The 144,179-nt window shown below is 46.4% G+C and overlaps 2 protein-coding genes across 4 annotated transcripts in view; one reads left to right on the top strand and one right to left on the bottom strand.

Moving 5' to 3' along the window:
- Positions 1 to 28,057: 28,057 nt before the first annotated feature.
- Positions 28,058 to 115,784, top strand: ak5 (adenylate kinase 5). Of its 3 annotated transcripts, none has more exons than XM_043698685.2 (14): positions 28,058 to 28,173; positions 52,210 to 52,396; positions 53,089 to 53,256; positions 58,695 to 58,867; positions 64,377 to 64,490; positions 68,309 to 68,500; positions 85,360 to 85,450; positions 87,682 to 87,758; positions 94,135 to 94,177; positions 96,307 to 96,342; positions 102,071 to 102,234; positions 104,414 to 104,515; positions 107,064 to 107,243; positions 115,398 to 115,784. In XM_043698685.2, the coding sequence occupies exons 1-14, from the start codon at positions 28,114 to 28,116 to the stop codon at positions 115,530 to 115,532; spliced, it is 1,722 nt and encodes a 573-aa protein (XP_043554620.1). In that variant the 5' UTR covers positions 28,058 to 28,113; the 3' UTR covers positions 115,533 to 115,784. The 3 variants fall into 3 exon arrangements, with proteins under 3 accessions (XP_043554620.1, XP_087846381.1, XP_087846380.1); XM_087990254.1 differs by lacking the exon at positions 28,058 to 28,173 and adding an exon at positions 30,168 to 30,257; XM_087990255.1 differs by lacking the exon at positions 96,307 to 96,342.
- An 11,881-nt stretch (positions 115,785 to 127,665) lies between these two features.
- Positions 127,666 to 144,179, bottom strand: part of zzz3 (zinc finger, ZZ-type containing 3) — a 129,705-nt gene continuing 113,191 nt past the window's right edge. The window contains exons 10-12 of the mRNA XM_087990414.1: positions 133,975 to 134,109; positions 131,481 to 131,581; positions 127,666 to 129,215 (exon numbers count right to left, since the gene is read on the bottom strand). Of these exons, the coding sequence (XP_087846540.1) occupies positions 129,071 to 129,215; positions 131,481 to 131,581; positions 133,975 to 134,109 (381 nt within the window). The 3' untranslated portion in view covers positions 127,666 to 129,070. The remainder of the gene's footprint in view (positions 129,216 to 131,480; positions 131,582 to 133,974; positions 134,110 to 144,179) is intronic.

Raw genomic sequence — 144,179 nt, 5'->3', positions numbered from 1 at the left:
TTTCTCACTCTGAGGGTGTTGGGAGCTTGGGAAGTGCTGCCTGGGAAGATAGTGGAGGCTGGAAACCTTACAACCTATAAAAAATATATGGATGAGCACTTCAAATAGCATAACATTTAAAGATATGGGACAAGTGCAGGAGGTTGGGATTTGTTTGCCTTTAGTGGTGGTTAGGTCAGTGCAGACCTGATGGGCCGAATGGCCTTTTCTACACTGTATAACTCTATGACTCTATATGTTATGATATTATAAATAACTGAAACTCATCAAAGAAAGTATTGAAACATTATTTTTCTCTACGTGATATTAATTTTTAATTCGTGGAAACACCACAACAATCCTAGACGGTTGCAAATCTTCTTGAAAGTGTTTCATTTTACACTTCATAATGTCTCACACACAGTGACCGAGGAAATGGAGTTTTACACTTCATAATGTCTCACACACAGTGACCGAGGAAATGGAGTTTTACACTTCATAATGTCTCACACACAGTGACCGAGGAAATGGAGTTTTACACTTCATAATGTCTCACACACAGTGACCGAGAAAATGGAGTTTCTTTTCATGATCCCATTGTTGTGAGTATTTACAAAATTACATGTTTAATCCTTTTGGTAAGATGCAAATATTCACTTCCCAGTGTTAACATGTTGAGCAATCCAATACAGAAAGCCCCCAGGTACAAAACTCAAGGTTGACAAACATCATAAGAGGCCATTATTGAATGTTCATTCGAAGTCAGAGAGAGATGGAGAGATCAGGATGGATCGGAAGAGCATTCATTCCAAACAAAAATAAGAAGAGTCATACATTTCTCTCTCATTTTCTCACAGAGCAGGAGTTTGCAAGAGTTATGTTCTTGCCATCTACACCTCCTCCTGAATCATTTCTTTTGTTTCTCTTACAAAAACAGAAATTGTTGGAGAAACGCAGCAGGCCTGGCAGCATCTGTGCAGAGAAATCAGAGTTAACATTTCGGATGTGGGGACCCTTCCACCTATTTTTATTTCACAGATGCTGCCAGACCTGGTGAGCCTTTGCAGCAACTTCTTTGATGTGAGAAAAATCTTTTTCACTCAGCGAGGAGTTAGGGAATGGAACGCAATGAATATATGGTGGAGGCAGGTTCGGTTGGGGCATTCAAGAGTCATAGAGTCATAGAGATATACAGCATGGAAACAGACCCTTCGGTCCAACCCGTCCATGCTGATCAGGTATCCCAACCCAATCTAGTCCCACCTGCCTGCACCCGGCCCATATCCCTCCAAACCCGTCCTATTCATATACCCATCCAAATGCCTCTTAAATGTTGCAATTGTACCAACCTCCACCACATTCTCTGGCAGCTCATTCCATACACGTACCACCCTCTGTGTGAAAAAGTTGCCCCTTAGGTCTCTTTTATATCTTTCCTCTCTCAGCCTAAACGTATGCCCTCTAGTTCTGGACTCCCCGACCCCAGGGAAAAGACTTTGTTTATTTACCCTATCTATGCCCCTCATAATTCTGTAAACCTCTATAAGGCCACCCCTCAGCCTCCGATGCTCCAGGGAAAACAGCCCCAACCTGTTCAGTCTCTCCCTATAGCTCAAATCCTCCAACCCTGACAACATCCTTGTAAATCTTTTCTGAATCCTTTCAAGTTTCACAACATCTTTCCGATAGGAAGGAGACCAGAATTGCACGCAATATTCCAACAGTGGCCTAACCAATGTCCTGTACAGCCGCAATATGACCTCCCAACTCCTGTACTCAATACTCTGACCAATAAAGGAAAGCATACCAAATGCCTTCTTCACTATCCTATCTACCTGCGATTCCACTTTCAAGGAGCTATGAACCTGCACTCCAAGGTCTCTTTGTTCAGCAACACTCCCACGGACCTTACCATTAAGTGTATAAGTCCTGCTAGGGTTTGCTTTCCCAAAATGCAGTACCTCGCATTTATCTGAATTAAACTCCATCTGCCACTTCTCAGCCCATTGGCCCATCTGGTCCAGATCTTGTTGTAATCTGAGATAACCCTCTTCGTTGTCCACTACACCTCCAATTTTGGTGTCATCTGCAAACTTACTAACTGTACCTCTTATGCTCACATCCAAATCATTTATGTAAATGACGAAAAGTAGAGGGCCCAGCTCTGATCCTTGTGGCACTCCACTGGTCACAGACCTCCAGTCTGAAAAACAATCCTCCACCACCACACTCTGTTTTCTACCTTTGAGCCAGTTCTGTATCCAAATGGCTAGTTCTCCCTGTATTCCATGAGATCTAACCTTACTAATCAGTCTCCCATGGGGAATCTTGTTGAACGCCTTACTGAAGTCCATATAGATCACATCTACTGCTCTGCCCTCGTCAATCTTCTTTGTTACTTCAAAAAACTAGATCAAGTTTGTGAGACATGATTTCCCACGCACAAAGCCATGTTGACTATCCTGAATCAGTCCCTGCCTTTCCAAATACATGTACATCCTGTCCCTCAGGATTCCCACCAACAACTTACCCACCACCGAGGTCAGGCTCACTGGTCTATAGTTCCCTTGCTTGTCTTTACCACCCTTCTTAAACATTGGCACCACGTTTGCCAACCTCCAGTCTTCCGGCACCTCACCAGTGACTATCAATGATACAAACATCTCAGCAAGAGGCCCAGCAATCAGTTCTCTAGCTTCCCACAGAGTTCTCGGTTACACCTGATCAGGTCCTGGGGATTTATCCACCTTTAACCGTTTCAAGGCATCCAGCACTTCCTCCTCTGTAATCTGGACATTTTGCAAGATGTCACCATCTATTTCCTCCAGTCTATATCTTCCATATCCTTTTCCATATCCATATCAGTAAATACTGATACAAAATATTCATTTAGTATCACCCCCATTTTCTGTGGCTCCACACAAAGGCCGCCTTGCTGATCTTTGAAGGGCCCTATTCTCTCCCTAGTTACCCTTTTGTCCTTAATATATTTGTAAAAACCCTTTGGATTCTCCTTAATTCTATTTGCCAAAGCTATCTCATGTCCCCGTTTTGCCCTCCTGATTTCCCTCTTAAGTATACTCCTACTTTCTTTATACTCTTCTAAGGATTCACTCGATCTATCCTGTCTATACCTGACATATACTTCCTTCTTTTTCTTAACCAACTCTCAATTTCTTTAGTCATCCAGCATTCCCTATACCTACCAGCCTTCCCTTTCACCCTGACTGGAATATACTTTCTCTGGATTCTTGTTATCTCATTTCTGAAGGCTTCCCATTTTCCAGCCGTCCCTTTACCTGCAAGCATCTGCCTCCAATCAGCTTTTGAAAGTTCTTGCCTAATACCGTCAAAATTGGCCTTTCTCCAATTTAGAACTTCAACTTTTAGATCTGGTCTATCCTTTTCCATCACTATTTTAAAACAAATAGAATGATGGTCGCTGGCCCCAAAGTGCTCCTCCACTGACACCTCAGTCACCTGCCCTGCCTTATTTCCCAAGAGTAGGTCAAGTTTGCATCTTCTCTAGTAGGTACATCCACATACTGAATCAGAAAATGAGGGTATTGGAAAATTTTTTAGATGGAAATGGTGTGCAAGGATATGGGGAAAAGGCAGGATATTGGCAGTAGATAACAGAACCGTTATAGGCACAATGGCCTCAATGATCTCCTTCTATGTAGCAACAATTCTGTGGTTCTCTGTGATTTCAGTGTAACTTGTAACTAGTTGCTACACACAATAAATGATATCTTGTTTAATACAAGAACCTCTTCTCAATAGGTTAGAATCCCTGAAGTATAGAAATAGGTCATTCGGCCCTCTCAGTCCACAACAATGCTCCAAACAGTATCCCACCGACACCCCCTGCCCCCAGTAAACCTGTATTTCCTATGGATAATCCACTAGCCAGCACATTCCTTGACACTACGGGGCAATTCAGCATGGCCAATCCACCTAACCCACACATCACTGGACTGTGAGAGGAAACGAGGAACCAAGAGGAAACTCACACAGACACGGGGAGAACGTGCAAACTCCACACAGACAGTCGCCCGAGGCTGGGATCGAACCCAGGCCTCTGGTGCTGTGAGACAGCAGCACTAACCATTGAGCCACCGTGCTACCCTTAAGAAGGAGCTTTCCCTCAACCACATTAGACCAAGCTGGCTTTGTCATTTCCCACAGTTAGAAAGGATAACAGCAGCAACTCTCATCAAGAGCAGTGGTGCACATGGTGTAGTCAGCTGGCAAGGGGGAAATACAACATGGTGAGCTGCTGCGTGCGTTTGATTTGACTGCCTATACAACACATTGTGAGCAGTAGTATGAGATCTTCGGTCTCACCCTTAAGTTGCCTCAATATACAGCACCATCTTTCTCTACTCACCCAGTCCATACTCCTCATAATCTTAAACACCTCAATCATGACCCCCTCTCAGCCTTCTCTGCTTTAGAGAAAACAATCCAAACCTATCTACTCTCTCTTCTCAATTTCTCCATCCCAGACAACATCCTGGTTAACCCTCCTCTGTACCCCGTCTAGTCCTATCACCATCACAGAAAAGCTGAAGATTGAAGAGACCCCTATAGAAGAGACCCTCATGGCAATCCTCAAACAAGGAACAAACTCCAGTGAATACAAAAACCACTCTGGACCTGATAAGCGAAATACTGCAACATCAGAGTTGGCATCTCTCCAGAGATCAAAATCACACAACACCAAGTCGTAGTCCAACAGGTTTAACTGGAAGCACTACCTTTCGGAGCACCGCACCTTCATCAGGTGGTTAGCGCTCCGAAAGCTAGTGCTTCCAAATAAACATGTTGGAACATAACCTGATGTTGTGTGATTTTTAACTTTGTCCACCCCAGTCCAACACCAGCATCTCCAAGGTAAAAACAATGACTGCAGATGCTGGAAACCAGATTCTAGATCAGTGGTGCTGGAAGAGCACAGCAATTCAGGCAGCATCCGAGGACAGGCAAAATCGACGTTTCGGGCAAAAGCCCTTCATCAGGAATAAAGGCAGAGAGCCTGAAGCGTGGAGAGATAAGCTAGAGGAGGGTGGGGGTGGGGAGAGAGTGGCATAGAGTACAATAGGTCAGTGGGGAAGGAGATGAAGGTGATAGGTAAGGGAGGAGAGGGTGGAGTGGATAGGTGGAAAAGGAGCTAGGCAGGTCGGACAAGTCCGGACAGGTCAGGGGATCGAGTTGCTGGAGGTTAGAAGCTAGGATGAGGTGGGGGAAGGGGAAATGAGGAAACTGTTGAAATCCACATTGATGCCCTGGGGTTGAAGTGTTCCGAGGCGGAAGATGAGGCGTTCTTCCTCCAGGCGTCTGGTGGTGAGGGAGCGGCGGTGGAGGAGGCCCAGCACCTCCATATCCTCGGCAGAGTGGGAGGGGGAGTTGAAATGTTGAGCCACTGGGCGATTTGGTTGATTGGTGCGGGTGTCTCGGAGATGTTCCCTAAAGCGCTCTGCTAGGAGGCGCCCAGTCTCCCCAATGTAGAGGAGACCGCATCGGGAGCAACGGATACAATAGATGATATTAGTGGATGTGCAGGTAAAACTTTGATGGATGTGGAAAGCTCCGTTGGGGCCTTGGATAGAGGTGAGAGAGGAGGTGTGGGCGCAGGTTTTACAGTTCCTGCGGTGGCAGGGGAAAGTGCCAGGATGGGAGGGTGGGTCGTAGGGGGGCGTGGACCTGACCAGGTAGTCATGGAGGGAACGGTCTTTGCGGAAGGCGGGGGGTGGTGGAGCGGGAAATATATCCCTGGTGGTGGGGTCTGTTTGGAGGTGGCAGAAATGTCGGCGGATGATTTGGTTTATGCGAAGGTTGGTAGGGTGGAAGGTGAGCACCAGGGGCGTTCTGTCCTTGTTGCGGTTGGAGGGGTTGGGTCTGAGGGCGGAGGTGCGTGATGTGGATGAGATGCATTGGAGGGCATCTTTAACCACGTGGGAAGGGAAATTGCGGTCTCTAAAGAAGGAGGCCATCTGGTGTGTTCTATGGTGGAACCGCTCCTCCTGGGAGCAGATACGGCGGAGGTGGAGGAATTGGGAATACGGGATGGCATTTTTGCAAGAGGTAGGGTGGGAAGAGGTGTAATCCAGGATTACACCTCTTCCCACCCTACCTCTTGCAAAAATGCCATCCCGTATTCCCAATTCCTCCGCCTCCGCCGTATCTGCTCCCAGGAGAAGCGGTTCCACCATAGAACACACCAGATGGCCTCCTTCTTTAGAGACCGCAATTTCCCTTCCCACGATGTTAAAGATGCCCTCCAATGCATCTCATCCACATCCCGCACCTCCGCCCTCAGACCCAACCCCTCCAACCGCAACAAGGACAGAACGCCCCTGGTGCTCACCTTCCACCCTACCAACCTTCGCATAAACCAAATCATCCGCCGACATTTCCGCCACCTCCAAACAGACCCCACCACCAGGGATATATTTCCCTCCCCACCCCTCTCCGCCTTCCGCAAAGACCGTTCCCTCCGTGACTACCTGGTCAGGTCCACGCCCCCCTACGACCCACCTCCCATCCTGGCACTTTCCCCTGCCACCGCAGGAACTGTAAAACCTGCGCCCACACCTCCTCCCTCACCTCTATCCAAGGCCCCAACGGAGCTTTCCACATCCATCAAAGCTTTACCTGCACATCCACTAATATCATCTATTGTATCCGTTGCTCCCGATGCGGTCTCCTCTACATTGGGGAGACTGGGCGCCTCCTAGCAGAGCGCTTTAGGGAACATCTCCGAGACACCCGCACCAATCAACCAAATCGCCCAGTGGCTCAACATTTCAACTCCCCCTCCCACTCTGCCGAGGATATGGAGGTGCTGGGCCTCCTCCACCGCCGCTCCCTCACCACCAGACGCCTGGAGGAAGAACGCCTCATCTTCCGCCTCGGAACACTTCAACCCCAGGGCATCAATGTGGATTTCAACAGTTTCCTCATTTCCCCTTCCCCCACCTCATCCTAGCTTCTAACCTCCAGCAACTCGATCCCCTGACCTGTCCGGACTTGTCCGACCTGCCTAGCTCCTTTTCCACCTATCCACTCCACCCTCTCCTCCCTGACCTATCACCTTCATCTCCTTCCCCACTGACCTATTGTACTCTATGCCACTCTCTCCCCACCCCCACCCTCCTCTAGCTTATCTCTCCACGCTTCAGGCTCTCTGCCTTTATTCCTGATGAAGGGCTTTTGCCCGAAACGTCGATTTTGCCTGTCTTCGGATGCTGCCTGAATTGCTGTGCTCTTCCAGCACCACTGATCCAGAACCAGCATCTCCAAGTCATGCCTTCCCAGCGAAGGAGGATCAGTAACTTCAAAGTGGATAGAGACTTCAGTGCAAGTTGGTGGTCTGTAGCAGTAACATCGAGTTGGAGTTCAGCCCTGAGTAACTACTGAGACCTCATGAGTAAAGCCTAACATTTCTGATAGGCCAGGAGAAACATTAAAGCAGCTCAATATTACAGACAGGAAAAGCAATCAGTTAAAAATTCATTTGCAGCTCAGTTTGAGTATTGCAGTTCAATGCAGACACCACAAGACATGGCTCGAAAAAATGACAGAAAAAAACCACCAAAGAAATGTCAATCTGAGATTGCACACCCAGAGACAGTGCAAAGACAGTAATTCATTGGGCAGATTAAAAGTCTAAATCAACCTGATCTTGCCAGGACAGAACACTAGAGGGACATTTTATCAGGCTGTAAAAAGGCAGAAACTCTTTTATAAGGGTTATGATTACAGCAGGAATCATTTATTTAACACACGAGAAGTGGGATTAATTCAGTAAAACAAAAATAGAAGTTGCTGGAAAATCTCAGCGTGTCTTTTTTATTACCTCATGTACCGAGATACAGTAGACGTATTGCTTTGTGTGCTAACCAGAGAAATCATACCTTACATTAGAGTGATAAAACAGAATGCAGAATATAGTGTTACAGCTGCAGAGAATCTGCAGAGAAAGATCAACTTTCATATATGAGAGGTCCATTCATAAGTCTGAAACCGTAGGGAAGAAGCTGGTCTTGAATCTGTTGGTTCATGTTTCAAAGTTTTATATCCTCTGCCCAATGGAAGACAGTACAACTGGAGTGGGAGGGGCCTTTGACTGTGTTGGCTGCTTTCCCGAGGCAGGAGTCAATGGATGGAAGGCTGGTTTGCGTGGTGGACTGGGCTGCATTCACAAATCTCTGTAACTTCTTGTGGTTTTGGGCAGGGAAATTGCCATACCGAGCTGTGATACAGCTATGCTTTCTAAGGTGCATCTATAAAAATTATTAAGAGTCTTTGGGGACGTGCTGAATTTCCTTAGCCTCCTGAGGAAGGAGAGGCGTTGGTGTGTTTTCTTGCCTGCAGTGTCGACATAGATGGACCAGGACAGACTGTTGGAGATATTTACTCCTAGGAACCTGAAGCCCTCAACCACCTCCACCTCAGCACCATCAATACAGACAGGGGCACGTCCTCCCCTCTGCTTCCTGAAGTCGATGACCAGCTCCTTTGTTTTGCTGGCATTGAGGGAGAGATTGTTGTTACCCGATGCCACTAAGTTCTCTATTTCCTTCCTGTACTTCATCTCATCATTGTTTGAGTTCTGACCCATGACGGTGGTATCATCAGCACATTTGTGAGTGGATTAACTGATTAAAAATCTGACTATCTGGTAGATGTTTACAAAATTATGAGAGGCATAACCTCAATGATAGAATGGATCGGCAGAGTCTTTTTCTCAGGGGAAAAATGTCAATTACTGGGGAACATAGGTTTGAGGTAAAAGGGGTTAGTTTAAAGGAGATGTGAGAGGGTGCTGAGTGCTTGGAATGTGCAGCCAATGGAGCCGATACAATATCAATGTCTAAGAGGCATCTTGGCAGATAGATGAGTAGGCAGGGTGTAGAGGGATAGGAGAGTGCAGAGGCAAAAGATTTTTAAATTAGAAAGGCATCATCTGTTAGCACAGTCTTTGTGGGCTGAAGGACCTGTGCCTGTGCCAACTTATCTGTTGCAAGGCCACATTTTGTTAATGCCAGATTCAAACCTCAATGAGAAAGGTGGATACTTGTCATTAGGAAGATCCCAGGGGTCCCAGCAAATGCCTCCCAGTGCCCACATCTCCCCCCCACCCCCAGCTCTCTTTGACTAGTTTCCAGACACAAGGCACTGCCATATTGACCCTGACTCTGGTCAAAGTGGCTGGGGTGTGAATGTCTGACCCAATAAAGTTTTCCAAATCCTGCTCCTTGGTCCTAACTCCTAAACCTCCCTCAGCAGGACTGAGGAAAGCCAATCCCTGACACAGTCAAAACAAAAATTCACTCAGTGTGAAAATCAGATCCAAGGTCATTCACCGGAGTGTAATCAGACAGCTATTGAAATCAGGCCCCACAGGTAGTGGTGACAGCTGGGTCAAGGTGTTCATAACATCTCAAAGAGCAGCGTGGGGTGGCATGGTGGCTCAGTGGTTAGCACTGCTGCCTCGCAGCACCAGGGACCTGGGTTTGATCCCAACCTAGGGTGACTGTCTGTGTGGAGTTTCCTCTGGATTCTCTGGTTTCCTCCCAAAATCCAAAGATGTGCAGGTTAGGAGGATTGGCCATGCTAAATTGTCCGTAGAGTTCAAGGAGGTGTAGGCTAGGTGCATTGGTCAGGGGTACATGTAGAATAATAGGGTACGGGAATGAGTCTGGCTTGTTTACTCTTCGGAGGGTCGGAGTGGACTTGTTGGTCTGAAGGGCCTGTTTCTACACTGTAGGGATTCTAAGAAGATAAAGAGATGAAGATATATATGAGGGAAATTGGAACGCACTGACTCAGAGTGTGGTGGAAGCAGGTGCAGTGGAATGCAAGTTTGAAAGGGAGACAGACTCTGATCCAAAAAGGAAGAATGTGCAAGGTTACAGAGAGAACAGCATGGCCTTACTTCCACTCCTATGTCTTATGGTCTTATAGCACTCAGTGAATCGTTCATTTGAAGAGTGCGGGCAGACATGATGGGAGGAACAGCCACTTTCTGCACTATAAATATTCCATGGATTCAAAAGGGGGTTGAATGATTAGGGAGATGGTATTAAAGCTAAGTGAATCTAGTCAGAGAAACACAATGAAAAGCTGATGAATACAAATCTATGTTTTTGATGCTGATTGAGGTTTCTTTCTCATCTGCAAAACTCCGAAACTGCTCCAGCAATTACAGTGTCAAAGAAACAGCTTTGAAATCTTCTAATAACACTTGAGCCGACAGTTCCACCACCCACCAATAACTCCTCTCATGTATTCTGCAGCCAAGCTGACGCACATACAATGTGCCCATGAAAGAAAGATTTGCGTTTGTGTGTCAGCATTCACCATTAAAGGGTTTTACCAACTACTAAGCACTTGAGAAATGCAGTCAGAGCTAAACATCTGCCCAAGTTCTACAGACAAGCATGTGATAACAAGCAGATCACTTGTTTGTTGTGAGATAAATATTGGCCAGGACACCGGTGATAATTCCAGTGTTCTTTTCGGAAAGAGTGCTATTGGAATCTTTCCCTCTCACCCTCAACAGAGCAGGTAGGATTACTGAGCCACCCAAAAAGTGGCACCTTCGACAGTGCAGCACTCCCTCAGAAGTTGAGTGCTAGCCTAGAATATTTCCGTAAGTTCCTGCAGTGGATTTCAAACCCAGATCTTCTGAATCAGAGGTGAGAGTGCTACCACCGAGCCATCGCTTATATTAACCAAGTGAACTTACCACTGAAAACAACATAATGTGGCTACCGAGCAAGACCTCAACTAAGTGTTGCAGACTGGCACATTGCAAGGGTCAAGAGTGCGGTGCTGGAAAAACACAGCAGGTCAGGCAGCAACCAAGGAGCAGGAGAATCGACATTTCGGGCATAAGCCCTTCATCAGATTCCTGATTCTCCTGCTCCTTGGATGCTGCCTGACCTGCTGAGCTTTTCCAGCTCCATTCTCTTGACTCTGATCTACAGCATCTGCAATCCTCACCTTCTCCTGGCACATTGCCAGGTCCAAGACTACGTGCTGAGGGACGCACTACAGCCTGGGGCAGCTACCACCATCTCAGGTCTTTTTGTCAAAGCACAACAAGGTTCAGTTATCAGATGCTCTTGTTGCCTCTAAATGAACATAAATAGTTTCTTGCAGAAGTGGGAAATGCCTTTGTGTTTGCAACTGTAGAGAAACTCTGACAAATATCAAAATTCCAAACAAAAACAGAAGTTGCTGGAAAAGCTCAGGAGGTCTGGCAGCATCTGTGGAGAAAAAGCAGAGTGAATTCTATGGGTCCAGTGACCCTTCTTCAGAGGGGGAGGTGGTGGTCTAGTGGCATCACGACTTGACTATTGCTCCAGAAAGAGTGGTGCTGGAAAAGCACAGCAGGTCAGGCAGCTTCCGACTCCCCCTCCCATTCTGCCGAGGACATGCAGGTCCTGGGCCTCCTCCACCGCCGCTCCCTCTCCACCCGATGCCTGGAGGAAGAACGCCTCATCTTCCACTTCAGAACACTTCAACTCCATGGCATTAATGTGGATTTCACCAGTTTCCTCATTTCCCCTTCCCCCACCTCACCCCAGCTCCAACCTTCCAGCTCAGCACTGTCCCCATGACTTGTCCTACCTGCCTATCTTCCTTTCCAGCTATCCACTCCACCCTCCTCTCTGACCTATCACCTACATCCCCACCCCCATTCACCTACTGTACTCTATTCTACTTTCTCCCCACCCCCACCCCCCTTTCATTTATCTCTCCACTCTGCAGGCTCTCTGCCTCTATTCCTGGTGAAGGGCTTTTGCCCGAAACGTCAATTTTCCTGCTCCTCGGATGGTGCCTGACCTGCTGTGCTTTTCCAGCACCACTCCGATCTAAACTCTGGTTTCCAGCATCTGCAGTCCTTGGTTTTATCTTATTGCTCCAGAAACCCCAGTGACATTCAGGGGACCTACCACAGTGGATTTTCAATTCAATATAAATCTGGATTTAGAAGCCTAATTATGACCATGAAATGATTGTTGGTTAAAGGTTACAGGGAGAATCAATTGTTCATTTGAAGAGTGTTCACTGGTGTCCTTTAGGGACATAAACTGCCTCCCTTATCTCTTTTGGCTAACAAGTGACTCCAGACCCACAGCAATGGGACTTTTGAGGAAGGATCACCAGATGTTAACCCTGATTTCTCTTCACAGACACTGCCAGACCTGCTGAGCTTTTCCAGCAATTTCTGTTTTTTGTTCCGACAGCAATGTGAATGACTCCGAACTGCTGTCTGGGGTAGACAGATAAACACTGGCCTGAACAGTGACACCTACTTCCCCTGAATGATTATATTTAAAAAAGGATTCCTTTGTTCAAAATTCCAATGTTTTGTTTTCGATCTTCTTTTCAGCAAAGACTGGACAGAACTAAGAATTCAAAGAATCACTGCAGTGTGGAAACAGGCCCTTCGGCCCAACAGATCCACACTAACCCTCGGAAGAGTAACCCACCCAAACCCATTCCCTGAACCTATTACTTTACAATTACCCCTGACTAGTGCACCTAACCAACACATCCTGAATACTATGGGCAATTTAGCATTCATCTAACCTGCACATCTTTGGATTGTGAGAGGAAACCGGAGCACCCGGAGGCAGACACCGGGAGAATGTGCAAACGCCACACAGACATGCCTGAGGCTGGAATCGAACCCAGGTCCCTGGTGCTGAGCACTGGGCCACCGGGCCACCTTCAGAGCCTTTGTAAGTACTTATAGCTATTTTTATGAATAAGATATATTTTTGAAATAAAAATACTTGAACTGAAAGCAGAAAAATGGAACGAATATTCAGCAGTTATGGCAGCATCTGTGGAGAGAGAGATGGCAGCAGCTATGTTACAGGACAATAGCCTTTCTTCAGAACTGAGAAGAAATGAGAGAAATATTAGGTTGAAACAAGTGAAAGCAGGGAGGGGAAGGAAGAAGAAACAGACGTCTCTGATCGTGTTTTTGGGATCCTTAAGGGGGAGGGGGAGCAGCCCCAAGTCGTGATCCACATCGGCACCAATGACATAGGGAGGAAGAGAGATGGGGATTTAAGACAGAAATTCAGGGAGCTAGGATGGAAGCTTAGAGCTAGGACGAACAGAGTTGTTGTCTCTGGTTTGTTGCCCGTGCCACGTGCTAGTGAGGCGAGGAATAGGGAGAGAGAGGAGTTGAACACGTGGCTACAGGGATGGTGCAGGAGGGAGGGTTTTGGATTCTTGGATAATTGGGGCACTTTCTGGGGTAGGTGGGGCCTCTACAAGCAGGATGGTCTTCATCTGAACCAGAGGGGTACCAATATCCTGGGGGGAGATTCGCTAAGGGGTGGGATTAAACTAATCCAGCAGGGGGATGGGAACCAAAATTGTAGTTCGAGTATAGAAAAGGTTGAGAGTAGGGAGGTCCGAAATCAAGCTTCAGGGATGCAAGATGGCACTGGCAAGCAAGAAGTTGGTTTGAAGTGATTAGATTACTTTACAGTGTGGAAACAGGCCCTTCGGCCCAACAAGTCCACACCGCCCCGCCGAAGCGCAAACCACCCATACCCCTACATTTACCCCTTACCTAATACTACGGACAATTTAGCATGGCCAATTCGCCTGACCTGCACATTTTTGGACTGTGGGAGGAAACCAGAGCACCCGGAGGAAACCCACGCAAACATGGGGAGAATGTGCAAACTCCACACAGTCAGTCGCCTGAGGGGGGAATCAAACCCGGCTCTCTGGCGCTGTGAGGCAGCAGTGCTAACCACTGTGCCACCGTGCCGCTCCCTGAATTTCTGTCTTAAATCCCCATCTCTCTTCCTCCCTATGTCATTGGTGCCGATGTGGACCACGACTTGGGGCTGCTCCCCCTTCCCCTTCAGGATCCCAAAAACATGATCAGAGACGTCTGGTTCTTCTTTCTTCCCCTACTTGTTTTCACTTGTTTCAAGTTGAAGTGTGTCTACTTCAACGCCAGGAGCATCCGGAAAAAGGTGGGTGATCTTACAGCATGGGTTGGTACCTGGGACTTCGATGTTGTAGCCATTTTGGAGACATGGATAGAGCAGGGACAGGAATGGTTGTTGTAGGTTCCAGGATTTAGATGTTTCAGTAAGAACAGAGAAGATGGCAAAAGAGGGGGAGGTGTGGCATTGTTGGTCAAGGACTGTATTACAGTTGCAGAAAGGATGTTTGGGGACTTGTCAACTGAGGTAGTATGGGCTGAGGTTAGAAACAGGAAAGGAGAGGTCATCCTGTTGGGAGTTTTCTACGGGCCTCCGAATAGTTCCAGAGATGTAGAGGAAAGGATAGTAAAGATGATTCTCGATAGGATTGAGAGAGACAGGGTAGTTGTCATGGGGGACTTCAACTTTCCAAATATTGACTGGGAACACTATAGTACGAGTACTATAGATGGGTCAGTTTTTGTCCAGTATGTGCAGGAGGGCTTCCTGACACAGTATGTAGACAGGCCAACAAGGGGCGAAGCCACTTTAGATTTGGTACTGGGTAATGAGCCCGGCCAGGTGTTAGACTTGGAAGTAGGTGAGTACTTTGGTGATAGCGATCACAATTCTGTTATGTTTACTCTAGTGATAGAAAGGGATAAGTGTATACCACTGGGCAAGAGTGACAGCTGGGGGAAAGGCAATTATGATCGGATTAGGCAAGATTTAGGAAGCATAGAATGGGGAAGGAAACTGCAGGGGATGGGCACATTAGAAATGTGGAGCTTATTCAAGGAAAAGCTCCTGTGTGTCCTAGATAAATATGTACCTGTCAGGCAGGGAGGAAGCTGTAGAGTGCAGGAGCAGTGGTTTATGAAGGAAGTGGAATCTCTGGTCAAGAGGAAGAAGGAGGCTTATGTTAGGATGAGATGTGAAGGCTCAGAGCGCTTGAGGGTTACAAGGTAGCCAGGAAAGACCTAAAGAGAGAGCTTAGAAGAGCCAGGAGGAGATATGAGAAGTTGTTGGCAGATAGGATCAGGGTAAACCCTAAGGCTTTCTATAGGTATTTAAGGAATAAAAGAATGATGAGAGTAAGATTATGGCCAATCAAGGATAGAAGAAAGTGAGGACTGCAGATGCTGGAGATCAGAGCTGAAAATGTGTTGCTGGAAAAGCGCAACAGGTCAGGCAGCATCCAAGGAGCAGGAGAATTAACGTTTCGGGCATGAGCCCTTCTTCAGCCCTTCATTCCTGAAGAAGGGCTCATGCCCGAAACGTCGATTCTCCTGCTCCTTGGATGCTGCCTGACCTGCTGCGCTTTTCCACCAATCAAGGATAGTAGTGGGAAGTTGTGTGTGGAGTCAGAGGAGATAGCAGAAGCACTAAATGAATATTTGTCGACAGTATTCACTCTAGAAAACGACAATGTTGTCGAGGAGAATACTGAGATACAGGCTACTAGACTGGGTGGGATTGAGGTTCACAAGGAAGAGGTATTAGAAATCCTGCAGAGTGTGAAAATAGACACGTCCCCTGGGCCGGATGGGATTTATCCTAGGATCGTCTGGGAAGCCCCAGGGAGGAGATTGCTGAGCCTTTGGCATTGATCTTTAAATCGTCATTGTCTACAGGAATAGTGCCAGAGACTGGAGGATAGCAAATGTGGTTCCCCTGTTCAAGAAGGGGAGTAGAGACAACCTGGTAATTATAGACCAGTGAGCCTTACTTCAGTTGTTGGTAAAGTGTTGGAAAAGGTTATAAGAGACAGGGTTTATAATCATCTAGAAAAGAATAATTTGATTAGGGTTAGTCAGCATGGTTTTGTGAAGTGTAGGTCATGCCTCACAAACCTTATTGAGTTCTTTGAGAAGGTGACCAAACAGGTAGATGAGAGTAAACCAGTTGATGTGGTGTATATGGATTTCAGCAAGGCATTCGATAAGGTTCCCCACAGTAGGCTATTGTACAAAATGCAGAGGAATGGGATTGTGGGAGATATAGCAGTTTGGATCAGTAATTGGCTTACTGAAAGAAGACAGAGGGTGATGGTTGATGGGAAATGTTCATCCTGGAGTCCTGTTACTGGTGATGTACTGCAAGGGTCGGTGTTGGGTCCACTTCTGTTCGTCATTTTTATAAACCATCTGGATGAGGGCGTAGAAGGGTGGGTTAGTAAATGTGCAGACGACACTAAGGTCGGTGGAGTTGTGGGTAGTGATGAAGGATGTTGTAGGTTACAGAGAGACATAGATAAGCTGTAGAGCTGGGCTGAGAGGTAGCAAATGGAGTTTAATGCGGACAAGTGTGAGGTGATTCACTTTGGTTGGAGTGACTGGAATGCAAAGTACTGGGCTAATGGTAAGATTCTTGGTAGTGTAGATGAGCAGAGAAATCTCGGTTCCATGTACACAGATCCTTGAAAGTTGCCACCCAGATTGACAGGGTTGTTAAGAAGGCATACAGTGTTTTAGCTTTTATTAATAGAGGGATCGAATTCCGGAACCATGAGATTATGCTGCAGCTGTACAAAACTCTGGTGTGGCCGCACTTGGAGTATTGTGTACAGTTCTGGTCACCGCATTATAAGAAGGATGTGGAAACTTTGGAAAGGGTGCAGAGGAGATTTACTAGAATGTTGCCTGGTATGGAGGGAAGGTCTTACGAGGAAAGGCTGAGGGACTTGAGGCTGTTTTCGTTAGAGAGAAGAAGGTTGAGAGGTGATTTAATAGAGACATATAAGATAATCAGAGGGTTAGATAGGGTGGACAGGGAGACCCTTTTTCCAAGTATGGTGACAGCGAGCACGAGGGGGCATAGCTTTAAATTGAGGGGTGATAGATATAGGACAAATGTCAGAGGTAGTTTCTTTACTCAGAGAGTAGTAAGGGTATGGAATGCTTTGCCTGCAATGGTAGTAGATTTGCCAAGTTTAAGTGCATTTAAGTCGTCATTGGACAAGCATATGGACGTAAATGGAATAGTGTAGGTAAGATGGGCTTCAGATTGGTATGACAGGGCGGCGCAACATCGAGGGCCGAAGGGCCTGTACTGCGCTGTAATGTTCTATGTCAAAGGGCGAAATCAGTGATAGAGTAGATGGCAGGAGAGAATAAATAATAAAAGGTTTAATGGTGCAAAGTTCAAAGGGAACATACATATGAAGTAAGGAATTGGAAGATGGAGTAGGTAACCCGATTCCTTAGTCCTGCTTGACCCTTCAATAAGGTCGGGGGACAGTGATGGTGATCAGCAGAGTCACTGTAAAGAATTTACCCGTACAGTGGGAGAAAGCTATAACAATTTTCAGTGTCTCAATGCAGGCAATGCTATCATCAAAGGGACAAGGCAGAGACATTTCGCAGTAAACTGGGCAAGTCCTTTAATGTTCAAAACTGAAACTCCATTAAAAAAAACATTGAATGTGTTACAGAATCAGTTATATCCCAAAGGGACAGATGTTCTACTTATTAACTAAAGCCAAAGACAGCAAAAGAACATAGGGTAACATACAGGGACAAGAAGAAGAGCATAAAAATTGCAAAGAGAAAAGCACAGATCCTGGGGAATGAGGAAAATACAAAGGACAGCAGAGGTGACAAAGCAGATATTTAAAAGGAAATATGGAAACAAAGCCAGCAACTGTTTCCAAAATCAACTGGAAAAAATGTTGACAATGATATCAGGGTAAACAAAAGCTTGTCAGAACAATATCTTGAAAACTGATAACTGATAATGGAGAGTTCCAGGTGTAAAGGGAGGCTAGATAGGCTAGGACCTTTTTCACTGGGGCATAGGAGGTTGAGGGGTGACCTTATAGAGGTTTATAAAATCAAGAGAGGCATGGATAAGGTGAATGGCAGGCGTCTTTTCCTCAGGGTGGGGGATTTCAAGACCAGAGGTCAAACTTTTAAGGTGAGAGGAGGAAAGTTTTAAAAACACATGAAGGGGCAACGTTTTTACACAGAGGGTGGTTCGAGTGTAGAATGAACTTCCAGAGGAAGTGATGGATGCAGTTACAGTTACACTGTTTAAAAGACATTTCGATAAGTACATGAATGAGAATGGTTTGGAGGGATATAGGCTAAGCGCAGGCAAGTAGCACTAGTTTAGTTTGAGATTATGATCAGTGTGGGCTGGTCGGACTGAAGGGTCTGTCTCCATGCTGTATGACTCTATGACTCTAAGATAAAGGAAGCCATCACTGCAGTAATGAGGGAGGATACACTGGAATGGTCTTCAAATCAGGCCACCTGGGTAGAGGTTAGAAATAAAAATAGGAGGGATGACCTTGCTAGGATTTTACGAGAGCAAAAATGAAGACTGCAAATGCTGGAAACCAGAGTTTAGATTAGAGCGGTGCTGGAAAAGTACAGCAGGTCAGGCAGCATCTGAGGAGCAGGAAAATCGACGTTTCAGGCAAAAGCCCTTCATCAGGATGCTGCCAGATCTGCTGTGCATTTCCAGCATCACTCTAATCTAAACTCTGGGATTTTACGAGAGGCTTCCCAACATCCAGAGGGAGATAGAGAAGCAAAAATGTAAGCAACTCAAAAACATGTGTGAGAGAAACAGGGTTATAATGTAGTGGACTTCAACTTTGCTAACATTAACTGCACTCACCTTATTGTGAAAGGATTAGACGAGGTGGAATTTTTAAAGTGCATCCAAGACAGCTCCATATGCCAGTGCATAGATGGGACAATGCGTAGATAGGACAGTGCATAGATAGGACAGTGCATGGATAAGACAGTGCGTAGATAGGATAGTGTGTAGATAGGACAGTGCGTAAATAGGACAGTGCGTAGATAGGACAGTGCGTAGATAGGATAGTGTGTAGATAGGACAGTGCGTAGATAGGACAGTGCGTAGATAGGACAGTGCATGGATAAGACAGTGCGTAGATAGGACAGTGCGTAGATAAGACAGTGCGTAAATAGGACAGTGCGTAGATAAGACAGTGCGTAGATGGGACAGTGCGTAGATGGGACAGTGCGTAGATGGGACAGTGCGTAGATGGGACAGTGCGTAGATAGGACAGTGCGTAGATAGGATAGTGTGTAGATGGGACAGTGTGTAGATAGGACAGTGCGTAGATAGGACAGTGCGTAGATAGGACAGTGCGTAGATAGGATAGTGTGTAGATAGGACAGTGCGTAGATAGGACAGTGCGTAGATAGGACAGTGCATGGATAAGACAGTGCGTAGATAGGATAGTGTGTAGATAGGACAGTGCGTAGATAGGACAGTGCGTAAATAGGACAGTGCGTAAATAAGACAGTGCGTAGATGGGACAGTGCGTAGATGGGACAGTGCGTAGATGGGACAGTGCGTAGATGGGACAGTGCGTAGATGGGACAGTGTGTAGATGGGACAGTGTGTAGATAGGACAGTGTGTAGATAGGACAGTGCGTAAATAGGACAGTGCGTAGATAAGACAGTGCGTAGATGGGACAGTGCGTAGATGGGACAGTGCGTAGATGGGACAGTGCGTAGATGGGACAGTGTGTAGATGGGACAGTGTGTAGATAGGACAGTGTGTAGATGGGACAGTGCGTAGATGGGACAGTGCGTAGATGGGACAGTGTGTAGATAGGACAGTGCGTAGATGGGACAGTGTGTAGATAGGACAGTGTGTAGATGGGACAGTGCGTAGATGGGACAGTGTGTAGATAGGACAGTGTGTAGATAGGACAGTGTGTAGATGGGACAGTGCGTAGATGGGACAGTGCGTAGATAGGACAGTGCGTAGATAGGACAGTGCGTAAATAAGACAGTGTGTAGATGGGACAGTGTGTAGATAGGACAGTGCACAGATAGGATAGTGCGTAGATGGGACAGTGCGTAGATGGGACAGTGCGTAGATAGGACAGTGCGTAGATAGGATAGTGCGTAGATGGGACAGTGCGTAGATAGGATAGTGCGTAGATGGGACAGTGCGTAGATGGGACAGTGCGTAGATGGGACAGTGCGTAGATGGGACAGTGTGTAGATAGGACAGTGCACAGATAGGATAGTGCGTAGATGGGACAGTGCGTAGATAGGACAGTGCGTAAATAAGACAGTGTGTAGATGGGACAGTGTGTAGATAGGACAGTGCACAGATAGGATAGTGCGTAGATGGGACAGTGCATAGATAGGACAGTGCGTAGATAGGACAGTGCGTAAATAAGACAGTGTGTAGATGGGACAGTGTGTAGATAGGACAGTGCACAGATAGGATAGTGCGTAGATGGGACAGTGCACAGATAGGATAGTGCGTAGATGGGACAGTGCGTAGATGGGACAGTGCGTAGATGGGACAGTGCGTAGATAGGACAGTGCGTAAATAAGACAGTGTGTAGATGGGACAGTGTGTAGATAGGACAGTGCACAGATAGGATAGTGCGTAGATGGGACAGTGCGTAGATAGGACAGTGCGTAAATAAGACAGTGTGTAGATGGGACAGTGTGTAGATAGGACAGTGCACAGATAGGATAGTGCGTAGATGGGACAGTGCATAGATAGGACAGTGCGTAGATAGGACAGTGCGTAAATAAGACAGTGTGTAGATGGGACAGTGTGTAGATAGGACAGTGCACAGATAGGATAGTGCGTAGATAGGACAATGCGTAGATGGGACACTGCGTCGATAGGATAGTGCGTAGATAGGACAATGCGTAGATAGGACAGTGCGTAGATACGATAGTGCATAGATAGTCCAACTAGAGATAGGATAGTGCGTAGATGGGACAGTGCATGAATAGGACAGTGCGTAGATAGGACAGTGCGTAGATGGGACAGTGCGTAGATGGGACAGTGCGTAGATGGGACAGTGCGTAGATAGGACAGTGCGCAGATGGGACAGTGCGTAGATGGGACAGTGCGTAGATGGGACAGTGCGTAGATGGGACAGTGCGTAGATAGGACAGTGCGTAGATAAGACAGTGCGTAGATGGGACAGTGCGTAGATGGGACAGTGCGTAGATGGGACAGTGCGTAGATGGGACAGTGCGTAGATGGGACAGTGTGTAGATGGGACAGTGTGTAGATAGGACAGTGTGTAGATAGGACAGTGCGTAAATAGGACAGTGCGTAGATAAGACAGTGCGTAGATGGGACAGTGCGTAGATGGGACAGTGCGTAGATGGGACAGTGCGTAGATGGGACAGTGTGTAGATGGGACAGTGTGTAGATAGGACAGTGTGTAGATGGGACAGTGCGTAGATGGGACAGTGCGTAGATGGGACAGTGTGTAGATAGGACAGTGCGTAGATGGGACAGTGTGTAGATAGGACAGTGTGTAGATGGGACAGTGCGTAGATGGGACAGTGTGTAGATAGGACAGTGTGTAGATAGGACAGTGCGTAAATAAGACAGTGTGTAGATGGGACAGTGTGTAGATAGGACAGTGCACAGATAGGATAGTGCGTAGATGGGACAGTGCGTAGATGGGACAGTGCGTAGATAGGACAGTGCGTAGATAGGATAGTGCGTAGATGGGACAGTGCACAGATAGGATAGTGCGTAGATGGGACAGTGCGTAGATGGGACAGTGCGTAGATGGGACAGTGCGTAGATGGGACAGTGCGTAGATAGGACAGTGCGTAAATAAGACAGTGTGTAGATGGGACAGTGTGTAGATAGGACAGTGCACAGATAGGATAGTGCGTAGATGGGACAGTGCGTAGATAGGACAGTGCGTAAATAAGATAGTGTGTAGATGGGACAGTGTGTAGATAGGACAGTGCACAGATAGGATAGTGCGTAGATGGGACAGTGCATAGATAGGACAGTGCGTAGATAGGACAGTGCGTAAATAAGACAGTGTGTAGATGGGACAGTGTGTAGATAGGACAGTGCACAGATAGGATAGTGCGTAGATAGGACAATGCGTAGATGGGACACTGCGTCGATAGGATAGTGCGTAGATAGGACAATGCGTAGATAGGACAGTGCGTAGATACGATAGTGCATAGATAGTCCAACTAGAGATAGGATAGTGCGTAGATGGGACAGTGCATGAATAGGACAGTGCGTAGATAGGACAGTGCGTAGATGGGACAGTGCGTAGATGGGACAGTGCGTAGATGGGACAGTGCGTAGATAGGACAGTGCGCAGATGGGACAGTGCGTAGATGGGACAGTGCGTAGATGGGACAGTGCGTAGATGGGACAGTGCGTAGATAGGACAGTGCGCAGATGGGACAGTGCGTAGATGGGACAGTGCGTAGATGGGACAGTGCGTAGATAGGACAGTGCGCAGATGGGACAGTGCGTAGATGGGACAGTGCGTAGATGGGACAGTGCGTAGATAGGACAGTGCGCAGATGGGACAATGTGTAAACAGGACAGTGCGTAGATAGGACAGTGCATAGATAGGACAGTGCGTAGATAGGACAGTGCGCAGATAGTCCAACTAGAGATAGGACCGCGTGTAGATAGGACAGTGTGTAGATAGTCCAACTAGAGATAGGACAGCGTGTAGATAGTCCAACTAGAGATAGGACAGCGTGTAGATAGGACAGTGTGTAGATAGTCCAACTAGAGTAGGACAGCGTGTAGATAGTCCAACTAGAGATAGGACAGTGCATAGATAGTAGATAGTCCAACTAGAGATAGGACAGTGCTCGACCTAATCCTAGGGAATGAAGCTGGTTCATGTGGTTGAAGTTTCAATGGTCGAGAATTTTGGGGGTAATGATCATAGCTCCAAGTTTCAAAGTCATTATGGAAAGGGGTAAGGTAAGTGCAGAAGTTAAGTGTCTAAATTTGGGGAAGGGCAATTTCAATGTCATTAGACAGGATCTGGCAAACGTGGACTGGGAGCAGCTACCTTCAGGTATGTGTACACTTGGAAAGTGAGGGTCCTAAAAGTAGGATATTGAGAATTCAGGGCCAGCATGTTCCTCTGACAGTGAAGGTCAAGGGGAGCGGACCAGGGAACCATGGAGGTCAAGGGCTATTGAGAGTTTGGTTAAAAAAAAAGGAAGCTTACTTTAGGTACAAAGCATTAAAAACAGGAGAGGCCCTTCAAGAGTATAGAGAGTGTAGGACGTTGCTTAAACAGGAAATTAGGAGGGCAAAGAGGGGTCACTAAATATCTCTGGCCAATGGGATCAAGGAAAATCCCAAGGTTTTTTACAAGTACATTAGGAACAAGAGAATCGCCAGGAAAAGAGTAGGCCCAAAGGAGCGACCTGTGCATGGAGCCAGTGGCTGTGGGTGAGGCCTGAGATGAATACTTCTCATCTGTATTCAGAGATGAGAAAAACATTGTAGCTGGGGATTTTGCTTGGGATGGTGAGGTTCTAAAACATGTTAAGATTAATAAGGAGGGGGTATTATGTGTTTTACTAAACATACTGGTGTATAACACCCCAGGGTCTGACGAGATATATCCCAGGCTGCTTTGGGACGCAAGGGAGGAGCTTGCCGAGGCCCTGGCAGTGATATGTAATGCTTTGCTGGCCACAGGTGAAGTGACAGATGACTGAAGGATAGCTAATGGGGTTCCTTTGATCACGAAGAGGAGCAGAGATAGGCCAGGTAATCACAGACCAATTAGTCTGACCTCAGGGGTGGGGGAATTACTGGAAAAATTTCTGAAGAACAGGATTAATCAATACTTGGAAAGGCAGGGATTGATTAGGGATAGTCAGCATGGATTTGTCAGAGGGAGATTCTGTCTGAATAATTTAACTGAAAAGGAGGAAGTGAGGACTGCAGATGCTGGAGAGTCAGAGTCGAAAAGTGTAACGCTGGCAAAGCACTGCAGGGCAGGCAGCAGGAATCTGATGAAGGGCTTATGCCCGAAATGTCGAGTCTCCTGCTCCTCGGATGCTGTCTGACTGGCTGTGCTTTTCCAGTGCCACACTTTTTGACTCTTTCTTGAAAAGGTGACTGGATATATTGATGAGGTTGTTGTCATTGATGTGGTTTACATGGACTTCAGTAAGGCCTTTAACAAAGTCTCACATGGAAAGCTGGTCCAAAAGGTGAGAGACCATGGGATCCAAGGCAAGTTTGCAAACTGGATCCAAAACTGGCTTACAAATAGGCGGCAAAGGATGATGGTAGAGGATTGTTTTTGTGATTGGAAGTCTGTGACCAGTGGTGGACCAGGATGTGAATGTAGAAAGTTTAATTAGCCAGTTTGCAGATGACATGAAAATTGATTCAGAGATGCCGGTGTTGGACTAGAGTGTACAAAGTTAAAAATCACACAACACCAGGTTATAGTCCAACAGGTTTAATTGGAAGCACACTAGCTTTCGGAACGACGCTCCTTCATCAGGTAATTGTGTCAATCAGACACAATCACCTGATGAAGGAGCATTACTCCGAAAGCTAGTGTGCTTCCAATTAAACCTGTTGGACTATAACCTGGTGTTGTGTGATTTTTAACTTTGGACATGAAAATTGGGAGAGTTGTTGATGGTGAGGAGATGGACTCAGGCTATGGTCTGATATTGATCAACTGGTAAATTGGGCAGAGCAGTGATGGATGGAATTTAATGCTGATAAGTGCGAGGTAATGCATTTTGAGAGGTCTAATAAGTGAAGGACATACCCAATGAATGGTAAGTTCCTGGCAAGTACTGAGGAACAAAGGGACTTTGGTGTGTAATCTACAGATTCCTGAAGATATCAATACAGGTAGACAAGGTGGTGAAGAAGGCATACAGGATGATTGCATTCATTAGCCAGGGCATAGAATATAGGAGCAAGGAAGTTTTGTTACAGCTTTATAGAGCATTGGTTAGACTATAGATGTGCGCAGTTCTGGTCGCCACACTATTGCGAAGACATGTTTGCCCTGGAGAAGGTACACAGGAGATTCATGTCCTGAAGTAGCTTTAGACCCGAAACATTGAATTCTCCACCTCCTGATGCAGCCTGGCTTGCTGTTTTCTTCCAGCCTCCTGCTTGTCTAGCCTGGAATGAAAAGTCTGTTAGGAGGAGAGACTGAATGAGCTGGGTTTGTTTTCCTTGGACCAGAGGAAGCTGAGGAGGGATCTGACTGAGGTATCCAAAATTATTAATGAGTAGATTGTGAGAATCTCTTCCCCATGGCAGATGTGTCTAAGACCAGAGGGCTTAAGTTCAAGATGACGAGCAAGTGGTTTAGAAGAGATCTCAGAATGAATTATTTCACCAAGAAGAAGGTAGATTTATTGAAGTATTTAAGAAACATCTGCTAGGGCATAATAGGCTGTGGTACATGGGAATAGTGTATTAGATTACTTACAGTGTGGAAACAGACCCTTTGGCCCAACAAGTCCACACCGACCTGCCGAAGCGTAACCCACCCGCCGAAGTGCAACCCACCCAGACCCATTCCCCTACATTTCACTCCTTCACCTAACACTATGGGCAATTTAGCATGGCCAATTCATCTAACCTGCACATTTTTGGACTGTGGGAGGAAACCCACACAGACATGGGGAGAATGTGCAAACTCCACACAGACAGTTGCACAATGCGGGAATTGAACCCAGGTCTCTGGCGCTGTGAGGCAACAGTGCTAACCACTGTGCCACCGTGCCGTGTAGTTTGGTGTTTATTGATCGGCATAGACACAGTGGGCCAAAAGGTCTGTTTCAATGCTGCATGATTCTATGACTCTAATTATTACTGACAATAAAAATAAGGAAATATGGAGATGAGGTTAGCATCTCAAGCATCAATATGAAACCATTATTGAAGTCGGACCTCATCAAAATACAATCATGGAACAAAGGAGGACACTAATGAGATATAAAACTTCAGACCCAGAACTACACACTCCAGAACTTCATTCCTAAGTCTTGTAGGACGTAAGTAGGAACGTTTCAGAAGCCTTAACTGTATTCTTGCAAAGTTCAGAGAATTTGAAAACAGTTTCTTTAGATTGGAAAATTGTGTATGTCATGATTTAAAAAGGGTGACAGAAGGAAACCAGAGAATTGTAGACCAGTCAACCAAATGTCTGTTGTCAGGAAATTACAGGGGTTTATAATTAAGTATTAGGGTGACTGATCACTTTGAAAGTTTTCAACTGATCAGAGAGGGAGCCAGCATGGATTTGTAAGCAGCAGTTCATGCCGAATGAATTTGGTTGAATTCTTAGAAAATCAGTCTGAAGAAGCAAACGAGAGATTGTCTTTGCCGCATTTGATGAAGGTCCTCACAAGAGACTCTTAGTTGGTGTTGGACTATTGTCGAGAGTGTGGTGCTGGAAAAGCACAGCAGGTCAGGCAGCATCCGAGGAGCAGGAGAGTCGATGTTTCGGGCAAAAGCCCTTCACCATTCCTGATGAACGGCTTTTGCCCGAAACGTCGACTCTCCTGCTCCTCGGATACTGCCTGACCTGCTGTGCTTTTCCAGCACCACACTCTTGACTTTAATCTCGAGCATCTGCAGTCCTCACTTTTGCCTGGTGTTATGCTATTGATGAGGTTATGGAAACCAAGTGGTCTCATTCTCAAGACAGTCAGGAGGACGGGCAGGAATCAGCAGGATGTAACGAGTGGGGTCATGCAAGGATCTGCATTGCAGCTTCCAAATTCCAAGGAATATAACCGTAACGTGTTTAACCCCATCTTGTGACTTTCCCCTCAGAGTACAGGTAAACCTACACTGGTCCCCTCCAAGGCCATTACATCCTTTTTGAGAAATGGTGAGCAGAAAGTTCACAATAACTCCAGGTGGGGTTTAGATCATAAGACCACAAGACATAGGAGCAGAAGTTAGGCCATTCAGCCCATCGAGTCTGCTCCACCATTCAATCATGGCTGATACATTTCTTAAACACATTCTCCCACTTTCTCCCCATAACCCTTGATCCCCTTGACAATCAAGAACCCGTCTATTTCAGTCTTAAATAAATGCAATGACCTGGCCTCCACAGTCTTCTGTGGCAACGAATCCCATAGATTCACCACTCTCTGACTGAAGAACTTTAATCAGGACTTCTACCTTTGAGTCCCTTTGACAGAAAGTCCACCATCCTCTCTTATCTCATTTGTAAATACTCATGATATTTTAATGCTCCCTGTATCTGAACCCTCAGGTCTCTGAATCTCCACTCATACTTGTTGTTAGAATGTACTCTCTGTTCTAATTTTTCCTTCAGTCCAAAGTACATACTTCACATTTGCCTATGCTAAATTACATTTGCCACCAGTTTACTGTTTTGCTAAGTCTGACAAGGTCTCTTTGTAACTTTACACTTCCACATCTACACGATTTACACTATCTTTGTGTCAGCACCACTCGGTCTAAATCCGAACCATGTTAATCATTTGCCTACAGCTCCACTTCAGCCTCTCCCATCTGCTCCACCAAAGAGCTTCCATTATGGGAGGCCTGGACAATTGGACCAAAGTTTACAGTCTGGGGAAGGGCAGACCCAGAGAAGGTTAGGGCAGGGAATAATAGTCTAAAGCTTAAAACTGGAGCTTTCATGAGTGAAATGATGATTTATGTAAAGTGTTGGAATCTGGGACTCCCTTCCACAGATAGTCATCAATGGTAAAAACAATTGTCACATTTTGATATTACCTTTGACAGACATTTGACAGCAGAGATATTAAGAGATATGGGGCAAAGGCAGATGGAGCTAGATCATTCGATAGGAACAGGTCCCAGCCACAAAGTGACCAACTCCTCTTCCCATTAAAGGTGCTATATCAATGCATGTTGTGCGAAACCATTTTGAGTAAAGACTGAATATAGAGTGAGTATTAAATCTCCTGTGAACAACTAAACATCCCTGGAGGATACTAACATTGAGGACAAATAATAACAGCATTGCTGGAGAAGCCCGGGGCTTTAGGAGGGCCACAGCTTTAATGCTCCTCTCTCTGTTTCCACAGATGCTGCCAGACCTGCTGAGTTTCTCCAGCAGTTCCTGCTTTCGTTTCCCATCGTTTTCATTTTATTTTGCCGAAAGTGAGATCGGGGTGGGGGGTGGTGACGAGTGTGCAGATTTGGTTGCTGTGGGAATCTCAGCACGAGTTCATCAAAATTCAAATCAGAAGCAGCTATTTCGGGGGGCGGTGCGTTGATACCGCCTGGGGTTTGGATATAAAAGGATGTGCAGGAAGCACGGCCACACAGCGAAGCAGGGGACAGCAAGTCTGCTGCAAGGTCGAGCTTCCTAGCTCACAGCCCAGCCCCAAGGAGCAGCCGACAATGACCACAGCCGAGTGGAAAGACTACCTGGCCAAGAAGCAGATACCCCAGCTGTTTGAGGTGAGCTGTGTTGCAAGAGAGAGGGGGGGCGTAGGGCATCTCTACAATTAGCCCAGACCACTTCTCCCCACGTCTTCAAGAAATAAGAATTGACCCTCAGAGGCTCCCAATCGCATCCATAGTCAACGCCATCTCAACTGTTTACTTTGAAAAGTTGAGACGTTTTGTGTGAGTCTATTTCGGGGGAAATGTGTTTTAGCTAATTGGGAACTTCGCTTTTCGAAAACAGAAACGAAGCACTTGCAGACACGTCAGTGGGCGATGCGAGATTTTGTAATTAGCACCTGTAATTAGTTCCTAACACATCAGGGTTATTTGAGTTTTGACAGAGTTGCAGTTATTACAAACCTTTCAGTCCAACTCGTCCCATGCTGACCCCAGATATCCGAAATTAATTTTGTCCCATTTGTCAGCATTTGGCCCATATCCCTCCAAACCCTTCCTATTCATATACCCATCCAAATGCCTTTTAAATGTTGTAATTGTATCAGCCTCCACCACTTCCTCTGGCAGCTCATTCCATACACGCACCACCTTCTGCATATTGCTCCTTAGGTCTCTTTTAAATCTTTCCCGTCTCACCCTGTATCCTCCAGCCTTGGATTCCCCTACCCTGGGGAAAAGACCTTAGCTATTCACCCTATCCATGCCTCTCATGATTTTATAAGCTTCTATAAGGTCACCCCTCAGCCTCTGATGCTCCAGGGAAAGCGACCCCAGTCTATTCAGCCTCTCCCTACAGCTCAAATCCTCCATCACCGGCAACATCCTTGTAAATCATTTCTGAACCCTTTCAAGTTTAACATTCTTTCTATGGCAGGCTGACCAGACTTGAACACAGTATTCCAAAAGTGGCCAAACCAATGTCCTGTACAGCTGGAACATGACCTCCCAACTCCTATACTCAATGCACTGACCAATAAAGACAACGTACCAAATGCTTTCTGAGATTCACTTTTTATGAATGAGATTGCTTGATCACTTTGAGGGGTGGTTCTCAAACGTATTTTGGTTTCCTCCTTGCAAAGGAATTTAGAAGAATGAGAAGTGATCTCATTGAAACATCGAGGATTCTTCATAAGTTTGACAGGGTAAATGCTGAGGGGATGTTTCTCTTCACAGGACAGTCTAGGACCAGAGGCCACAGTTTCAGAGTAAATGGGTGCCAATTTAACACTGACATTAGGAGGAATTTCTTCTCTCAGAGGGTTGTGAGTCTTTGGAACTCCTGGCCACAGAGGGCTGTGGGGGAAGAGTCCTTGTGAGTATTTAAGGCTGAGATGGGTAGATTCTTGATCAGTCAGGGAATCAAGGGTTACAGGAAAAGTGGAAGTGTGGAGTGTTGGATCAGCCACGATTCTACAAAATGGTGGATCAGGCTTGAGGGGCCGAACTCCTGTTCTTATTTCTCGTGGTCTTTTCATATGCAGGCTCGAAGGGCGGAATGGCCTACTCCTGCACCTATTGCCTATTGTCTATTGACCCCCTTATCTAGAGTTATGCAGTGATGCAGCACAGAAACAGACCCTTTGGTCCAACAAGTCCATGCCGACTATAATCCCAAACTAAACTAGTCCCACGTGCTTGGACTTGGCCCATATCCCTCCAAACCTTTCCTATTCATGAACTGATCCAAAAATCTTTTAAATGTTGTAACTGTATCTGCATGCACCACTTTCTCTGGCTGTTCACTCTCTGTGTAAAAAATGTTGCCCCTCATGTCCTTTTTAAATCTTTCTTCTCTCACCTTAAAAATATACCCCATAGTTTTGAACTCTGTCACCTTCGGGAAAAATCACTTGTCTTTCACCTTATCTATAGCCCTCACAATCTTTTAAACCTCAATAAGGTCACCTGTCAACCTCTAATGCTCCAGTGAAAAAAGTCCCAGTCTTTCCAGTCTATTTTTAAAACTCAAACCCTCCCGTCCTGGCAACATCCTGGTAAACCTTTTCTGAACCCTCTCCAATTTAATAATATGCTTCCAGTAACAGAACGACCAGAACTGCACACAGTACTCCAGAAGAGGCCTCACCAACATCCTGTACAACCTCAACATGACATCTCAACTCCTACTCCCAAAGGTCTGAGCAATGAAGGCAAGCATGCTAAACTTCCTCTGAACCATCCTGTCTACCTGTGATGCAAGTTTCAAATATTACCTAAGATTCACAATGAGAAATTGATGCATTTATAGATTACTTTAATAATGCTTTTAAGAAGCAAATAATTACTGACAGTAGCAATTTGAACACAATTTCACTGATGTAGTCAGTGATCAGATAAAATGGATGCAAATAGTAAGTGTGCATGTGTCAACTGAACTGTTTTTAATTTGGTTAAAAATTACCTATTAGTCACACACACTGTATATACAATCAAATTATACCCAATGCAAATAGTTATTAGCGAGCGCGTGAGAGAGTGAGCGCGTGAGAGAGCGAGCGCGAGAGTGTGTGAGAGAGAGAGCGTGTGATAGGCTTATGGCAGTTTATAGTTTATTTGGGCTGAGTTACCCCTAATTCTTTTACTTTTCTGAGTGACATTCTCAGGAATGTTTTGCAAACCCTTGCAAAACAAGCACATTTCTGTTATTTAATCATTCAAAATATTCACATTGTTGCGGCAGGGTTGAATAATCAAAGGCCCCTCCCACTCCCCTTACGATCTCTTCCACTCTTTTCCGTTGGGCAGAAGATAAAAATTGTGTACACATATGAATAGATTCAAGAACAGCTTCTTCCCTGCTGTTGTTAGACTTCTGAATGGATCTTTCAAATTTTAGATTCGATTTTGATCTTGCTCTTTGTGCAGCCGTAACATAGTGTTCCTCGCTCTGCTCTATTACACTAATGCACTTTGTATGCTATGATCTGCTTGTACTGCACATGAAACAAAACTTTTCACTGTACCTGGGTCCACATGACAATGATTAATGGAATCAAATCAACAAGATTTGACCAGGTCAAACTGACAGCTTCTCCAGATTTAGCTCCTGGCATTGAACAAGGAGCAGTTTTTTATTTATGTGAAAGTGAGGACTATAGATGCTGGAAATCAGAGTCTAGATTAGAGTGGTGCTGGAAAAGCACAGCAGGTCAGGCAGCATCCGAGAAGCAGGAGAATCAGTTTTTTATTTGTTCATGTGATGAGGGTGTCACTGACCATCTGTAAATGCACAGAGAACATTTAAGAATCTGTCATGTTGCTGTAGGTCTGGATTCACATCCAGCCCAAATAAAGATGAAAGTTTCCTTCTCTAAATGACCACATTAGTGATCCAGATGGGTTTTTTAAAAACCTGTCAACAGTGGTTTAATGAAAACAACAAATGCTGGAGATCACAGCAGGTCAGACAGAATCCATGCAGAGCAAGCTAATGTTTCGAGTCTAGATAACTCCTTATCAGAACTGCTCTGATGGAGAATTATCTAGACTTGAAATGTTAGTTTGCTCTCTCTCCATGGATTCTGTCTGACCCACTGTGAACTCCAGCATTTGCCTTTAGTGCAGATTCCAGCAGCTGCAGTAATTTGTTCTGACAACAGTGGTTTAATGGTCATCATTGGAATTCAAATTTCACCATCTGGAATGACGGGTTTTGAACCCATGCTCTCAGAACATTAGCCTGGGATTCTTTCATTGATTAGGGGAAAGTGAAGGCTGCAGATCCTGGAGAGTCAGAGTCAAAAAGTGTGGCACTGGAAAAGCACAGCAGGTCAGGCAGCATCCAGGGACCAGGACAGTCGATGTTTAGGGCATGAAGAATGTGAGAGGGGGGAAAGGGGATGAGAGGTAAATAAGAGGGTGGGGGTGGGCTGAAGGGGAGGTAGGTGGGAAGGCAAAACATCGATTTCACCAGTTCCTTATTCCCCCCCCCCGCCACCTCATCCCAGATCCAACCCTCTAACTCGGCACTGCCCTCTTGACTTGTCCTACCTGTCCATCTTCCTTCCCACCTATCTGCCCCACCCTCCCCACCAACCTATCACAATCACCCCCCCCACCTGCAAACCTATCGCTTTGTCAGCTACCAACCCCACCCGACCCCTCCACTTATCTCTCAGCCCCCTTCCCCCCCCCCCCCTCCATATTCCTGATGAAGGGCTTATGCCTGAAAGCTTTTTGACTACTTTCATTGATGCACACAGTGACTGGCACTTTCTCGTATCACTGACATCGCTATTGTGTGCTGTCAACAGCGGTGGGAACATTGGTTGTAACTTTCTGATTTGTCTGCCACCTGCTCAGGCCCTTGCTGCATCCCCTCACTCACCCTCCTGAATCCTCAAGTCTCCTGTTCACTGTATCTCACTTGTCATCCCTCTTCCAAACTCTTGCTCCCACCCACTCTTCACTCACATAGAACATAGAACATAGAACATAGAACAATACAGCACAGAACAGGCCCTTCGGCCCACGATGTTGTGCCGAACTTCTAACCTAGATTAAGTACCCATCCATGTACCTATCCAAATGCCGCTTAAAGGTCGCCAATGATTCCGACTCTACCACTCCCACGGGCAGCGCATTCCATGCCCCCACCACTCTCTGGGTAAAGAACCCACCCCTGACATCTCCCCTATACCTTCCACCCTTCACCTTAAATTTATGTCCCCTTGTAACACTCTGTTCTACCCGGGGAAAAAGTTTCTGACTATCTACTCTATCTATTCCTCTGATCATCTTATAAACCTCTATCAAGTCACCCCTCATCCTTCGCCGTTCCAACGAGAAAAGGCCGAGAACTCTCAGCCTATCCTCGTACGACTTCCTCTCCATTCCAGGCAACATCCTGGTAAATCTTCTCTGCACCCTCTCCAAAGCTTCCACATCTTTCCTAAAGTGAGGCGACCAGAACTGCACACAGTACTCCAACTGTGGCCTAACCAAGGTCCTGTACAGCTGCAACATCACTTCACGACTCTTGAATTCAATCCCTCTGCTAATGAACGATAATACTCCATAGGCCTTCTTACAAACTCTATCCACCTGAGTGGCAACCTTCAAAGATAGACCCCAAGATCCCTCTGTTCCTCCACCTGACTAAGAACCCTACCATTAACCCTGTATTCCGCATTCTTATTTGTTCTTCCAAAATGGACAACCTCACACTTGGCAGGGTTGAACTCCATCTGCCACTCCTCAGCCCAGCTCTGCATCATATCTAAGTCCCTCTGCAGCCGACAACAGCCCTCCTCACTGTCCACAACTCTACCTATCTTCGTATCATCTGCAAATTTACTGACCCACCCTTCGACTCCCTCATCTAAGTCATGAAGAAAAATTACAAACAGCAGAGGACCCAGAACTGATCCCTGCGGAACTCCACTTGTAACTGGGCTCCAGGCTGAATATTTACCATCTACCACCACTCTCTGCCTTCGACCGGTTAGCCAGTTTTCTATCCAATTGGCCAAATTTCCCTCTATCCCATGCCTCCTGACTTTCCGCATAAGCCTACCATGGGGAACCTTATCACCTTGCCACCGTCCCATTGCCACCCAGTCACCATCCCACATGCCTCTCTTGCTCACTGGCCCCTCATTTCCAGCCCCTCACCATCCCACTCCCAAGCGTCTCTGCCTTCTTACCATCTCCTGGGTCAACACTCACTCGCCACTCCTTGCTGCCTCTGGTCAACATCTCTCAGTCATCACCAACACATCACAGCCTCGCTTCTTGCCACCCCATTTGCCAACCTCACTACCATCCTCTTGCCATCTCCCACTCACTTTGTGATCGCCACCTTATCATTGCCACATCCCCCCTTCACCATTCCCTCCCTCACCAGCCTGTCACTGACAACAGCTTGATGCCTCTGTCTCTAGGTCCCTCATTGGATCTCCTATTTCCTACAACAGCACCAGTTAAGACATAGGGAAAACTGTACATTACATTGCCCCCAGGCAAGTTTTAACCCATATTAAATGCAGAGTATGCTGCACACTGTCACATTTAAGTTGTCAAAGTACTTTCCAAATTCGTCCTTTTATGTTAGAGAAGTGCTGCTTCAGAAGAGTTGTAGCTGAGGCGTTGGAAAGAGAATTAGCAATTATTATTTGGGAAGGAAGAATATGCAGGGTCACGAGGAAAAGCCAGGAGAGCGGGGCGAAGTAAAGTGCTTGTTTGGAGAACCCGCATAGAGGGGTTGCATGGTGGCTCAGTGCTTAGCAATGCTGCCTCACTGTGCCAGGGACCTGGGTATGATTCCAGACCTGAGTTTGATTCCAGCCTCAGGCGACTGTCTGTGTGGAGTTTGCACATTCTCCCTGTGTCTGCATGGGTTTCCTCCAGGTGCTCCGGTTTCCTCCAACAGTCCACAGATGTGCAGGTTAGGTGAATTGGCCGTGCTAAATTGCCCATAGTGTTCAGGGATGTGTAGGTGAGGTGCAGGGCTCATGCCCAAAACGACGATTCTTCTGCTCCTTGGATGCTGCCTGACCTGCTATGCTTTTCCAGCAACACATTTTCAGCTCTGATTTCCAGCATCTGCAGTCCTCACTTTCTACTTAAATATAGGATAATAGAGTAGGGAAATGGGTCTGGGTGGGATACTTTTCGGAGGGTCAGTGTGGATTTGTTAGGCCAAATGGCCTGTTTCCACACTGCAGCGAGTGTATGACGTGATGGACTGAATGGCCTCCTAGTGCTCTATAACAATTCTATGATGAATATAAATAGTAAGCTTGGCAGCACGAGAGGAGGGAGAAACAGAGTTAATAAAGGCATGCTAAGACAGTTATGAGAATTTTATTCCTGATGTGTAGATGCAGGAAGGATGTTCCCAATGGTGCGAGAGGCCAAAACCAGGAGTCATAGTTTAAGAATAAGGGTTTTCTTCTTTCTTCATTCATGGGATGAGGGCATCGCTGGTGAGGCAGAATTTATTGTTCATCCCTAATTGCCCAGAGGGCAGGTAAGTGTCAACCACATTGCTGTAGGTCTGGAGTCATTTGTAATTCAGACCAGTTAAGGGTGGCAGTTTCCTTCCCTAACGGGAAATTAGTGAACCAGATGGGTTTTACCAACAATCAACAATGGATTCATGGTCATCATTAGACTCCTAATTCCAGACATTTTTCTTGAATTCAAAGTCCAACATCTGCTGTGACAGGATTTATACCCGTGTCCCCATGCATTACCTCTGTCTCTGAGTTGACAGTCCAGTGACAATACCACTTGGCCATTGCCTCCCCTAAATGTAAACTATTTAGGACTGAGTTGAGGAGAAATGTATTCATCCAGAGAGTGGTGAGCCTGTGGAATTCATTATTGCAGGAAGCAGTTGAGGCCAAAACATTCTGTTTATCACAGAGGTACTTACACAGAGGTATCACAGAGTATCACAGCCCTTATGGCAAAAATGAATAAGGGAATTTGGGGGCAATTAGGGAAATGATCTCAGTGTTCAGCCATGATCGTATTGAATGGTGGAGCAGGCTTAAGCAGTTGAATAGCCCACTCCTGCTCCTGTCTTCTATGTTTCTATGATGCACTGGTGAGATAATAAAGATATAAAAGAGTGGATCTTGATGATCATACGTCAGGATAATTGAGTAAACCATCCTGAAGGTTCAGAGTTATGACTGAAAAATTGGATTTGGAGGTGTTGGGAATTGAGGATTGCACTCAATAGAATAGTAAGGGAAATCCAAAGGCAACATAGGATTGCAAAAGTGATTGCAAGAGAGGGAAAGCAGCAAATGATGGAGATGGACATCCTTCACAGGCTCTTAGCCCTAAAAAGCTGGCATGGATTTTCCTTTAGGGATTTGGTAGGTTTTGATGGAAGATCAGAAGCCTTTTCACGTCCTCCCTCGACCCCTGTGGGAATTTCACTTAATTGTTCCTACTAGATTTTTTTCTTGCTCATTAATTCAGCAGATGAAGGTGCTGATTAGAGATGAGAAGTAACATTGATACAAAATCATGTGGGGAATAGTTTACATGGCTGCTAATTCGTAGTAACACTGTAAGGCATAGTATACGAGGAATAAGATGTGCTTTTAAGAGGATTTTTGCAATAATCACAGTGATTTTAATCTTCACATGCATTGGACAAATCAGATTGACAAAGGTAACCTGGAAGAAGAGGCCATAGAGCATATTATTATAGCACCAGGCTATTTTTGACTTGGTATCTTGCAATCAGGTGAGGTGCCGGAAGACTGGAGTTGGCTAACGTGGTGCCCCTGTTTAAGAAGGATGGTAAGGACAAGCCAGGGAACTATAGAACCAGTGAGCCTGACCTCGTTGGTGGGCAAATAGTTGGAGGAAATCCTAAGGGACAGGACGTACATGTATTTGGAAAGGCAAGGACTGATTAGGGAGAGTCAATATGGCTTTGTGCGTGCAAAATCATGTCACAAACTTGATTGAGTTTTTTGAGGAAGTAACAAAGAGGATTGATGAGGGAAGAGCAGTAGATGTGATCTATATGAACTTCAGTAAGGTGTTCGACAAGGTTCCCCACAGGAGACTGATTAGCAAGATTAGATCTTATGGAATACAGGGAGAACTAGCAAATTGGATACAGAACTGGCTCAAAGGTAGAAGTTGAAACTTTATTGCTGGAACAGCACAGCAGGTCAGGCAGCATCCAGGGAACAGGAGATTCGACGTTTCGGGCACAGGCCCTTCTTCAGGAAGATTCATGAAGTTCATATAGATCACATCTACTGCTCTTCCCTCATCAATCCTCTTTGTTACTTCCTCAAAAAACTCAATCAAGTTTGTGACATGATTTTGCACGCACAAAGCCATATTGACTCTCCATAATCAGTCCTTGCCTTTCCAAATACATGTACGTCCTGTCCCTTAGGATTTCCTCCAACTATTTGCCCACCAACGAGGTCAGGCTCACTGGTTCTATAGGTCCCTGGCTTGTCCTTACCACCCTTCTTAAACAGGGGCACCACGTTAGCCAACTCCAGTCTTCCGGCACCTCACCTGATTGCAAGATACCAAGTCAAAAATAGCCTGGTGCTATAATAATATTCTCTATGACCTCTTCTTCCAGGTTACCTTTGATTCCTGAAGAAGGGCCTGTGCCCGAAACGTCGAATCTCCTGTTCCCTGGATGCTGCCTGACCTGCTGTGCTGTTCCAGCAATAAAGTTTCAACTTTGATCTCCAGCGTCTGCAGACCTCACTTTCTCCTCAAAGGTAGAAGACAGAGGGTGGTGGTGGAGGGTTGTTTTTCAGACTGGAGGCCTGTGACCAGTGGAATATCACAAGGATTGGTGCTGGGTCCTCTAAATTTTGTCATTTACATAAATGATTTGGATGCGAGCATAAGAGGTACAGTTATTAAGTTTGCAGATGACACCAAAATTGGAGGTGTAGTGGACAGTGAAGAGGGTTACCTCAGATTACATTAGGATCTTGACCAGATAGGCCAATGGGCTGAGAAGTGGCAGATGGAGTTTGATTCAGATAAATGCGAGGTGCTGCATTTTGGGAAAGCAAATCTTAGCAGGACTTATACATTTAATGGTAAGGTCCTAGAGAGTGTTGCTGAACATAGAGACCTTGGAGGGCAGGTTCATAGCTCCTTGAAAGTGGAATCGCAGGTAGATAGGATAGTGAAGGCGGCAATTGGTATGCTTTCCTTTATTGGTCAGAGTATTGAGTACAGGATCTGGATCATTGGTGCTGGAAGAGCACAGCAGTTCAGGCAGCATCCGAGGAGCTCTTCGGATGCTGCCTGAACTGCTGTGCTCTTCCAGCACCATTGATCCAGAATCTGGTTTCCTGCATCTGCAGTCATTGTTTTTACCTTATTGAGTACAGGAGTTGGGAGGTCATGTTGCAGCTGTACAGGACATTGATTAGGCCACTGTTGGAATATTGCATGCAATTCTGGTCTCCTTCCTATCGGAAAAATGTTGTGAAACTTGAAAGGGTTCAGAAAAGATTTACAAAGATGTTGCCAGGGTTGGAGGATTTGAGCTATGGGGAGAGGCCAATCAGGTTGGGGCTGTTTTCCCTGGAGCGTCAGAGGCTGAGGGGTGACCTTACAGAGGTTTACAAAATTGAGGGGCATGGATAGGGTAAATAGGTAAAGTCTTTTTCCTGGGGTCGGGGAGTCCAGAACTAGAGGGCATAGGTTTAGGGTGAGAGGGGAAAGATACAAAAGAGACCTACGGGGCAACTTTTTCGCAAAGAGAGTGGTACGTGTATGAAATGAGCTGTCAGAGGAAGTGGTGGAGGCTGGTATAATTGCAACATTTAAGAGGCTTTTGGATGGGTATGTGAATAGGAAGGGTTTGGAGAGACATGGGCTGGGTGCTGGCAGGTGGGACTAGATTGGGTTGGGATATCTGGTCGGCATGGACGGGTTGGACTGAAGGGTCTGTACATCTGTACATGCTGAACATCTCCATAACTCTATGACTCTAATCAAATGGGATCAATTAATGATCTCAGAGTAAAAACGCCTCGAGGTAACAGTTATCATAATATAGATTTTTACCATGAAAGTGAGAAGTGTGTATCTATGACTTGTGTTTTAAAATTAAATAAAAGCAATTACACGGCCATGACGAAAGAGTTGGTTAAATTGAACTGGGAAAATATGTTAAATGGTAGGATAGTCGAGGAGTAGTGGAAGGCCAAATATATATTCCATTAGGAAGGATAAGGAGAGTATAAAGTTGAATGAAAATAATAATATTGTAAACAAAAACTTGAAAGAGTTCAGAAAAGACTTACAAGGATGTTGCCAGGGTTGGAGGATTTGAGCTATAGGGAGAGGCTGAACAGGCTGGGGCTGTTTTCTCTGGAACATCGGAGGCTGAGGGGTGACCTCATAGAGATTTATAAAATCATGAGGGGTATGGATAGGGTAAATAGACAAGGTTTTTTTCCCCAGGGTAGGAGACTCCAAAACTAGAAGTTAAGGTGAGAGGGGAAAGATTTAAAACAGATCTGAGGGGCAATATCTTCGCACAGAGGGTGGTACGTGTGTAGTATGAGCTGCCGGAGGAATGATGGAGGCTGGTACAATTACAACATTTAAAAGGCACCTGGATGGGTATAGAATAGGAAGGGTTTAGAGGGATGTGGGCCAAATGCTGGCAATGGGACTAAATTATTTTAGGATATCTGGTCGGCATGGACGAGTTGGACCATCTCTATGACTCTAATGTACGTTCGAGGATTGAACACAATTTAGAAGCCAGCAAAGCAGGATTGAAAATTAATGAAGACAAAAAAATATATTTAAAAATATCGTCAGAGTTTCTACAAGTAACTAAAAACAAAAAGAATAACCACGGTTGACATTATTCTCTTAGAGGGTGAGACTGGGGAATTAATATTGGAAAACAAAGATGGTGGAAGCATTAAACAATGTAAAAGGAACAAAAACATCCCACAAAAGAAAGAAGCAATCACCAGCAAAAAGATACTGGGAACACTACTAGAACCAAATGCTGACAGATCCTCTGGACCTGATCACTTCCATCCTCGGGTGTCAAAAGAGATGGTTGCAGAAATCTATAAAGTTTCCAAAACTTTATAGATTTAGTAAAGATCCCAATGGATTAGAAAATTTAAATATGACACCTCTGTTCACAAAATGGTGGAAACAAAAAGTAGAGAAAATAGAAGCTAGGAGCAGGAGTAGACATTCAAACCATCTCCATTATTCAACACGGTCATGACTGATCTTCTGTCTCAACACCATAATCTCTTTATTTTTCATACCTCTTAATGCCTTTGTTAACTAAAAAATTACCAGTCTATTTTCTGAATATGTTCAATGACCTCGTCTCCACAGCCTACTGTGGGAGCAACTTCCACAGGCTCACCACCCTCCGAGTTAAGAAATTTCTCCTCAACACAGTTCTAAATGGCCTACTCCACATCCTGAAACTATGACTCCTGGTTGTAGACTTCCCAACCAGGGAAGATATTGTAAGTTATTATCAGATTGGGCATAAATAGGGGAAATAGTTACACTTTACAAACTGAAAGACCAGTAGGAACTGTTTAACAATCAAATTAAGAACAAAGTAGTTAAAAGAGATGCCAGGCCAGGCGATGTGTTGTAACTGTATGATGTGGGAGCTGGTGGACCCCATTGTGGTTCATAGTGACCACATATGTTGGTTGCTTGAGGAACTCTAGCTCAGATCCAATGAGTTGGAGTCTGAGCTTCAAATCACTGACACATCTGGAGGGGGAGAGTTACCTGGACGCTGTGTTTCAAGAGGCAGTCACACCCGTGGAGGGAGAAGGTGCTGGGGGAGCTGAAAGGTCCAAAGGTGGATGTATCATTCAGACCAGCTGGATGACAGCCCAGAGGTCTGAAGGAGATAGCTGAGGAGATTGTGGAGGCATTATTGGTGATCTGTCAGGAATCACTGGAGTCAGGGAGAGTGCCAGAGGCCTGGAAAAGGGCCAACCTAACACCCCTATTAAGAAGGAAGGGAGGCAGAAGACAGGAAACTATAGGCCGGCTAGCCTGACCTCGGCTGATGGTAAGATTTTAGAGTCTATTATTAAGGTTGAGATTGTGGAGTGCTTGGAAGTGCATGATAAAATAGGGTGAAGTCAGTACAGCTTTGTCAAGGGGAAGTCATACCTGACAAATCTGATTAGAACCCCTACTGTGTGGAAAAAGACCATTTGGCCCAACCTGTCCACACCCATCCCCCCAACCTATATTTACTCCTGACTAATGCACCTAACACTATGGGCAATTTAGCATGGCCAATTCACCTAACCTGCACATCTTTGGACTGTGGGAGGAAACTGGAGCACCCAGAAGAAAGCCATACAGACACAGGGAGAACATGCAAACTCCACACAGACAGTCGACTGAGGGTGGAATCAAACCCAGGCCACTGGCACTGTGGAGCAGCAGTGATAACCACTGAGCCACCATGTTGGCCGTGTTAGAATTCTTTGAGGTGGTAGTGACCAAGTTAGACAAAGGAGAACCAGTGGACATGATTTATTTAGAAGGCATTTGACAAGATGCCACACAGAAGGCAGCTAAATAAGATAAGAGCCCATGGTGTTAGAAGCAAGGTACTGGCATGGATAGAGGATTGACTGACTGGCAGAGGTAGAGGGTAGGGATAAAAGATCTTTTTCAGGCTGGCAGCCAGTGACTAGTGAAGTTCCACAGGGATCCATGTTGGGACCACATCATACATTATTCACATCATACATTAATGATCTGGATGATAGAACTGAGGGCATTGTTGCTAAGTTTACACATGACACAAGGATAGGTGGAGGGGCAGGTATTGTTGAGGAAGCGGGGAGGCTGCAGGAAGATTTGGACAGGTTAGGAGATTGGGCAAAGAAGTGGCAGATTAAATTCAAAGTGCAAAGGTAGTAAAAGTAGAGACGTTGACTATTTTCCAAACACGGGAAGTCTTCAGAAATTTGAAGTACATCGAGACTTAGCAGTTCTAGTTCAGGATTCTCTTATGATTAACCTGCAGGTTCAATTGGCAGTTAAGAAGGCAAATGCATTCATAGAATCATAGAATCTCTACAGTGTGGAAACAGGCCATTCAACCCATTGAATCCACACTGACCCTCCAAACAATATCCCACCCAGACCCACTCTTCTGATCCTATCCCTGTAACCTTGTAATTCTGTTCTTGTATCTTATGATCTTATATTTTCACTGCATTTGGTCTGTCTAGCTCCACTAGAATTTTATACAATACAATCAGATTTCCTCTCATTCACCTAAACACTTGCAAATACAGGTCTAGAATGAAAAATCTCTCTTCTTGCTGCCATTCCAGGTATCAGCCAAGTGAACCCTCACTGCCCTCCATATATGTCACCTTTTAGGTAGAGAGAGACTAAAACTGCTCACATATTCCAGGTGTGGTCTTACCAAAGCCCTGTGTAACTGCAGTAAGACATCACTACTTCTGAACTCAAATCCTCTTGCAATGAAAGCCAACAATGGGGCGGTATGGTGGCTCAGTGGTTAGCAGTACTGCCTCACAGCGCCAGGGACCCAGGTTTAATTCCAACCCCGGGTGACTGTCTGTGTGGAGTTTCCACATTCTAACCGTGTCTGTGTGGGTTTCCTCTGGGTGCTCCATTTCCTCCCACAGTCCAAAGCTGTGCAGGTCGGGTGAATTGGCCATTGTAGATTGCCCATAGTGTTAGGTGCATTAGTCAGAGGGAAATGGGTCTGGGTGGGTTACTCTTTGGAGGGTTGGTGTGGACTTGTTGGGCTGAAGGGCCTGCTTCCACACTGTAGGGAATCTAATCTAAACATACCATTTGCTTGCTGAGCCTTCCTACCTCCTTTCATTGACTGGTGTACAAGGACACCCAGATCCCTTTGCTCATCTGCACTTCCAAATGTATTCTCAGTTAAATAATATGCCTTTCTGTTTTTCACACAGCAGAGTAAAACTTCACTTTTATCCATGTTCCATATTTTTATCTGCTCATTTAACTTTCTAGATTGTCCTGACGCCTCCTTGCTTCCTTCTTACAATTCTCAATATCACCTGGTTTTGTGTCATCTGCAAACTTGGAAAGATCGCATTTGGTTCCCAATGATACATTGTGAATAGCTGGAATCCAAGCCCTGATCCCTACAGTGTCCCACAAGTTATTGCCTTCCCAACTGGAATTTTATTCCCATTCCCTGTTTACTTAGACTCATAGAGATGTACAGCACGGAAATAGACCCTTCGGTCCAACCTGTCCATGCCGACCAGATATCCCAACTCAATCTAGTCCCACCTGCCAGCAACCGGCCCATATCCCCCTAAACTCTTCCTATTCATATACCAATCCAGATATCTTTTAAATGTTGTAATTGTACCAGCCTCCACCACTTCCTCTGGCAGCTCATTCCATACATGCACCAGCCTCTGTGTTAAAAAGTTGCCCCTTAGGTCCGTTTTATATCTTTCCCCTCTCACCCTAAACCTCTGCCCTCTAGTTCTGGGTTCCCGCAACCCAGGGAAAAAACCTTATCTATTTACCCTATCTGTGTCCTTCATGATTTTATAAACCTCTTTAAAGTCATCCCTCAGCCTCCGATGCTCCAGGTAAACAGCCTCAGCCTATTCAATCTCTCTCTATAGCTCAAATCCTCCAACCCTGGCAACATCCTTGTAAATCTTTTCTGAACCCTTTCAAGTTTCACAACATCCTTCCAATAGGAGGGAGTTGTCTCAGCTAATTCTCAATCCATGCCAGTATTTGATCCATTATTAAGCAGGTTACAGTTGCACATTTAGAAAACCATAATAGACTTAAGCAGTCAGCATGGTTTTATGAGAGGGAAATAATGCTTGACTAATTTCAAGGTTTTTGGTGAAGTAACGAGCAAGCTGGATATGGGGAACCAATTAATGTTGGTTTACAAAAACCAGTTGGCAAGGCACCTCATCAAAGGTTATTTCACAAAAGGCTGAACTCAAGATATTGGTGACACCGGAAGGATGTTGTGAAATTTGAAAGGGTTCAGAAAAGATTTACATGGATTTTGCCACGGTTGGAGCATTTGAGCTATCGGGACAGCTTGAATAGGCTGGGACTGTTTTCCCTGGAGCGTCGGAGGCTGAGGTAAACCTTAGAGGTTTACAAAATCATGAGGGGCATAAATAGGAAAAATAGACAGAATCCTTTCCCTGGCTTGGAGGAATCTAGAACTAGAGGGCATCGGTTTAAGGTGAGAAGGGAAAGCTATAAAAGGGACCTCAGGGGCAACATTTTCATGCAGAGGATGGTGTGTGTGTGGAATGAGCTGCCAGAAGAAGTGGTGGAGGCTGGTACAATTATAACTTTTAAAAGGAAACTGGATGGGTACATGAATTGGAAGGATTGAGGGATGTGGGCCAAGTGCTGACATATGGGACTAGATTAGGTTAGGATATCTGGCCGGCATGGACAAGTTGGTCCAAAGGCTCTGCATGACTTTATAATAACAGGTTCCTCCGAATTGGGGATTGTTTAGCAAACAGGAAACAGGCATGAAAACATCATATTTGAATTGGTCAGTTATAATTAGTGGAGTACCACCGCATTCAGTGCTGTGTCCTCCAACATTTACCATCTATAACAATAACTTGGGTGAAGGGACTGAGGTGCGTTTGTTAAATTTGCTGATGACACATAAATAGATAGGAAAATAAGTTGTCCAGAAGCCAGAAGAGTCTACAATGGGATATAGATGGGGTAAGTGAGTGGGCAAAAGTTTGGCAGATGGGGAATAATGTTGGGAAAAGCAAACCTGTCCACTTTGGCAGGAGGAATAGAAAACGTGTTGATTATTTTGAAGGAGAGAGATTGCAGAGCTGAGGACAGAGGGAGGTGGCTGTCCTGGTTTATGAAACACAAAAGGCCATTGCAAATAAAGCATACAGAAAAACAAGTGAAATGTGGATGTTTAAGGAAAACCTTTTTTTTAAATTCACTCGTGGGACATGGGCATCGCTGGTTGGCCAGCATTTATTTCCCATACATAGCAGCCCTTGAGAAGGCAGTGGTGAGCTGCCTTCTTGAACTGCTGCAGTCCATGTGCTGTAGGTAGACCCACAATGACATTTAGGGAGGGTATTCCAGGACTTTGGCCCAGCAACGCTGAAGGAACAGCGATGCAGGGTTGTTTATGCCATTGTCATTTAAGAAGCTTTGGTCAGCAACCGATGGTCTGTCCATTTTTTGTTCCTTTTTTTCCTTTCGAGTAGTTAATACAACTGAATGGTTGCTAGGTCATTTCAAAGGGCAGTTCAGAGTCAACCACATTGCTGTGGGTCTGGAGTCCCAAGTAGGCCAGACCGGGTAAGGATGGCAGCTTCCTTCCCTAAAGGACATTAGTGAACCAATTGTTTTTTTTCCGACAATCGACAATCATTTCATGGTCAACATTAGACTGTTAGTTTCAACTTTTTTATTGAAAATTACCAGCATCTCTGGATTAATAGACTAATGATAATACTACAAGGCCATCACATCCACTAATCCTTGTGCTGTTTGCATGTTGGAAAGGCAAATCAAAGCAGGACTTATACACTTAATGATAAGGTCCTAAGGAGTGTTGCTGTACAAAGAGACCTTGGAGTGCAGGTTCATAGTCCCCTGAAAATGGAGTTGCAGGTAGATAGGATGGTGAAGAAGACATTTGGTATGCTTTCCTTTATTGGTCAGAGTGTTGAGTATATGTTGCAGCTGTACAGGACATTGGTTAGGCCATTTTTGGAATGTTGTGTGCAATTCTGGTCTCCTTCCTGTCGGAAGGATATTGTGAAACCTGAAAGGGTTCAGAAAAGATTTACAAGAAAGTTGCCAGGGTTGGAAGATTTTGAGCTATAGGGACAGGCTGAATAGACCGGGGCTGTTTTCCCTGGAGTGTCAGAGGCTGAGGGGCGATCTTATAGAGGTTTACAAAATCATGAGGGACAAGGTATTTCCCCTGGGTTGCGGGAACCCAAAACTAGAGGGCATAGATTTAAGGTTAGAGGGGAAAGATATTAAAAGGACCTAAGGGGCAACTTTTTAACACCGAGGGTGGTGTATGTATGGAATGAGTTGCCAGAGGAAGTGATAGAGGCTGGTACAATTGCAACATTTAAAAGGAAACTGGATGGGTACATGAATAAGACGGATTGAGGGATATGGGCCAAGTGCTGACATATGGGACTAGATTAGGTTAGGATATCTGGTCAGCATGGGCAAGTTGGACCAAAGGGTCCGTTTCCGTGCTGCACATCTCTATGACTCGATGACTGTAACTATTACCAAGAAGATCATAAGCTCATGATTAATATTGAGAGCAGAGAAGCAGAAGGTTGGAAGAGATGATTTCATACAAAGTGTGTTATCGTGTTTTAAATGACTTGATGAGATAGACAGAAGCAATTTCCTCTGCCGAGTGAAGTCCAGGACAAGGGTGATCAATAAAATAAAAGCCAGGCTACTCAGAGTGATGTCAGGTCCCACTTCTTCAGACAGAGGGGAGTGGCAAACTCTCTCCTAGCTAGCTGCTGAGGCTGGAGGTCAATGAAATTCTCAAAACTGGAAGTTGCCTTGTCAATCACACAGCTAAAAGAAAAACTAGATCCTGGGAGGGAGAACAATCTTAGGATGCAACAAGCGAGCTGCAGCACGGAATTAAAGTGAACTCGGGGAGAAAACAGAAGCAGAGGCCATTCAGCCCATTAGGCCCTCTCCACCATTCAATGAGAACATGGCTGATCCCAACTCCACCTTCCTGTCTTTTCCCAATAACGGCGATTCCCTGGTACCTCGTGACTCAATGTGTAGTGTCCTTGCCTCTAGGCCAGACTCTCTGTGTTCTGTCCTACTCCAAGCCCCGATGACTATGGGTTTGGGCATTGAGGACATGGCCAAACAAGTTGATTGTCAATCTGTAAAACCTTCCGATAGTAGGCAGTGAGAATCGGAGATGTTCTCATCCAGTCACGTGATTGTGTCTGTCACATGATTTTGCCAGTCACATGATTGAATGGAAAATTAGAGTCTTCACCATTGAGTCAGAGGCCCAGACTACAATGTGCATGTAAAAGACAACTTGCACTGTGGGGGAGAGCTGGCTCCCTGGACAGTCAGTGTAGCTCAAGTTGATGCCAAAGCACTTGGTTTGTTCCCCACCCTGGCCAGCATGGATATCGGAGCTGCTTCTCTGCCCTAGCTGTGTTGAGAATTGTCTACAGGTGGGGAATGGCAGCAGATATTTCAAAATGAAGCTGAGAGACTGCCGAAATGTTGACATTTCGTTATTAATTCCAGCCACCCTATTTCACTGCCGCCTTCATTGAAGATTCGTACAGTAGGGTCTGACAAGTACTGTTCTGTGTAACAATCCTCACTGAAGGGCCGTACAGAAATGTCACAGAAATATCTCCCCATATGTCAGTGCTGTATACTATACTGCATGAACTTTTACTGCAGGCATGAAGAAGAGAGGCAATGAGCAAAGGAGCAGCAACCGACTTTCAGAATACTGATATATTCATGATGTGCCATTTTATAAACTGAAGGAATAAAGCCCAGAATCAGTAGGAACTTATTGCAAATGCTGACATTCTATTTAAAGTATTCAGATGATGGTCATTGGTCAGCGTTAGTTCTCACATGCTTTGATTTCCCTTTGGGCACTAGCAGGAAAGTATTGGAAGGATTAACAGACTGTTTGTCAACCTGCTTGAGACAGGACCATTCCCTACTGTGGCCAACAAGACCTGACATGGGTCTTGAACCTGAAACTTCTACCTCCGAAACAAGCTGCAAGATTTCTTTGTTAATCCCATAATGTTACTGGAATTTAAGGTCAATTACTTCCATTGGAAGTTCAGGCTTTGAAACTAACAAAACTAACACTGTGGAATATCATCTTTTCTCCCTGAAACTGTCCCTCCCGAACCCCATGGCTAAAGGAATCAAAGAGTATGGGGAGAAAGTGGGAACAGGCAGTGAGTTGGATGGTCAGCCACGATCGTATTGATTGGTGGAGGAGACTCAAGAGGTTGAATGGCCTTCTCATAGAGTCATAGAGCTGTACAGCGTAGACCCTTCGGTCCAACTGGTCCATGCCAACCAGATATCCTGAATTAATCTAGCCCCATTTGCCAGCATATACTTATAAACTTTTCCTATTCATATACCCATCCAGATGCCTTTTAAATGTTGTAATTGTACCAGCCTCCACCACTTCCCCTGGCAGCTCATTCCATATGCTCACCACCCTCTGCGTGAAAAAGTTGCCCCTTAAGTCCCTTTTAAATCTTTCTCCTCTCACCTTAAACCTATGCTCTCTAGTTCTGGACCCCCCACCACAGAGAAAATACCTTATCTATTTATCCTATCCATGCCCCTCATGATTTTGTTATCCCTCAGCCTTCGACACTCCAGGGAAAACAGCCCCAGTCAATTCAGCCTCTCCCTATAGCTCAAGTCCTCCAACCCCAGCATTATCCTTGTGAATAATTTCTGTATCTTTCAAATTTAACAGCTTCCCTAAATTATGTTTTAATGTTTCTATGGAATGCAACGCCAATATTGCATCAAGAGGAAAATGCCTCCCCATGCCCTCCAATCTGCACCATGGGCCTCTCTTACTGACCCACACCTTCTCATCTCAAACCTTGGGTTTGCAGCCTTCCTCCCTCATTATTTCATTAAAGCAAGAAATTATCTGGAAGTGTGTCACTGGGCAATTGTACCAGATGTCTGAAATAAAAGCAACCTTTGCATTACCACATCAACTTGAGTGTTTATTTGAACAACCCGTAATATAATCAAATTTCACTGATTAAGCTCTCCTGCCAATCTGCGTATTGTTTCTTTCTTCAGGTTATATTTTTCCCTTTTGTTTTTCTTCTTTTACACCCCCCCACACTACCACCAGCCAGGGGTAGTGCTTATTTATTCCTCACCACCCATGTCATGTGTGTGCAAGTGTAGGGCACAGTGAAGAACAACGAGTACAGAAATCTTTCTTCCTATCCCATTTGAGTATTATGGATATTTGGTAACTTTCAGCCAAATATTTATAGCAGTGAAAGGACAGGAAAGCTGGAATAATCCACTGCATTCTGCATTGCCGGCGTGGAATGCATAAGGGCAGGCATTGCGGGTTGAAAATAGGGTTACAACATTAAAATAACTCCGACTGCATCCCTTCTCCGATACCTGTATCAGTATCTGTGTCAATAGGTTCTGTGGGTTGACTCTAGTACGTAGTAATTGAAAGTTAAAAAGGTAAACACTGCAGCAGCTGGGGAAATAGAGAGCACATAAGGGTTGGGTATTGATCGTTTAATTATATTTTGATGTGTATAAAGTCTTTCTTGAAACAGATGGGCTACAAAGGTGCAGGAGATGCATTATTTTCTCGACATTTTGATTTAAAATGTAAGTTTTTTGTTTAAAATTTTGACTTAAGTTACAACGCGCCTAAGGGACTGTCCCCTTTCTGTTGTCCCTTTGTTTCCATTCTCGCTTACTTTGGCTTTTCCCAAATGAGGACTTGGATGTGTCTGTAAAGAAGAGGCAGTCTGCAGAGTGGAGGTGTGGATTTTGTGGCAAGCAATAAACATTCCAGTCTCAGTGTATCCTTCACAAATAGGCTTCAGTCTTCTAACCGTCTGCAAATCGATAAACCAATTAGGAGTAGACCTAGGACACGCTGATCTGAGAATAACAATAATATTTTATACGCCGGGATTCTTCTGTTTGGAGCAGGGATGTTGGCTGGGGAGTTTTAATAGAGGAGTTTGAAATTTGCAGTGTTTTTGATAGCAGTTAGCTCAGTTCTCTGAGCAGCTGGTATGTGAGGCCAGCAGCGTGGATTCAATTCCTGCACTGGCTGGTGCTGTCATGAATCTGGATTAGTGATGCTGGAAAAGCACAGCAGTTTAGGCAGCATCCAAAGAGCAGTAAAATCAATATTACGGGCAAAAGCCCTGATGAAGGGCTTTAGCCCGAAATGTCGATTTTGCTGCTCCTCAGATGCTGCCTGAACTGCTGTGCTTTTCCAGCACCACTGATCCAGAATCTGGTTTCCAGCATCTGCAGCCATTGTTTTTACCTTGATGCTGTGATGAACATTTCATTCCAACATCTTCCCTTTCCCTGACCCATGGTGATCATTGGGTTAAACCACCATCAATTGTCTGTTTCTAATGAGAGAGGTTGGGTAAGACTATGATGACTTCACCTTTATCGTTAAAGATATGAGATCGGTCCCACTGGCCAGACAGAGGGCTCTGGCTTAATTATAGGCATTGGGAATGGAAGCAAAGGGAAATTTAAGAGTTTTGTATTTCTAAGTAGCAAACTGTGATCTGAAAGGCACAGCCTGAAGCATAGAAGCAGATTGCACAGAAACTTCCAAGAAGGAGTTGGATGTATACATGATGAAGAAAAAGATTGCTGGCTATGGGAAGGAGGAAGATTGGGTTACTTCAGTGCATTCTATTTTGCCAATGTAGAATCCATGGGGGCTGATGGAGGATAGGGTTACAACCTCATAGAAACCCTGCAGTGCAGAAAGAGGCCATTCAACCTATTGAGTCCACAGTGACCCTCCAAAGATCATCCCAACCAGACATACCCACCTATTCTGTCCTTGCAACCATGCATTTCCCAGGGCTAATCCACCTAACTAACACATCCCTGGACACTGTGGAGCAATTTAGCATGGCCAATCCACCTAAGCTGCACATCTTTGGACTGTGTGAGGAAACCGGAATACCCAGAGGAAACCCAGGCAGACATGGGGCAAATGTGCAAAATCCACACAGCCAGTCACCCGAGGGTGGAATCAAACCAGGGTTCCTGGTGCTGTGAGGCAGCAGTGCTAACCACGTAGCCACTGTGCTGCCCAGATTGGTTCTGTTGGTTGGCTGATTTTCTTTTTCAGGGGAGTGGAACTAATTGGAGAGTTTATTCAAAAAGCTGGAACTCGCACAAGGAGCTGAATGGCCTCCATCTGTCCTACACAAACTCTTTAAAGAGTGGCAGGTCAGCAGAATGTTAATAGCTGGGTTATTGATGATATCAACTGGGTTACTGATGATATCAACTGGGTTACTAATGATATTAATTGGGTTATTAATGATATTACCTGGGTTACTAATGTTATTAACTAGGTTACTAAGCTCCCTGGGAACAAGCAGCCCTAACGTCTTTTCAGTGTCTTTCCTCTTCCTTTCTGTAGATGCAAGAAAGGCTGTCACTTCTCAGAGTGCATCCATTTCTGCTTTTCCTCTCCATGTTGCAGACTCAGACCCAGTTTGATATTTCTCTCTCTGGGAACTGGAGCAACATTAATGCAGGATCTGGCACTGGGACAGAGAAGCATGTCTCCTCCTTGTTCTTGCATTACACTGTTCCAGTTATCTCCCAAAATAAAAATGTTCAAATAGAAGTCACCTAAAGGATATGCAAGGATCATATAAGGAGGGGAAGAAAGAGAATTATTATAATTGATAGACCATTGGGACAGGTGTTTTATACACTCGCTGTTGAGTCCTGTGATAAAACACAGGTACTGAGTCCAAAAATGGGGAAGTAATTCTCAACCTTTAGAAAGCTCTGTTTGGGAGTGATTGAGTCATAGAATCATTAGCACAGAAACAGACCCTTCCTGTCCAACAGGTCCATGCTGACCAGATATCCTAATCTAGTCCCATTTGCCAGAACTTGGCCCACATCCCCCTTCCTATTCATCTACCCTTCCTGATGTCTTCTAAATTTGTCTCTAATTCCAGTCACCATACTTCTAGCAAGGATGTGATGGTCCTTGAAGCTGTGGAGGAGGTTCACTAGAATGGGCCCAGGGTTGAGGGAATTTTCACTACAAAGTTAAGTTGGAGAAGCTAGAATTATTCTCCAGTGGAGACTGGGGTGTATGAGATGATGACAGGTTTAGACAAGATAGACACAAGAAAGCTGTTCCCCTGAGACCCTAATTGAGGTGTTATTGAAGTGATGTGGAGTGAGGTATGAGGAAGAGCCTTTTTTTGTGCAGAAAGTGGTAGTCGCTCAGAGTCACTGCTGAGGGTTAGTAGAGGAAATGACCAGAGAGTTTTGTTTTTCCTGCAAAACCAAATTGAACAGAAACTTGAGCAAACATAGAAACAGAGCTGAAAATGTGTTGCTGGAAAAGCGCAGCAGGTCTGGCAGCATCCAAGGAACGGGAGAATCGATGTTTCGGGCATAAGCCCTTCTTCAGAAACATACAAGACAGGAGCAGGAGGAGGCCATTCAGCCCTTTGAGCCTGCTCCTCCATTTGCCATGATCGTGGCTGATTGTCCAACTCAGTAGTCTAATCCTGCTTTCTCCCCATAACCTTTGACCCCATTCACCCCAAAATAAGCATACAGGGCACAAGTAGGGTGATGGGACTGCTTGCCCTAGGGAGTGCTGATCAGAGGGCTAGCATTGATGGGGCGAATGGCCTGTATAGTAAGGGTCCTCTCACCACAGCTGGCAAACATTTGCCGGGGTACAGCCCAATGTCACTGGTGAAAATTCAATGGCACCTTCTCTTTCCTTCTCTGTAGAGCCTGCTCTCAGGGCTAATGTACTACAGACCCGACGACCCTGTTGACTACTTGGACAGCTGCCTGAGGAAAGTGAAGGAGCTGGGAGGATCCAACAGAGTGCAGTGGGACACCTTTCTGGCCCAGGAGAAGAGGACTTTGCCTCCTCTGTACGGTTGCCAGAGCAGAAGATCACTCTTTAAGAACGGTAAGGGGGTCTGCTACTTCCACACTACCCACTTCCAGGAGTGTGAAAGTATCACGTTCAATTTACTTGGGATTTGGCGACTTCCCCAGAGAGGAGGATGGGACAGCTCATTTATAAAAGTATCATTCAAATCTGTGTACCCCTCTTGTGTCAGTAATGATGCATTGGGATACCATCTCCCTGCTCAAGTGTTCAGGCTGCAGTCCAGGGACCTCAGCCTCATAATCCAGGGTGGAGAGTTCTGTGCAGTGCTGAAGGGGCAATGCCCTCTCAAAGATGCTGCCTTATGGAAAAACTGTCCTCGTGCACCCTTCTGGAGACATTAAAAGCCATACCTGTTTAACCCACTCTCTGAAGAACAAAGAATTCCCATTGTCTGGCTTGTGTTCAAGGTTCTAGAGTGGGGTTTGATCCCACAGCCCCCTCAATCAGGCAAAGCTACATCAACAGAGTGAAGCTGACACACCAGAATGATGACATGTCAGAACGCGAACAAAAACAAGATTCATCAAAGGTCACAATCGAACACATCAGAGAGCTTTCTGAATGTTAGCTCCATCTTCATGTGTTTGAAAGGGGGAGGAAAGAGATCAAAGAGCTGAAAGGATTATTAAATGTCAGAAACCTGATTAATTGACTGATAAAGACGTACAGACGTATTCCTGTGTCTATTCCTGCTGTTCTGCTTGCAGTTCTGCCCGACACTCCCAGCTTTTCTTATCGACGCTATGACCGACTGCCTCCCATCCATCAGTTCTCCATCGAGAGTGACACCGACCTGTGTGAAACTGCTGAGCTCATCGAGGAGTACACAGTGTTCGACCCAAGCAAACCCCGCCCTTGGATCATACTGCTCATAGGTAACGCTGGGGAGTTATCAGATCATGGGGGGTGAAAGGGGAGCTGGCTGTCTAATGGTAATGTCACTAAACACCCAGATGCCCTGACTAATGCTCTGGGGTCAGAAGTTCACAAGATAGTCAGGTCTAAATTTCATTAATAAATCTGGAATGAAAAAGCTACTTTCAGTAATGGTGGCAAGTAGTGTGAAAATCTGTCTCATTCACTAGTGTCCTTTAAGGTTGGAGATCTGCCATTCTTACCCAATCTAACCTGCATGTGACTCCAGACCCACAGCAACATGGCTGACTCTTTACTGCCCTTTGTTATGGTCCCAGCCAGAGCCTCAGATACATCAGAGCCCTCCAAAACAACGTAAAGGAATGAGACGACAATGGGGTCCACCCTCCCCAGAGACTGCGGCAGTTCATGAGGGTGGCTCACCACCAAGTTCTATAGCATTCATTCATGGGATGAGGACATCAATGGCCAGACCAGCATTTATTGCCCAGAGGGCAGTTAAGAGTCAACCACATTGCTGTGGGTCTGGAGGCCAGGTAAGGATGACCGATCTCCTTCCCGATAAATATTAGTGAACTGGATAGTGCTTTATTTCCACTGATAATCAATTCCTGGTCATCATTAGACATTTAATTTCAGATTTTTAACGAATATAAATTCCACTATTGGACATGAACCCAGGTCCCTGGAATATTACCTAGGTCTATGGATTAACAGTGTGTGATAATACCACTGGACCATCACCTCCCCATGGGGAGTAAGTCCTAGCTAGCAGCACTCATATCCCACATGTAACAACTACACCAGTTATGCCTTCAGTGCACTCCATGAACTGTCAGTTTCAAAACTTTGTTTAGTTTACTTTTTTGTTTTATCTTTTGAGTATTTCCATTTATAATTAACCAGCTGCAAAGCTTTTGTTTTAAACAAGATGAAGATTGATTTATTGTGAAAATTTACTGTAAATTATTCAATTAAAAAGTGATATCATTAATACCTAAAATGCAGATACAAAAATTAAAAGTAGATCCTGATAAAAGATACTAATTAATGTAGTGATTGTAATGAGGTCAGCCAGGTCGATCTCAGAATATGAGTTCCCTGGCTGGGGCTGTTAACCTGGTCCAGTCAGGGAGCCCTGGCTGACAGATAGAAACAGGAGTGTCGGAGGTTCTGTTCACTGTAGCAGCAGGCTCTGAGCTTGCTGGAAGAGTATCATGTACAGGGGAACCTCGATTATCCGAACGTGATGGGTGGACACTATTTTGTTTGGATAATCGATTATCCGCTTAATTGATCAAATGCCTTTCCTCTGGGGCTCGGAGTTTTTAAAGTCTGCTCCTCGTTCAGGAGACTGCAACAGGATACCGTGCAGGAGGTCCCGGCCCTTCCCCCAACCCCTCCCCCCCCCCCCCCCCCCCCCCCCCACGCTCCCAGCTCCCAACACCCCTGCTCCCAACACTGACCCCGTCCCCAACAGCCCTCCCCACAACCCCATAACCCCATCCAACACCGCCTCCCTGCCCCCAACACTGATCCCGCTCCCCCGCCCCCAACACCCCCCCACCCGCAACCACCACCCCATCCAACACCGCCTCCCTGCCCCCAACACCGACCCCGCTCCCCCGCCCCCAACACCCCCCCCCACACGCAACCACCACCCCATCCAATACCGCCTCCCCGTCCCCAACACTGACCCCACTCCCCACCGTCTCCAACCCTGTCCAACACGGATCCGACCCCAACACCATGCAACACCGCCCCACTGCTCCTGACCCCATGCAACACCTGCCCCGCTCCCAATCCTGTCCAACAGTGCCCCCACACCCAACACCGTGCAACACTGCCCTTGCCCCCGCCCTCAACCCCAACCAACACAGCCACCTGCCTATCCCCCTATCCCATAGACAATCGCCCCCTCTCCAGTGCAGCTAGACTGGACGCCAACAACTAGACTGCTGGAGTTGCCTTTGTGGGGGAAGTCTCCAAATAGCGCGCACACACACCTGTTTACTGCAACTGTTTGACAGGTTCCACCTTTGCCTTGTACAGGACAATGTTGGAGAGATTATCTGGGGAAGGGGAGTGGGGTTAGGGTACACCCCTGTGTAGAACTCCAGTGTAAGTGTGGGGAGAGAGCGAGGGTGAGCAGACAGTCATTTGGAGACCATGCCTGTTTAATCACTGTACACAAAAGATGCGATCACTGTTGGAAACACATCTTTGACGTAACGTTTCCATCGGGACCTCAAGATCTCCTTCGGATAATCCGATTTTTGGATAATTGGTATTCGGATAATCGAGTTTCCTCGGCACTATGAATGTGTAAATAAAGGGTGACTTGGTGACGGAATACCAACCTTCCTGAAGTTATTTCAATTAACATGGAATCTGTTAGCAGTGCAGGCCTGTTATTTGTTTGAAGAGTCTATTTCTGAGGGAGAGGGGTAAAAAAACTTCAGCAGCTGTGTGGTTTCTACAGCTCAATAGTTGAAGATTTTTCGATAAGTGTACTGAGCAGAACAGGCTCTGGAACAGAACAAAGACTAACTTATTTTGCTTGAATGGCTCTGAAGTTTGTATAGTGACAGCAGAGTATTAAAGCTTTAAAAACAAGATTTTTTCATAGCTTTCTGCTTTATTAAAAAAACTAATTTCATTATGTCATTAAAACACCATTCATCAAGTCCCTTTAAACTACAAATAGCAGAAACTGTTAGCACTTGAAACTCTTTTTCCTGTATAAATAAAGATTGTGAGTTTGAACAGCCAGCGTTGTCAATGAAAAGTTGTTTTCCTTGGGGTGCAGCTAGCCCCACAGTCTAGTGGATGTCTGTGTTCTCAGTCAAGAATAATTAACGCGGTTTATTTCCCTTCAAATGCTCATCCAGTTTCATTTTGATGAAATAGACCGTCTTCACGTCCAGCATCCTCATGGGAAAAGCTCTGGTTCATTAACACTCAATCACTACAGTAGAAAATTCTTCTTTAAACCCTTCATACATCATTTGCTCAAAGCTGTAAAATTGTGCTCCCTCGTCTTTGTATCATTGGATAATGGGTACATTCTTTATCTAAATCTGTCATAGTCTTGTGCCCCTCTGTCAGAACACCCTTAAACTCCTTGCTCCAAGAGGAAACCACAATGTTTCTAACTTCATGTTAGAAGGATAGAATCCCTACAGCGTGGAAGCAGGCCATTCAGTCCATTGAGTCCACTCTGACCCTCTGAAGAGCATCCTACCCAGACCCACTGGCTGGACTGTAGGAGGAGGCCAGAGCACCCAGAAGAAACCCACACAGATACAGGGAGAACGTGCACATTCCACACACATGGTCACCCAAGGCTGGAATCTAACCCAGGTCCCTATGAGGCAGCAGTGCTGACCACTGAACCACCATGTCACCCTGCTGTCAAATAGTTAAAACATCCCCATCCCCTGGTTTGCTCGCTGTGCTGGAAGGTTTGGTTTCAGATGTTTCATCATCATTTTAGGTAACATCATCAGTGAGCCTCCGGATAAAGCACTGATGGTCTTGATCTGTCACTATCTCAGGACCAACTGGGTAAAGATCTGGTTAGACTATAAGTAGAATATTGTATCTACTTTTTGACACTAGACTTTTGGAAAGATAGGAGATGCTGAGGAGATTTTGCAATGGGGGTGGGGATAGCAAGTTTTGAGAAGATTTGTAGCTCAGGTTGAGATTCTGGATGTAGGTTTTGCTCACTGAGATGGATGGTTCGGTTTCAGACATTTCAATACCTAGTATGGTGATGAAATGTCTGAAACATCATCAGTGAGCCTCCAGATGAAGCACTGGTGGTATGGTCAGCTTTTTATTTGTGTTTAGGTTTCCTTGGGTTGGTGATGTCATTTCCTGTGGTGATGATATTTCCTGTTCTTTTTCTAAGGGGGTGGTAAATGGGATCCAAGTCGATGTGTTTGTTGATAGAGTTCCGGTTGGAATGCCATGCGTCGAGGAATTCTTGTGCGTGTGTCTGTTTGGCTTGTCCTAGGATGGATGTGTTGTCCCAGTCCAAGTGGTGTCCTTCCTCATCTGTATGTAAAGGTACTAGTGAAAGAGGGTCATGTCTTTCTGTAGCTAGTTGATGTTCATGTATCCTGGTGGCTAGCTTTCTGCCTGTTTGTCCAATGTAGTGTTTGTTACAGTTCTTCCACGGTTTTTGTAAATAACGCATTTTGTTTGCTTGTTTGGGTGTGTTGCTGAGAATTCAGCAGGCTGTGTTCATTGGGTACCCGTTCTTTTTGGATATACTGTATAGTTGATTTTTCTCTGCTCTTCATAGTTTTTCTGTGTTACAATGTGTGGTGGCTTATTGAAATAATGTTCCAATGCAGCTTAGTTTGAATTTTGGTTTCTGTAGTTGAGAACACAGTGATGGAAAAGTACATCAGGTCAGGCAACATCCAAGGACCTGGAGAATCAACGTTTCAGGTATAAGTCCTTCATCAGGAACCTCCATGATTGCTTCTGTAGTTCAGCATTTGGCCAGTATGTATTGTTTTTCTGTAGATGCTGGTTTGAAATTCCCCAAACCACGTCCAGAAACCCAAGCCACTCTCCCCTACATCAAAGACATCTCGGAAATGACTGCCAGACTACTCAGACCCCTTGGCATCATGGTAGCATAGAAACCCACCAACACACTAAAACAGCAGCTAATGAACTTGAAGGAACCTATACAGACAACAAGTAAAACTAATGTCATTTACAAAATACCTTGCAAGAACTGTAGTAAACACTACGTTGGATAAACAGGCAGAAAGCTAGCCACCAGGATATATGAACATCAACTAGCTACAGAAAGACATGACCCATTTTCACTAGTACCTTTACATACAGATGAGGAAGGACACCACTTGGACTGGGACAACACTTCCATCCTAGGACAAGCCCAAGAGAGACACGCACAAGAATTCCTCGAAACATGGCATTCCAACCGGAACTCTATCAACAAACACATTGACTTCGATCCCAATTACCACCTCCTGAGAAAAAGAACAGGAAATGACATCACCACAGGAAATGATGTCACCAACGCAAGGAATCCTAAACACATAAATAAAAAGTGGGCCATACCACCAATGCTTCATCTGGAGGCTCAATGACAATGTTTCAGACATTTCGTCATCATACTAGGTAACAAAACCGAACCTTCCAGCTCAGCGAGCAAACCTACATCCACAACCTCAACCTGAGCTGTAAATCTTCTCCAAACTTGCTATCCCCATCCTCATTGTAAAATCTCCTCAGCATCTCCTATCCTTCCTCAAGTCTAGGGTCAAGAAATAGCTACAATATTCCAGTTACAGTCTAAACAGATCTTTATTCGGTTGTGTGTAGTGACAGATTGAGACCCTATGTAAATGCAATTATTTCTTTGTTAATACACTCATCTGTTGCTGTTCAGGTGGTCCGGGCAGTGGGAAGGGTACTCAGAGCCTGAAGATCGCCAAGCATTATGGATTTGAATACATTTCAGTGGGAGACCTTCTCAGAAAGAAAATGATCCACAACACAACTTGTAACCGGAAGTGGAGTTTAATTGCCAAAATAATCACCAATGGGGAATTGGCACCTCAGGTAAAAGCCTTTATCTAGCCACCAATTCTCGTGCTTGTATAATTTCTCTTAAGAGTGATTGCAGAGTCCAGTAAATGTAGTTACGTTGTGATACTGCACCAGGAACATCCCATGGGGGAGAAAAGAATTCACTACTTATCCAAAATGCAAACCTGAATTTCTATAGCACAATGCTAATCCCAAAGTATTTTACACATAAAAATGTAATTTTAAAGGATAGTCTATCCCTTTTGCAGTCTAGAGAATGTGGTGACTAATTACAAACAGCAAAATCTCTTAAACAGTCATGTGAGTTTCTGAGGCACTTAATAACCAATTAGCACTCTCTGCTCATACAGAATCAACTCTTCTTCTCGATGATGGTATTTTTGCATAGTGTCCTAGACTTGTAAATCTCCTACAGTGTGGAAGCAGGCCATTCAGCCCATCCGGTCCACACTGATCTTCCAAAAAGCACCCCACCCTATCCCTGCGTTTCCCATTACCAATCCACCTAACCTGAACACCCTTGGACTGTGGGATGAAACCAGAACACCTGGAGGAAGACCCAGGGAGAATGTGCAAACTCCGCACAGACGGTCACCCAAGGCTGGAATCAAACCTGCGTCCTGGTGCCTTTGGTTACAGTGCTAGCCTTTCAGCCACCGTGCCATCCTGACGAGCTCAAGCTGAAAAGCTTCAATAACATAGAACATATAACAGTACAGCACAGAACAGGCCCTTCAGCCCACAATGTTGTGCCGACCATTGATCCTCATGTAAGGTAAACCTAATGTACAAACCCTCAAATTTCTGTGACCATATGCATGTCCAGCAGTCTCTTAAATATCCCCAATGACCTCGCTTCCACAACTGCTGCTGGCAACGCATTCCATGCTCTCACAACTCTCTGCGTAAAGAACCCGCCTCTGACACCCCCTCTATACTTTCCGCCTAACAGCTTAAACCTATGACCCCTCGTGTTAACAGTTTCTGCCCTGGGAAAAAGTCTCTGGCTATCAATTCTATCCATGCTTCTCATTATCTTGTACACCTCAATTAGGTCCCCTCTCTTCCTCCTTTTTTTCCAATGAAAAAAGTCCGAGCTCAGTCAACCTCTCTTCGTAAGATAAGCCCTCCAGTCCAGGCAGCATCCTGGTAAACCTCCTCTGAACCCTCTCCAAAGCATCTACATCTTTCCTATAGTAGGGCGACCAGAACTGGACACAGTATTCCACAGTATAACGTGTATCTTTTCCCAGCAATAATCAAGTTCCAGTGCTACCAGATGTGATAATGATTCCAATGAACTTGGTTTTTCTTAAGCTCATAATAAATAGAGGCAGGAGTAGACCATTTGGCCTTTCAAATCCGGTCCATCATTCAGTGCAGTCTCTACTTACCTCCAACGTCACTTGCTTGTCTTCAACCCACCTGCTCCGCGTCCCCTCCATCCCAACATTCCTTGAATCCCTGAAATGCCATAAGTCCCTTCCAACCTTAAATAGGATGGTTCCATTGCTGGAGCATCCACAAACCGCTGAGGTGTGGATTGGAAACATTCACAACCTTTTGGGTGAGGACATTTCTTCTCAACTCAATGCTGATCTGAAGCCCCAACCACATCTCCGTTTTTCAAGATTTCCCAGTCAGGGATAACGACCTCTCAGCGTTCACTCTGTCAAGCCCCTTCAGAATTGTCTGCATTTCAATGAGATTTCCTCTCTAGAGCAGATAGACCCAATTTACTCAGCCTGGGAAACAATTTTGCAAACTTTTGTTTTTCCGTGCTCCAGGGCAAGTATCTAATTCCTTACGGGGGCTCTTTTGGCACAGTGGTAAAGTCTCTACCTCTGGCCCAGGAGGGTTAGGTTCACGTTCAAGCTCCAGAGGTTGTCATAACACATCTGACAACTGCACAAAACCTTAGTTAGGCCATAGCTGGAGTACAGTGTGCAGTTCTGGAACCCACGTCATAGGAGGGATGTGACTGGAGTACTGGACTGAAGCATGCAGAGAAGGTTTGCCAGGATGGTGCCCAGGGTTGCAGACTTCCAATTATGGAGAAAGATTGTGTTGTTCTCCTTGGGGCAGAGGAGATTGAGAAGGGACATGATTGAGATATGTAAAGCTGTGAGCATTGAGTGATCATTGACCAGGGAGCATAGATTAAGATAAGAGGCAGAAGACTGAGAGGGGAAGTGAGCAGAAATGTTTTAACCAGAGGGTGATGGGAGTCTGCAACTCACCGCCTGTGAGGGTGGGAGAGGCATAAATCCTCATCACATTGAAGAAGCATTCAGATGTACATCTGCAATGCCAAGACACACAAGGCTATGGGCCAAGTGGGATTAGAATAGTGAGGTAGTTGTTTGTGACTGACACAGACACAATGGGCCGAAAGGCCTTTTTCTGTGATGTAGACTTCCATGACCCTAGGACATCATAGTATCTATATCCATTCCTTACAGAGACAGGTGCTGTGGTAGTGTCGCTACCTTTGACAGAGGATTCAAGTCTGACATGGTCTAGAAGTGTGTAATAACATCTCTGAACAGATTGATTAGAAAATTATCTTTAATTCCTAAAGTATGGAAGTTGTGGTCACACACGGTATTTCAGCTTGGTCTCACCAAAAGCATTTGGGTCAGTTCCCAGTTGCCATCTTGAATTGCTGCAGTCCATTTGGTGTAGATATCCCCACAATGCTGGTAGGGAGGGAGTTCCAGCAGATTTACCCAGCAACACTGAGGTAATGGTGATATATTTCCAAGTCAGGATGGTGTTTGAATTGCATGAATAGGTGCCTAAGTAGCTTTGGTGAATTTCTATAGTGCATCTTGTAGGTGGTATACTCTATTGTTACTGAACAATGGCACTGGAGGGAGTAGTTGTTTGTGAGCGTGCTGTCATCAAGTAGACCACTTTGTTCACGATGGTGTCAAGCTTCTTCAGCGTTTAGATTAGATTCCCTACAGTATAGAAGCAGGCTGTTCAGCCCAACAAGTCCACACCAACCCTCCAAAGACTAACCCACCCAGACCCATTCCCCTACCCTATATTTACCCCTAACTAATGCACCTGACACTATGGGCAATTTAGCATGGCCAATTCACCTGGCTTGCACATCTTTGGATTGTGGGAGGAAACCAGAGCATCCAGAGGAGACAGGGAGAATGTGCAAACTCCACACAGACAGTCACCCAAGGCTGGAATTGAACCGGGCCCCTGGCACTGTGAGGCAGCAATGCTAACCACTGAGCCACTGTATTAGAGCTGCACTCACTCAGACAAGTAGGGAGTATTCCAACACACTCCCGACTTGTGCCTTGTGGACAATGGACAGGCTTTGAGATGATTTTCTTGCCGCAGTATTCTGAGCCTCTGTTCAGAGAGACACAGGGAAAGAGACACACACAGAGAGAAAGAGAGGCAGAGTCACACACAGAGATACACACAGAGACAGAGAAAGAGAGACACACAGTAGTAGAGAGACACAGAGGGGTGGTGAGAGAAAGAGAGAGCAAGACACAGGCAGAGAGAAACAGAGATGCAGGGAGAGATGCACAGAGATAGAGACACCGAGAGAGATAGAGAGGCAGAGAGATATATAGAGAGAGAGACAAACACAGAGGTGGTGAGAGAGAAAAGGCACAGAGGTGATGAAAGAGAACGAGAGACAGAGAGGGAGACAGAGAAAGATGCACAGAAAAAGAAAGGGACAGTACATATCTCTTAAGCTGGAGCTCCATTTTCCTGTTTTGAAGAAATATAGGTGACATAATCCTGCCTGATGTTTAAACTTTAAACAAATGACGTAGTTACGATCACATTGTGGAAAGTTGCTGTACACAGTGCTGTTGTATTTACAACAGTGACTATGCGTCAAGAGTACTTGAATGTTTTGTAAATCCAAGTTAATTAGTTTAAAATAGGAGGCTGATAAAGGCAATGAAATTGCAAGCTTGACATTTAACGGTTTTAATTTGTATAAAATCACAGGTTGGCTATTGCAGATAATAGCTGGAAATGTGTTGCTGGAAAAGCGCAGCGGGTCAGGCAGCATCCAGGGAACAGGAGAATCGACGATTCCTGAAGAAGGGCTTATGCCCGAAACGTCGATTCTCCTGTTCCCTGGATGCTGCCTGACCCGCTGCGCTTTTCCAGCAACACATTTCCAGCTCTGATCTCCAGCATCTGCAGACCTCACTTTCTCCTATTGCAGATAATAGAAAACTGCACAGGTCAAGGTTCTATTAGCTGTTCACTTTATTCTTTCATACGTTGTGGGCAGCACTGGCAAGGCCAATATTTGTTGTCCATCCCAAATTACTGCTGGACAGGACGGCTTGTTCAGTCATTTCCGACAGCAGTTAAGAGTCAGCCACGTTGTTACGGGTCTGGAGACCCATGTGGACCAGACCAGCTGATTTGTTTCCCTAATCATTGTCAGATAAACCAGATGGTTTTTTAATGACAATGGATAATAGTTCTCATGGTCGCCACCACTGAGACTAGCTTTATATTTCAGATATATTTAGGGTTCTTAGTGTGGTGGAGGAACAGAGGGATCTTGGGGTCTATGTTCATAGGTCTTTGAAAGTTGCCACTCAGGTGGATAGAGCTTGTAAGAAGGCCTATGGTGTATTAGCGTTCATTAGCAGAGGGATTGAATTCAAGAGTCGTGAAGTGATGTTGCAGCTGTACAGGACCTTGGTTAGGCCACATTTGGAGTATTGTGTGCAGTTCTGGTCGCCTCACTTCAGGAAAGATGTGGAAGCTTTGGAGAGGGTGCAGAGAAGATTTACCAGGATGTTGCCTGGAATGGAGAATAGGTCGTATGAGGATAGGTTGAGAGTGCTAGGCCTTTTCTCATTGGAACGGCGAAGGATGAGGGGTGAATTGATAGAGGTGTATAAGATGATCAGAGGAATAGATAGAGTAGACAATCAGAAACTTTTTCCCCGGGTACAACAGAGTGTTACAAGGGGACATAAATTTAAGGTGAAGGGTGGAATGTATAGGGGAGATGTCAGGGGTGGGTTCTTTACCTAGAGAGTGGTGGGGGCATGGAATGCGCTGCCTGTGGGAGTGGTAGAGTCAGAATCTTTGGTGACCTTTAAGCGGCAATTGGATAGGTACATGGATGGGTGCTTAAGCTAGGACAAATGTTCGGCACAACATCGTGGGCCGAAGGGCCTGTTCTGTGCTGTATTGTTCTATGTTCTAGATGTTATTCATGAAATTTAATTCTGCTGTGGTGGGATTTGAACCCATGTCCCTGGATTATTAAACAAACTGTGTAGCAGATACAATGGGCCAAATGGCCTCCACCTGTGCCTCAAAACCTCCTGTAGTTGTGTGATTAGCCTGGGGTTTTTGGACCTTAGTGACATTACCAGTGAAAGACACTGTCTTCCCCTACCTGAACAAATCAGTCTTGTTATAACCCTCACTTTTAACATTCTTCAGGATAACCTGAGTACATTTGGATTGAATTGTCCTCTCGTGTGTGTCTCTCCTTCTGAAGGAAACAACCATCACTGAGATCAAACGCCGTTTGATGCAGCTCCCAGACGCCCAAGGGTTTGTCATTGACGGATTCCCCAGGGATGTTGCTCAAGTGTTGTCCTTCGAGGACCAGGTATGGAGCTCTTTACTGTGTTTCTCCTTGGCAGGGCTATCACCAAGGATTGTGAGAACATGAGAAATACAGATGGATACATTTCTCGGTATTATGGAGCTTACAGGAAAATAACATGGAGGTAGAAGATCAGCCTTGATTTAGTTAAATGGCTGGCAGAGGACACTTTTCTTAATATTTATTCACAGGATGAGGGTGTTGCTGGCTAGTCCAGCATTTATTACCCATCCCTAATCACCCAGAGGGCAGTTAAGAGTCAACCACATTGCTGTGGGTCTGGAGTTACATGTCGGCCAGACCAAGTAAGGAGGCAATTTCTCTTCCTAAAGGACGAGATGGGTTTTTCTGACAATCAGTTCGTGGTCATCAGTAGATTCCAGATTTCTGTTGAATTCACGTTCCACCATCTGCAGTGGCAGGATTCAAAGCCAGGTCCCTAGAACGTTGTATGGGTCTCTGGATTAACACTCCAGGGGTAATGACACTCCCCTTAAAGTCGATAAAATGTGAAGTTGGAAAGGCACAGCAGGTCAGACAACAACAGAGGAGCAGGAAAGTCAACGTTCTGGGTCTGGACCCTTTAACAGGACTAGCCAGCTGTGCTTTTCCAGGTTCACATTTTATCAACTTGGACCTGCAGCATCTGCAGTCATTACTATCTCCAAGCCTACCCCTTAAAGCCTTGCCTTGATGCTCCTATGCTCCTGGTATTAGGAGGAGGAACCCTTCATTCCATCCTGGGCTTTTAACAACCTTCGCAGTGATTCAAAGACTCCCTCCCCCCAGTCATTAACACGCACCTTCTAATGTAGCAACACAGAAACAGACCCTTCGGTCCAACTCGCACGTGCCGACTGGATATCCTAACCTAATCTAATCCCATTTGCCAGCACATGGCCCATATCCCTTTAAACCCTACCCATTCATATTTCCATCCAGATGCATTTTAAATGCTGTAATTGTACCAGCCTCCACCACTTCCTCTGGCAGCTCATTCCATACACACACCGTTCTCTGTGTGAAAACGTTGCCCCTTAGGTCCTTTTTAAATTGTTAACCTCTCACTCTAAACCTATGCTCTCTAGTTCTGGACTCCCCCACCCCTATCCTATCCATGCCCCTCATGATTTTATAAACCTCTAAGGTCACCTCTTAGTCTCCGATGCTCCAGGGAAAACAGCCCCAGCCTATTTAACCTCTCCCTACAGCTCAAACTCCTCCAACTCTGGCAGCATCCTTGTCAATATTTTCTGAACCTTTTTCAAGTTTTACAGCATCCTTCCAATAGGAGGGAGACCAGAATTGCACACAATTTTCCAAACATGGCCTAACCAATGTCCTGTACAGTTGGAACATGACCTCCCAACTCCTATACTCAATGCTTTGTCCAATAAAGGAAAGCATACCAAGTGCCTTCTTCACTATCCTATCTACCTGCAACTCTACTTTCAAGGAACTATAATCCTGCAGTCCAAGGTTTCTTTGTTCAGCAACACTCCCCAGGACCTTGCCATTAAGTATATAAGTCCTGTTCTAATTTGCCTTTCCAAAATGCAACTCCTCACATTAATCTAAATTAAACTCCATCTGCCACTCCTCAGCCCATTTGCCCATCTGATCAAGATCCCATTGTATTCTGAGGTAACCTTCTTTGCTGTCCACTACACCTCCAATGTTCACATCAAAACCATTTATATAAATGATGAAAAGTAGTAGATCCAGCACAGATCGTTGTGGCACTCCACTGGTCACAGGCCTCCAGTCTGAAAAACAACCCTCCACCACTAACCTTGCTAACCAGTCGACTATGAGGAACCTTGTCAAACGCCTTAATGAAGTCCATATAGATCATATCTACCGCTCTGCCCTCATCACTCCTCTTTGTTACTTCTTCAAAAACTCAAGTTTGTGAGACACGATTTCCCACGCACAAAACCATGTTGACTGTCCTTAATCAGTCCTTACCTTTTGAAATGCATGTAAATCCTGTCCCTCAGGATTCCCTCCAATAACTTGCCCACCACCAATGTCAGGCTCATCAGTCTATAGTTCCCTGGCTTTTCCTTACCACCTTTCTTAAATAGTGGCACATTTTTGCCACCTCCAGTCCTTTGGCACCTCATCTGTGACTATCGATGATATAAATATCTCAGCAAAGGGCCCAGCAATCACTTCCCTAGCTTCCCACAGAGTTCTAGAGTACTGGGGATTTATCCACTTTTATGTGTTACAAGACACCCAGCACCACCTCCTCTGTAATACAGACATTTCTCAAGATGTCACCACCTATTTCCCCACATTCTGTATCTTCCATGTCTTTCTCCACAGTATCCACTGATGCAAAATACTTGTTTAGTATCTTCCTCCAACTCCTGTGGTTCCACGTATAGGATGCCTTGCTGATCTATTAGGGGCCCTAATCTCTCCCTAGTTACCCTTTTGATGTTGGAATCTGAAACTAAAACAGGGAACACTGGAGAAACTCAGCAGGTTTGGCAGCATCTGTGGGGTGAGAAACACAGATAGCATTTCGAATTGACAATTACTCTTCTTCAGATGACATCTTCCCTGAAGAGGAGTCCTATTTGATTCAAAACATTAACTCTTTTTCCAGTGATGTTGCCCACCATCAATGTGGGGTCCCAGCTTTCATTCCCAGACACAAGACTCTTTCACTTGTGACAATATTCAACCCAAAAATGAATCACTAATTCCAATTCGAAGAATCAAAATCTTCTAAAAATTAAAGCAGGGGGCACTTTTGGACAGAACAAATACAGAAATTGCTGGAGAAACTCAGCAGGTCTGGCAGCGCCTGTGGATAGAGAAACAGTTGACATTTCCCGTCATACCAAACTCAAAATGTTAACTCTTATTCTCTCTGCAACTTTCTCTGTATTTGCCTCAGATTTCCGGTATCCACAGTCATTCGCTTTTATCTGGAGTTATAGTCATAGAGATGTACAGCACGGAAACAGAACCATCAGTCCAACTCGTCCATAATATCCTAAAGAAATCAGGTCCCATTTGCTAGCACTTGGCCCTTATCTCTCCAAACCCTTCCTATTCATATACCCATCCAGATGCCTTTTAAATGTTGCAATTGTACCAGCCTCCACCACTTCCTCTGGCAGCTCAGTCCATACACACCACCCTCTGTGTGAAAAAGTTGCCCCTCAGATACTCTTCAAATCTTTCCCCTCTCACTTTAAACCCATGCTCTTTAGTTTCGGAATCCCCCCGTCCATTTAAAATACCTTCTCTATTTACCCTATCCATGCCCCTCATGATCTTATAAACCTCTCTAAGGTCACCTCTCCGCCTCTGACGCTCCAAGGAAAACAGCCCCATCCTAGTCAGCCTCTCCCTGTAGCTCAAACCCTCCAGCCCTGGCAACATCCTTCTAAATCTTTTCTGAACCCTTTCAAGTTTCACAACATCCTTCCGATAGGAAGGAGACCAGAATTGCACACAATATTCCAAAAGTGGCCTAACCAACGTCCAGTACAGCCGCAACATGACCTCCCAACTCCTGTACTCAATACTCTGGTCAATAAAGGTAAACATACCAAATGCCTTCACTTCCCCGACAAAAGGGAAATATGTACAATTCTCTCCTTCCTTGGTGATTGGACAGTTGTGGCTTCTGGAATTGAGTTAAGCTCCTTGTTGGCTGATGGGATAATGGGACAGATCAGTGAAGATTGAATTGGCAGGCTTGTGGGATTGGGTTCTGCTGATTCTTTGAATAGGCCTTTCATTCGGCTTCAACGAGCTCCTTTTCTCTCTCCCTCTCTTTTTAAACCTAACTTCAACAGATCTGCACCCCAGATTTAGTCGTGTTCCTGGCCTGTGCGAGTCACCAGTTGAAAGAGCGGCTGGAAAAACGGGCAGCACAACAGGGTCGCCCTGACGACAATCCCAAAGCCATCCAGAGACGACTGACCACCTTCAAACAAAACACCATCCCATTGGTCAAGTATTTCCAGGAAAGGGGGCTGATTGTCACGGTAAGCATTCTTGTATGAAATCCTCTGAACATGGAGATGTCTAAAGCCATCATTATTCATCTTGGCTTCTGATTCTGTGCTGTCCCTGAAACATCGGTACCCTTCTGCTGTAAGCTTTCATGGTGTAATGTGGGATCTTCCCTTGCACCAATAGAATACCACACTTCCTACATCACAACACCCATATCTATATGTTTCAGAGAGTTTAGGTCTGTACTCATTGCAGCTCAACAGAATGAGAGGTGACCTTATTGAGATTCTGAGGGGATTTGGCAGGGTAGATGTGGGAAGGGTGTTTGAGCGGTCAGCATCAAGCAGATAAAGGGTTTCAGTTGTCGTCTGACCTTGTGTCTTCTTTCCTCCTCCTCCCTCCACACCCTGTGCTGAGGTTAGCTCTCAGGAGATGCTGAGGACTGCAGATGCTGGAGATCAGAGTTGAAAGGTGTGATGCTGGAAAAGTACAGCAGGTCAGGCAGCATCCGAGGAGCAGGAGAACCGACGTTTCGGGCATAAGCCCTTCATCAGGAATGAGAGTTGGGGGTTAGTGGGGAAGGGGGCTGAGAGATAAATAGGAGGGGGGAGTGTGGGGCTGGGGGGAAGGTAGCTGGGAAGGTGATAGGTAGATGCAGGTGGCGGGGTGATGGTGATAGGTCAGAGGGGAGGGTGGAGCGGATAGATGGGAAGGAAGATGGACATTTCGGACAGTTCAAGAGTGCGGTGCTGAGCTGGGGGGCTGGAAATGGGATGAGGTTGGAGAGGGGAGATGAGGAAACTGGTGAAACCGACATTGATCCTGGGTCCCAAGGCGGAAGATGAGGCGTTCTTCCTCCAGGCGTTGGGTGGCTAGGATTTGGTGATGGAAGAGGCCAAGGACTTGCATATCCTTGACGGAATGGGAAGGGGAGTTCAATTCTCAGCCCCCTACCCCACCCCACATTCTTGATGAAGGGCTGATGCCCGAAACGTCAATTCTCCTGCTCTTCGGATGCTGCCTGACCGGCTGTACTTTTCCAGCACCACATTTTTCAACTGAGGTTAGGTCTCAGCCTGTAAACCTGTATCTCCACGTACTCTGTTACTACTACAGTTCTAAAGTGATCCCTGCTTTGCAACCTTGGCGATTTTCTTGGAATCGTGAAAGGAGTCCATTCGGCTCACCATGGTTCTACTAGCTCTGTGAAAACATAGTCCAATCTTCATCTCCCCACCCCGACTCTGAACTTGCCCCCAAAGCCCTGCATTTTACTTCTTCCTTCTCAAGTCCGGTTCTCTTTCCACATCCCACTTACAGGAAGCTGCTCTGAGATCGTAAGAGCATAAATACCTTTGTTTCTTCCCCAGGTTCCCTCAGGCTTTCACCAAAGCTTCTTAATTTAAAATGTTTCATCTCCAAACACTATCTCAGTCCAGTGCAAATGATTCAGCAGATGATTAAGGAAAGTGTTAAATGACAAGATTTTAAATGGAGTAGGAGCAGTGGTCATTGAAGATGGAGATGTAATATATGATAATGCCATAGAAAGTAATCCTTCCTTTCACATCAAAAGACTTATGATATCAAAACATGGGGTCAATGTTGTTGGTATTTAAATGTTTTCTTCAGTTTTGCACACTTAGAGTCCTAGAGTCATAGAGATGGACAGCACGGAAAGAGACTTTTCAGTCCAACTCGTCCATGCCAACCAGATATCCTAAATTAGTCTGGTCCCATTTGCCAGCACGTGGCCCAAATCCAATTAAACCCTTCTTGTTCAAATAAATGCTGTAATTGTACCAGCCTCCACCACTTTCTCTGGCAACCCAATCCATACACGTACCACCCTCTGCATGAAAAAGTTACCCCTTAGGTCCCTTTTAAATTTATCCCCTCACACCCTAAATCTATGCCCTCTAGTTCTGGACTCCCCCCACCCAAGGGAAAAGACCTTGTCTATTCACCTTATCCGTGCCCCTCATAATTTTATAAATCTCTATAAGGTCATCCCTTAGCATCCGCGCTCCAGGGAAAACAGCCCCAGCTTATTCAGCCTCTCCCGATAGCTCAAATCCTCCAAAACTGGCAACTGTACCCTTTCAAGTTTCACAACATCCTTCTGATAACAGGGAGACCAGAATTGCATGCAATATTCCAAAAGGGGCCTAACCAATGTCCCGTCCAGCTGCAACATGTCCTTCCAACTCTTATACTCAATGCTCTGACCAATAAAGAAAGGCATACTAACCACCTTCTTCACTGCCCTATCTACCTGCGACTCCATTTTCAAGGAACTGCACTCCAAGGTCTCTTTGTTCACTTTAGGAAAGACTGGTACTGAAAAACCTGGGACTGCTGTCCTCAGAAAAGAGAAGGCTGAGAGGCTTTAATTTGATTTGGTTTGATTTATTGCTGTCACGTGTGCTGAGGTACAGTGAAAGGTTTTACATACTTTACAGGCAGATCCTACTATACCAGTGCATCAGGGTAACAGAACACAGTGCAGGATATGACTTTACAGCTGTGAAAAAGTGCAGATAGAGATCAATATTAACCTTTAAAGACATCCATTCGAAAGGCTGATAAGAGTGTGAATGGGGCTGTTCTTGCATCTGCTTGTACCTGTATTCAGACTTTTATATCTTCTGCCCAATGGAAGAGGATAGAGAAGGGTATAACTGGGGTGGGAGGGGTCGTTGATTACGTTTGTGTGATGGACGGGACTGTTTTCACAGCTCTGTGTAGTAGTCCAGTTGAAATCTCATTAGAGGAATTCAAAATCCTGATTGTGTCTGGATTGACTCCGTTGTTCTCACACTCTCTTGAATGGATCGAGAGTGAGAGGGTGCAGACTTAAAATATTGGCCAAAGAAACCACAGGAGGAAACGCTTTTTCATGGAATCTAGTTGGTTGGATCTGCAGTGCACTGTCTGAATGAGGTGGAGGCAGGTTCAATTGAGGCATTCGAAAGGGAATTAAATGGTAATTTGAAATGAAAGAATGTACCAGGTTATGGGAGAAAGCGAGAGATTGGCATTCAGGGAATTGGAGAGCTGATACATATACAATGGGCCCAATGGTCTCCTCCTGCATTGTATTAATCCTGTGATTCATTGTGCAGCACTTTTGTTATTCAGATGCTCCAAAGCACTCAGATCAGATAACAAAAAGCTTACTCAAAATGATAGTGTCTCAAAGGTGGAAAACAAGATGGCGAGGTACATAGAGGGTATACTCGAGCTTGGTGAATTGGCACCTGGATAGTGCTTGTGGAGAGAGAAAACCAGTGAATTTTTCAGTTCTGGTGAAAAGTCATTAACCCAAACCTGTTTCTCTCTCTGCAGCTGCTGCCTGGCCTGATGAGTATTTCCAGCATTTTTTTGGTTTTGTTTCAGATTTCCAGTTTTTGCAATATTTTCCTTCTGACTCACAATGGAATGCTTCCATTCTTGCATGGAATGTGAGTGTCATTGGCAAGGCCAGCAATTCACTGCTCTTTTCCAGTTATGTTAAGGTGATGCTGTAGATGCACTTCAAGCGCTGTTTAGGATTCTGACCCAGTGACACTGAAGGAACGGTGATATATTTCCACATCAGAATCGTGAGTGGCTTATAATGGAACTTGCAGGGGAGTGGTTTTCCTATATATCTGCTGCGCTTAATCTTCGGTTAGCCATGATGTGGAGGTGCTTGTGGTGGACTGGGGTGGTCAGAAATCACACGACACCAGGTTATAATCCAACTGGTTTATTTGAAATCACAAGTTTTCGGAGCACTGCTCCTTTGTCAGATATGCGTTCTTCTCTTCATTCCACCTGATGAAGGAGCAGCGCTCCCAAAGCTTGTGATTTCAAAAAATCCTGTTAGACTATAACCTGGTGTTGTGTGACTTCTGACCTTACCCTTCTGGGTGGGGGATGTTACTGGCTTGGAAGATGCTTTCAAAGGAGCCTTGGAAAAATGTTGTTGCCAAAGGCAGTTTTGGTCAGAGCTCATTGAGTCTGGCTGACATATATCAGAATTAAAATTTAAATTGCTAGAAGCATTTGACTTGGAGAAAGTCTTGTTGTCTTATAAGCATGGCAGCTCACAATGAAGGGCACTGGCACCATCTTGTACAAGTGTTGGTAAAGACACGGCCTGGTCAGGTTGCAGAAATCCCTTCCTGTCAAACTACAAGAGCCTCTTACATTTCATCAAAGTTGCCACCCACGTTGATAGGGATGTTAAGAAGGTGTATGGTGTATAGGCTTTCATTAGCAGGGGGATTGAGTTTAAGAGCCATGAGGTTATGCTGCAGCTCAACAGAGCCCTGGTTAGACCACATTTGGAATACTGTGTTCATTTGTGGTCATCTCATTGGAGGAAGGATGTGGAAGTTTTAGAGACAGGGCAGAAGAGATTTACCAGGAATGCTTCCTGGATTGGAGGGCATGTCTTATGAAGAAGAGTTGAGGGAGCTAGGGCTTTTCTCATTGAAGCGGAGAAGGATGAGAGGTGACTTAATAAAGGTATGCAAGACAATGAGAGGCAAAGATGGAGTGAATAATCAGAAATGGCTATCACAAGGGGGCATAGTTTTACGATGATTGGAGGAAGGTTTAGGAGAGATGTTTGATGTAGGATCTTTACACAGAGAGTGGTGGGTGTGTGGAATGACTGTAGTAGAGTCAAATACATTAGGGACATTTATGTGACTTGAATAGGCACATGGATGGTAATAAAATGTAGGGTATGTCAGTTAGTTTGATCTTTGAGTAGGATAAAATGTCGGCACAACATTGAGGGCCGAAGGGCCTGTACTGTTCTATGTTCTATATTCTTAAACTACTTCTTGTATGTAGCAATACATACAGGCTACATCAATGTGATAGACATTGTTACATAAACTTTGAGCAGGACCAAATATTAGGTCTCACTACTTTGAGATCGTAAGCTGTTCTGCCCATCTAACATCATCATACTGGGTGGTGCTTAGGGCACTCCTTGGTATCAATCCTTTTACACCCATATGCTGCAGTGACATCACATTGAAGTCTGAGTGTGCTAAAGAGCCAGAGACAATGTGACTAGCAGCCATGATACGTCCAGTGGCAGTGTGTGAGGATAAGGGTGTGCAGCAATATTTCTCTGCAAATACAAATACCAAGCTTCTGAGGGGCAATGTATCTCACAGCTTTGACCAAATGGAGCTTCCATCGTACGCAATTGGTAGCTTGGTGTTAAGAGAACTCCATAAGAACATATCAGAAGCCAGCAACAAAGGGGACCTGTCATGTAATCAACAAACCCGAGATCTAAAATTTTATGGAAAAAGTGTTGAATAATGATGAGAGAGTTGGAATTAAAGTGAGAAGGTGCCATCAAAGATTTGACAGTCGACCTTTCAAGGTGATGTAACACGAATCTCAGAATGAGAAGGCTGTGGGAGAATGCAGGATGATCAGCTGATAGTCACAATTACAGGAAGCAAGCGATTGTCTTGACATTTGTGTCTCTGACTATCAGCCACTGCCAAAGACATCCTTTGTGAATAGATTAAGTGTTTGCTAGAAACAGTCAGGCTGATTTGATTGAATACGAACAACAAAGACATGTTCCTATCGGCCTGTCCTGGTGGATGCTAACAATTCCCTGATTCTATTACCATTTAAAGCTGAACAGGGATTGGGATCTGGTCAAGCTTATTCTGTGTCATGCTCGCTGTGTAAATAAAAAGTGGTAGCAGGATAAACCCAGTCACAAGAGGCTGGCCAGTCTTAACGTGGGAAGTGGCAAATCCCATAGAGAGTATGTTAACACTTGGACCCACCTGCAGGGCGGCAGTCAGGAGCACATTGCTTCATGATTCGTGGACCACGTTATGATTTTGATCACCTCCATTCACAGTGTCTCCACTGCAACAGGTATTATTCACTGGGTAATAGACTCACCTCTTGCTCAGGAGGCCTACCCCAGAGCTTTAGTACACCAGTTAAGGCCAGAGGTCCAGTGTAGTGCCCTTTGACTGAGATATTAAACTGAGGATCCATCTGTCTTCTCGTGGAGGGAGACCAGGGCATTATTTTGAAGAGGACCAGAGTTAACCTCAGGGTTATGGCCATTTCTTTCTCAACCACAGTGGCTCAGTGGTTAGCATTGCTGCATCACAGCAGTAGGGACCTGAGTTCAATTCCAGCCTTGGCCAACTGTCTGTGTGGAATTTGCACATTCTCCCTGTGTCTGCGTGGGTTTCCTCCCACAATCCAAAATTGTGCAGCTCAGGTGAATTGGTCAAAGCATGTGTAGGGTAGGTGCATTAGTCAGGGGAAATGTAGGTCAGGGAAATGGGAGCTTGCTGTGCAGAGTCTGGCTGTGTTTCACTGGCCTTGCATGCTGAGAATCTGCTCTGGAGAATCATAGAATCTCTACAGCATGGAGCAGACGTACTGAGTTCACTCTAACCTCTGCAGAGCATCACCCCTTAGAACCACCCCATTGCTGTAACCCTACATTTCCCATGGCTAATCCACCTAGCCTGCACATTCCTGGACACTACGGGACAACTTAGCATGGCCAATCCACCTCACCTGCACATCTTTGGATTGTGGAAGGAAACCCATGCAGACAGGGGAGAATGTGCAAACTCCACCCAAGACTGGAATCGAACCCAGGTCCCGAGATCTATGAGGCAGTAGTGCTGACCACTGAACCACCATACTGCCCAATACATCAGTGTTCCCAGCAGGCAGGGGATCACCTCATGCATCGGGCTCAAAGCTGTTGAGATGGACCTCAGGAGCTGTGTTTTTTTTGGACAGAGCAGGAGTTCAGAGATATGGTTGAGTGTTTCAGGATGATGAAGGGAATTAACTTTGTCCAGCTAGATACTCTCTTGGAGACATACAAGAACTGAAGGCATAGGAGCAATGCAAATCAGGAGAAGTCAGGAAGTATTTATATTCCAAGACTCTGCTCTCTGGGTTAGTGAGAATGGAGTGACTTTGAGGATGCCTTGAGCTTTATATTTAAAAGGACGGGCTGACAAGTGGTTAAAACTGGAATATAGAGGGCACTAACTGATCTTTGAATCGAGTTGCTCAGCGTCATTATTTATACAACACATGACACTCCCCCATGCCTCTTCTTTTTATCCCAGCAGAATAGCTTCAGTTCCTTACTTCCTTATGGGAATATCCAATTTCCCCATAAATCAACCCACATTCAATCCCGTGTTTATTCTTGTTTCTTTTTAATTGGCAAGTAAGCAATTTCTTATCCTAGAATCTTCAGTAGAATATCTGTGTGGGACCTGTGCTATTTTAGCTGCAGATTAACCTAATTTGGGATGATGTATCTTGGGATGTAATTGTCTCCTTTTGAACTAAAAGAGATTTGGATAATTTCTTCCTGATTCTGAAGTGAAGCTGTAAAATTAACACCTCAGTTCCCGCTGCTCAGAGTACTCCACGTTCAAATATCAGTTGGGATTAGAGTTGTGTGACAGGACTCGGGTTAGATACATCTCGTTTATTTATGAACATATTTCTTTAAGGAATATGGGAACCTCTGTTAAGGCCAGCAATTGTTCCTCAATTCTAATTGCTTTCTGACTGAATGGCTTGCCAGGGCATTCAGAGTCAACCACATTACTGTGGATCAGGACAGATCACCTAAGAATGCTCATTTCTCTCCCTCAAGGACACAAGAGAACCAGATTTATTTATTTCTTTAAATGACAAGCGATAGGTCCATGGTCACCATTAGCTTTCTGTTCCAGATTCTAATTAAGTTTCTAGTGGCAGCCATGTCAGGAATTGAACCCATATAGAACATAGAACATAGAACAATACAGCACAGAACAGGCCCTTCGGCCCAAGATGTTGTGCCAAACATTTGTCCTAGCTTAAGCATCTATCCATGTACCTATCTAATTGCTGCTTAAAGGTCGCCAAAGATTCTGACTGGATTCATTCCATGCCCCCACCACTCTCTGGGTAAAGAACCTACCCCTGACATCCCACCTATACCTTCCACCCTTCACCTTAAATTTATGTCCCCTTGTAACACTCTGTTGTACCCGGGGAAAAAGTTTCTGACTGTCTACTCTATCTATTCCTCTGATCATCTTATAAACCTCTATCAAGTCACCCCTCATCTTTCGCCATTCCAATGAGAAAAGGCCTAGCACTCTCAACCTATCCTCGTACGACCTATTCTCCATTCCAGGCAACATCCTGGTAAATCTTCTCTGCACCCTCTCCAAAGCTTCCACATCTTTCCTAAAGTGAGGCGACCAGAACTGCACACAGTACTCCAATTGTGGCCTAACCAAGGTCCTGTACAGCTGCAACATCACTTCACGACTCTTGAATTCAATCCCTCTGCTAATGAACGCTAATACACCATAGGCCTTCTTATAAGCTCTATCCACCTGAGTGGCAACTTTCAAAGATCTATGAACATAGACCCCAAGATCCCTCTGCTCCTCCACCTTACTAAGAACCCTACCGTTAACCCTGTATTCTGCATTCTTATTTGTCCTTCCAAAATGGACAACCTCACACTTGACAGGGTTGAACTCCATCTGCCATTCCTCAGCCCAGCTCTGCATCATATCTAAGTCCCTTTGCAGCCGACAACAGCCCTCCTCACTATCCACAACTCCACCCATCTTCGAATTATCTGCAAATTTACTGACCCACCCTTCGACTCCCTCTTCCAAATCATTAATAAAAATTACAAACAGCAGAGGACCCAGAACTGATCCCTGCGGAACTCCACTTGTAATTGGGCTCCAGGCTGAATATTTACCATCTACCACCACTCTCTGACTTCGACCGGTTAGCCAGTTCTCTATCCAACTGGCCAAATTTTCCTCTATCCCATGCCTCCTGATTTTCCGCATAAGCTTACCATGGGGAACCTTATCAAATGCCTTACTAAAATCCATGTACACTACATCCACTGCTCTACCCTCATCCACATGCTTGGTCACCTCCTCAAAGACTTGTAAGGCAAGACCTACCCTTCACAAATCCGTACTGGCTGTCCCTAATCAAGCAGTGTCTTTCCAGATACTCATAAATCCTATCCCTCAGTACCCTTTCCATTACTTTGCCTACCACCGAAGTAAGACTAACTGGCCTGTAATTCCCGGGGTTATCCCTATTGCCTTTTTTGAACAGGGTCACAACATTCGCCACTCTCCAGTCCCCTGGTACCACCCCCGTTGACAGTGAAGACGAAAAGATCATTGCCAACGATACTGCAATTTCCTCTCTTGCTTCCCACATAATCCTAGGATATATCCCGTCAGACCCGGGGGACTTGTCTATCCTCAAGTTGTTCAAAATGTCCAACACATCTTCCTTCCAAACAAGTATCTCCTCTAGCTCACACTCTCCTCTTCAACAATACGGTCCCTCTCGTTTGTAAATACTGAAGAAAAGTACCCATTCAAGACCTCTCATATCTCTTCCGATTCAATATACAGTCTCCCACTACTGTCCTTGATCGGACCTACCCTCGTTCTCGTCATTCTCATGTTTCTCACATACGCATAAAAGGCCTTGGGGTTATCCTTGATCCTATCCGCCAAAGATTTTTCATGCCCTCTCTTAGCTCTCCTAATCCCTTTCTTCAGCTCCCTTCTGGCTATCCTGTATCCCTCCAATGCTCTGTCTGAACCTTGTTTCCTCAACCTTATGTAAGCCTCCTTCTTCCTCCTTACAAGACATTCAACCTCCCTCGACAACCAAGGTTCCCTCACACGACCATCTCTTTCCTGCCTGACAGGTACATACATATCAAGGACACGCTGAATCTGTTCCTTGAAAAAGTTCCATATTTCCATGACATCCTTTCCTGACAGCCTATGCTCCCAATTTATGCTCCTCAGAATATTACTTCAGAATATTACTGCTACGCCACCGCTAATCCCATTGCAAGGTACAAGAGAAACAGACCCTTCGGCCCACCAAGACTGTGCCAAAATATGATGCCTTTCTCCACTAAAAACCTTTTGTCTCTATGCAGTCTATTCCCCTTCCTAGTCATTTAAGATGTGTCTGGATAAATACATGAGTAGGTGGGGAGTAGAGGGATACAAATGCTTAGGAATTGACCGACAGATTTAGACATTGCATTTTGGTCGGCTCAGGCTTGGAGGGCCGAAGGGCCTGTTCCCGGGCTGTAAATTTTCTTTGTTCTTTCTTTGCATAGTATAGTTTGTATTAAAGAATGTACAAGAGGAACAGGCCCTTCGGCCCACCAAGACTATGCCAACATATGATGCCTTTCTCAACTAAAAACCTTTTGCATCTACGCAGTCTATACCCCTCTATTCCCCTTCCTAGTCATGTATCTGCCAATATGCCTCTTAAATATTGCTATTGTATCTGCCTTCACCACATCCTCCTTGCATTCCAAGCACTTACCACCCTCTGTGAAATAAAACCTGCTTCTCATATCTCCTTTAAACTTACCTGCTTTTATCTGAAATAAATGTCCCCTAGTAATTGAGATTTTTACTCTGGGAAAATGACTCTGACTATCCATTCTATCCTCGCCTCTCATAATTTTATCAATTTCTATCAGGTCAAACCACCCCCGCCCCCCCATCCTTCAACCTTCAAGTGAAAACAAATCAAGTTTGTCCAGTTGCTCCTCATAGCTCATACCCTCCAAATCAGATAACATTTTGGTAAAGCACAGCAGGTCAGGCAGCAACCGAGGAGCAGGAGAATCGATGTTTCGGGCATAAGCCCTTCATCATCACACTCTTGACTCTGATCTCTAGCATCTGCAGTCCTCACTTTCTCCTAACATCTTGGTAAACCTTTTCTGTACCCTCTCCAAAGAATCTACATCCTTCTGGTGATGTGGCAACCAGAAATGTACACAATATTCCAAATGGGGCCTAACTAAAATTCTATACAGCTATAAAATGACTTGCCAATTTTTATACTCTATGCCCTGACCAATGAAGGCAATCATGCCATAAGCCTTCTTGACCATCCTATCCACTTGTGTTGCTGCTTTTAGGGAACTGTGGATCATATGCCTAGATCCCTCTGTATGTTGGTGTTACTAAGGATTCTGCCATTTATTGTATCCTTCCCTCATGAATTAAATCTCCCAAAATGCATAATTTCGCATTTTTCTGGACTAAACTACATTGTCAGGCTACCTGCATTCTCCTTCAAATCATTTATATTTATTACAAACAACAGGGGTCCCAGCACTGATCCCTGCGGATCACTACAGGTCACAGTTCTTCAGTAAGAAAAACATCAGTCTACTGCAACTCGCCGTCTTTTGTGACTAAGTTAGTTCTAAATCCATCTTCCCAGCTCACCATGGATCCTATGTGTCTTCACCTTTTGTATCAGTCTGCCATGAGGGACCTTGTCAAAGGCCTTGCTAAAGTCCATAGAGGCAACATCTGCCACCCTGCTGTAATCAATCATCTTTGTCACTTCCTCAAAAAAGTCAATCAAGTTTGTGAGACATGACCTTCCCCACACAAATCCTTGCTGCCTATTGCTCATAGGTCCAGATTTTTACAAATGTGAGTAAATCCTATCCCTAGAAATCTTCTCCATCAATCTCATCACCACTGACGTAAGGCTCACTGGCCTGTAATTTCCCAGATTATTCCTGTTGTCCTTCGTAACCAAGGAACATTGCTGCCTATTCTCTAGTTGTCTGGGATCTCTCCAGTGACTAAAACAAAAGACATAAAGCTTATGTATAAGACCCCAGCAGTTTATTCACCTGCCTCCTTCAGCATTCTGGGATAGATCCCATCAGGACCTGGGAACATGTCTACCTTAACACTTTTCAAAACACCAATCATCTCCTCATTTTTTATGGTGACGTGCCCCAGAATATCAACATACCCCACCCAAGACTCACCATCCACTATGTCCATGTCTTTTGTGAATACCAATGCAAAGAATTCATTAAGGATCTCAATCACTCCCTCTAGTGCCAAGCATAAATTCCCTCCCTTGTCCTTGAGTGGACCTATCTTCTGCCTTGGAACCCTTCAACCCCATGGCATCCATGTGGATTTCACCAGTTTCCTCATTTCCCCTCCCCCCACCTTACCCCAATTCCAAACTTCCAGCTCAGCACCGCCCTCATGACCTGTCCTAGCTGCCAATCTTCCTTCCCACTTTTCCGCTCCATCCTCCTCTCTGACCTATCACCTTTACCCCTTCCTCCATCCACCTATTGCACTCTCAGCTACCTTCTCCCCAGCCCACCCCCCCTCCCATTTATCTCTCCACCCCCGAGGCTTCTAGCCTCATTCCTGATGAAGGGCTCCTGTCTGAAATGTCGATTTTCCTGCTCCTCGGATGCTGCCTGACCTAGTGTGCATTTCCAGCACTACTCTAATCTAGACTCTGATCTCCAGCATCTGCAGTCCTCATCTTCACCTGGACCTATCCTTTCCCTAGCTACCCTCTTGCTCCATATATGTGTATAAAGCTCAGTCTGGTAAGATTCCGATGTTAAATAAAGGAGAAACAACACATCATTGAATCAACTAACGCACATTAAATCCTGGGAGAGATAGTAGAATGGTACAACACAGCAAGTGACCATTCTGCCAATTGTGCCTTTGAAAGAACTATCCCACACTCTCATTTTCTCTCAGCATTTCTCCTTTTCGAGTGTACAAACCTTTCCCTCAGGCTCACAGTCGAATCTGCTGATCATTCAGACAGTGCACTCCAAATTGTTGCACGAAAGTAAACCCCTCATCTCCACTTTGCTTTTTTTAAAAAAATTATATGAAGTCAGTGTCCTCTATTACCAACTCTATTGCCACTAGAAACAATTTCCCCTTTGTGCTCTTTCAAAACCAGTCCTCATGAAGGTAATCATGAAGACTATAGTGACTGTAAAGAGATCAGGCCCTCATAGAATATGAGTTCCCTCACTGGGGCTATTAATTAGACCATAAGACATAGGAGTGGAAGTAAGGCCATTTGGCCCATCAAGTCCACCCAGCCATTCAATCATGGCTGATGGGCTTTTCAACTCCACTTACTCGCACTCTCCCCGCAGCCCTTAATTCCTTGCGAGATCAAGAATTTATCAATCTGGTCTAATCAGGGAGCCATGGCTGACAGATATAAACAGGAGGGCCAGGGGTTCTGTTCACTCTGAGAGCTGGCTGTGAGGGAGCTGGATCAATGTGAAGGACTCTCCGTGTGTAAAGTAAGAGTGACTTGGTGATGGGATAGCAGCCTCCAGGGAGTTATTTCAGTGGCGATGAGAGTGGGACATGCTCCTGAGGGCATTCACTTGCAATAGTCATCTTTGAGTTGGCATAAGCTGGCATCGTGTGTTATTTGGGAAGCTTGACTCATTCGATCCTGCTGTCGAAGACTGAGCCCAAATGCGTTATTTTTTCCAGGCAAACATCATTGGGTCAGATGAAAAGCAATGAGTAATTCTCCTGACAGCCTGTGGACCCACAGTGTTTTTGGTTATTAGGCCCTAACTTTCCTGAAGCACCAGATATGAAAACCTTCCTGAGTTGTTGGATTTAGTGGAAGATTATTTCAACCCCAAGCCTCCTCTAATGCTGAATTGTTATCGGTTTTACTCGGCAGTTTGAGAATCGGGGGAATCCGTATTGGGATTTTTGACTAAGTTAAGGTGACTGGCAGAGGCATGTGACTTCGGTTTAACCCTTAATGAGATGTTGAGAGACTGTTTGGTATGTGGGATGAATGATGTAACCACATAAAAGCGCCTACTAACTGAAGCCCAAATGGATTTCAAATAGGCACTCCAACTGGTTTTATCATTGGAGAATGCAGCAAGTGGAGTAAAAGAGTTGCAGGATATTCCGATGGAAGTGGACACCCTCCCAAGGCTGACTGAGCTTGGGGGACACCACATGAGTGAAGACAATTGCATAACCTCACTCGGGACATATCCTGAACAGAGGGATTCTAGGTCAGCCCACAACAAAACCCCAAAACAAAACCAAGCATCGACCAAACGGTCAGAGTTTTCTTCAGGATCCGGGCCGGGGAGCCATTGTAGTTGCTGCCAGTATGTGGGCCTGAGACATAAAAGAGTCCCACTAGACCTAAATGGAGTAAGAGAACTCATACACCAGTGTCCAGGAGAGTGCACCCACCTCTGGTTTAGAAATGTTACACTCCTTAGCAACATCCAAATGAGAACCAATCAAAATGAACATTTGGTTAAATGGTCATGTAGTTGATTAGATATGAATAGATTCTGTACAGTGTGGAAACAGGTCCTTCAGCCCAACCAGTCCATACCGACCCTCCAAAGAGTACCCACCCAGTCCCATTTCCTTCTGACTAATGCACCTAACACTATGGGCAATTTAGCATGGCCAGTTCACCTGACCTGCACATCTTTGGACTGTGGGAGGAAACCAGAGCATCCAGAAAAATCCCACACAGACACGGGGAGAATGTGCAAACTCCACACAGACAGTCACCTGAGGCTGGAATCAAATCTGTTACCCTGGTGCTGTGAGGCAGCAATGCTAACCACTGAGCCACCATGCCACCCCTTTTTGCTTTGGACCCCCAGGACACTCAGCTAAGAGCATCAAGGGTTTGTGTCACTTTTTGGCTTATTTTTATCAATGACTTGAAATTACCTGTCACCTTTTGTTCTCAGTTTCGCTGTACCTACACCATCCAGATCCCCAGTGGTTTGAAATGCCTCGATGAAATCTCCTCTCAGCCTTCATTTATCCAAGAGAGTCCCAACCTCTCCAAGCTAACTCCATAACTGGAATCATACATCTGGATCGTTCTGCACTCTCTCCAATACACTCCCTTCCTAAAGTATGACACCCAGGACTGCACTCAACACTCCATTTGAGAATGAACCCGGATTTCATACAAGTTCAATTTTAATTACAAGTTTAGTAAAAACATTTAAAATTATATTCCCTGAGTAAATTAGAATGATTTGTTCCCATTGTTACTAATCAGAGAACACAGGTTAAAAAGCAACCAGAGGAGAAAGTATTTTTCAAGGAGTTACACTTCAATCTTGAAAGATAAAGCTCTTTTGTTTAATTTCAAACCTGCCATAGTACCTGCATAGCTGATTGCCTGAAACAATATTGTGTTACACAATAGCTGACTCTCCAGTGCAGCCTTATGTGTGGCACCACTGCAACACCCACACATACAATTGATTCCTAGGTAAAAACAATGACTGCAGATACTGGAAACCAGATTCTGGATTAGTGGGGCTGGAAAAGCACAGCAGTTCAGGCAGCATCCGAGGAGCCTGTATTCCTGATGAAGGGCTTTTGCCCGAAACGTCGATTTTACTGCTCCTCGGATGCTGCCTGAACTGCTGTGCTTTTCCAGCCCCACTAATCCAGAATACAATTGGTTCCTGACATGTTAGTTCCTGGCTTTTTACAGACAATACCACAATGTAACAGTGAATTCTGATGATTCTGACAACTCCATATATAAGTCACTGAGCACTAAGTTATGACCAGGACCACCTCATCATTCAGGGCATTCGCCTTCTCTAGTCTAAGATGCTGGATGTTAGAAACTAAAGCAGAAATTGTTGGAGAAACTCAGCAGGTCTGGCAGCATCTGTGGACAGAAAGCAAAGTTAACATTTCGAGTCCAGTGACCCTCCTTCAGTTCTGAAAGGTTAACACTGCTTTTGCTCAACAGATATTGTTTGTGATATACATAAATGATTTGGTAGAAGGTATAGGTAGCCTCGTTAGCAAGTTTGCAGATGACACTAAGGTTGGTGGAGTATCAGATAGTGAAGGGGACTGTCTGAGAATACAGCAGGATAGATAGATTGGAGAGTTGGGCAGAGAAATGGCAGATGGAGTTCAATTTGGACAAATGCGAGGTGATGCATTTTGGAAGATTAGTAAATGGAAAAGTCCTGGGGAAAATTGATGTACAGAGAGATCTGGATGTTCAGGTCCATTGTTGCCTGAAGGCAGCAACGCAGGTCAATAGAGTGGTCAAGAAGGCATATGGCATGCATTCCTTCATGGGACGGGGTATTGAGTACAAGAGTTGGCAGGTCTTGTTACAGTTGTATAAGACTTTGGTTCGGCCACATTTGGAATACTGCATACAATTCTGGTTGCCACATTACTAAAAGGATGTGGATGCTTTGGAGAGAGTGCAGAGGAGGTTCAGCAGGATGTTGCCTGGTATGGAGGGTGCCAACTATGAGGATAGGTTGAGGAGATTCGGATTATTTTCATTGGAAAGAAGGAGGTTGAGGGGGGACCTGATTGAAGTCTATAAAATCATGAGAGGTGTAGACAGGGTGGATAGCAAGAAACTTTTTTCCCAGAGTAGAGAACTCATATACTAGGGGTCACGAGTTCAAAGTGAGAGGGGAAAGGTTCAGGAGAGATATACGGGGAAAGTTCTTCATGCAGAGGGTAGTGGGCAATTGGAATGTGTTGCCAGCAGCGGTAGTAGGGTGGGAATGATAGCATCTTTTAAGATGTATCTAGACAGATACATGAATGGGCAGGAAGCAAAGAAAATAGATGGCTGATTTAGATTGAGGAACTGGATCAATACAGGCTTGGAGGGCTGAAGGGCCTGTTCCTGTGCTGTAAGGTTCTTTGTTCTTTGTTCTTAGATGCTGCTGGGATTTCCCAGCAGTTTCTAGTTTTGTTTCTGATTTCCAGTATCCGCAGTTCTTTGGTTTCCTGGTTGGTCGAGTTGGATGGAGACATGAGCAGGTAACGATTGACTGATTCATTTTAGACTCTTTGACAGGAGACCATTACGATATCAAACTTCATCCCAGTACAAGGTCACTGATTGCTGTTAAATATGGACCGCAGCTAATGAAATGGCTTTCTTCCATTGTTCTACTCAGCTGGATGCAGACCGAGATGAGGAGGAGGTGTTTTATGACATATCTGTGGCAGTCGACAACAAATTGTTTCCTACCAAAGAACCTGCGGCTGGTAGGTTCCACATCCAATGGACAACTATTTGTTTCATGTTGAAAATGACAGAGGTAAAGGAATTGTTGACAGTTATATAGTTATAGAGCCATAGCAAAGCATAGCACGGAAACAGACCCTTCACTCCAGCTCGTCCATGGCCAACCAGATATCCTAACCTAATAAGACCATAAAACATAGGACCAGAAGTAAGGCCATTCGGCCCATCGAGTCCACTCCGCCATTCAATCATGGCTGATGAGCATTTCAATGCCACTTACCCGCATTCTCCCCGTAGCCCTTAATTCCCTGAATCTAGTCCCATTTGCCAGCACTTGGCCCATATCCCTCTAAACTCTTCCTATTCATACACACATCCAGATGCCTTTTAAATGCTGTAATTGTACCAGCCTCCACCACTTCCTCTGGCAGCTCATTCCATACACACACCACTCTCTGAGTGAAAAAGTTGCCCCTTAGGTCCCTTTTATATCTTTCCCCTCTCACCCTAAACCTATGCCCTCCAGTTTTGGACTGCGCTACCCTAGGAAAAAGACCTTATTTGGTTAGCCCCTGAATTCAGCCATCACATCTCAGTCAATGTGGATTTGAAGTGAAGTAAACCAATTTACCAGATCGGGTAGACTGACTGAAGGGGATTAGGCTGAAACCCAACTTTATTACCTTATGTATGCAAATAGTCTTTGGTGGTCCAGAGGTAGTCAAAGTTTCAACAAAATGTCTCATATTTTTTCAGCAATACTCAAGTTGTGTACACACTTGACTATTTGTACACCCAACTTTTTAAATTCTTTTCCTGGGAGTGTTGTAAATGCTAGACTCTTAGAGCACAGAACGAGGCCAATTATCCCATCTTAGACCATAAGACCTTAAGGAAATTGGAACAAGAGTAGGCTATTCGGCCCCTCGAGCCTACTCCACCATTTAATAGAATTATGGCAAGGAATAAGAAGAGAATAGACGGAGATGGATCTTGTAGGTTTAGAATGAAAGGGCAAAGTGTGTCGGCGCACGCTTGAGGGCCAAAGGGCCTGTTCCTATGCTGTATTATTCTTTGTTCTTTTGTTCTACACCTGATCCAACATTGCTCACTTTCATTTTCCCATGAAAGAATCAACCCCATCGAATTTCAGAACAAAGAATATTGTATGAACAACAAAACAAAAGGACAAACGAGAAGTACAGCACAGGAACAGGCCCTTCGGCCCTCCAAGCCTGTGCCGATCCTAATGCTCTAACCAAACTAAAAAACAAATCTACTGCCCTTATTTGGTCTGTATCCCTCTATTCCCTCCCTATTCACATAATTATCCATATGCCTCTTAAATATCGCCAATGTGCCTGCTTCCACCATCTCTTGGGGCAGTGTGTTCCAGGCAACTGCCACTCTCTGCATCAAAAGTTTCCCTCGCACATCTCCCTTAAACTTTCTCCCTCTCACCAGGAACCTGTGCTCCCTTGTAATTGAAACTTCAACTCTTCGGGAAAAGTCTCTGTATCCATCCTATCTATTGTCTCTTATAATTTTGCAGACCTCTATCAGGTCTCCTCTCAGTCGTCATCTTTCCAGTGAAAACAATCCCAGTCTGTTTAACCCTTCCCCATAACCAGTACCCTTCAGACCAGGTAACATTCTGATGAACCTTCTCTGCTCTCTGTCTAATGCTTCCACATTCCTCTGGTAGTGTGGTGACCAAAACTGCACAGAATACTCCAAATGTGGCCTAACAAGGGTTTTGACCACGTGATGATCCCCTTCTCTAGCATAGCGTAAGATAGAATGACTGTTTTACAAGTATCAAAATTCCTCTTCCTGTGCCCGTCACTTGTTGCAACTGCATTGTAGCAGCACCTGCTCACACTTGGATCCTGTTTTGATAGCAGCTGTTCCAAAATGAGAACCCCTCCCCTGATATGAACATTGGTAGGTACCATGAGCGTTCACCAGCTCCCCTTCCAATCCTATCACGGGATATTTCATGTCCACCTGAGAGGGCAGGCGGTTTAAAGTCTCCTTGGAAAGTTTCAGCTTTGTCCTCCAGTCTCTGTCCCAGTCTCCAGTCCCTCACTCAACCTTCACATTCTGAGGCGGAAGAGTTACCACCTGGTTGATCCTGAATGTCAACATTTGCCACTGGAAACTGTGACCAATTTCAATAGGAGATAGAAATCACCTTGTTCTTAAGTTCTCTCCCTAATTTCTTAACATCCTCTTTCCTCAATTATACCAGGCCCCAGTGAACTTGACCTCAGTTTGCTTGTGGATGCCACGGATATTGTTGATATTGAGCCAGACTCCGATGAGCAGGTATTTGAACATTTTGTTTCTTTTTCCCAAACTCTGTTTTCTAATCCCAAGTTTGTAAAGTAACCTTCACAAACCATTAATGTGACTGTTCCTGAGTAGAATCATTATAAGCAAGCAAGTAAATTTATTCTGGCTGTGTTGTCCTAAGGATAGTATTCCTTGTCATTAAAATAACAGAAAATGTTGGATACAGACAGCATTGTTGGAGAGAAACTGAGTTAGCATTTTGTTTGGTAATTTAATCAGATGCTCAGATGAAAGCAAAGAACCGCAGATGCTTCTGAAATAAAAAGCAAAAGTGCTGGAGAAACTCAGCAGGTCTGACCGCAGCCATGAAGAGAGAAACAGTTAACATTTTGAGTCCAATGTGACCCTTCTTCAAACGCGAAAGTGTTTTTCTCTCTCTTCACAGATGCTGCCAGACCTGTTGAGTTCCTCCAGCAATTCCTGGTTTGTTTCGAGCTGATACCAACTGGTCTCCTGAGGGTTTTCCCAGTATTTTCTATTTTTATTTCATTTCTAGCAAACATCCTTTTGCATACTTCTTGTTGTGGGATTTCTTGTAACTGCGCAACATTCCAAGTAGGCTATTTTGTTGAAAAGATTCATGTTCTTCCTAAAACTTGATCCAGAGACGGATTTTCTTTCACTTCTATCATTAGAATAAAATATCCTGAGCTGTGTTGTGTGTGTCTTTACCAATGAATAAGTATTTCTTAATTCTTCAACTATATCCTCTGTCTCCATAAGATGTAGGAGCAGAAATTAGGTTATTCAGCCCATCGAGTCTGCTCCGCCATTCAATCATGGCTGATAAGTTTCTTAACCCTATTCTCCTGCTTTCTCCCTTGATCCCCTTCATACTCAAGAACGCCTATCTATCTCAGTCTTAAATATACTCAATGACCTGGCCTCCACAGCCTTCTGTGACAATGAATTCCATAAATTTCTGACTGAAGAAATTTCTCCCTATCTCTGTTCTAAAAAGGTCTTCCCTTTACTCTAAGGCTGAGCTCTTGGATCCTAGTCTCTCCCACCAATGGAAACATCTTCCCAACATGCACTGTGTCCAAGCCATTCAGTATTCTGTAAGTTTCAATTAGATCCCACCTTATCCTTCTTAACTCCATCGAGTATAGACCCAGAGTCCTCAAATGTCTCCATGTGTAGATTCCCTATTTGGTCCCTAATGGTTCCCACTCCTCCTTTAACCATCCTTTGACTATTTATACAGCTTTAGAGGATTTTGTGATTCTCCTTTATGTTAGCTGCTGTTGTCTTTTCATATTCCTTCTTTGCTGCTCTTATTTGATTTGTCATCTACTGAAATTTATTATTCAGCCCCGTTCTCAATCGTATTTTTGACTTGACATCTGTCATGAGCACACTTTTTAAAAATTCTTCTTAATCATGATTTATATCTCTTCTGTCATCCAGTCAGCTCTGGAGTTATTTTTCCTTTCGAAGGAGTATACCTTGACTGTGCCCGAACCATTTCTTTTGAAAGTAGCCCATTGTTCAGCCGCCATTTTCCTGCCAACCTTTGACTCCAACTTTTTTATTCAGGTCCATTCTTATCCCATCAAAGTTGGCTTTCCTGCAATTAATCATTCTTTCTTTGGACCGCTCACCACCCTATTCCATAGTCACCCAAAACATTACGATACAGTCATCACTAAATGTTCTCCCACTGACATGTGATTTCAAGAACTGTGTCTCATTTCCCATTGGACAAAACACATTATTTTATGGAACATTCCCCTGGACTTAATCTCGGATCAGTTGTCCCTCTCTGCTGTTTACACTACTCCTATCCCATTCTATATTCAGATAATTAAAGTTGCCTTTTTGGACCACTGCATAACCTTCACATCTCTGTGTGTGTTCATTTACATCCTTCCCACTAGTTGGTGGTCTATAGATTACACCAAGCCATGTTCTTTGACTCGAATCTGCTCTTGACCCCTCTTAGACATCCTCTGTCCCCAGCACTCTAATGCTCTCTTTATGTGCAGGATGTACTCCAGTATTGATTGAGCTGGTCATGACCAAAAGGACATAGCTGCTGGACTGGGCGTCTGCAGCAGGTGGTGAGGGAACCAACAAGAGGGAAAAACATAGCTGACCTCATCCTTATCAATCTGCCAGCTGCAGATGCATCTGCCCATGACAGTACCAGTAAGAGTGACCATTGCACAGTCCTTGTGGAGACAAGGTTCCACCTTCACATTGGGAATAACCTCCATCATGTTGTGTGGCACTATCAATGTGCTGAATGGGTTAGATAGCAAACCGGTCTAGCAACTCAAGACCGGGCATCCATGAGGCACTGTGGACCATCAACAGCAGCAGAATTGCACTCCAGCTTAGTCTGCAACCTCATGACCCAGCATATCCCCCACTCAACCATTACCATCAAGCCAATGGTTCAATGCAGAGTGCAGGAGGGCATGTCAGGAGCAGCACCAGAGAAACCTGAAAATGAGGTGTCAACCTGGTGAAACTACCAAACAGGATGACTTGCATGTCAAACAGCATAAGCAGCAAGTGATAGACAGGGCTAAGTGATTTCACAACCAATGGGTCAGATCTAAGCTCTGCAGTGCTTCCACATCCACTCGTGAATGGTGGTGGACAATTAAACAACTCACTGGAGGAGGAGGCTCCACAAATAACCCCATCCTCAACGATGGAGGAGCCCCACACATCAGTGCGAAAGATAAAACTGAAGCTTTCACAGCAACCTTCAACCAGAAATGCCGAGTGGATGATCCATCTCGGTCTCCTCCGGTGGTCCCCAGCTTTACACATACCAGTCTTCAGCCACATGATATCAAGAAATTGTTGGAAACACTGGATATTACAAAGGCTATGGGCGCTGAAAACATTCCAGCAATACTACTGAAGACCTGCGATCCAGAACTTGCCGCGCCCTTAGACAAGCTGTTCCAGTACAGTTACAATACTGGCATCTATCCAAAAGTGTAGAAAATTGCCCAGATACATCCTGCAGATTAAAAACAAGACAAATCCAACTCGGTCAATGGCCATCAGAAAAGTGATGGAAAGTGGCATCAACTGTGCTATCAAGCAGCACCTGATCAGTAATAACCTGCTCAGTGGCGCCCAGTTTGGTTTCCACCAGGGCCACTCAGCTGCTGACCTCATTACAGCCTTGGTTCAAACATGGACAAAGAAACAGAATTCCAGAGGGGATGTCAGAGTGATAGCCCTTGATATCAAGACTGCATTCAACAAAGTGTGTATCAAGGACCCCTAAAAAACTAGAGTCAATGTGTATTGATGGATATGGGGTGTGCGGAATTCTCTGCAAGTTAGAATCATACCTGGCACATAGGAAGATGGCTGTGGTTGTTCGAGGTCAGTCATCTCAACTCCAGGACATCTCTGCAGATCTCTCACCTGCAACATCTACATGCCAATCTGAGCATCTGACTCCCAGACTTACTGTACTCTGTGTATTTACATACATGCATGGTAACCCAGATTTGATTAGATTAGATTACTTACAGTGTGGAAACAGGCCCTTCGGCCCAACAAGTCCACACCAACCCGCCGAAGCGTAACCCACCCATACCCCTACATTTACCCCTTACCTAACACTACGGGCAATTTAGCATGGCCAATTCACCTGACCTGCACATCTTTGGACTGTGGGAGGAAACCGGAGCACCCGGAGGAAACCCACGCAGACACGGGGAGAATGTGCAAACTCCACACAGTCAGTCACCTGAGTCGGGAATTGAACCCGGGTCTCTGGCGCTGTGAGGCAGCAGTGCTAACCACTGTGCCACTGTGCCGCCCACTTTATACTAAAGGTTATGTAGTTTAGATTAGATTACTTACAGTGTGGAAACAGGCCCTTCAGCCCAACAAGTCCACACCGCCCCGCCGAAGCGCAACCCACCCATACCCCCACATTTACCCCCTACCTAACACTATGGGCAATTCACCTGACCTGCACATCTTTGGACTGTGGGAGGAAACCGGAGCACCCGGAGGAAACCCACGCAGACACGGGGAGAACGTGCAAACTCCACACAGTCAGTCGCCTGAGGCGGGAATTGAACCCGGGTCTCTGGCACTGTGAGGCAGCAGTGCTAACCACTGTGCCACCGTGCCGCCCCAAAGACTGTAGTATTTAGACTGTAGTATTTTCTCAGACTGCACCCATCAATTTACTGTTCTCTATTTTAGAGCTATCAATCTCATCCAGTAATACTGTGCAGTCTCCGGTATTGTCTCATTGTTTACACATTCCTGCTGAATTAGTTGAAACCCTCTCCAGTAGAACTGGTAAATCACTCCCAGCATGCAACTCAGTCCCAGCTCTGCTCAGGAGTTCATACTGGGTTCATACAGGTTCCAATCTTCCCAGAGCAGGTCCCAATGTGCTAAGGCAACTCTCTGTGTGGAGTTTGCACATTCTCCCCGTGTCTGCGTGGGTTTCCTCCAGGTGCTCCGGTTTCCTCCCACAATCCAAAGATGTGCAGGTCAGGTGAATTGGCCATGTTAAATTGCCCGTAGTGTTAGGTGAAGGGGTAAATGTAGGGGAATGGGTCTGGGTGGGTTGCGCTTTGGCGGGTCGGTGTGGACTTGTTGGGCCGAAGGGCCTGTTTCCATTCTGCATGTAATCAAATCTAATCTAAAGTTCCTCATCCTGCATTAATTTTATACATTCATCTGTTTTATCCTCCTCTTCCTCTATTCACTTGTGTGAGGCTGTGGGTGTAATCTGGAGATTGCTATTAATCCTAGTTTTCTCCCTATCTCCCTTAATTCGAAATGAAAGACAACTTTCCTTTTTCTATCTTATGCTGTTGGCTCCAACTTAAATCCAAACCGGAGTGCACAATCCTGGAATTCCCACCCTAACTGCATGGTGGATGTACTTACAGTACGTACACTGCAGCAGTTGAAGGGCGCAGCTCCCCTCCACCATCTGAAGAATAGGTAATAAATGTTCCATTTCCCCAATGCAAATAGTGCAAACAAACATTACTAGATTCCCTCAAACTGTTCACTGGCAGCAAGAATCCTATTGTTTCTTCACGGACTGTTTTTCTGAAAGGCAGTTGTGAAAATCAAGGGTTAATGTGGGCAGCACGGTGGCTCAGTAGTTAGCACTGCTGCCTCACAGCACCAGGGTCCCAGGTTCGATTCCAGCGTCAGGTGACTGTCTGTCTGTGAGGAGTTTGCACATTCAACCCGTGTCTGCGTGGGTTTCCTCTGGGTGCTCTGGTTTCCTCCCACAGTCTAAAGATGTGCAGGTCAGGTGCATTGGCCATAGTGTTAGGTGCATTAGTCAGAAGGAAATGGGTCTGGGTGGGTTACTCTTCAAAGGGTTGGTGTGGACTTGTTTCCACACTGTAAAGAAACTAATCTAATGTGATTGGTTAAAAATCAAATTCCTTTCCGCATCAAACAAATACAGTTTGAAATACCACTGTAAGATTCACCTCATTAACAGGGGCTGTTGCAGCAATGAAACTCTGTTCGCTGGCAATGTTTCACTTAAAAAAATAAATATTGCTTGGCTTCAATTAACATGGAGTGAGAAATATGGCACCTAATGGGCTATACACCACAGCATATTAAAATGGTCTGTGAGGCAGAGGGAAGGCACCTCTCATTATCCATGCTCACCATTTTTCTCCATTTCTTTCACTGGGCCTGTCAAAGGCTCGTATTTCAATGAGCTCAAAAAAGCTTCCCCTGTCAGAACTGATTTAGTCTCCCATTAGAAGCTGCTCTCATTGCGGAGATCTGTCTTGGTGTTCCATCAGCATCAATCCACACATTTCACACTTTGTTTTATTGGGGACACCCTACACGGGCCATTCATTCCCGTGCTAGCTCTTTGAAAGAACTATTTTCAAAAAAGGTTTTTGTTGGTTAACTATTCATGTAGGTGGGTTCTGAGGAAGGGTCACTGGATTTCTCTGATTTCTCTCCACAGATGCAATTCTGTAATTTCTATTTTTGTTGCTCATGTAGCAGATTCTGTTTGCCATGCGTTAATGACGTGCCCTGTTTCCTACTTTACAACAATGAGACAACACGTCAAAACAGTGTGCTCAAAGTTGCAAAGTGCTTTGGGCTATCACAAGGTACTGAGATGTTATAGGGGAAGGCCTCTACTTGTACTTTCAGCATTGTCTTGGAGTTATATTTCTGCCCATATTGTGTACCTTTGGCTACTATTCACGTGCAGGATATTGGTGAAGCCACATTTAGAATACAGCGTACAATTCTGATTGCCTTTCCAGAATAACTGCTTTAATAATTGTACAGCTCAAAAGCTCTGTAGCATCCATTTCAATAAGACTTTTGATTTTATCTTTATATTTGGCAGATGGATAACTGGTCCACAACATCTGAAGATACCAAAATGGAAGGTTAGTATTGATCTTAACTTGGAAATCCAAGCAATGGGCCAAGGCTTGCCATCAGGATCACACTCCCCACAGTAATCCAGAGGCTCTGGCTAATTCCTGGGGTGGGGAGAGGTCATGGGTCCCAGTGCATAAGAACAGATCTCTGCAAAGCCTTCCTGCAGAAAAATCATTCTCTCTCAGTTTTTACCCCTTGTCTCTCAAACACCTTTTACAGGCAGAGAGAGGGAGTTCCAGATTTCCACTACGTTCTGTATGAAACCATCCTTTCCAACATCATGGCTGAACATTAGCAAATACTCTCAATCCTCCTCCTCCACCCTGTTGATGTAGACGGGGGCGAATTCTCATCCTTTCTTCCTGAAGTCAATGATCAGTTCTTTCGTTTTGCCGACATTGAGAGAGAGAGGTTGTTCTTATTGCACCACCACCAAGCCCTCTATCTCCTTCCTGTATTCTGACTCCTCATTGTTAGATATCTGTCCTACCACGTTGGTGTCATCAGTGAACTTGTAGATGGTGTTTGTTCGGAATTTGGCTACACCATTTTGGGTGTACAGATGGTACAGTAGGGGGCTAAGAATGCATTCTCAAAGGGCTCCAGTGTTGAGTGTTATCGTGGAAGAGGTGCTGCTGTCTATCCTCACTGATTGCGGCCTGTGGGTCAGGAAGCTGAGGATCCAGTTGCAGAGGGTGGAGGTGAGACCTAGATCTCAGAGTTTTGAGATCAGCCTGGAGGGGATGATAGTGCTGAAGAAGGGAGCTGTAGTCAATGAGCAGGAGTTGATGTAGGTGTCCAGATGTTCCAGGGATGAGAGCAGGGCTAGGGATATGGTATCCGCTATGGGCCCGTATCATTGGTAGGCAAATTGTAAGGGATTGAGGCAGGCTGGGAGACTGGAGTTGATGCAAGCCATGACCAGCCTCTCGAAGCACTTCATGGATATTAAGGTCAGAGCCACTGGGCAGTAGTCATTAAGACACGTTGCATGTACTTTCTTAGGTACTGGGTGATGGTGGTCTTCTTGAAGCAGGTGGGGACTTTAGTTTGTAGCGGGGAGATGTTGAAGATATCGATGAACATCTCCACCAGTTGCTCAGCACAGGGTCTGAGCGCTTGGCCAGGGATCCATGGCTTTCCCAGGAAGACCAATTTAATGTTTGCAGCAGTGACCAAGGGAACAGCTGTGTCTGGGTCTGTTGGTGCAGGCATCACCCCGCCACTGGCATTCTACTCAAACAGAGCATAGAAAGCATTGGGTGCATCAGGGAGGAATGTGCTTTTGTCTGCCATCTTGCTCTGCTTCATTTTGTATCCCGTCATGTTGTTTAGGCCTTGCCGCAGGTGACAGAAGTCTATGATTGGTTTGAGCCTCCAACTTCATCCAGTGCTACCTCTTGGCATCTCCAATGGCTTTGCAGAGATCATATCGGGATTTCCTGTAGACATCTGGGTCGTCTGATCTGAACACTGCACACCTGGTCTGCAGTGTGGAGTGCATTTCCTGGTTCATCCAAGGTTTACAGTTGGAGAACACCCAGATTACGTTGTTTGGCACACAGTCCTCCACACACCTGTTAATGAAGTCTGTGACAATGGTGGTATACTCGTCAAGATTTTCTGCTGAGTACTTGAACAGGGTTCAATCCACCGATTCCAAGCAGTCCCAGAGACGGTGTTCCACAGCTTTGGAGCAGCATTGTACTTTTTTTTGTGAAGGCTCCTCCTGTTCCAGCTTCTGCTGGTCTGCTGGGAGGAGGAACACAGCGGCGTGATCTGGGCTTCCAAAGTGTGGGCAGGGGATGGAGTGGTTGGTCTTTTTGATGGTTGTGTAGCAGTGGTCCAGAATATTCGGTCCGCTGGATGGATCAGGAAACGTGTTGGTGGCACTTTGGCAGCGCCTCCTTGAGGTTTCCCCGGTTGGAGTTGAAGGCCACGATAAATAAGCCTTAGGGAAGTTTGAATAGTATAAAATTATCCAACAAAAAAAATCATTACAAGAACAAATCATTTCCTGCTCTGTTGGATCTATTAATCCTTTGGCCTGATTAAAAATGTGAGGAAAGCTCAGGGGCACAGCTCCTACAATCTGTTTGCTGATTAGATTTTCAATTAATAATTTTTTTTGCAGAAAACCCGAAGCAAGCCAAGATTATCTTTGTTATTGGTAAGTAGCACTTAGAGCAGATTTATCCAATAGGCCTTTTTGAGTCTTCAATGACTGAGACTGGTTAATTATACCAACTAACACATTCTTGCTTTGTGAGATGTTGATGACTCCAGGCATACAGCTAACTGTTAGATACAAAGGCTAGAAGACTCACATTTAAATACCATGTTTCACAATTTCCACACAGTGATATCGAGTTTGCATTTTTAGGTGAGCCTCTGGGGTAGGCTGTGGTTTAAGTGCAACTATCTGTTAGTCAATATGCAGTTGGATTGTTTCAGGAGCTGTTCCCAGCAGGTACTGCCTGTTGTTGGCTCATCCTGTATCTACTGTTGTTAAGGGTGGCTGAATGGTTAGCATTGCTGCCTCACAGCACTAGGGACCCAGGTTTGAATTAGAAGGGCTAATGCCCGAAACGTCGATTCTCCTGTTCCCTAGATGCTGCCTGACCTGCTGCGCTTTTCCAGCAACACATTTCCATCTTTGAATTAGCCTCAGGCAACTATCTGTGTGGAGTTTGTACATTCTCCTTATGCGTCTCGTTTGGGTGCTCTGGTTTCCTGCTACAGTCCAAAGATGTGCAGGTTAGGTGGATTGACAATGTTAAATTGCTCACAGTGTTCAGGGATGCGTAGGTTAGGTGGATTAGCCATGGGAAATGCAGGTTTACAGGGGTAGGATGTTCTTCAGAGAGTTGGTGTGAACTTGCTGGGTCAAAATACTTGCTCCCACACTGTAGGGAATCTATAGAGAGTGTTTCAGAAGCACCTGGGAAACTAGCCCAAGCGTGGATGGAGAATGTATGAACCCAAATAATGCACTTTTTTTTAGAAAGATAGTCGCTGTTGATGGGAAATATGACGGACAGTTTGCGTACAGGAAAATCCCACAAGTATTGACATTCAAATAGTCACTTGGGGGAAGACAGCTAGACTGCGCCTCATTAAAAAGATACATTTTGTTGAAGATTTACACCTCGAATGCATCAGGACAATTACATTGATAACCAATTTGAGATTACCATGGTTGGGTTTGCAGTGGGGCACACTTGTGAGTTCTGGAGATCACGTGTTCATTTATAGGGCCCACTTTGCAGACAGAGAGAAGATGCATGCATACTGTGCCTGTGTCACTTTTACAAAATGGGTGACAGCCATTCTCTGGCCTATTCCTCAGGACAATGCCTCACAGCGCCAGAGACCCGGTTCAATTCCCGCCTCAGGCGACTGACTGTGTGGAGTTTGCACATTCTCCCCGTGTCTGTGTGGGTTTCGTCCAGGTGCTCCGGTTTCCTCCCACAGTCCAAAGATGTGCTGGTCAGGTGTATTGGCCATGTTAAATTGCCCGTAGTGTTAGGTAAAAGGGGTAAATGTAGGGGTATGGGTGGGTTGCGCTTCGGTGGGGCAGTGTGGACTTGTTGGGCTGAAGGGCCTGTTTCCACACTGTAATTAATCTAATCTAATCTCACCAACTGCCTGGATTAACTTTAAACACAGCTTGGCAGTTAACTGTCAGTCATCCTCTAACTGGTGCATGCTCTAAGACACGTCTCAACCTCCAGAGACCACTTGCTATCAATCAATACTCCTCATCCAGTATAGAATGCTGATTTTCTCTTCTCACGCTTGTGAAGAGATGAGTACAAGATGAAAAGCTTTGACATAATGTGCTCTTTTCTCTGCAACACCCAAACGCCAATGTTCTGACAACCAGGTAATCTGGTGAGATCAGAGTCAACATTTCACAGTCCAATCTCTCCACTGAAGCTGGGTGGCCTGCTGAGTATTTTCAACATTTTTCTGCTTTAGAGATTTCCAGCATCGCAGTATCGAGAGTGATATTGGTTGAAGGATAGATAATGGTCAGGAAGAATTGCCTCAATCTGCTTTGAAATAGCAGCCACAGGATCTTTTATGTTCCATATGAGAGGGCAGATGGGTTCTTTGGTTTAACATCTTGACCAGAAGACCTTGTCTCTTCTGTTCTGACCTTTCTTTGTGATCTGAGCTATTGTTAACACCAATGGGCAAACTGCACAGCTTGTAAAAAACTCTTGAATGATAGAAGCCTGGTAAATGTTCCTACCTGAAACATATACCTACAGTAGGCTGCTGACCTCTGTGCAGGAACTTGTCTTAATGGGGTTGTAGGTAACACACTGTCAAAAGTGCACTATCTTTTATTAATGGTCTCAGGAATAAGAATGGTCAGTTTTGTTTGTCTGTATAATCTTCCACAAATCCTGAAACAGGTTAATGCCTTCAGTGAAGCATGGCAGGGGGAGGGATGTTTCAAATGAATGCAGTGACACATTCATTACTAACACCTCTCTGGGCCACTGATGGTTCTAACGCTTCTCTCAGTAGCACAGTAGGTTCTACTCCTGACTACATTAGTGGGAACACGGCAGATAGTGGAGAGCCATCAATTTATCAGTCTGTGCCCTGAGATTAGATTGTTCAACTTGGTCATTTGAGTGAACCCTGTAGCTACCCAGTTAACACACCTGATGAAGAAGAATATTGCACATGCAGTGAATGATTGCACAGACTTCATTTTTTTGATTTATGTCCTCTTCCTGAACTTTGAAAATAAATTGAAAGTCATTCTGGCTGCATTTCAGCTTCAGTTAGACCAAAGTATTGACTAATTCCGAAAGCAGTCCTTCAAGTGAAGCTGTAGTTAACTCATAGCCATAGAGTCTTAGAGATGTACAGCATGGAAACAGACCCTTCAATCCTACTTGTCCATGCCATCCAGACATCCTAACCTAATCTAGTCGCATTTGCCAGCATTTGGCCCATATCCCTCTAAACCTTTCCTATTCATCTATCCATCCAGATACCTTTTAAATGTTGTAATACTACCAGCCTCTACAACTTCCTCTAGCAGCTCATTCTATACACGCACCACCCTCTAAGTGAAAACGTTGCCCCTTAGGTCCCTTTTAATTCTGTTCCCCCTCACTCTAAACCTATGCCCTCTAGTTCTGGACTCCCCTACCCTGGAGAAAAGATCTTGTCTATTTACGCTATCCATGCCCCTCATGAGTTTATAAATCTATATAAGGTCACTCCTCAACCTCCGACGCTCCAGGGAAAAGAGCCCCAGCCTATTCAGGCTCTCCCTATAGCTCAAATCCTCCAACCCTGGCAATATCCTTGCAAATCTTTTCTGAACCATTTCAAATTTCACAACATCCTTCCTATAGCACGGAGTCCAGAACAGCGCGCAGTATTCCAAAAGTGGCCCAATCAATGTCCTGTCCAGCCACAACATGACCTCCCAACCCTAATACTCTAAACACTGACCAATTTGCTAGATTGATATCACGATTAAGGGATTTTAGATGCAAGGAAAAATTAGAGATTGGTTTTATTTTTCTTGGAGCAGAGAAGATTAAAGGATAACTTTGTTGAGGTGTTCAAAATTGTGAACAATTTTGACAGGGTAAAGAAGGATATTCTGTTTCCACTGGTTGTTATGTCGGTCACTAGGCGTTACAATTTCAAGATTGTTAGCATGAGAGCTAGGAGTGAGATGAGGAGGAACTTCCTTACTCAGAGAGGAGTTAGGATTTAGAATGTGCTGCCTGGGGGCGGGTATTGGAGGCAGACTCCATAGGAGTTTTCCAAACAGAGTTGGATAGATACTTGAAAGAGCTGAAGTTAAAGTGCTAAGTTGATAGCTCAGGAGAGAGAGAGACCAGTTGGGTTGCTCTTTTGTGAGCCAGTACAGACAGCAAACATGCTATAAAATTCTATGTTTCTATAGGTCAGGAATGTTTTGGAATACTCCCCACTTGCCTGGATGGGGGCAGCTCTAACAACACTCAAGAAACTTGATTCTTTCCAGGACAAAGCAGCCCACTTGATTGGCACTACATCCACAAGCATCCACTCCCTCCACTACCCATGCTCAGTATCAGCAGTGTATACTATCTATAAGATGCACTGCAGAAAGTCACCAAAGGCCCTCAGACAACACCTTCCAAACCCATGACCACTCCCATTGAGAAGGTCAAGAGCAGCAGCATGGGAACAACACCACCTTCAAGTTCTTCTCCAAGCCACTCACCATCCTGACTTGGAAATATGTTGGCGTTCCTTCACTGTCACTGGGTGAAATTCCTGGAATCCCCTCCCTAAGGGCATTGTGGTCAATCCACAACTAGTGATCTCCAGCGGTTCAAGAAGGCAGCTCACCATCAGCTTCTCAAGGACAACTAGGAACAGGCAATAAATGCTGGTCTGGACAGCGACATCTATATCCCAGGAGTGAATATTTTAAAAACATCAGGAGGCACATTAGTAAAGTATAACATTTTCATCTCAAACAGTTTTTAAAGAGAGGTGGGGTATCTAAATTGGTTCTTGGTCAATGTCACTGTGGCCAGCTTCACTGGAAACAGATTAACTGGTTGTTCATCAGATGTTTCTGTGACCTTGCTGCGTGCAAATTGGCTGCATTTCAGAAGTAATGGGAGCAAGATAAAAGCATTTTGTGATGTTGACTTCTCTGCTGCCCTCTCTGTTTGGGAGGTGTAAATGAAGTTAGTGAAACTTGAAAGGGTTCAGAAAAGATTTACAAGGACGTTGCCAGGGTTGGAGGATCTGAGCTACAGGGAGAGGCTGAACAGGCTGGGGCTGTTTTCCCTGGAGCGTCGGAGGCTGAAGGGTGACCGTATAGAGGTTAACAAAATTATGAGGGGCATGGATAGGATAAATAGACAAAGTCTTTTCCCTGGGGTCGGGGAGTCCAGAACTCGAGGGCATAGGTTTAGGGTGAGAGGGGAAAGATATAAAAGAGACCTAAGGGGCAACTTTTTCACGCAGACGGTGGTACGTGTATGGAATGAGCTGCCAGAGGAAGTGGTGGAGGCTGGTACAATTGCAACATTTAAAAGGCATTTGGATGGGTATATGAATAGGAAGGGTTTGGAGGGATATGGGCCGGGTGCTGGCAGGTGGAACTAGATTGGGTTGGGATATCTGGTTGGCATGGACGGGTTGAACTGAAGGGTCTGTTTCCATGCTGTACAACTCTATGACTCCATCTAATAATAACTACCAGCAGCTATGGGCACATCTAACTCTAACCCATCATGGAATACAGAGTTCGATAGATAGAATCCTTACAGCATGGAAGCAGGCCATTTGGATCATCGAGTCCACACCAATCCTCTGAACAGCATCCCACCCAGACCCACCCAATCGCTGTAACACTGCATGTCCCATAACTAACCCACACATCCCTGGACACTCTCACATGACTCAGTCACCCTAACCTGCACATCTTTGGGCTGTGGGAGGAAACCGGAGCACCCAAAGGAAACACACACAGTCACCAGGAGAATATGCAAACTCCCCACAGACAATCAGCCAAAGGTGGGATCGAACCCAGGTCCCGGTGCTGTGAGGCAGTGGTGCTAACCACTGAGCCACTGTGCAGCAATGAAATAAGGAAGCTGCCCACTACACTGTCAAGAGAAATTAGGAACGGATAACAAATGGCAGCCTAGCCAGCAAGACCAGTGAAGGAATTTGAAGAGAAATTAGTTTTACTCTGTGCAATACACCACAATGATTACATTGCATGGTTATGAAGCTGTTTCTAGACCAACAGAGGTCAGGAAAATGCTCAGTAAATAGAAGTTGTTTGCTGCACTCATCACATGTCATATCTCGAACCCTTCATGTACTGAATCCCAAAATATCCTTTAAAGGTGGTCCAGGCTCAGGCAAGGAAACTCAGTGCAAGAGGATAGCAGCACAGTATGGTTTCACCTACATATCTTCAGAAGACATTCTACGTAATGTGGTAGCAGTGGGGCCAGAAAGGAGAAGAGAGACACGGGAAACCATGGAGCCTGAGGAACTGGTGCCAATGGTGAGTGAAATCAGTCTTTCCGGAAATTGCACACATTCCCAACCTGGAACTGAAAGGTGGGATTTTCGTAGGCCCATGTTTAGCTTTTAGATGGACCTGCAGCAGGGAAGGGGTTTTTTTTGGCCTGGAAGGAGGAAGAAAATACTTTCCTGACAGAGGGTTTAATTTTTGTGATTAAGTTCTCAAAATGTTTCATGCAAGTCAGGTTTTGTGGTCAAGAAATCTCTTTTGCATTTATTAGCACGTCATGAATATTCATCGATGTTGCAGCTTTCCAGAATTACATTGGGACATGTGTTGGTTCACCAAACACAAATTATGAAATGGCTCGATAAATTAAATGTGAAGCTGCAATAGGGTTAACCCTAACCCTATCATAGGGTAGAGTTCTACCCCTGAGCTCCAGAGAATGGGCGGCATGGTGGCACAGTGGTTAGCACCGCTGCCTCATAGTGCCAAAGACCTGGGTTCAATTCCCACCTCAGGTGACTGTCTGTGTGGAGTTTGTACATCCTCCCTGTGTCTGCATGGGTTTCCTCTGGGTGCTCTGGTTTCCTCCCACAGTCTAAAGCTGTGCAGGTTAGGTGAATTGGCCATGCTAAATTGCCTGTAGTGTTAGGTGACGGGGTAAATGTAGGGGAATGGGTCTGGGTGGGTTGCACTTCAGCGGGTCGGTGTGGACTTGTTGGGCCAAAGGGCCTGTTTCCACACTGTAAGTAATCTAAGAATAAAGATTTTCTTCGGTGACTCGGCTCCTTCAATAACCGGGCTCTTTCTTTCTGATGTTCAGAGGTGAAGCCTCTCTGTGTTGACTATCTCGCGAAAAGTTTCAGTCAGATGTAGTCTGGCTTGTTGTTGAATGCTCACAGTGCCAGGCCCTAACTGGAGGACACACCACACTGTAGAAAGGATGTGACTGCACCAGAGAGGGTATTGAGGAGATTCACCAGGATGATGCCTGGACAGGAGGGCCTGCAGTAAGGGGGAATGATCGGACAGGCTGGGCCATTTTCCCTGGAGCAGGTTGAGAGGGGACCTGATCGAAATAAAAATCTAAGAATGTAAGAACTGAGAGTCTAATGATGACCATTGTCAATTGTTGGAAAAACCCATCTGGGTCACTGATGTCCGTTAGGGAAGGAAATCTGCCATCCTTACCTGGTCTGGCCTACAAGTGTTTCCACACCCATAGCAATGTGGTTGACTCCTAACTGCCCTCTGGGATGGGAAATAAATACTGGATGCCCTCATCTGTGAATGAATAAAAATGAATCGAGGTGTATAAGATTATGAAGGGCATAGATAGTTTGGATTGGAAGGCACTTTTTCCATCAGTAGAGAGGGCAGTAACCAGGAGGCATTGATTTAAGGTAAGATGTGGAATGCTAAGAGTTGAGGAGAAAGGGTTTCACTCAGAGGGTGGTGGTGGGAGTGTGGAAATCACTTCCTGAAAGGATAGTTGAGTTAGAAACTTTAATAACCTTGAAGCAGTACTTAGATCTTCACATCCAGGGCGTGGGCCAAGAGCTGGAAACTGGGATTTGTGTCGATCAGATCTTTGTTGACCTGCATGGAAATGATGGGCCAAATGGTCTACATCTGTGCTGGTAAAGGCCTACAGGTCAAAGGGACCTCCCCCTGCCGTGTACTTCTGTTGTGAACATGATCAGGTTTGGATGTGGTGCACACCATCAGCTAATTAAGGTGACAAGGTGGCTCAGTGGTTCGCACTGCTGCCTCACAGCGCCAGGGACCCAGCTTTGATCCTAGCCTCAGGCGACTCTCTGTTTGCACATTCTCCCCATGTCTGTGTGGGTTTCCTCCCACAGTGCAAGGATGTGCAGGTTGGGTGAATTGGCCGTGCTAAATTGCCCATAGGTGCATTAGTCATGGGTAAATACAGGGTAGGAGAATGGTCTGGGTGGGTTATTCTTCGGAGGGTCAGGGTGGACTTGTTGGGCCAAATGGCTGTTTCCCCACTGTAGGGAATCTAATCTAATGGCCTGGGGAGCTTGCGTAGACACTGGTTGGGGAGTTTGCTGCTCTGATGGAACTGCAAAAGAAAGTTGAAGGCAGTTTGGGGCTGGGGAGAATGGGGAGAGACTACAAACGGAGAATTACTCTGACCGACTGTTGCTGGAAACGTACCACTGACTTTCTCCTTCCACGCTGTGTGCAGGAGATGCTGAAAGACACGATAATTAACAGCATGGATACAAGAGGGATTCTCATAGATGGCTATCCTCAGGAAGTGAGGCAGGCAGAAGAATTTGAGAAGAAGGTGAGTTGGTATAAGTGCGTGCATCCACCAAATGGGGTAAAGTGGGGAGGGAGGAGGGCAGCACAGATACTGTGGATGGGTAAGACTTTAGCAGTTTTAATTGTGGGGGTTTGGGTGGCTGGACAGCTGGTTTGTGATGCAGAATTACACCCACAGCATGGGTTCAATTCCTTCACCAGGCTGAAGTTACCATTAAGGTTTGCTTCCCTTTATTGGTCAGAGCATTGAGTACAGGAGTTGGGAGGTCATGTTGTGGCTATACAGGACATTGGTTAGGCCACAGTTGGAATATTGCATTCAAATCTGGTCTCCTTCCTATTGGAAAGATGTTGTGAAATGGCGGCTCAGTGGTTAGTTCTGCTGCCTCACAGCGCCAGGGGCCTGGGTTCAATTCCTGCCTCAGGCAACTGTCTGTGTGGAGTTTGCACATTTTCCCTGTGTCTGCGTGGGTTTCCTCTGGATGCTCCGGTTTCCTCCCACAATCCAAAGATGTGCAGGTCAGGTGAATTGGCCATGCTAAATTGCCCGTAGTGTTAGGCGCATTAGTCAGAGGGAAATATAGGGCAGGGGAATGGGTCTGAGTGGGTTGCTCTTCAAAGGTCCTGATTCCACACTGTACGTAATCTAATCTAATCTAAAAATTTGAAAGGGTTCAAAAAAGGTTTACAAGGATGTTGCCAGGGTTGGAGGGTTTGAGTTATAGAGAGTGGTTGAACAGGCTGGGGCTGTTTTCCCTGGAGGCTGAGGTGTGACCTTATAGAGGTTTATAAAATCATGAGGCGCATAGATAGGGTAAATAGACAAAGTCTTTTCCCTGGGGTGGGGGGGTCCAGAATGAGAAGGCATAGATTTCGGGTAAAGGTGAAATAAAAGGCACCTAAGGGGCAACTTTTTCACTTAGAGGGTGGTGCACGTATGCCAGAGAAGTGGTCGAGGCTGGTAAAATTGCAACATTTAAAAGGCATCTGGATGGGTATATGAATAGGAAGGGATAGAGGGATATACATCTTTATGACTCTTCTTCTCAATCTCACACCTCACCTGACGGGTGGCATCCCTCATGTTAAATCACTGTCAGTCATCTCTCTTTCATGAGAATGGTCCTCTGGGACTATAGTGACTTGGCTTCTTTTTACATAGACAAGTAGAAACGAAGAACAGGATTAAACTATTCGACCCAGCTCTGCCCTTCAAAGTGATCACAGCTGATCCTCTACCTCAACGCCATGATAGTACTGTCATTGACAACTGCTATCACTTTACTCATGATGGAGAGTGAACTGATGGGCTAGTAATTGACGAGATTAGATCTGTCCTTTTTTTGGAGGGACAAGATGTACCTGAACAATATTCCACTTTGACAGAAAGGGGTGGTCAAGACACGTGCACAGGGGTTTCAGGAGAAGTAGCCAGTGTTGGAACTGCACCGTAGCAAAGGGTTAGCCATGGGCACCCACATGGGCCGCAGCACGGGCGGCACGGTGGCACAGTGGTTAGCACTGTTGCCTCACAGCGCAGAGACCCGGGTTCAATTCCCGCCTCAGGCAACTGACTGTGTGGAGTTTGTACGTTCTCCCCGTGTCTGCGTGGGTTTCTTCCGGGTGCTCCGGTTTCCTCCCACAGTCCAAAAATGTGCAGGTCAGGTGAATTGGCTATGCTAAATTGCCCGTAGTGTTAGATAAGGGGTAAACGTAGGGGTATGGGTGGGTTGCGCTTTGGCGGGTCGGTGTGGACTTGTTGGGCTGAAGGGCCCATTTCCACACTGTATTGTAATCTAATCTAATCTTCATTGGACAGGTGGAACAGTCCATCTTCTGCAGTTACAACAGTATCATTCCCCACCTTTTTCTCTGCTACATTGATGACCGTATCGGCACCACCTTGTTCTCCCACAAGGAGGCTGAGCAGTTCATCCACTTCACGAGCACCTTCCATCCTGACCTCAAGGTCACCTGGACCATCTCAGTCACCTCCCTCCCCTTCCTGGACCTCTCCATCTCCATTTCCGGCAACCGACTGAACATGGACATCTATTTCAAACCCACCGACTCCCACAGCTACCTGGACTACACCTCCTCCCACCCTCTCCTGTAAAAATGCTATCCCTTACTCCCAATTCCTCCGCCTCCACCGCATCTGCTCCGAAGGGGACAAACTCCACCATAGAACATCCCAGATGGCCTCCTTCTTCAAGGACCGCAATTTCCCCTTCCACTTGATCAACAATGTCCTGCAGCGTATCTCCTCCACTTCCCACACCTCCGTCCTTGAACCCCACCCCTCTAACTGCAACAAAGATAGAACTCCCCTAGTCCTTGCCTTCCACCCCACTAATCTCAGGATACACCACATCATCCTTCATCATTCCTGCCACCTACAGTCAGACCCCCACCAGCAGAGATATTTTTCTCTCCCCACTCCTATCAGCATTCCTCAGAGACCATTCCCTTTGCAACTCCTTCATTTGGGAAGTCTGAGGCCATGTATGAATGCAGATTTCCTATGTGTTCTTCTGGAATTGAAATTTCTGCACGTTCCTCTCTTTCAGATTGGTCAGCCCAGCCTGGTGCTTTTCCTGAGCTGTTCCACAGACACACTGGAACAACGTCTCCGGAAATCAGCTCAAGCGAGTGATGGTGATGATAATGTTTCCAGGCAGATCGAAGCCTATCTCTCAGCAGCTCAGCCAATCATTGAGAAGTACCAGAGGGAAAACCTCATCCATAAGGTAGTCAGGAAGATATGCATTTCCTTCCACCTCTGTGACTCAAGGACATCAGAATGCCCAATGTTAGTACAGCAAACCTAGTTATAACCAGCACCTTCCAAATCAGCACTTTTATAAACTAGCAAACTTTGTTTTTATTCATCCACGGGATGAGGGCTCTTCTGACCAGGCCAGCATTTATTGCCCATGCCTAATCACCCAAATGGCAGTTAAGAGTCAACCACATTGCTGTGGGTCTGGAGTCACATGTAGGCCAGACCATATAAGGATGGCAGATTGTTTCCCTGAAAGACATCAGCGAAGCAGCTGTGTTTTTCCAACAATGGATTCCTGGTCATCATTAGACTCTTTATTCCAGATTTTGTTTTATTGAATTCAAAATCCACCATCTCCTGTGCTGAGATTCTGACCCAGGTCCCCAGAACATTACCTGGGTCTCTGGATTGACAATTAATCTAGACTCTGGTTTTCAGCATCTGCAGTCCTTGTTTTTACCTAACCCAGCAGTAATGCCATCACCTCCCTGAGACGTTTACTGTATTATTCTGTCTAATTATTATAGTTTTTAAATTCATTTACCTCCATATAAATGTGTATGTTCAATCAAATGGCCATATAAAATATCAAGAGTTGATTCAATTTCAAGTCAATTTCTCCTCCAATACTGCAATGTCCGAGTAGTCGGATGAGGGTGCAAGTGAGAAGGCTCTCTGTGGTGAGTTTTATTGAAGAGAAAGTTGCATTAGTATTAGAACATAGAACAATACAGCACAGAACAGGCCCTTCAAACCTCGATGTTGTGCTGAACTGTGAACTATTCTCAGCTCGTCCCCCTACACTATTCCAAAATCATCCATGTGGTTATCTAAGGATTGTTTAAATCTCCCTAATGTGGCTGAGTTGACAACATTAGCAGGTAGGGCATTCCACACCCTTACCACTCTCTGCGTAAAGAACCTGCCTCTAACATCTGTCTTAAATCTATCACCCTTCAATTTGTAGTTATGTCCCCTCGTACACGCTGATGTCATCATCCTAGGAAAAAGACTTTCACTGTCTACCTTATCTAATCTTCTGATCATCTTGTATGTCTCTTAGCCTTCTTCTTTCCAATGAGAACAGTCTCTCAGCCTTCCCTCCAGACCAGGCAACATCCTGGTAAATCTCCTTTGCACCTTTTCCAATGCTTCCACATCCTTCCCGAAATATGGGGACCAGAACTGTACACAATATTCCAATTGTAGCCGCACCAGCGTTTTGTATAGTTGCAGCATGATATTGCGGCTCTGGAACTCAATCCCTCTACGAATGAAACCTAACACACCGTATGCCTTCTTAACAGCACTATCCACCTGGGTGGCAACTTTCAGGGATCTATGTACATGGACTCCAAGATCCCTCTGCACATCCACACTACCAAGAATCTTTCCATTGACCCAGTACTCTGCCTTCCTGTTATTCTTCCCAAAGTGCATCACCTCACATTTAGCTGCATTGAACTCTATTTGCCATCTCAACCCAATTCTGCAGTTTATCCAAGTCCCCCTGCAACCTGTAACATTCTTCCAAACTGTCCACTACTCCACCAACTTTAGTGTTGTCTGCAAATTTACTAATCCATCCACCTATGCCTGCATCTATGTCATTTATAAAAATGACAAACAGCAGTGGTCCCAAAACAGATCCTTGTGGCATGCCACTAGTAATCGGACTCCAGGCTGAATATTTTCCATCAACCACCACTTGCTGCCTTCTTACAGAAAGCCAGTTTCTAATCCAAACTGCTAAATCACCTTCAATTCCATGCCTCTGCAATTTCCCAATCAGCCTACCATGTGGAACCTTATCAAAGGCTTTACTGAAGTCCATGTACACCAGGTCAACTGCCCTACCCTCATCTACATGCTTGGTCACCTTCTCAAAAAAACTCAATGAGGTTTGTGAGACACAACCTGCCCTTGACGAAGCCATGTTGACTATCTGAAATCAAATTGTTGCTGGCTAGATGATTATAAATCTTACCTTTTATAATCCTTTCCAAAACCTTTCCTACAACAGAAGTAAGGTTCACTAGTCTATAATTATCTGGGTCATCTCTGCTGCCCTTCTTGAACAAGGGCACAACATTTGCAGTCTTCCAGTCCTCAGGTACTAAACCTGTAGACAAATACGACTCAAATATCAAAGCCAAAGGCTCTGCTACCTCCACCCTAGCTTCCCAGAGAATCCTCGGATAAATCCCATCCGGCCCAGGGGACTTTTCTACTTTCACTCCTTCTAGAATTGATAACACCTGTTTGTAACTAACCTCGATCCTTTATAGTCTAATATCTAGTACCTCATTCTTCTCCTCTGCAATATTCTCCTTTTCCTGAGTGAACAATGATGAGAAATGTTCGTTTAGCACTTCTCCGATCTCCACAGGATCCACACACAACTTCCCACTTCTGTCTTTGACTGGCCCTATTCCTACCCTGATCATCCTTTTATTCCTCACATACCTATAGAAAGCTTTAGGGTTCTCCTTTATTCTATTTGCTAAAGACTGCTCGTGTTCTCTCTTTGCTCTTCTTAACTCTCTCTTTAAATCCTTCCTAACTGATCTGTAACTCTCCATTGCCTCATCTGAACTATCTTGTTTCATCAACACGTAAGCCTCCTTCTTCGTAACAAGAGATGCAATTTCTGTCATAAACCACAATTCCCTTACCTTATCACTTCCTCTCTGCCTGACAGGAACATACCTATCAAGGACATGCAATATCTGTTCCTTTATCCAGCCCCACTTTTCCATTGTCTGCATCCCCTGCATTTTGCTACCCCATTCTATGCATCCTAATTCTTGCCTAATCGCATTATAATTGCCCTTGCCCCATTGATAACTCTTGACCTGTGGCATGTACCTATCCCTTTCCGTCACTAAACTGAACGTAGTTGAATTATGGTCAATCTCTCCAAAGTGCTCACCTACAACTAAATCAAACACCTGGCTGGTTCATTGCCAAGCACCAGATCCAGTCTGGCCTCCCCTCTTGTCGGCCCTTTGACATACTGTGTCAGGAAACCCTCCTGCACACATTGGACAAAAACTGACCCATCCAACGTACTAAAGTTATAGCATTATTATTTAAGTAATTTATGCTATAAATAAAGTATAACAGTGCTGTGTTTATCCCCTGCATTACATGTGCGTTTTTACATTGATTACGTGGAACTCTTGATTATCTGGGATATCGAACAATCAGCACATTCCTGGTCCCATCGGTGTTGAATAATAAAAGGTTTGCTGTACTTTTTCCAAAGTGAAGCCACTATTATGTTGGAAATGGAGAAGGTAATCTCCACACAGTAAGAGCCCACAATGACAATAGCCAGCTAATCCAGAAGCAGGAATGCTGGAGAGTTGGGAGATAAACAAAAGCCAGAAAATCTCAGCAGAGCATGTGGAGAGAAAAAAATTAACAGGTCAGATCAATGATCAGAGAGTACATAGAGAGCAAAGATGAACAAGGGAGAAAAAGCAAATACAAATCTCACCAAACAGCAGAACTTCTTCAAGCTACACTGAGGAATCTGTGTAAAGCTGTCTGAAGCTGGTTTGGTGGTGGTTTTTTTATTTCAAAAATATACTTCATTCATAAAATACTTTGATGATCTATATAACTGGACATGCCATACATATGTAAACATTCCATTTGTTTGCATACCGAAACAGAGTAATCATTCCTATTTACAGGTCTGTACAATTACATTTTTAGCTGAGGCGTCAGCAGAGCCCAAATCACTGCGCGGGCCCCCTGTTCTTCTTTAGGCAGGCAGATGTTACACGGTGGTCTTTCCCCACCGCGCCTTGGCGGCAGCTGCCCCAAGCTTCAGCGCGTCCCTCAACACGTAGTCCTGGACCTTGGAATGTGCCAGTCTGCAACACTCAGTTGGGGTCAACTCCTTCAGCTGGAAGATCAACAGGTTTCGGACTGCCCAGAGAGCGTCCTTCACCGAGTTGATGATCCTCCAGGCACAGTTGATGTTCGTCTCGGTGTGCGTCCCGGGGAACAGACCGTAGAGCACGGAGTCCCGCGTCATGGCGCTGCTCGGGACAAACCTCGACAAACACCATTGCATTCCTCTCCAGACTTCTTCTGCGTAGGCACAGAAGGAGGTGTGTGACTGTCTCCTCCCCCCCCCCCGCAGCCGCTTCGAGGGCAGCGTGTGGCGCGGCTGAGAGTCCGGGCGTGCATAAAGGATCTCACAGGCAGAGCCCTTCTCACCACCAGCCAAGCCACATCTTGGTGCTTGTTGGAAAGTGGTGGTGGAGGGGGGGATGCTGGTGTTTTACAAACTTAAATTACAGCCCTGGCTCAGCAGCATGGCTGAGCCTAAGCAAGCACTATTCCATTTTGTCAGTGTTACCATGCTTCCTGCTTCACGTGGTCTGAAAGGCACTCAGAATACAATGAAGGGAGAACTGCCTCCCACACACACAAAAAAACTTATGTTTATGTCGTGACTTTCACAGCTTCAGGACATCAAGGGTTTTACAACCAACCAAATGTCTTTCAGGTTTGACCATCATTGTAATGTAGGAATTCTGGCAGCCAATCTGTATGCAGAAACTGCAAAGTAATGTTTTAGTGACTGTTTCGAGGGATGGATTTGGCCAGGATATTGAAGACAAATCTAAAATACAACAAAGAACGTAGATACTGAAGATCTGATGCAAAAACAGAAATTACTGGAGGCTGGCAGCATCTGCGGGAAGAAAGCAGTTGATGTTTTGAATCTGATAACTCTTCATCAGAACTGCCTTCAGAGGTTTGAGGATGAGAAAATTGGCCTAAACTGTTAAATTAATAATCTCAGGGCCTCCTACGCAACAACAGTTGGGCAGCATGGTGGCTCAGTGGTTGGCACTGTTGCCTCTCAGCGCCAGGAACCTGGATTCAACTCCACCCTTGAGCGACTGCCTGTGTGGAGTTTGCACATTCTCCCCATGTCTGCATGGGTTTCCTCCGGGTGCTCCGGTTTCCTCCCACAGTCCAAAGATGTACAGGTTAGGTGGGTTGGCCATGCTAAGTTGCTAATAGTATCTGGGTATGTGTAGGTTAGGTGGCTTAGCCATGGGAAATGCAGAGTTGTGGGGTTGGTTGCAATGCTTTTTAGAGGATTAGTGTGCACACACTGGACTGAATGGCCTGCTTCCTCACTGCAGATTCAAAAAGTGCTTGTTTTTCCAAACTGGAGGTCTGTGATCAGCAGTGTGCCACAAGACTCGGTGCTGGGTCCACTGCTCTTTGTCATTTATATAAATGATGCGAATACAGGAGGTATGGTTAGTAAGTTTGCAGATGACACCAAAATTGGAGGTGCACTGTACAGTGAAGAAGGTTACCTCAGAGTACAACAGGGTCTTGATCAGATGGGCCAAGGAGTGGCAGATGGAGTTTAATTTAGATAAACGTGAGGTGCTGCGTTTTGATTGGACAAACCAGGATAGGGCTTATACACTGAATGGTAAGGTCCTGGGGAGTGTTGCTGAACAAAGAGACCTTGGAGTGTAGGTTCATAGTTCCTTGAAAGTGGAGTCACAGGTAGACAGGAGTGGTTAAGAAGGCACTTTATTGCCTTCATTGTTCAAAACATTGAGTATAGGAATTGAGAAGTCATGTTGTGGCTGTACAGCACTTTGGTGAGGACACTGTTAGAATACTGCGCTCAACTCTGGTCTCCCTGCTACAGGAAAGATGTTGTTAAACTAAAACAGATTTAGAAAAAAAAATTACAAGGATGTTTGCTGGCACTGGAAAGTTTGAACTATTGGGAGAGGCTGAATAGGCTGGGGCTGTTTTCCCTGGAGCATCAGAGACTGAGGAGTGACCTTATGTAAGTTTATAAAATCATGGAGGGGCATGGACAGGATCAATTGACAAGGTCTTTTCCCCTCCAGAGTAGGGAGTCCAAAACTAGAGGGCATAAGTTTAAGGTGAGAGGGACAAGATTTAAAAGGGACCTTAGAGGCAACCTTTTCACACAGAGGGTGGTGTGTGTATGGAATGAGCTGCCAGAGGAAGTGGTGGAGGCTGGTACAAGTACAACATTTAAAAGGCATCTGGATGGGTATATGATTAGTAAGGGTTTAGAGGGATATGGGCCAGGTGCTGGCAAATGGGACTAGGTCAGATTGGAATATGTGATCAACACGGATCAATTGCACTGAAGGGTGTGTTTCCTTGCTGTATGATTCTGTGATCAATGTAAATTTATTTCTTCTGTGTGTATCCTGAATAGATTTAAAACTGTGAAGCAAAAATCATGGCAGTATTGAGAAAACGGACTCAGAGTTTTCTAGTTGCCTGTTAATGTGTGGCCATGCTGATGAGCCGTGCAGGTTTAAAGGTGAACAATGCTATATAGTTTGCCCAGGTCACGGCACCTGAACTTGATAATGCAGGATCACACTGAAAGCCCAGCCTGGACTGAGTGATCAGAACTGTGTTCGGTTTATGACTCAGAACAGAGAAAGCACACCCACAGAAGAAAAGGCTCTGTGTACAGACGGTGGAGCAGACAGGTGGTGATTAATGGGCAACGTATAATGGCGCACTATCAAATTAGCTATCTATTTCAGCTAAGGTCCAACTTTGTCTTTGAACAGAGAAAATGGAAACCAATTCAATACCACCTGTTTTATATTACCTTTCAAAGAAAGAAAAACAATGCCCCAGGCTCACAGACACACAGAGACACTTGCATGTACAGAGAGCAAGACACACACACAGAAATACATGCACATAAAGAGAGAGACACAGACACACATACATATACAGAGAGACACACACAGACACATGCACAGACAGGGAGAGACACACACAGAGAGGAACACACACACACAAGAGACACATGCATATACAGAGAGACACACAGAGACACATACACAGAGAGACACACAGACACACAAAGACACATGCACACAGAGTGAGACACAGACACACAGAGACACATGCACATACAGAGAGAGAGACACACACACAGACACATGCACAGACAGGGAGAGAGACACAGATACACAAAGACACATGCATATACAGAGAGAGACACAGACACACAAAGACACATGTACACAGTGACACACAGACACATGCACATACACAGAGAAACACACAGATATGCACAGACAGGGAGAGACTCACAGGCATAGAGACACATGCACGTACAGAGAGAGACACACAGTGACACATGCATATACAGAGACACACACACAAAGACACATGCTCACAGAGAGAGTGAGACAGACACACAGAGACACATGCACATACAGAGAGGGATACGCAGACAGAGAGAGAGAGACACACACACAATTTCACATACAGAGAGACATACACACACATACAGAGAGAGGGAGAGAGAGAGACACACACACACATACACACACTACAACTAACGTCCCGGAATAAACGACTTAGCCAGAGCAGGCTATTCGCCCGTTGCGTCTACTCTACCATTTATTGAGGTCGTAACTGACCTGGTTTAATCTCAACTCCACTTTCCTGCCTGCCTTCCATCACCCCCTGCTCACTTTTCAATCAAAAATCTGAAAACCTATAAATCCAAAGGCCCAGACCTCACTCACAGGAGGTAAAGGTATTGACACCACCTGAGCTAGTGGTATTTTCTTTCTTGAATGAACTTATTCAGACATGTCATACCACCCAAGGTTCTGGAATAGGGACCTATTCTGGTCTGGTCCAGAGATAGGGACAGTAGCACTATACCTCAAGAGCCCTTCATGAGATATTGGTAGACAATTTCTAATCAATCTATGCAGAAATATTATTACACACCCCTGGAACAGGTGAGACTTGGTCTGAGGAAATGGTATTATTTTAAACAATACTTTAGCACAGCCACCTTCCCTTTCTGGACCCTTTTCTAGTCTAGAAGCTAACTTTCACTGTAGAATTCAGCCCTTTTTAGATATTCTCTGTTTGACCAGTTCAGAGATGTTGTGATACATCTTCAGAACAGGTGGGTATGAAAATGATCAAACAATCATTGCTGCCCATTGACTTGAGCAGGAAAATGAATGCGTGCACTTAACAAATTTGAATTTGCTTTTGTCTTTAAATTGTGCAAACTGTAATGCCTTCTGTTTTACAGATAAATGCAGAAGAAACTCCTGACAAAGTATTCCAACAGATCGGTGAAGCTATCCTTTCTATCCAAGAGAGTAGCACAAGTGACGTGACGTTGGATGGATTCCTGTCGGAGGAACTGAGTAGCACAGGGTATTGAGTCTTAGGGTAGAATGCTCCCCTCCTGGAAGGTGGCTAGAAATAGCTTGGGGGCAAGTTGACCCCAGAGACATTTGCGCCCTACCTAGCTCACCAATTAGGTCCTGGATGTGAGCATCCATTGAAGACACTACTTAAGACCCTTAAGTGATCAATTATTGGCCCGTTAAGGGCTTCAACTCTCCGCATCCCCAAGCTAAGTGGCTTGTTTCTTGACTAGGTAACCATGGCGATCTGAATTGAAGAGTGTGGAGCTGGAAAAGCACAGCCGGTCAGGCAGCATCCGAGGAGCAGGAGAGTTGATATTTCGAGCATAAGTTCTTCATTAGAAATTCCTGAAGATCTTATGCTCAAAGCGTTGACTCTCCTGTTCCTCAGATGCTGTCTGACCTGCTGTGCTCTTCCAACTCCACACTCTTCGATTCTGATCTCCAGCACCTGCAGTCCTCACTTTCGCCTGACCATGGCAATCTGTCAGTGATGGGGCCTCTAATTGCCCCAAACTGTGGACAATCAGACCCACACGAGGGACAAAGGGGTGATCTTTGAAAGCCTCCAATCCCCCCTTTCCCTGCAACATGCTCCCAATGAGAAGCTAAAGACTCCGTTGGATCCACTGAGCGGCTGGCGTGATCAACAGTCTTTCAGGATCCAGACCCTCCAATTGGGGAAGTGAAGACACTGCTGTCTGGGCTTGTGATAGGTCGAGATACTCTCCAAAGCTCACCAACCAGCTGATTGGCGGGTAATTGGTTGAGCTCTCTCGACAGTGGAAGTGGCTAGATTATCAATGTTTCAGACTTGGATGTTAGTTCGCCCTCACACTTAAAGTCATAGTGTCATAGAGATGTACAGCATGGAAACAGACCCTTCAGTCCAACCAGTCCATGCTCCACCAGATATTCCAACCCAATCTAGTTCCACCTGCCAGCACCCGGCCCATATCCCTCCAAACCCTTCCTATTCATATACTCATCCAAATGCCTTTTGTACCAGCCTCCACCACTTCCTCTGGCAGCTCATTCCATACACGTACCACCCTCTGTGTGATAAAGTTGCCCCTTGGGTCTCTTTTATATCTTTCCCCTCTCACCATAAACCTATGCTCTCTCGTTCTGGACTCGCTGACCCCAGGGAGAAATCGACTTTGTCTATTTATCCTATCCATGCCCCTCATAATTTTGTAAACCTCTATAAGGTCACCCCTTAGCCTCTAATGCTCCAGGGAAAACAGCCCCAGCCTGTTCAGCCTCTCCTTACAGCTCAATTCCTCCAACCCTGGCAACATCTTTGTAAGTCTTTTCTGAACCCTTTCAAGTTTCACAACATCTTTCCGATAGGAAGGAGACCAGAATTGCACGCAATATTCCAACAGTGGCCCAACCAATGACCTGTACAGCCGCAACATGACCTCCCAACTCCTGTACTCAATACTCTGACCAATAAAGGAAAGCATACCAAATGCCTTCTTCACTATCCTATCTACCTGCGACTCCACTTTCAAGGAGCTATGAACCTTAGTTACAAAAAAAGAAAAAATAACACTTTAGAATCAAGGAATGTTACCCCACAGTACAAGGTGATTCAGCTCATTAGGTCTATGCTGGCTGTCTGAATAAAAGTCATCTAGTTACAGGAACAACTCTCACTTTAATGTAGAGAAATGTCACCTCTGAGCGGTGAAGGTAGATGAAAGGGAATGCTAAGACTGGCTTGGGAAGGATAATTTAATGTCTGATTAAGAAGCACTCAGCATTAATTGCATGAAATTAAAATGTGGAAAAATGGGTTTTGTGACTGTGAATTTATTAAACTCTATTTTAAAAATATTGTTTCAATCTATAATGTTAGCGATTTGAAGGCATGTGATAATGCATATCCTTTTTACGGGAATTTACCTCATGCCATTTTTACACTTCTACTTAAACAATCGCTTGGGCATACATATCTTAAATATCACTGTAAAGAGAGATATATTGAAGATATCTTGCGTTTAATCAGGCCAACTGCAAGATTGCCAAATTTCAAATGATCAAAACACTTTACAGCGCAGGAGAAAAGCCCCCGTTGTTCTTCTTGTGGCTATGCCCAAGTCAACTCATCACGCAAGCAACATCCTTTTCTCCTGATTGTATTTACACAATCATTTGTAATTTAGTATTTGAGTAATTTGTGAGAAGCAAGAGACTCTAGCTTGCATGAAAGCAAGATTTAAAATCTTCAACAAAAGTCTCACTTTTAAGTAATACTTTTGCTTAAAGCCATTGTCTGCATTAATAATTTAAGACTGCAATAAAATACCTCTGCATTGCAAAGAGTGCAGGTAAACTTTACTCGCAATAACTGACAAGGGCTGAAACCACTGACCCCGCCTTATGCCTGTTTAAAATAACACACACACTCCACAACCTCCTACCAAGCATCCATGTGACCAGGAGACCAAAATAAATCGAAACCCAAGGTCATTGTGAAGGTTAAGATTAGTCCAGGAGACACGGATTAGTCTTAAAACTGCCAATGTTTTCTAAGTGCAGAGGGACAGTACAACAGTTTACACTACAAGTAAATCAAGACTTTGCAACTATACAGAACCTTGAATGATTGCAGAATATTGCAAACCTAATTAAGTTTTTTCTGAAGTGCAATTACTACTGTCATGCAGAACACAAAGCAGCCAGAGTTGCAGACAGCAGAAGAGGATCACTGGATGTGAAACTCTGACTGTCTTCTCTCCACAGGTGCTGCCAGACCTGCTGAGTTTTTCCAGCTATTTCTACTTTTGACAGATTTCAGGCATCCATAGTGTTTTTTAGATTTTTGCACAAGGGAAGGTGTTTTAATTGTTTTGCTTTGAGAGTTAACTATTGGCCAGCTTCCCAATTTTTCTTCAAAATATTGTTTTTTTAAATCTGAGAAGATAGTCTCAAATTGTGGTGTCAATCTGAAAGGCAACATTTCAACTGAGAGATTGGTGTAGATTATATACTTAAATTACTTGAGTCCAATTTAAAACCAAGACCTCCTTAATCGCAGGCAGCAGTGCAGCCACCGAGCTACAGCTGAAATCTATGGTGCTGAGTAAACAGAGCTTTGAAACAAATCTTAAGAGCTCAGACCCAGACAAAAATAACTCAAGAGACCAGATGGTTGCAAGTACCGTCCTGAGGAGAGATTTGGGCATTGCTTTTTTGTCTCCAGATCCTAATAAAATATATGATAAGTACACTACAGATTTCTCAAAAGCAACAAACAGCCAGTGTCAGTAGGGAAATAGTACTTTACTGAATCTAAATGGGAGTCTTGACAGCAGGATTGAAATGATGCATACAGCAACCAGATGGTTACTTGTAAAGTTAATCTTGCTTGATTCACAACTAGTTTGAAAAGGGAAGAGACTTGCACTATATATCAAGCTGATCATGACTTAGGATTTCTCAGTGAAGTACTTTTGAATATATACAGGCTAATAAATTAGGGAAATTAAGCGATTTATGTACCACAAGACCCCAAAAGACAATAAGATAACTCCCTTTTTTGGAGTCATAGTCATAAAGATGTACAGCACGGAAATAGACCCATCGGTCCAACCTGTCCACGCCAACCAGATATCCCAACCCAATCTAGTCCCACATGCCAGCACCCGGTCCATATCCCTCTTAAACCATTCGTATTCACATCCCCATCCAGATGCCTTTTAAATGTTGCAATAGTATCAGCCTTCACTACTTCCTCTGGCAGCTCATTCCATGCACGTACCACCCTCTGTGTGAAAAGGCTACCCCTTAGGTCCCTTTTAATTCTCCTCCCCCTCACTCTAAAACTATGCCCTCTAGTTCTGGACTTCCCTGCTCTGGGGAAAAGACCTTGGCTATTCACCCTATCGCTGCCCCTCATGATAAAATCATGAGGTCATCCCTCAGCTCCAGGGAAAACAGCCCCAGTCTATTCAACCTTTCCCTGTAGCTCAAATCCTCCAACACTGGCAACACCGTTGTAAATCTTTTCTGAACCCTTTCAAGTTTCACAACATCCTTCCTGTAGCAGGGGGACCAGAATTAAATGCAGTGTCCTAAGCAATGCCCTGTACAGCCACAACAACACTTCTCAGCTTCTGCTGAATGCACTGACCAATAAAGGTAAGTATACCAAACGCCTTCTTCACCACCCTGTCTACCTGCGACTCCACTTTCAAAGAGCGATGAACCTGCACTCCTAAGTCTCCTTGTTTGGCAACACTCCCCAGGACATTACCATTAAGTCCTGCCTCTGGTTTATCTTTCCAAAATGTAGTGCCTCACATTTCTCCAAATTAAACTCCATCTAATCAAGGTCCCGTGTACCCTGAGGTAACCTTCTTCGCTGTCCACTACACCTACAATTTTCATGGCATCTGCAAATTTACTAACTATGCTGCCTATACTCACATCTCCTTGGCAGGAGTGCTGTGTGATTATTTGCATGCAGCAGATGAACTGACAGAACCTTGATTTAATATCTTGCCTGAATATAAGCACTTCTAGCAATACTGCACTGTAATGTCAGCCTGGATATGTGCTCATGTTCTGCAGGACTCTCACAATGCCAAGTCACAGAGAGGCAGGTTGAACATCTCAAAAGTGAGCATCGATGAGGCACTGTAGGCCATCCATGGAATTGTATTTATTCACTTGCTTTAACTACAGGATTGTCATGTCTTTCACTTTATCATTCCCATCAAGCCAGGAAGCAGATTTCTGCTTGGAATGAGTCTGGAGGAGGACTTTCATGAGTAACGTCAGGCACATCTAAAAATGAGCTGACAACCTGGGAGAGCTGCATCACACCTCCATGTGAAGCAACAGAAAAGGTGCGCCATAAACAACGTGAAGTGATCCCACAGTCAACAGCTCAGACTGAACATAAACAGATAGTGCTGGAGGAACTCAGCAGGTCTAGCAGCATCTATAGAGAGAAAGACTGTGTTAACATGTCAAATCCAATTACCCCTCAACAGAATAGCTGGGAAAGGCTGATATTTATATTGATGATGTAGTGAGGGGAGTGAATAGAGGACATGGAGATGAGGCCCACAGGGAAAGAGAGAGAGAGAGAGAAAGAAAGAAAACGGATAGGCAGACAAAGAATGCTATTGATAAGCTGAGAGAAAGAGAGAGAGAAAAAGAAAAATGCAAGGTAGTAATAAGTGTAAATAGTTGAAAATGGGTTGGCTGTGCTAGGAGTAACCCATGCATACAGGACTTAGAATTAAAGCTCTGCAGAGTTGCTGTACCCAACCATGAAGAAAGATAAACAACAATAAGTGTGAGGTCTTGCATTTTGGAAAGTCAAATTAAGGTAGGAGTTTCATGGTGAATGGTAGGGCCTTAAAGAGTGTAGTGGAACAGAGGGACCTTCGGGTTCAGGTTCATGTAGCTTTGAAAATGGAGTCACAGGTAGACAGGGCAGTGAAGGAGGCTTTGGCACACTGGCCTTCATCTTTCAGGGCAGAGTATAGAAGTTGGGAAGTTATGTTGCAGCTGTACAAGATATTGGTGAGGCCACACATGGAGGCAATATTGTGTTCTAGTTTGGTCACCTTGCTATAGGAAGGATGTTATTAAACTGGAAAGAGTGCAGAAGAAATTTACAGGATGTTGCCAGGACTTACCAGTCTGAGTTATAGGGAGAGATTGGACAAGCTAGGACTTTTTTCTTTAGAGCATAGAAGACTGAGGGGAGGAATCTTAAAAAGTCCATAAGATTTTTTTAGATTAGATTAGATTAGATTAGATTACTTACAGTGTGGAAACAGGCCCTTCGGCCCAACAAGTCCACACCGCCCCACCGAAGCGCAACCCACCCATACCCCTACATTTACCCCTTACCTAACACTACGGGCAATTTAGCATGGCCAATTCACCTGACCTGCACATCTTTGGACTGTGGGAGGAAACCCACGCAGACACGGGGAGAACGTGCAAACTCCACACAGTCAGTCACCTGAGGCGGGAATTGAACCCGGGTCTCTAGCGCTGTGAGGCAGCAGTGCTAACCACTGTGCCACCGTGCCGCCCATAAGATCATAGAGGCATGGACAGGGTGAATGCACTAAATCTTTTTTCCAGGGTTGGGGAATCAAGGACTAGAGGGGATCAGTTTAAGGTTAGAGGGGAGAGAATAAAAGGGAACGTGAGGGGCAACTTTTTTTAACAGAGGGTGGTACGCATATGGAATGAGCTGCCAGTGGAAATGGTTGAGGCAGGTACATTAACAACATTTAAAAGGCATTTGGACAAATACATGAATAGGAAAGGATTAGAAGGATATGGGCCAAGCGCGGGGAAACAGAGTTAGCATGGATGGACATTTTGGTCGGCATGGACCAGTTTGGGCCGATGGGCCTGTGTCCATGCTATGACTCTATAACTATCAGTAAAAAGAGCTCCATAAACAGCCCTAACTTCAATATTGGCAGAGCCTAACTTTCAAAAGCAAATGTCAAGGCAGAAGCATTTGTAATCATCTTCAGTTGGAAAAATGTCATGGAGGTGGTAAAATCTTGGTCTTCAGCAACACAGATATCAATCTTTACCCAAATTGATCTGTTCCAAATGATATCAAGAAAAGGCTACACTCGACACATTGAAGGTCCTGAAATGTCCAGGCTACAGCGTTGAAGACTAGTACACCAGAATTAGCCAAGGTGCTTCAGTGCAGCTACAACATTGACATCTATCTGACAAAAGTGGCAAATTGTCCAGGTAAAATAAAAGGACAGATCCAGTTGGGCCAATTATTGTTTCATCAGTTCATTCTCAGTCATTAGTAAAGTGCTAGCAGTGAAGTACTGTCAAGCAGAACTTACCCAGCAATAATCTACCCACCAATGCTTCATTTGGGTTCCGTTCCAGAGCACATGGAGCACCTTTATGCAAACTGGATGCAAATTCCAGTTCCAAGGTGAAAATGACTGCCTTTAACATTATGGCAGCATTTGACAGAATCTGATGTATCTGATAAAGCAGATATCCCCCAGCTATGTCCTATCAACAAATAACCAACCCAGCCAGTTACCACCTTCTGCTCACATTCAACTTCAATACTACTGTTGAAACCTGAACCTCAACATTCTGGAGATTATTATTGACCAGAAACTTTGAAGGACCAGCCATTTAAACACCATGGCAACAAAAGCAGGTCATAGGCTGAATGTACTGCACGGAATCTCTCACCTGTTAAGTCACCAGTCTTTCCACCATCCAGATGGCACTAGCTTTTTGCCTGCAAGAATATTCTGGAAATTCAAAAATGTGAAAAGGACAAGGCATTTTCAGCACTCATTCACCATCTTAAACGTTACCTTTCACCACTGATGCACAAGACGCCATGAATACTATGTACAAGATGCTCTGCAATACCTCACCAAGATTCCTTTGCAACTTCCTTCTATCACCTAGAAACACAAGGATGCAAAACATGGGAACATTATCATCCGCAAATTTTCTCCAAGTCACATACTACTCTGACTTGAAACACATACTTGTTCCTTCCTCGAATTGTCACTCGAATCTTCAGAATTTCCTCCATTAATGGAACTGAAGGTCAATTCAATTTCACAGACTGTTCACAGTCAGCTTAAGAGCAATTAAGGATGGACAATGCACCTTTGCTAACAAAGTGCAGGTTTTTTTTGTTTCAGCAGCAAGAAGAATGGCAGCTTTGAGCAGGGGGCTGATGGGAAGATGAATCACTGAGTTAAAAACTTACCTCATGAATAGGTGGAGCACACACTGAGCAGGAGCGGACACGGGACTGTTGAGTAAGTGAAGTAAGGTATTTGGGTGGTTGCATTACCCACAACACTATTTAGGTAGTGTTTCCCACCCATCCTCCTCCTCTAACCAAAACAAAAAGGTGCCATGTGCTGGATTGGTAAGGAACTAGTTTTTTTTATTCTTTATTTTTCTACAGTCTCTTTGAGAATTTAGAATAATGGGAATTAGCGATGAGGGCAGTTGAATGTTCTTCCTGCAGAATGTGGGAGGTCAGGGTCACCACTAGTGTCCCTGCTGACTTCCTCTGCAGCAAGTGCACCCAACTCTAGCTCCTCAAAAATCATAATAGGGAACTGGAGCTGGAGCAAATCCGTAGCATTTGGGAGGCAGAGGGGATTATTGAGAGGAGTTGCAGGGAGGTAGTCACACCTCAGGTGCAAGAAAAAGGCAGATGGGTTACAGTCAGAGGACGGAAAGGGAACTGGCAGGCAGTGCAGTGATCCCCTGTGGCTGTTCCCCTCAAAACAATTATATTGTTTTGATACTGTTGGGGGCGGGGGGAGGGGGTGGTGGTGGTGGAAACGACTTACCAGCTGTAAGCCATGGAGTACAGGTCTCGGGCACAGAGGCTGTCCCTGTTGCTTACAAGGGAAGAGGGAAGATGAGCAGAGAATTAGTCATTAGGGATTCCATAGTTAGGGGGACAGATATAAGGTTCAGTGGGAACAAGAGACACTTATGGTTGGTGTGTTGCCTCCCATGTGCCAGGGTTTGTGATCCTTGAGGGGAAGGAGCAGCAGCCCCAAATTGTGGTCCACATGGACACCTAGGAGTAGGGATGTGGATTTAAGGCTGAAATTCAGGGAGCTAGGGTATAAGCTTAGTGCTAGAACAAACAGTTACTATTTCTGATTTGTTGCCCATGCCACGTGCTAGCAAAGTGAGGAATAGGGAGAATGAGGAGTTGAACACATGGCTACAAGGATGGTGCAGGAGGGAGGATTTTGGATACTTGGGGCTCATTCTGGGGTAGGTGGGACCTCTACAAATGGGATGGTCTATACCTGGACCAGAGGGGTACCAATATCCTGGGGGGGGGGGGGGGGGGGTGGAATTTGCTAATGCTCTTCAGGAGAGTTTAAACTAATTCAACAGGGGGATGGGAACCTGAATTGTTGCTCCAGTGTACAGGAGGTTGAGAGTAGTGAGGTCATAAATAAGGTTTCAAGGTCATGAGAATGTACCAGCAAGCAGAAAGGTGGTTTGAAGTGTATCTCCTTCAACACCAGGAGCATCTGGAATAAGGTAGGTGAACTTGCAGCATGGTTTGGTATCTGGGACTTCGATGTTGTGGCCATTTCAGAGACATGGTTAGAGCAGGGACAGTTATTGCAGGTTCCAGGATTTAGATGTTTCAGTAAGAACAGAGATGGTAAAAGAGGGGGAGGTGTGGCATTGTTAGTCAAGGACAGTATTACGGTGGCAGAAAGGACGTTTCAGGACGCGTCTAGAGGTAGTATAGGTTGAGGTTAGAAATAGGAAACCCCTAATGGGAGTTTTCCATAGGCCACCGAATAGTTCCAGAGATGTAGAGGAAAGGATAGCAAAGATAATTCTGGATAGCAGTGAGACTAACAAGGTAGTTGTAATGGAGAATATTAACTTTCCAAATATTGACTGGAAATACTATAGTTTGAGTACTTTACATGGGTCAGTTTTTGTCCAATGTGTGCAGGATGGCTTCCAAACACAGTATTTAGACAAGCCAACAAGGGGCAAGCAACAATGGATTTGGTACTGGGTAATGAACCTGGCTGGGTGTTAGATTTGGAGGTAGGTGAGCACATTGGTGATAGTGAGCACAGTTCTGTTATGTGTACTTTAGCGATGGAAAGGGACAGGTATATACCACAGGACAAGACTTACAGCTGGGGAAAAGGCAATTATGATGCAATTAGGCAAGATTTAGGATGCATAGGAAGGGGAAGGAAACTGCAGGGAATGGGCATAATTGAAATATGGAGCTTATTCAAGGAACAGCTACTGCGTGTCCTTGATAAGTATGTACCTGTCAGGTAGGGAGGAAGTAGTCGAGCGAGAGAGCTGTGGTTTCCTAAAGAAATCGAATCTCTTGTCAAGAGGAAGAAGGCAGCTTGTTAGGATGAGACGTGAGAGCTCAGTTTGGGCACTTGAGAGTTACAGTTTAGCCAAGAAAGGCCTAAAGAGAGCTAGGAGGAGGTAGGAGGGGTCATGAGAAGTCACTGGCAGATAGGTGTATCAGGAATAAAAGAATGACTAGAGAAAGATTAGGGCCTATCAAGGATAGCAGTGGGACGTTACGTGTGGAGTCCAAGGAGAGAGGGGTGGTGCCATTGGAATTTTTTCGACAATATTCACTATGGAAAAAGATAATGTTGTCGAGAAGATGACTGAGATACAGACTACTAGATGGGACTGAGGTTCACAAGGAGGTGGTGATAGCAATTCTGGCAAGTGTGAAAATAGATAAATCCCCTGGGCCAGGTGGAATTTATCTTCGGATTCTCTGGGAAGCCAGGGAGGAGATGCTGAGCCTTTGATCTTTATGTTGTCATTGTCTACAGGAATAGTGCCAGAAGACTGGAGGATAGCAAATGTTCCCTTGTTCAAGAAGGGGAGTAGCAACAACCCTGGTAATTATTGACCAGTGAGCCTTACTTTGGTTGTGGGTAAGATGTTGGAAAAGGTTATAAGAGGTAGGATTTATAATCATCTGGAGAGGGATAAGTTGATTAGGGTTAGTCAACACAACTTTGTAAAGGGTAGGTCATCCCTCACAAACCTTATAGAGTTCTTGGAGATGGTGACCAAACAGGTGGAAGAGGGTAAAGTGGTTGATGTGGTGTATATGGATTTCAGTAAGGCATTTGATAAGGTTCCCCATTGTAGGCTATTGCATAAAATATGGAGACATGGGATTGAGGGTGATATAGCAGTTTGGATCAGAAATTGGCTAGCTGAAAGAAGACAGAGGGTGGTGGTTGATGGGAAATGTTCATCCTGGATTTCAGTTACTCGTGGGGTACCGCAAGGATCTATTTTGGGTCCACTGTTGTTCGTCATTTTTATAAATGACCTGGACGAGGGCGTAGAAAGATAGTCAATTTGCAGATGACACTAAGTTATTGCAGGTAACAGAGGGACATAAATAAGCTGCAGAGCTGGGCTGAGAGATGGCAAATGGAGTTTAATGCGGAACAGTGTGGGGTGATTCACTTTAGAAGGAACAACAGGAATAAAGAGCACTGGGCTAACGGTAAGATTCTTGGTAGTGTAAATGAGCAGAGAGATCTCAGTGTTCATGTAACAAGATCCCTGAAAGTTGCCACCCACGTTGACAGGGTTGTTAAGAAGGCATTTGGTGTGTCAGCTTTTATTGGTAGAGGGATTGCGTTTCGGAGCCATGAGGTCATGCTGCAGCTGTACAAAACTCAGTGCGGCAGCACATGGAGTATCGTGTACAGTTCTGGTCACCACATTATAGAAAGGGTATGGAAGCTTCGGGAAAGGTGCAGAGGAGATTTACTAGGATGTTGCCTAGTATGGAGGGAAGGTCATATGAGGAAAAGCTGAGGGACTTGAGGCTGTTTTTGTTAAGACTGAAGAAGGTTGAGAAGTGACTTAATTGAGACATACAAGATAATCAGGGTTAGATAGGATGGACAGTGAGAGCCTTTTTCCTCCGATGATGATGGCTAGGATGAGGGGACATAGCTTTAAATTGAGGAGTGATAGATATAGGACAGATGTCAGAAGTAGTTTCTTTACTCAGAGTAGTAGGGGCATGGAATGCACTGCCTGCAACAGTAGTAGACTCGTCAACTTTAAGGGTACTTAAATGGTCATTGGATAAACAAATGGATGAGAATGGAATAGTGTAGGGCAGATAATCTTCAGATTGGTTCCACAGGTCGATGCAATATCGAGGGCCGAAGGGCATGTACTGCGCTGCAATGTTCTATTTTCTAGTGCAAATTCCATGAACAAATGAAACAACGCTGCAGTGGGATCGGAATTGTCAGCCTTCTGACTCAGGCTAGAGTGCTGCTTGCTGGTTCAAGTGGCTGCTCCAGTTACATTCAGAGCCACAGTATTCAAATTTCAAAGTATTGCTTTGTACGGGAGTGCGCTGGAGTGTGACAGGCCACTCGTATGAAAGCATTTTCTCCTCACGGTTAAAGCAAATTGAAGATAATTTTTGCATTCAATTCAGAGCATGAAAACCAAGAGTGAATTTTATTGCAGTGGACACTCAGCCAATATAAATCTGCTTCACAATAGGTTATCTAATTAGGTTTTAAGTCCGTGAGCTGAAGAGAGGGACTGTAATACAAAAGGAGACTAGTTTCACATGTTTTTTTTATTTCTCACAGCTCTCCTGACAGTTGTACAGATCTGTATAAGAACATATTGCATACACACAGATATGAGGCCAGAAACTGAAACCATACAAAAATGTTCTAATCAATGCACAACTACTAGTATAAAAGTTTGCAGCTGAACCCAGTGCTCACCGCTGACTAGTATCAATCAATCATTTAAATACATCGTAAAAATACAATCTTTCAGCAATTGGAGCTTTTGTGCAGACTACAAAAAAGGGAATTTATTATAATACTTGATTATCTTTAACAGGCAGTTTTGTTAATGAGTTGTGGGGACAATTCCCATTTCGAAGGGGTAGTGAGAGGGAGGGGTCTATTTGATTCTGAAGTTGGTGGAGGTGTGTTTATATAAAGTGATGTACACTGTTGCTACCACTGTACTTTTTTCACCATATTTTAGTACACATTACATAGTCGTTTTATATCACATTACATCTAAAAACACTTTCACTGACGACTCACTTGTATTCAAACTTCTTCCGTGCAGTTTTGTTTTGTTGGGCAGGAGAGAAGGCGGAGGCTGGTTGGAAGAGACGTGACATTGGGTGTGAAGGGACAACACATCCACATTTCTTCATTATTGCCCTGGCATTCTTTGCCTCACGTAGTGCTTCGCGGTTGCTCGGGGGAAGGGCTGAGAAGGCATGAGGCCTTTTGGGAGTAAGCAGCTGATTGTGTTAGGCAAGTTCAATGCTCAGGATCTTAACCTGCATCGCTACAGTCAATTTTACTAGTTTGTTAAATTCAACTTTCTCTTGTGTAAAACCTAGAACTTTCATTCCAACAACAAAAGGTAGCTCCCTTTCGTGGCACTAGGACTACACACTACACAACATAATAGGAAACTTTAACGTATCGTGGTTCCATAAATACTCGCCTACACAGACATTTATCTACATCATATTATGGTTAAGAGTTCAGTTTTTGTCATAGAAACTGATCTTGCCTTTGGAATTAAATAATTGGGCCTGTGCAGTTTGCAACTGCTTTGCCTTCCCTTCCTCCTCCATTTCCATCAACAGATGTGAACAGAACTTTGAGCAAGAGAGAGCATGAGACAGACAAACAGAGGAGAGTGCGTGGAAGGCAACTCAAGGAAACCCACTGTACGTTAGGAATGTTCACCTGCTGTTGAATGACTTGTAAAGGGCCACGGGCAGCTCAGGGTCATAGTCAATGAGGGGACCCACTGAAGCTCACCTGCGGACACTGACTTTGTTTTTTTGGAACAGCAGCAGGACGCTTTCGATCTGTGCAAGGAATCAACGAATGAAGCCTGACTTTGCAATGCACTGAAGAACAGAGAGTCAACTCCCTCCGGGAGTCTGTTTCTTTCTTCCTCCCCAACTTTGCCCTTTGTGTCATCTGTTTGCTGGGAAGTAGTTCGGATCAAGGTAGTTGTAACTGGTGTCCTGAGACATGCAGTAATCTCTGTCCAGAAATGTCTCAGCCTTATAGACAGGGTCCAGTTGGTGGTCAGCTTTGTGAGTCTCCGTTTCATACAGGCTAAAGAAATAGAGGAACAAACAAAATAAAGACAATGAAACAACTTGGTGAGATTTGAAATTGCCTTTTAGACACGTTAACCCCAACTGCTTGTAAAGTACATACGATAACTACAAAGATGAGGACATGCTTCAGGGGAGGTGCCCAGAACCGAACACACTACTCCAGCATGTCGCCTAACGAGAGCTTTTCACAATCCCTGGTGATAAATATTTATATCTGCTCGCTAGTTTTCATTCATTTCCGCACACAGCTTTCGAAATCTCACTGCTATTCCACAGTTCCTTCCTCTGTAACACATGGTACTCTAGCCTATCAAAAGGTCACACTCAATTTTGGAAGTTCCAACTGACTACAAGCATCGGTATCCTTTTGAGCAATGAGGATTTAAAATCTCCAATTCCCTTTTGTGGAAGAAGTTCCAAGTGGTCCTTCCTCTGCATCAACCCTATTGAATCTTAAACAGCTTGATCACATTGCCTTCAATCTTCTTATTCAAGTGAATAGGATTTGAATTTATGGAACCAATCCTCAGCCTAATCTCTCAAAAGCCCCCAAATGGAATCTGGGATTGGAGACAACGATAGCTGCCAGTGACTGATCATGTCTTTCGTTCAGTCTAATGTGGCCTCAGAGACCAGTAGTTGCTTCCCTGACTACTCAGTGCCCCCTGTGCGGAGTTAGTGTAATTCAAGAGATCAACCCGTCTTCTGGAAGTTACAGGCAAAACGTTTCACCCATCTTTAGAAGACAGGATGTAAAATTATTGATCCATTATGCTATACTTGTGAATCCTGGAATCGTTTTGTCCAAATCACTCAACATTACCATTAGAATTGCAAGTTTCAAAGGTGTATCTTGGAGTGCTCACTGAAGTACGCAATGCAAATAACTGAAAGCCATTTCAAACAGGTAACTCAATAAGTATAGATAACAGAAAATAAGTATGTAAATGCTGGGAACAAGAGAAAAATAAGTGGTAAAAGCAGGAGGCAGCTCTGCCTAGAGAGGAGACAGATTGATATTTCACAGACATTTTGTCAAAAATCTCTTACAAAAGATCATCTACCCAAAACCTGTTATTAAGTTCACAGACATTCATGGAAAAGGGCAAAGTAATCACAGAAAGTGACATTCAAAATTCTAGCAACACTTCAACCTGGTAGTAAAGAAATACATTTATTAAAATTTTGTAGCTCGGTCCTCATCCTCTTTGTCAGATCGTGGATCTCTACGCACATTACTCTCACATTGTAATGCCCAACAGTCCGCTCAACATTCAATGAGTCCACCTTAATCAAACTCCTGGGGGCTACAATGGACTAGGAACTGAATCGGATGTGCCACATAAATACAGTGATTGAAAGAGCTGCTCAGAAACTGAAATTTCTGAAGCAAATCCCCCAAACTTGTCTACCATAGAGTCCTAGAATCTCTACAGTGTGGAAACAGGCCCTTTTTACCCAACCAGTCCACACCGACCCGCCGAAGACTAACCCACCCAGACCCATTCCCTTATCCTATTACTCTACATTTACCGACTATTGCACCTAACCTATGCATCTCTGAGCACTATGGGCACCTAACCCCCACACCTTTGGAGTGTGGGAGGAAACTGGAGCACCCGAAGAAACCAAGATAGACACAGGGAGAATGAACAAACTCCACACAGACAGTCGCCCAAGACTGGAATTGAACCCAGGTCCCTGGTGCTGTGAGACAGCAGTGTTAACCACTGAGCTACTGTGCCACCCTAGAGGTCTTCAACACAATCAATTCTGATCCAATTTTCCAGCACTTGGCCCATAGCCTTTAATAAGTCTGGACTGTAATAGAGTATTCACCACAAGCCTGGATGAGTGCAGCTCCAAAAAAGACTCAGCAATGTCACGACCACCTCAGACTAAACAGCCCTCTTGATTGGCACTCAATCCACCACCTTGAACATTCATGTTCTGCACCACATATACCACCTTCAAAATGCACTGCAACCAAAGCTCTTTTAACAGCACCTTGCAGATCCATCACCATGATCATCCACAACCTTGACTTAGGAGACATACCACTGTTTCTTCACTGTCACTTGGTCAAATTCCTGCAGCACCCTTCCAAACAGCATCATCGGTGGACCTAGACTTCATCACCACCCTCCCAAAACCAAATAGGAATCAGCTTGTTGTCTTGTCCATAAATTTTTTAAAAATAAATTATGTTACTAGGAGCATTCACATAGAACACTAATGTCTTGCAATCACAGTAACTTACCAGTCTGAACAACTGTCGCAGAAATCAACCGAACTCTCTGGTGGGCAGTCCTGACAATGCCAACGTAATCCAAGAATTGGTTCTGTGCCACAGTTGTCACACTATCAATTAAAAAGACGGGAGTAGAGGTCAATAGAACTGCCTTCTTTCTCAATTATTTTAACAAACAACTTAAATGTTTGTTTCTGACCTGTATCTGAAATTCACCAACACTTTCCACTCTGCAAAAATATTTTAAACTAAATTAAATCAGCTAAGGTAATACTATTGCATAGTATTGAATTTACATAGCAAAAGCCATTCTGACAAGACCAGATGATCAATCTGTTGCTGCTAGAGTTAAGACGATAAGATGTAAGAGCAGAAAATAGACCATTCGTTCCATCGAGTCTGCCCTGTCGTTCAATGAGATCATGGCTGATAACCCTCAACCCCACTTTCCTGACTTTTCTCTACATTCCCCGACTCCCTTACTGACTAAAAATGTGTGTGTTGTAAATTCTTGTACATTCACTTACCTCATCCAATTCACTATTATATATACTAAGTAACTGTGGCCCCAGCACTGATCCCTGTGGCACTCCATTATAGTTACAGGTTGCCATCTTGAAAATGCTATCCTTATTCAAATCTTCTAATAATTACCAATCTTCTATCCTTGCCAATATATTATCCAGAAAACCCTGGGTTTTTATATTTTTAAGTAGCCTTATCAAACGTCTTCTGGAAATCCAAATACATTACAATTCCACGGTCCCCTTCATTTGACCTGCTTGTTACCTCCTCAAAGAATTTGAATAAATTTGGCAGGAATGATGACTCTGCTTGATTACGTATTTCAAAATGCACCGATATTACATCCTTTCATAGACTCTCCAATATTTTCCCAATTTCAGGTATTAAGCTAACTGGCATATGGTTAAGTGTATTTTTTTTTGTCTCCTTCTCTTTTTGAATAACAGTGTTATTTTCAATGTTTTCCTAATCATCTAGGATTTATTTTGTCCCCCCAGAGTCTAAAGACACTTGGAAAATTATCACCAATGCTTCCACTATCTCTTTATCTATTTGCTTTAATACCCTAGGATGCAACCCATCACACCTTTTAGCCCCATGAGTTCCTATTAATTTTTTTCTGGTGATAGTTATAGTAAGTAGGAGCAGAAGGAGGCCATTCAACCTATCAAGCCTGCTGCACCATTCGATATGACCATGGCTGGACCCTGCTCCTGCTTTCTGCCTGTATCCTTTATTCTCATTCGCCCTTTACTTCCTTCCCACTTTTTGCTTCTGTGCTTGGCATTTTCAGAATCCTATTAATCTATTGTGAAGACGGATGTGAAATACTCAGCTCCTCTACAATTTCCTGGCTCCCCAGCCTCACTTTCTATGGAACCTATGATCACTTTGGCCCTTTTCCCCCCTCCTTTCTCATACACTTAAAGAAACAGGTGTACCACAGAGTTTTATAATACTTGCTGGTTTACTCTCAAGTTTAAAAGGGACCACTTCTTCACACAGAGGGTGGTGCAGGTATGGGGCGTGCTGCCAGAGGAAGTAATGTAGGTGGATATAATTACAGCATTTGAAAGGCATCTGGATGTGAAAGGGATATGGGCCAAATTCTGGCAAATGGGATTAGATTAGGATATCCGGTTAGCATGGACAAATGGACCAAAGGGTCTGTTTCTGTGCTGTATATCTCGATGACTCTTAAAGTTATTTGCTACCTTTTTGTGGTCATTCTTTGATTGGCTTTTAAAACTTTTACCATGCCTCTGGTTGTCAACTAATCTTTTGCCACACTGTACCGTTCCTTTCAATTTAATTATACTAGAGTCCTAATATTCACTGAACAACACAATACAGCAAACAGTTCCACCACTATTTGACTACCACTTACAGCTGGTTCTGCTATAACGCGCTTCTCTTCAATGCAAATTGGGTATAACGGGATTGAAGAATTTAAACATAGAAAATAGAAAGGTACAGCACACAACAGGCCCTTTGGCCCACGATGTTGTGCTGAGGTTTAATCTGAATGTAAAATATGCACCCTTCAACTCACTGCTATCCATGTGCATGTCCAGCAGTTGCTTAAATGTCCCTAATGACTCTGCTTCCACTACCACAGCTGGCAACACATTCCATGCATTCACAACTCTCTGCGTAAAAAACCTACCTCTGACGTCTCCTTTATACCGTCAAACTGTGACTCCTCGTACCAGTCAATCCTGCCCTGGGGAAAAGTCTCTGACTATTGACTCTATCTATTCCACTCATTATCCTGTATACCGATATTTATAGAATGCGAACTTTCCTGACATATACTGAAACTTACATGATCCTAGTCCGATTGGTTTAAATGGCGCTGCTGTTACACCATTTTTTTATAATGTGGGAATGGAACTATCGCGTAATCTCAGAATAGACTGTAGGCTGAAAGGGCTTCAAATCCAGACGTTATCCCAACATCCCTGGGATTGTTACCCACCTTGAACCCGATGTGCTGTACAAAACTACTCTCTGCCTGCATCATCTCCAGTTTCTGCTTTTTCAGTTTCTTCAAGCTCATCATTTCTTTGTATTCGGCCGTGTGGCGAAACGAAGGTGGAATGCTTTCATCATCCTGAAAAAGAGAAAGCAGTTTGCACTTGACGTTAGAAAAGATTTACCAGGATTTCTAATAACTACTTCCTTACAAGGGGTCAGCACGGGCAGAAGGGCTTGCGTTGACTTGTTGAGGTTTGTCTACAGGGATCACTAAATTGCTTAAACAAGCTATATGTGACCTGAGAATAATAGATACTGATACGTACTACACAATTGGGAATGCACCACACTGCTTGTGTTAGTACTAAAATGCACGTTGAATTCAATATATGCATAAGGACAGATTTAAGCAAGAATATCTATTCTCTCCATATAGAAATCGCAAAGATTTCATGCAATGGAACACTCATCTAAATAGGTGCATCTTCAGTAATACTTAACCCTGTTAAAATGAGAGTGGGAAATGTAAAGTTATTTTCAGCAAGCAAAAAGAATGGGACTTGTCCCTCACCCCCACCGAACACAGTTCTATGCCCTCAAACTGAAAGGTGCGGGAATGGGTCTGCTGTGATGCTTCAGCAGTTCAACAGCCTAGCAATAATCACTGGTGGAGTCAGGCTGAAAGAATGGCCATTTCCTGGACATAAGTGACAGATGCTGAAACAAATGGAACCATGTTTCATATTACAGGGAAGACAACAGAAGTAACTCAGATAAAGGCTGGGGGATAGAGTCTGATCATTTGAAGCTCAACAGGATCTAAAGTGACAGGGGACTGCAACATATGGAACTGATCACTCACTTCCATTCTTCAAGGATATAACTCGCTGCGTCTGGATATTACAGTGCTTGAGCAGAACTGCTTTCCAATAAAAAAATCTAATAATATTTATCATTTGAAAACATGTTATAAAAGACTAAAGGAAAACTGAAGGTCACAGTAGCTTATTTTCAATCCTGATGCGCAGCAGGTAATACACTCTCAATTGCCAAACAAACTGGACCAAAGCAAATGACATCAAACAGTTACCTACTTAGTTCTGACAACTGACTCTCAGGAAATTCAACGAAACAGAAGCAGCTCTGAAATCAAAGTGATCACAGTACGTAACTGCTGTGGATGATTTTCTGGTACATTCTTCATAGAAACAGAAACAAAATATTCACGAACTGAGGTGCAGCTGCAGTTAGATAAGTGAAGCCTCCCACCCTCACTTTATTAGTTTTAGACAGAAAGAACTTGGCAGAAAAATAGCCAGTGCTCTATAAATAGAAGCAGAGTAAAAACAAAGGAGTAATGATAAATTGGTCAGTGGGATTACAGAGAGGGAGGGAGGGAGGAGGGGAGGGAGGGAGGAGGGGAGGGGAGGGGAGGGGAGGGGAGGGGGGGGGAGGGGGGGGGAGGGGAGGGGAGGGGAGGGGAGGGGAGGGGGGGGGAGGGGGGGGAGGGGAGGGGAGGGGAGGGGAGGGGAGGGGAGGGGAGGGAGGGAGAGAGAGAGAGAGAGAGAGAAAGGGGAGACGGAGAGGGATTGAGTGACAGAGACAGAGTGAGAGAGAGAGCGCGAGGGCGAGAGAGAGCGCGAGGGCGAGAGAGAGCGCGAGGGCGAGAGAGAGCGCGAGGGCGAGAGAGAGCGCGAGGGCGAGAGAGAGCGCGAGGGCGAGAGAGAGCGCGAGGGCGAGAGAGAGCGCGAGGGCGAGAGAGAGCGCGAGGGCGAGAGAGAGCGCGAGGGCGAGAGAGAGCGCGAGGGCGAGAGAGAGCGCGAGGGCGAGAGAGAGCGCGAGGGCGAGAGAGAGCGCGAGGGCGAGAGAGAGCGCGAGGGCGAGAGAGAGCGCGAGGGCGAGAGAGAGCGCGAGGGCGAGAGAGAGCGCGAGGGCGAGAGAGAGCGCGAGGGCGAGAGAGAGCGCGAGGGCGAGAGAGAGCGCGAGGGCGAGAGAGAGCGCGAGGGCGAGAGAGAGCGCGAGGGCGAGAGAGAGCGCGAGGGCGAGAGAGAGCGCGAGGGCGAGAGAGAGCGCGAGGGCGAGAGAGAGCGCGAGGGCGAGAGAGAGCGCGAGGGCGAGAGAGAGCGCGAGGGCGAGAGAGAGCGCGAGGGCGTGAGAGAGCGCGAGGGCGTGAGAGAGCGCGAGGGCGTGAGAGAGCGCGAGGGCGAGAGAGAACGCGAGGGCGAGAGAGAACGAGAGCGAAAGAGAGCTAGAGAGAACGAGAACGAGAGAGAACGAGAACAAGAGAGAACAAGAACGAGAGCGAGAGAGAACGAGAGAGAGCGAGGGCGAGAGCGAGGGCGAGGGCGAGGGCGAGGGCGAGGGCGAGGGCGAGGGCGAGGGCGTGGGCGTGGGCGTGGGCGTGGGCGTGGGCGTGGGCGTGGGCGAGGGCGTGGGCGAGGGCGTGGGCGAGAGCGAGGGCGAGAGCGAGGGCGAGGGCGAGGGCGAGGGCGTGAGGGCCGTGAGGGCGAGGGCGAGAGCGAGAGAGCGAGAGCGAGAGCGAGAGCGAGAGCGAGAGCGAGTGCGAGGGCGAGAGCGAGAGCGAGAGCGAGTGCGAGTGCGAGAGCGAGTGCGAGTGCGAGAGCGAGTGCGAGTGCGAGAGCGAGCGAGCGAGCGCGAGAGCCAGAGAGAGCGCGAGAGAGCGCGTGAGAGCGCGAGAGAGCGCAAGAGCGAGAGAAAATGAGAGAATGCGCGAGGGCGAGAGAGAGCGAGAGTGAGAGCGAGCGAGAGAGAATGAGAAAGAGCGCGAGGGCGAGAGCGAGCGAGAGCGAACGAGAGCGAGAGCGAACAAGAGCGAGGGCGAGAGCGAGCGAGGGCGAGAGCGAGCGAGGGCGAGAGCGAGCGAGGGCGAGAGCGAGCGAGGGCGAGAGCGAGCGAGGGCGAACGAGAGCGAGGGCGAACGAGAGCGAGGGCGAACGAGGGCGAGGGCGAACGAGGGCGAGGGCGAACGAGGGCGAGGGCGAACGAGGGCGAGGGCGAACGAGGGCGAGGGCGAACGAGGGCGAGGGCGAACGAGGGCGAGGGCGAACGAGGGCGAGGGCGAACGAGGGCGAGGGCGAACGAGGGCGAGGGCGAACGAGGGCGAGGGCGAACGAGGGCGAGGGCGAACGAGGGCGAGGGCGAACGAGGGCGAGGGCGAACGAGGGCGAGGGCGAACGAGGGCGAGGGCGAACGAGGGCGAGGGCGAACGAGGGCGAGGGCGAACGAGGGCGAGGGCGAACGAGGGCGAGGGCGAACGAGGGCGAGGGCGAACGAGGGCGAGGGCGAACGAGGGCGAGGGCGAACGAGGGCGAGGGCGAACGAGGGCGAGGGCGAACGAGGGCGAGGGCGAACGAGGGCGAGGGCGAACGAGGGCGAGGGCGAACGAGGGCGAGGGCGAACGAGGGCGAGGGCGAACGAGGGCGAGGGCGAACGAGGGCGAGGGCGAACGAGGGCGAGGGCGAACGAGGGCGAGGGCGAACGAGGGCGAGGGCGAACGAGGGCGAGGGCGAACGAGGGCGAGGGCGAACGAGGGCGAGGGCGAACGAGGGCGAGGGCGAACGAGGGCGAGGGCGAACGAGGGCGAGGGCGAACGAGGGCGAGGGCGAACGAGGGCGAGGGCGAACGAGGGCGAGGGCGAACGAGAGCGAGGGCGAACGAGAGCGAGGGCGAACGAGAGCGAACGAGAGCGAGGGCGAACGAGAGCGAGGGCGAACGAGAGCGAGGGCGAACGAGAGCGAGGGCGAAGGAGAGCGAGGGCGAAGGAGAGCGAGGGCGAAGGAGAGCGAGGGCGAAGGAGAGCGAGGGCGAAGGAGAGCGAGGGCGAAGGAGAGCGAGGGCGAAGGAGAGCGAGGGCGAAGGAGAGCGAGGGCGAAGGAGAGCGAGGGCGAAGGAGAGCGAGGGCGAAGGAGAGCGAGGGCGAAGGAGAGCGAGGGCGAAGGAGAGCGAGGGCGAACGAGAGCGAGGGCGAACGAGAGCGAGGGCGAAGGAGAGCGAGGGCGAAGGAGAGCGAGGGCGAACGAGAGCGAGGGCGAACGAGAGCGAGGGCGAAGGAGAGCGAGGGCGAAGGAGAGCGAGGGCGAAGGAGAGCGAGGGCGAAGGAGAGCGAGGGCGAAGGAGAGCGAGGGCGAAGGAGAGCGAGGGCGAACGAGAGCGAGGGCGAAGGAGAGCGAGGGCGAAGGAGAGCGAGGGCGAAGGTGAGCGAGGGCGAAGGTGAGCGAGGGCGAAGGTGAGCGAGGGCGAAGGAGAGCGAGGGCGAAGGAGAGCGAGGGCGAAGGAGAGCGAGGGCGAACGAGAGCGGGGGCGAACGAGAGCGGGGGCGAACGAGAGCGAGGGCGAACGAGAGCGGGGGCGAGAGAGGGGGCGAGAGAGAGAGGGCGAGGCCGAGGGCGAGGCCGAGGGCGAGGCAGAGGGCGAGAGAGAGGGCGAGAGAGAGGGCGAGAGAGAGGGCGAGAGAGAGGGCGAGAGAGAGGGCGAGAGAGAGGGCGAGGGCGAGAGAGAGGGCGAGAGAGAGGGCGAGGGCGAGAGAGAGGGCGAGGGCGAGAGAGAGGGCGAGGGCGAGAGAGAGGGCGAGAGCGAGAGAGAGGGCGAGAGCGAGAGAGAGGGCGAGGGCGAGAGAGAGGGCGAGGGCGAGAGAGAGGGCGAGGGCGAGAGAGAGGGCGAGGGCGAGAGAGAGGGCGAGGGCGAGAGAGAGCGCGAGGGCGAGAGAGAGCGCGAGGGCGAGAGAGAGCGCGAGGGCGAGAGAGAGCGCGAGGGCGAGAGAGAGCGCGAGGGCGAGAGAGAGCGCGAGGGCGAGAGAGAGCGCGAGGGCGAGAGAGAGCGCGAGGGCGAGAGAGAGCGCGAGGGCGTGAGAGAGCGCGAGGGCGTGAGAGAGCGCGAGGGCGTGAGAGAGCGCGAGGGCGTGAGAGAGCGCGAGGGCGAGAGAGAGCGCGAGGGCGAGAGAGAACGCGAGGGCGAGAGAGAACGCGAGGGCGAGAGAGAACGCGAGGGCGAGAGAGAACGAGAGCGAAAGAGAGCTAGAGAGAACGAGAACGAGAGAGAACGAGAACGAGAGAACGAGAACAAGAGAGAACAAGAACGAGAGCGAGAGAGAACGAGAGAGAGCGAGGGCGAGAGCGAGGGCGAGAGCGAGGGCGAGGGCGAGAGCGAGGGCGAGGGCGAGGGCGAGGGCGAGGGCGAGGGCGAGGGCGAGGGCGTGGGCGAGGGCGAGGGCGTGGGCGAGGGCGTGGGCGAGGGCGTGGGCGTGGGCGTGGGCGTGGGCGAGGGCGTGGGCGAGGGCGTGGGCGAGGGCGTGGGCGTGGGCGAGGGCGAGAGCGAGGGCGAGGGCGAGGGCGAGGGCGGGCGAGGGCGAGAGAGAGCGAGGGCGTGAGGGCCGTGAGGGCGAGGGCGAGAGAGCGAGAGCGAGAGCGAGAGCGAGAGCGAGAGCGAGAGCGAGAGCGAGAGCGAGTGCGAGAGCGAGTGCGAGGGCGAGAGCGAGAGCGAGTGCGAGTGCGAGAGCGAGTGCGAGTGCGAGTGCGAGTGCGAGAGCGAGAGCGAGTGCGAGTGCGAGTGCGAGAGCGAGCGAGCGAGCGCGAGAGCGAGAGAGAGCGCGAGAGAGCGCGAGAGAGCGCGAGAGCGAGAGAAAATGAGAGAATGCGCGAGGGCGAGAGAGAGCGAGAGTGAGAGCGAGCGAGAGAGAATGAGAAAGAGCGCGAGAGCGAGCGAGAGCGAACGAGAGCGAGAGCGAACAAGAGCGAGGGCGAGAGCGAGCGAGGGCGAGAGCGAGCGAGAGCGAGCGAGGGCGAGAGCGAGCGAGGGCGAGAGCGAGCGAGGGCGAGAGCGAGCGAGGGCGAGAGCGAGCGAGGGCGAACGAGGGCGAGGGCGAACGAGGGCGAGGGCGAACGAGGGCGAGGGCGAACGAGGGCGAGGGCGAACGAGGGCGAGGGCGAACGAGGGCGAGGGCGAACGAGGGCGAGGGCGAACGAGGGCGAGGGCGAACGAGGGCGAGGGCGAGGGCGAACGAGGGCGAGGGCGAACGAGGGCGAGGGCGAACGAGGGCGAGGGCGAGGGCGAACGAGGGCGAGGGCGAACGAGGGCGAGGGCGAACGAGGGCGAGGGCGAACGAGGGCGAGGGCGAACGAGGGCGAGGGCGAACGAGAGCGAGGGCGAACGAGAGCGAGGGCGAACGAGAGCGAGGGCGAACGAGAGCGAGGGCGAACGAGAGCGAGGGCGAACGAGAGCGAGGGCGAAGGAGAGCGAGGGCGAAGGAGAGCGAGGGCGAAGGAGAGCGAGGGCGAAGGAGAGCGAGGGCGAAGGAGAGCGAGGGCGAAGGAGAGCGAGGGCGAAGGAGAGCGAGGGCGAAGGAGAGCGAGGGCGAAGGAGAGCGAGGGCGAAGGAGAGCGAGGGCGAAGGAGAGCGAGGGCGAAGGAGAGCGAGGGCGAAGGAGAGCGAGGGCGAAGGAGAGCGAGGGCGAAGGAGAGCGAGGGCGAAGGAGAGCGAGGGCGAACGAGAGCGAGGGCGAACGAGAGCGAGGGCGAACGAGAGCGAGGGCGAACGAGAGCGAGGGCGAAGGAGAGCGAGGGCGAAGGAGAGCGAGGGCGAAGGAGAGCGAGGGCGAAGGAGAGCGAGGGCGAAGGAGAGCGAGGGCGAAGGAGAGCGAGGGCGAACGAGAGCGAGGGCGAACGAGAGCGAGGGCGAAGGAGAGCGAGGGCGAAGGAGAGCGAGGGCGAAGGAGAGCGAGGGCGAAGGAGAGCGAGGGCGAAGGAGAGCGAGGGCGAAGGTGAGCGAGGGCGAAGGAGAGCGAGGGCGAAGGAGAGCGAGGGCGAAGGAGAGCGAGGGCGAAGGAGAGCGAGGGCGAAGGAGAGCGAGGGCGAACGAGAGCGAGGGCGAACGAGAGCGAGGGCGAACGAGAGCGAGGGCGAACGAGAGCGGGGGCGAACGAGAGCGGGGGCGAACGAGAGCGAGGGCGAACGAGAGCGAGGGCGAACGAGAGCGGGGGCGAGAGCGGGGGCGAGAGAGGGGGCGAGAGAGGGGGCGAGAGAGGGGGCGAAAGAGAGAGTGCGAGACCGAGGGCGAGGCCGAGGGCGAGGCCGAGGGCGAGGCCGAGGGCGAGAGAGAGGGCGAGAGAGAGGGCGAGAGAGAGGGCGAGAGAGAGGGCGAGAGAGAGGGCGAGGGCGAGAGAGAGGGCGAGGGCGAGAGAGAGGGCGAGGGCGAGAGAGAGGGCGAGGGCGAGGGCGAGGGCGAGGGCGAGAGAGAGGGCGAGGGCGAGAGAGAGGGCGAGGGCGAGAGAGAGGGCGAGGGCGAGAGAGAGGGCGAGGGCGAGAGAGAGGGCGAGGGCGAGAGAGAGGGCGAGGGCGAGAGAGAGGGCGAGGGCGAGAGCGAGAGAGAGGGCGAGGGCGAGAGAGAGGGCGAGGGCGAGAGAGAGGGCGAGGGCGAGGGCGAGGGCGAGGGCGAGAGAGAGGGCGAGGGCGAGAGAGAGGGCGAGGGCGAGAGAGAGGGCGAGGGCGAGAGAGAGGGCGAGGGCGAGAGAGAGGGCGAGGGCGAGAGAGAGGGCGAGGGCGAGAGAGAGGGCGAGGGCGAGAGAGAGGGCGAGGGCGAGAGAGAGGGCGAGGGCGAGGGCGAGGGCGAGGGCGAGGGCGAGAGAGAGGGCGAGGGCGAGAGAGAGGGCGAGGGCGAGAGAGAGGGCGAGGGCGAGAGAGAGGGCGAGGGCGAGAGAGAGGGCGAGGGCGAGAGAGAGGGCGAGGGCGAGAGAGAGGGCGAGGGCGAGAGAGAGGGCGAGGGCGAGAGAGAGGGCGAGGGCGAGAGAGAGGGCGAGGGCGAGAGAGAGGGCGAGGGCGAGAGAGAGGGCGAGGGCGAGAGAGAGGGCGAGGGCGAGAGAGAGCGCGAGGGCGAGAGAGAGCGCGAGGGCGAGAGAGAGCGCGAGGGCGAGAGAGAGCGCGAGGGCGAGAGAGAGCGCGAGGGCGAGAGAGAGCGCGAGGGCGAGAGAGAGCGCGAGGGCGAGAGAGAGCGCGAGGGCGAGAGAGCGCGCGAGGGCGAGAGAGAGCGCGAGGGCGAGAGAGAGCGCGAGGGCGAGAGAGAGCGCGAGGGCGAGAGAGAGCGCGAGGGCGAGAGAGAGCGCGACGGCGAGAGAGAGCGCGACGGCGAGAGAGAGCGCGACGGCGAGAGAGAGCGCGAGGCGAGAGAGAGCGCGAGGCGAGAGAGAGCGCGAGGGCGAGAGAGCGCGCGAGGGCGAGAGAGAGCGCGAGGGCGAGAGAGAGCGCGAGGGCGAGAGAGAGCGCGAGGGCGAGAGAGAGCGCGAGGGCGAGAGAGAGCGCGAGGGCGAGAGAGAGCGCGAGGGCGTGAGAGAGCGCGAGGGCGTGAGAGAGCGCGAGGGCGAGAGAGAACGCGAGGGCGAGAGAGAACGCGAGGGCGAGCGCGAGGGCGAGAGGGAGCGCGAGGGCGAGAGGGAGCGCGAGGGCGAGAGGGAGCGCGAGGGCGAGAGGGAGCGCGAGGGCGAGAGAGAGCCAGGGCGAGAGAGAGCCAGGGCGAGAGAGAGCCAGGGCGAGAGCGAGGGCGAGAGAGAGGGCGAGAGCGAGGGCGAGAGAGAGGGCGAGAGAGAGGGCGAGAGAGAGGGCGAGAGAGAGGGCGAGAGAGAGGGCGAGAGAGAGTGCGAGAGAGAGGGCGAGAGAGAGGGCGAGAGAGAGGGCGAGAGAGAGGGCGAGAGGGCGAGAGAGAGAGGGCGAGAGAGAGAGGGCGAGAGAGAGAGGGCGAGAGAGAGAGAGAGGGCGAGAGAGAGAGAGGGCGAGGGCGAGAGAGAGGGCGAGAGAGAGGGCGAGGGCGAGGGCGAGGGCGAGTCGAGAGAGAGCGCGAGGGCGAGGGCGAGGGCGAGAGCGAGGGCGAGAGCGAGAGCGAGAGCGAGAGCGAGGGCGAGAGCGAGAGCGAGGGCGAGAGCGAGAGCGAGAGCGAGAGCGAGAGCAAGAGCAAGAGCAAGAGCGAGAGCGAGTGAGAGAATGAGAGAGAGCGCGAGGGCGAGGGAGCGCGAGGGCGAGGACGAGAACGAGAGCATGAGAGAATGAGAGAATGCGCGAGGGCGAGCGAGAGCGAGCGAGAACGAGAGCGAGCGAGAGAGAACGAGGGCGAGGGAGCGAGAGTGGGAGCGAGAGCGAGAGAGCAAGAAGGAGAGTGAGAGAGAGCGAGAGCGAGAGCGCGAGCGAGAGCGCGAGCGAGAGCGCGAGCGCGAGCGCGAGCGAGAGAGAGAGAGAGAGCGCGAGCGAGAGCGAGAGCGAGAGCGAGAGCGAGAGCGAGCGAGAGCGAGAGCGAGCGAGAGCGAGCGAGAGCGAGAGAGAGCGAGATCGAGAGAGAGCGAGAGCGAGCGAGAGCAAGAAGGAGAGAGAGCGAGAGCAAGAAGGAGAGAGGGCGAGGGCGAGGGCGAGCGAGGGCGGGCGAGGGAGGACGAAGGAGCGCGCGAGAGAGAGCGCGCGCGCGCGAGAGAGAGCGCGCGAGAGAGAGAGAGAGAGCGCGCGAGAGAGAGAGAGAGAGCGCGCGAGAGAGAGAGAGAGAGCGCGCGAGAGAGAGAGAGCGCGCGAGAGAGAGAGAGCGGGCGAGAGAGAGAGCGGGCGAGAGAGAGAGCGGGCGAGAGAGAGAGCGGGCGAGAGAGACAGCGGGCGAGAGAGACAGCGGGCGAGAGAGACAGCGGGCGAGAGAGACAGCGGGCGAGAGAGACAGCGGGCGAGAGAGACAGCGGGCGAGAGAGACAGCGGGCGAGAGAGACAGCGGGCGAGAGAGACAGCGGGCGAGAGAGACAGCGGGCGAGAGAGACAGCGCGCGAGAGAGACAGCGCGCGAGAGAGACAGCGCGCGAGAGAGACAGCGCGCGAGAGAGACAGCGCGCGAGAGAGACAGCGCGCGAGAGAGACAGCGCGCGAGACAGACAGCGCGCGAGAGAGACAGCGCGCGAGAGAGACAGCGCGCGAGAGAGACAGCGCGCGAGAGAGAGCGCGCGAGAGAGACAGATACAGGGAGAGCGAGACAGAGACAGACAGCTACAGAGAGGCGGGCGAGGGCGAAAGCGAGGGCGAGACAGTGCGCGAGAGGGGGCGAGAGGGGGGCGAGAGGGGGGCGAGGGGGGGCGAGGGGGGGCGAGGGGGGGCGAGGGGGGGCGAGGGGGGGCGAGGGGGGGCGAGAGAGGGCGAGAGAGGGCGAGAGAGGGCGAGAGAGGGCGAGAGAGAGGGAG

Source organism: Chiloscyllium plagiosum, unplaced genomic scaffold, assembly GCF_037043375.1.
Source record: "Chiloscyllium plagiosum isolate Xiang-an unplaced genomic scaffold, Cpla_swu_hap1 HiC_scaffold_9, whole genome shotgun sequence".
NCBI classification, from domain to species: domain Eukaryota; kingdom Metazoa; phylum Chordata; class Chondrichthyes; order Orectolobiformes; family Hemiscylliidae; genus Chiloscyllium; species Chiloscyllium plagiosum.
The sequence above is the reverse complement of the archived record's forward strand: the minus strand, read 5'-3'. Positions and strand labels throughout refer to the sequence as shown.

Coding starts and splice junctions, on each gene's coding strand:
- ak5 (XM_043698685.2), top strand. CDS start 28,114: ATGACCACAGCCGAGTGGAAAGACTACCTGGCCAAGAAGCAGATACCC. Junction 52,397..53,088: donor AAGATCACTCTTTAAGAACG/GTAAGGGGGTCT, acceptor TTCTGCTTGCAG/TTCTGCCCGACACTCCCAGC. Junction 58,868..64,376: donor ATGGGGAATTGGCACCTCAG/GTAAAAGCCTTT, acceptor CTCCTTCTGAAG/GAAACAACCATCACTGAGAT.